Source organism: Thunnus albacares, chromosome 16 (assembly GCF_914725855.1).
Source record: "Thunnus albacares chromosome 16, fThuAlb1.1, whole genome shotgun sequence".
NCBI lineage: Eukaryota > Metazoa > Chordata > Actinopteri > Scombriformes > Scombridae > Thunnus > Thunnus albacares.
In genome coordinates this window covers 2,861,699-3,005,877 of record NC_058121.1, presented here as the reverse complement: position 1 = coordinate 3,005,877, position 144,179 = coordinate 2,861,699, and the positions used below count along the sequence as shown (strand labels likewise).

Sequence of the window (144,179 nt, the reverse complement as noted above, 5' to 3'; positions counted from 1 at the left end):
AGACAGAAGGAGTGGGAAACCTATAGGTCACAGTTAAGATTCTGCACCGGAAAAGAGCTATTTCTTTTTGTCTTTTTTTACACTACTGGTTCAATAGTATTAATAATTTTATGCTGTTGTTAAAGACGCTCAATGAGTTTAAGAGTAGATGTGAATTAACTCAAGATGAGATATGATATTTTGAGGCCAAAAGTGTCACAGTTGAAATTAAAACGTGACTATGAATTTATAAAATATTTAACACCTGTGTGAAGAAAGTATATGAAGCAGATCAGAATGTGTGTATCCGACTGTTGCGGTGAGAAATATGAGAGAAAACGTTCAAAAACCGTGTTTGCAGGTGATGTAGTGTGAATATCTGAAGGAAAATTTCCATTCTGTCGACAGCGTCCCTGTCTATTCAGAGGAGGTTGCTGTGCAGAAATTCAATTCACTCTTCATATGTTTTATGGATCGCCATAACTCTGACACTGATACTGACTATTTTGACAGTGTATTTTGTTTCTCCGGTCTGCCGCAGGAGCACAGCCACTGTTATTTCAGCCCTGCATGCGTCCACAGCAGTTTTCCGTGTGGGAGGGCACCTGCAGGGCTACAGATGAGACTGCTGATACGGGGTTCCGGTTGTCCCCAACCTTGATACGCCCGGGCGCCACCCTGTGAGCTGCCAGAGGCCCCCCTGTCCTTTTCCATGCCCATAAATTTTGAGCGAGGGATTATGGGTTCATTTGGCCAGCCGTTTAGCCCCGCAAAGCCGCTGTCGGCCTTTGACTGCAGGGGCCTCAAAAACATGAGCCCAGCTGCGCGGGGTCTGCATGCTAAAACTGAGCCCGAGATTCAAGAGGCTGCCCCCTTCTCCGTGACAGTCTCTGCCCCGGCTCTTGACGTGGTGTCAGCCCGGGTTGCTTTGGCGGCTCAGCTCCTCTCAGCGTCCCAGACAGGCCAGATCCAGGCTCTGACAGCCTCGGTCTGTGGGGAGAGGCTGAGTCCAGACGCTACTCTGACCCTGCTGCCCTCCTGTATGTTGTTTACCTTCAGGTGTTGGCACCTGCTCAAAGAGAGAGAGAGAGAGGGGGAGGTAGCAGCCGTGTCTGCTGCTACCTCTCTCAGACAGGAATCAGAAATTGACAATGCTGGGGCTCAAAACACCTCAGCCAGACCTTGTGGGCCCTGTGGGGCTGCCAAGAACTGACTGGAGCTTGACCACGGCTTAAGCAGGTTCTCCAGGCCAAATGGACCTGGATTCATCTTCTACCTTGAGAAGAAAAATCACAGTTTAATCACAAGTTTCTGTGTTGCTGCTCCGAGGGGGGAAAAACAGGACCAAACTGCTACCTTGTTTCACCTCGGCTCAGTGTGAATGGATTATTTTTCATTAGCTTGATTTGATATAATTTCCTGCATTTTGTCCAACAATGTGACGTCTAAATGAGAATTTAAAAATACAATGCCAATTTAAATACATTTGGCCTTTCAAATTGGAGGTTAAAAAGAATGGACAGCAGTTACAGAAAATATACTTGCTGCTCTATTCTTGGTGAGCTTTAGTGCATGAGTAATTATGGAGAATTATTCAACAGTGGCATAATTATGCAAAGTCTTTTAAATGACGGACAAATCTGTCGCATTATGTTCATTGTTTTGCAAATGCGGTTGATGATTCTGTTATCTGTCTCTTGCTCTGCAAACACCTGTTTTGTATAATTAAAACAAACTTTGACATTGGATTTTGACTGTGGCAATCAACAGAATCATAAATGCTATTCAACCAAGAAAATAGCCACCTAATGGCTGTCCACAGGTGATTTTTTTTTCCAGATAGAGATTCTGTCCATAAGCTGTGTGGGCAACACACACACCAAACTAGATCACAAGGGTTGATTTAAATTTACGCATCTTGGTCTTGGACCTCAGAATTCAGCATCATATTTTTAGAACCCTCACAAAAGAGGGTTTTTACTCATCATTTACATATTACATGTAGAATTACATGCCTTCATTTTATGTTATGCTCAAAAACACCCACAATCCTGCAGATCCTTCCTCATTTACAGAAATATTTCTGAAAAAAAGAAAGAAAACAGAACTCAGGAGCACTGCTGAGGTGTTTTTTTGGCTAATTTGTTTTTGTGAATTCTTTTATATTTATTTATTGTGAAGAGCTGTATGAGCCATAATTGATTTTATGCCACTCACAGCTATTTCAACTTCAACATCTAGTTTCATACTCACACTCAGATATTTTCACTCTTACAAACATCTTCAACCTAACAGTACAATAATATAAAGTAATAAGTATATTTATATACACCCACCAAGCACTTTATTAGGAACACCTGTGCAATCTTATGCAATCCAGTACAACAGCTCTGCCATAAATTAAATTCATGTATGTTATTGGTATGGTCAAAACATTAGGAACACTTTTCAGTATAATGCACTCCAGTAAACCACCACCACCCACTACAACCTCAATAATAAACATCAAGTAGAATTATCACCTTTCTGACAATGTCAACAAAAACTGAAAATGTATAAGCTTCATAAATGTAGAATTTACAGCAGAGCTGTTGTACTGGATCGCATTAGACTGCACAGGTGTTCCTAATAAAGTGCTCAGTGAGTGTATGTAAAATAACAATGTAAGTGTAAATGTATATGTATATATTTGAAGAGCTGCATGTTTCATGTTTAAAGAAATATTACAGAAATATTATCAAGCCAAGTCAGAAGAGAGAAACAAAATTCCGGAAGCAATGTCCCATGATATTTACAAGCCAAGCATATGTTTCCTTGTTCCTGTTGAAAAAGTCTTGTCTCGTGCCTCACGTCAGTGTTGACTTTTCCAATATTTAACCAAGACCATGATATTTCCCAAACCTTATCTGAGTGCATAATGTTGCCTAACATAACTCTAAAATTATAAATTATGCTGTAGATGCCATGAGCGGACTTTGTAGAAATTCACTCTCAGTGAACATTTGCTGACATGTTCATTTAAAATGCACAGATCCCAGGATGGGCCATGGAGAAAAAAATAACAAATTTGTGTTCTTGATTTAATAATTAGCGCTCTCGATTTATCTGTTTTGCTTGTTCTCTTCTTGTGTAGGGCACCAAACACATTCAGTCAGCTGGAAGCAATGAAGGAGAACATTTCCCCTGTGACGTCAGTTACTTCTTGATGTGCTGACGCGTGGTGAATGAAGAGTGGGTAAAACTTGTTAGGTCAGGTTTGCGTACATTTAAGAGATCTCAGAGATAACACAGTGTTGTGCTTACAAGCCAAAACCCAAAGTATATCCGCATGTCTTAGTCCGTGATCAAAATAAAACCTTAAATCCAAATGATCCCTAGTGACGGTGTACGCAGGACGAGAGAACGGCATGAGGGGAAATTCTGTTAAATCAAAAGCACGGATTATTAAATTGAGAGGACAGATGACTAAATCAAGATCACAAATAAGTCATTTGTTTCTCCGTGGCCCCTCCCGGGCTCTGTAAAAATGATTAACAATGATTTTGATAAAACAAAATGTAATTCTGGCATTATGATTCTTTCAAAACTGATTTGCTGTTGCAAATCTGCACAATATAAATAGAGTGCATATATACAGTATGTGAGTAAAAATATTGATGTAAAAGCAAAATTAATGCATGTGAGAGACCCAGAGTGATTAAGTAGTAGAGGCAGTAATGGTGGTAGAAGTAAAATTGAGCAACATTTCTACCATTTAATGGGTACAAAAGACACTATTTAGTCCTCTCAAATAAATGGCTTATCTGCAGTTGTGTCAGAATCCTAAATGAATGAGAGTAAAGGGGAGAAAGTGGAGGTGTTGATCCATTTTGATTGTTCTATTGCTTAAACTGTAGTGTGAGTAAAAAAGTGTCATCCTATGTCTGCAAATATATTCCCCCTGGGGTCAAAGTCAATAACCCATTACATGGATTAAAAGAGCCTCTTCTGTCCTTCACCGTTCAGTTCTGAACAGCAAATACCTTCTGATTTTTATTCATTGGTTTCTATCACAAAGAAATAGTTGGTAAAGTATGTGTCAAAGCAATTTACTCCCTGACATATACTCCCACACACAACAAGACTCATTCTGTTCACCTAAGCAGGACTTCCTGACTCAGAGGCAACAAAAAAGACAGAGATAGAGAGAGAGAGAGAGAGAGAGAGAGAGAGAGAGAGAAATCCCATTTTGAAAGAAATCTTAAGCAGATGCATAGAAGCAGGAAAATCCCACTGGATAAGCCGTTATAGTGTGAAAACCTCTCTCTGGTTATGAGCTGACAACACACTACCTTTATTAAACACGGGTTTCTTCTGTGACAGATCTAGAAAGGTATATTCAGAGATGCACTGCAGGTTGCATCTAACCCGAGTGCCAGATCCACTGGTACGGGCCTATTGACAGCATTTAAACCACTGTGGCAAAGAAATGAGACGAGACTCATGCCTCCAATCTTGCTGCTGGAATTCCATGTACATGCTTAACAATGTATTTACCACTTGATACGTGCACACTGAGTACTTGAGTCTGAACAGACTTACATTTCTCACCACTGTTACATCCACAGGTTCACAAAGTCCTTTCAGAGCCTATTTTGTGTTAAGCTAAGGTATAATCACATCACTCCTGAGTAATCCTTTACATGTATACTATAGTAGTGGAAAGTTACTAAGTAGGTTACATTTACTCAAGTACTGTTTGTAAGTGCGATTTTGAGGTACTTTACTTGAGTATTTCTATTTGATGCTACTTTATTCTTCCACTCCACTACATTTTAGAGGAAAATATTGTACTTTCTACTCCACTACATTTATTTGACAGCTTTAGTTACTTTTCAGATGAAGATTTGTTACAATGGATTATATAACAAGCTTTTAAAATACAACACATTGTTAAAGATGAAACCAGTGCTTTTCAACCTTTTTGGGTTTTGATGTCTTACAAAAAGCAGTGTGTAGTCGGGATCACGTTTCAGATGTCTATGAGTTGTTAACAGCTCCACCAAATAGTGATTTTTCCCTCTAAACTTCACAAATGGTTTCATTTCAATAGATGTTCAAATGATCCAATATTTCACTAAAAATCAAAGATTAGAGAAAAAGTCTAAAAACTGAAAACAGATTTGTGTATCAGAACTTTGTTTTTTCTTCTTTCCTCTCCCATTAATCATCTCACAACCCCTCAGATTTATCTGGTGACCCTTTGGGGGGGGGCTGACCCCTAGGTTGGGAACCACTGGACTAAACTCGCTAACTGCATATAAAGTAGTTGAAACTAGCTCCACCTCCAGCAGCTACAACAGTAACATGCTGCTCTAACACTGATGCTTCAGTATTAATAATCTAATGATGTCATATATAATAATATATCAGTCAGAGGGACCAAACCACTACTTTTACTGCAATACTTTAACTACATCAAGCTCATAATACTTATGTACTGAGTAGGATTTTTCATGCAGGACTTTTACTTGGAGTATTTGAATTGGGACTTTAACTTCTTACACCACTGGTGCACTATAAAGGCTGCGGATGTAGCACTTTTCTAAGGGTAATTCCGTTTTTTTAGTAGTCAAGCTCGAATGTAAAGGAAGGTGGTAGGTAGGTGGACTCAGCAAACACCTTAACTTCGAAGAAGTGAATATTTATTTACAGTGTTCTCCATTATATGTGTAATTAAAAAAAAAAAAACACACACACACACACCCAACAAAACTAACTAAGAAAATGAACTCATAGTAAATCAAACAAAGGGACATAATTGTGGCAGCACAGCCTTACCTCCTTGACTAACCTCCTCCTCCTCCTCCTCCTATTTGAAACAGAAAGCAAAGGTGAAGAGTAAAATTATTACCCAAACTGTCCATTTTGGTTTATAGACTGACTTCCTGGATCAACACTGACTTGGCATGTCGCACAGGTTTTTACTGACATCTCATTAATATAATCTGGCTAAACTCTTGGTCTGTCCAATCATCTGACTGCTCTTGTTTCTTGCCACTTGGCGATGTTGCAATGTTCCCAGATCTCAGCAATTACTAATTTGGTGTGTATAATGTTATCATGGAAACTACTGCAAATACATTTAACAAGAAAGGCTCCTGTACACTCTGTGATATCAGCTATCTTGCAAATTCATTGTAAGTCACATTGTGTTTCACAGTCAGAAATTTTGAGGTGTCCCGACTGATGAATACCTGGTGAATTGCTGAGCTACAATGGAAATAGAAAAAAAATGAAAGAAAAACACGTTATCTATCTTTACTGCTTAAATGTTTTGAAAGCTCTGGCCACAATGCAGGTACTGTTTTTAGCCATGCTAACAGGCTCATGGCAATTTTGGTGTAAGTGTGAAAACCACTTTGGTCCAGACTCAGATATCTCAACATTTGATCAATTGCCATTTTGTAGAGACTTTCATAGTCTCCAGAGAATGACTGTTAATGTCGTTGGTGATCCCCTGACTTTTCTTCTAGCGCCACCAGCAGGTTGACAGTTTTGGTTTAGAGTGAAATGTATTGACAACTATGGGATGGATTGCCATGACATTTGGTGTGGACATTCATGCCCTCTCAGGATTAACTGTAATTTTGGTGATCCTCTGACTTTTCATCTAGTGCCATCATTGGATCAAAATTGAAATTTATCCATGACTTAACAGTTACAAAACTAATTCCCATTAACTTCAGGTATACTTTAGGGTTAGTGCTAATTAGCCAGTGTTAGCATGCTAACTGGCCAAATCAAGATGGTGAACATGCTAAACATCAGTATGTTAACATTGTCATTGAGAGGATATTAGCATGCTGATGTGTTAGCCTTTAACTCAAAGCATCACTCTGCCTAAGTACAGAGTTGCTAGCGTGGCTTTAGACTCTTAGTCTTGTTTTTAAAGATTTTTAAAACATGCAGCTTACAATGTTGTGTCAGCTAGTGTATTGGTAGAAGTCACACTGTGAGAATATGGTACATTTCTGACCAGAACATGTGTTAAAGTGTGATCAAGAAACACCATTTTTGATCAATGACCAAGTTTTCAAAGCTTTCTTTTGTCTGGAATAGCCTAAAATCACACAGTGTATAAGAGGCTTTTGACCCAAGTTGTAACCCACTTATCCTCTAAAGCCCTATCACAACACTTTAAGCTGAACTGCATAGTGAACTGCTCTGTACCTCAGTGAAGTGTATTCTCAGCTGGTCCAAACACAACCTCAGCATGTCCTGATTTGGCTTTCACAAGCTAGTCAGGGACTTGGGGACTAGGGAATCATAGCTCGCTAGGACTTATAGAGAAAGCTACTGTAGGCTATCCTAAACTCAAATAACCCTGCTGTTTCTCCAATATGTGCAGTTGACCTCAGGATTTCAATATCCCTTTGCCTATTTAGTTCGAGACACACACCCCACAAAGTTGTTAAGGCAGAGTAGTCATTTATTTAGCCAATTAAACTTGTGGATAATTAGGTGGAGACAATGAGGGAGTCGGGCAGGGAATTTGTCCAGTATGCAGAGGTTAATGATAATCCTCTTTGAGATAAGTGCCATGTGACCAATGGGAGTTTAGACCAGAGTGCCTGATCCAGCAGACATCACTGGGGCCTCAGAAAGCAGAGTGCATAAATTAGCATTGGGCAAGCCCCTGACTGATTTACTGTAACTCCCAAGTGTCACGCTCATTATTGCAATGTCTTCTCCGAATTACAATACACCCTTCCACGTACTTGATCATGTTTATTTGAACCTGATTAGTGCCAATGTTTAGTTTTTTTTTTCTTTTTTTTTTGCACAAAATTATGAATAATGGAACATGAAAACGCAATTATTTTCTCAGTGCACATGGTGAGTGTGGATTAATTGAATGAAAAGAGACGAGGCCTCCTGTGTTGTGCAGTGGGCTAACAAACATCACTGGTCCTCTTTTGCCTCTTGAAACATTATCGACAGCAGTGTGTATAATGAAATAATCATTGCCTAATCAGACAGATTAAGTGCTGTTTTTCCTGCACTAACTCATTTAATGGCAATTTTGAGCTGGAACAGCTAAATACAGATGACTGTGCTGGCTGATCCTTTAATTTTGGGTAATCACAATCTGGGAGATAATAGTGACAAAAATTAGTGAAATGCCAAATCAAAATCAGAAATAATCATACTCAGAGTTCATGTTCAAAGTTTAAAGTACTCTTACATAACCAGAATTAAAAGGCAATTATAGCATTTAAAATAATAGTGGGTAATTTAATTCATTAGCTGGTCTTTGGGCAACATTTTTCCCAGCTCTACACTGTATTTTCATTGGTGTTTTCAGCTGAAAACCTGGTATCTCATGTCATCTCATGTCATGTCAACTTTTCTTTTGGAAAAATTAAAATCATTAAAATCAAAATGTGCTTTCTAAAATTGGATTACAGATAAAAAAGTAAACCTGTATAGCCACCTGCTAGCCACACGGAGTCAAACTTAAGTCTTATATTCCTCTAGGAGATTTTAAAGCTTTATTATCTGATGGTTTTTATGATTCTTGTAAATGTTTTTATTACTTCCTTGTTTATTGTATAGTTGTGTCTTGTCTTATGAATGTTTCTTGTTCTCAGGTCTCTCTTGGAAAAGAGATCTTAATCTGAATGAGACTGCCTGGTAAAATAAAGATTAAATATAAAATTTAAAAAATACTTGAACATGTGTCAGACTAAAATCCAGAAACTGTCATAATAGTTTTTGGTTTGCCTTTCGAGTTAGGGGAACAGGTGGAGAAGACAAGGTTCAGGCTGTTGATGGAGAGGCTGCAGTACAACCGTGCCCAGCCTGGCTGCAGTAGAGAGGCTGAAGCCAAGAGTTCTTGGACTGGGCCCGGTCAGGATCCAGCTGAACTCAGTCCAGGATAAAGTTGTGCTATTGAGAAGGAAGCGTAAAACTAAAGGATGACAATCAATACAAGAAGGTATATATTCGCTTGGCAAAATCACATGCAGAGAGACTATTGGATTGGAGGTTTCGCACCATCTTAAAGGAGATCTCTATAGAGAGAGACTTTGTTGTAACAAGGGATGGGCGCCTTGTGAAACAGGATGAGAATCAGTCACGCCGTGCTTTGGATTACAGAAGATGAACTGTTTCTCTGGCCCATCATCATGATCAGGAATCTATTACTCTAGCACACTGGATGGGCTGTAGGAAACTGTAAGTTAAGATCTGTCATTCTGCATAGTTTGAAACTGGACATTGTGCTAATGGTTATAATGTACATGGTTATAATAGAGTAATACATGTTATTGCCCCCAAAGGTTAAGAGGGGGTTGGCTTTGAATGATCTGCTGAATGTTAAGAATGATCTGTTGGAAGAAATCAAAACTGATGTTACAGACAAACAGGTGGATGGTATTCTTGGTTTGAAATTTCTGCATTTAAAATCAGGATATACATTTGATGTTTTCACCTGTTAATCTGCCATCCAAAACATCAGTATGGGGAAAGGATGCCTCTTTTTTTTTAATCATATTTTGAGTCAAATTTATTTATGTTCAGTAGTTGAGGAAATTTTTGTCTGTGGAGATTTCAACAGCAGGATAAATGCTTTTGATGACTAGTTAAAAAAAAGTGGATGAGATGCCTCCTCCTTGGATGATTCTGTAAACAAACATCAATAATTGGATTTTTAAGAGAATCAAAGTTATGTATTGTTAATGGAGGGATATGCCCTTTGAATGATAATTATACTGTACATTTGTGTTAAGCTGTGGTTGACTACATACTTGTACCATATAACTGCTTATAAACTTGTGACTCATTTGAAGTATTAGCCCCAAATCAATAAATTAAATTTGCAAACTAATTGAAGCAAGATGTAGAATTCCAGATTATTCTTTATTGTTATTAAGATTTTGAATAAAGACTGAGGCTCATTATTATGCAGCTCTTCAGGAGAGTCATCTAATTTCTCCCACAAAAAAGATAGTCTGCAACACTTTACCAGCTAATTTCTAATCTTCTGGTTTACAACAATCAACTTTTTCAAAATGAAGAATGATTTACAATTCTGTGTTAGAGAACAAGAACATCTAGGTAATTGGTATGGTAGCTTTTGCAAACTGATTAAAGAAAAAAAAGAAGATAATAATTAAGCTGGAGACAACCATTATCCAAAAAGGAAGTTATTTAATAAGAAGCCTTATTGGAATAAGGAGTTAGAAGAATGATGGCAGTCTATTCATAAAGCTGAAAATATGTTCCTGAATTGTTCAAGTAAGATTCTTAGAAGCCTTCAAGAATGGTCAGTACAGGTTTGATAAAAGATACAGATTCTATAAAAGTTTCAAAGAGGACATGTGTTAAACTTGAATAAAATTCAAACATCAAATAACAAGAGATTTTGGTCTGAAATTAATAAACTGGGTCCAAGTTGGGTTTGGTAAATACCCATGGAGGTACTGGGACATGATGGCAATCCTATGATTGGGTTGTCTGAGGTAATTAATGGGTGGGAGAGAGACTTTAAAAGCATCTTCTCCAGTGAGATTATAGATTTTGATGATAAGCATTATAAAGAAATATGTATGAGGAAAAATGTAACAGCGAGCCAAACATTAAAAGAGGAATATTGTGTAAGTGAGGACCTTAATAAGGTTTTACTCATAATGAAGTTCAATAAAGCAAAATTGGGGAAAGCAACTGGAGTTGAAAACATACCAAATGAGATATTGAAATCACACAAACTATTTGATATTAAGTGCAAATTATGTAAAACATGTTTTGAATCTAGTAAAATGCCATCAATGTGGCTTAAATCTATTATGAATCTAATACTTAAGTCCCAAAGTGAAGACTCAAGGGTGCCATTAAATTACAGAGGGATCAGCCTAATGAGCACAGTTTACAAGCTGTATCTCACTATACTTAGAGGCTATAGAGGCTCATGCTGTATCTACGGAAAGAACGGCTCCTTGTAGGAGAGCAAAGTGGGCTTTGTAAGTCAAAGTCATGTCTTGATCACATCTTTGTATCATCTACAATTATAACAGATAGAATTAGTGAAAACAAGTCATCATATGTATGCTTTATTGACTTTCAGAAGGACTTTGATATGATCAGTAGGGATTTTTTAATGCCTATGGGGTGAATGGAAAATTCTACAGGGCTCTAAAAGCTCTCTACAGTGAGCCAATAGCATGTATAAGACTGCATGAGTATCACACACACTGGTTCTCAACCTCATCAGGGGTGAAACAAGGTGATGCTTTGTCCTCTCCATTGTTTTCAATTTATATAAATGATTTGGCCAAAGAAATTAGATCTTTAAATTGTGGCTAAGGTGTGGAAGGGCAATGATAAGTATTCTTCTGTATGTAGACGACATAGTTTTACTATCACCATCCAAAGACAAAATGCAGCAGATACTCTCCTAACGAATGATGCTTATTAACAAAGAGAAAACTGAAATAATTCACTTTACTAAACCCTCCTTTACCTGCAGTACTTACCAGTTTAAAGTTGAATCACATCAGCTGAATTATGCAGACTCATATAAATATCTCGGTTTCTATATTGACGAACATATGGATTTCATAAAAGGTATTAAGATTCTTGGTGAATCATCTTGGGAGGAATCATTGGTAAGAGTAAAAATTTGAAGGATATGAGTTTTCAGACTTGCTCTAAACGGTCTCAAGCTTGTGTGTGTCCTGTGCTTGATTATACTGCCGGGGGTTAGAGGCCTTAGCAATATCTCTGTGTGAATCAGTGCATAACAGTGCTATAAGATATTTTCTGTGTGTTCACAAAATATGCACCAAAGTCGGCTATAGTGGGGACATGGGATGGGGATCATGTGAGGCTCGTTGGAAGATGTGTATGGCTCAGTTATGGAATTGGTTGCTTAGTATGGGAGAAAGTATGTTGAAGAGACAAATATTTATCTGGGATAAACAAATTATCGGTTCTGGGTCTAAAGATGTGAGCACATTGTTCTGCTACCCGGGGTTTGGTGAGGCTTTTTTTTTTAAATTGAAAAGGTCAACATTTGTTTGTTTAGAGAGTCTGTGTTTGCTCAGAGCAAAGGGCAGCGGGCTGACAATATATGGACTAAAGCAAAACTGTGTATTTTTATGATGATAAAAACTGAATATGGTATGGAGAGTTATGTTGTATGTAATTTATCTAAAAAGCAAAGATCTCTATGTGCCCAGCTGGTATTTTCCCTCTGACTGTTGAAACTGGACAGTTTGTTAATGTAGAAGAAGAAAAGCGGATTAGTCCGATGTGCTCTAAATGATATAGAAAATGAGTTCCTGTTTGTTTGCTACTGTCCTTTTTTATTGTGAAATGTGCCATGCTTTGTTTTGTAAGATAAAAATAGATATTGATTATGTTAATATGGATGATGCACAAAGACTGAGTTGGCTGTTCACATATGAAACATGCAGTTATCTGTAGAAAGCCTGGGAGAAGAAGAAGAAAGCTCTGTATGGAGACAATCCATAGATATATAATAGTTCTTTATGTGAACAGTTCATTTGGGATTTTCGTTTTGTTTTGATTTCTTTTCTTTCCCTTTATCCACATGCTTTGTATATGCAATACCAGAAGATGTATGTTCTATAAAATAGTGGTGTCTTGTAATCCCAAGTGGGATGGGCCAAATGTTTGTCATGACACAGAAATATAAATAAAACTAAAACATGCTGGTGTTACAGTAATTACAGGGCCATGTTGTTGCCACCTTGCGGCACTGAAAATATGTTAAGTTCTAGTATCTCTGCAAACATGTTAATACTTGTTTGTGCCTATCCGTTGCCTCATCACAGCTGTTCAGGATATACTGTATTAGCATCACAGCAACGCAGAGTGTGACAGTGAGTCACAGCTCCAGCTAAATGAGTAAAACACCTAGCCTTTCCTGTTACATGCTGTGCAAAACAGGCCGCCACACTACTTACAAGGAACAGTCAGATTTGAGTCAGAGCAGACGCGTGAGTGAGGAAGGGATCATGGTGTAGAAATACATCCTAAACGTATTACCAACTGGAAAGTTAAAATGCAGGTCTGGACTGGAGAAAAGTAAAAAGTCAGACTTTCTGGGTAGATCCCACGCCTTGGGAAAGCTGACGTCATGTATTCTGTGTTGCTCAGATGTCGGACATAAACAGGGCACAGCGGTCTGCGGATGATGATGACAGGTTATATGATGCACTACTGAGTACTGTTCTTTCAACCAACACGCACTCCCAAGTACATGTAGAAACTTCTTCACGGGGAGTACAGATAAGTGGGGGAGGGTGGCATTCGATCCCCAGGTGGACAGAGCAGCAAACTGGGGCTGTGAGTGTGTCCATTTCTACCTGCTGGGAGAACTGGGGGAGGGAAGTCCTGTGGGTATTGAGCCTCTCCCCAGCCTGTAGAAAATGTTCCATAAACAGCTCTCGTCCTTCAGGCAGCCAGCTTCCATAGGTGGATCAGTAGCAACTCAAACAAACGAAGGAAGCACTGTGGGAGGAAGAGGCTGGATGCTTACAGTATTCTCAGACAAACACAGCGTTCCTTACTGTAAGACTTCCTGAACACCTCACAGAGGCATAAGCACAGACTGAGGGCTTTAATAATATCCCCATATTCAGATTCCATCATTTTATTAAAGCGGGGCAAATTGATAAGTAATGCATTTGTAAGGAAATGAACGGGGGGAATTCCTGAGCGAATAATGTGGTTTTGCATATTGTAGAGTGCTTATTAATTCCAAACACATCTGTAAAATTTGCCAAATGGGAGTAAAATTACAATTTGTGTCGGCTGCCAGCAGTTAAAGACAAATGTGATTATTCTCAGTGATTTATAATCATCTTTGTACTGTCTTACTTTATATCTGCCAATGTAAAAGTGGTTGTCAGTGGTAATAGTATGAAATATGTTATTTTCGCAGGGCTAGATTAACCTCCTATGGTGACAAAGATTATACTGTATGTCGACCCCACCCCCACCATCTATTTCTTACTGTGCAACTGTGCATTTGTGTATCTGTGTTAGCAATTAGCATATAGTTTGTGGTAATTTGATTACACCCACAGGCACCAAGCACAATATATATTCTGAAATATTTAAGGCCATAAAACTAGAATTTAACTCTGGGCCCTTCTCCAATATGGCACTTTAATATTAGGCAATAAGACAGGTGTCACCTTAAGGTCCTGATAATTTCAGTTTATAATGTAGTTTAAAGGTGAGTAAAGCTTTTTAAAAACAAAATTGTGATTACTTAAATACACTATTTGCCAAACAGTGAATCGGGTGCCTTTGGGCCCCTGAGGGTATAGGACCCCTGGGAAATTGCCAGCAGCCTTGCTCTTAAGAGATGGCACGGTAGTGTTAGATACACTATATTAACTAACAATGATGAACCAAAATAGCAACATTACTGGCTTTATACCAAAACAATGAGCTGAAAAACATTAAAATGCAGAGTAGAGCTGAGGGGAACTGCAGAGTTGGTGGTAATTCTTTAAGGGTTTTTCACTATGAGCCATTTTTTACTTTAGGCTGCACATTTGATCCATTGTTTATATATATTCTTTTCTTAACTGGTTTTATGCATGAAATATATTTCCAGGAGAAACTCAAATATCAAGGTAACAATCAAATATGAATTTCTGTTCATCTTCTCGGATTTCTACTGATTTGCTGCAATCATATACTTAAAAGCTCGACAAATATTAAGCACATCAACATACTTCGTCCTGGATGAGAATGCTTGCTGAGCTATAAAAAGCACAAAACACATTAAAAAGTGGTATAATATATAAAGTGGAAAGCGTCCAAGTTAACCAAGCTGTCATCTCGGTTTCTTTGCCAAAGTCGGAGCTGTCCCTTCCAAATTTAATGCAATATATTAACTAACAGTGGGTGTATAGTATAAGCACTCATATGTGTGTGTTGTGGGTATTTCTTTCTGACTGAAAAAACAGAAATGGTCTAAATGGACACTGCTCATATTTGTCATCTGAGAAGCTATTAGCTAACAGAGATACACATATGCTCTGTGGGGGCATACTGCAATGCTTCTAATGAACATAGGTTGCATGTGGTGATGTTGTGACTCTAATAAAACATATCCATCTAAAAAACTTTGAGATTGAAATTTAATTACTAAACACAGCTGGCGGATTTAAAATAAACTGTGATAATCCAGAAAATGTAATATCAAATATATCCTTTCATATTGTCTGCATTTTTCACCCTGTTAGCAGTGGGTCCTTATGAGGGTGAAGTTAGTTGATCAGTCTTCGAGTCCTTATCTCTGTCAGAAGCAAAGGCAGAAGTGGCATGATGTTGATAGGGGTGAGGTAATGGTGGATAGTTCCGTGTACAAAGTATCACACTCGACACCAGAGACTATCATCTCCTAGCAACAGTCAATGTTATTTTAAAGTGTACATATTATGAACATTTCCAGCTTTAAATTTTTGACCCAGGGCTCTACTGGAATATGTTGGAATGATTTACAGTTTAAAAAGCTCCTTAATTATCTTATATTGGCTCTTTATGCAGCCCCTCAGTTCAGCCTCTGTCTGAAATAGGTCATATGAGCTCCTGTCTCTTTAAGGTCCCCTCCTAAGGAGTCCACTCTGTTCTGATTGGTCAGCTCTCTGAAGCTGTCCACCGGCTCCGGACGTTGCGTAAACAAACAGTAGTAGTAGGATTCCGCTTCTTTTTCTCCTTCATTACTCAAATGGAAACTTCTCTAATACATCCTTACATGTTCGAGCCCAAATCTGATCCAAAATATGCAAGTGGACAGTGTGAACAACCTTAGCAACAACCTTAGCAACCATGGCTACCAACGGATGTCCATTTAAGGGCATGCATTAACAATCTGATATCAGCATGAGAAGGAAGTAGAGGTAACTTTGCAAACAAAGCGTCCAGAGCAGGTTGGAGCTCTCGCCTTTTGACTCTCAGGGAGTATTTTACATACAAGTGTAGGGAAAACTGCAGCAGCAGCTGCTGTTTACTAAAATTTACATATCTATAATCTTTACCTAAACTTAACCAAGTAGGTTTAGTTGCCTAAACTTAACCAAACCTTAACCATAACTTAATTGTGCAAATTGTTTTAATCATCATATGGTTAATTTATGAAGGCTAAGACAAACCATGAAATTACATGTTTAAGCATGAGGGCTTTGTGTGTCATTTATATGTATCTATTTCATCCCAAAATATGCCTCACGATCAATGGGTTAACATATACAGTTTGTCCTCAAGTTGGCTCTAGGAAAGGCCATGGGGTTATTAAAGTCAAAAGGGTTAACCACCCACAGATAGACCCTCCTGGGTTCATCCTCTGGGGAGCATGAATGTGCTCGGTAATGTCATTACAATCTCTACATTAGACTTTGAAATTTTAGCCTGACAGTGATGCTTATCGAAAAGGTCAGGAGGTCACCAACATCATCAAGAATTGTCCTCTGGGGACCATTAAAACCTGGATCACATTTCCCAACAATCTGGCCTGTATCTGTTGACATGTTGTGTTCTGGATGAACAGACCTACTGAGCAACCAGCAGATATCGCCATCCATCTATAGACCTGGCTAAAAATCTCCATACAACTCTTCTCTGAGGGAAGCATCATACATCCATGACCTGCTAGCACCTCTGGAGCAGTGCCCTCTCAAAGATCATTTTCATGACATTTCTGCTTTATTAGACAGTTCACGGTGCGACGAGATGTAGGGAAAAAATGGGAAATACAGCAACAAAGGTCTGAAGCAGAATTTGTATCTGAGTCACCAGAAAAATTTACAAATGCTCTTTATGGAGATTTTGGCCCGTGCCCCTCTTACAGTCCCTGGCATGAGAATTAGTGCCCCATTTCAGGTTTGAACAGCAGCTGAGCAGATTTTTGTATTTGCCAGGAAAAAAAATGACCTGAAATAAATTCCAAAGGGAAAGTGTCTGTGCTCTAATTCCTGTGATGACAAACTGCAGGTAAAAATAAAGTTGACAGCAATCTGATGGAATGTCTGAGCTGCTTAGTTTTGTGAGACATCAAAAAGATGAATGATCGTATGTGACAAATGTCAATGCGGGATATGTGGAATTCTAAACAAATGATTATGAACTGCAGTGAAAGACGAGTGGGGACGGAGAGAAAAGGTGAAAACTCGTCTATGTGTGCAAATTCTGTGGGCGGGACGCGCTCGGTACATTCTACACACTCTCGCAGCTCACACTTTCATGGTTGAGTCTTGGTGACAGGTCATGAAAGGAAAGAATGTTGAGAGAGATATTTATCAGGTCTGAAAGATGAGAAACGGTGACAACAATCAGAGGAGGGAAGAGAGGAAGGTAACAACAGGTTTGGTTAAAGGAACATTTTTCTGTTGGATACACTCATGACAGCAGGATCACATTAAATTAAACTAATCGGTTGGCAACAGCTTGTTACCTCACAAAGATTTCATGTTTTGCTGAATTCTGAAAGGTGGTGAGATGGACTGGTTACCTCTTACCTGCTCACTGATGACCAACTTTGACTACAAATACGTTGTTGTTGGGGGAATGATATGATCGGGGGTGATGAGGAAAGAAGCAGCACAGACAAGGTATTTTTGACTATTTTCTACATTATAGAGCAATATTGAAGACTTCAAAACTATAAAAATAACACATATGGAATTATGTAGTAAACAAATTACTGTATGTATATATTTAGATCCCGCAAAACAGCCACCTTTTGCTTCGACGACAGCTTTGCTATGTGAGGGCTGTTTGACCAACGAGGAGAGTAATAGAGTGCTGCATCGGATGATCTGGCCTCCATAATCACCCGACCTAAACCTGACTGAGATGGTTTAGGATGAGTCGGACCGCAGAGTGAAAGAAAAACAGCCGACAAGTGTTCAGCATATGTGGCAACTCCTTCAAGACCGTTTGGGAAAGAATTCCAGGTGACGACCTCATGAAGCTGGCTGAGCGAATGCCAAGAGTGAGCAAAGCCGTCATCAAGACAAACAGTGGCTACTTTGAGGAGTCTAAAATATGAAACATATTTTGGTTTCTTTAGCATTTTTTTTGGTTTACTTCATTCCATAGGTGTTATTTAATAGCTTTGATGTCTTGAATCGTCTTGAATGTGTCCAAACCTTTGTCTGGTACTGTATATATATATATATATATATATATATATATATATATATATATATATATATGGCTCCAATATTGTTCTTTTAATCATTTTATAGTATTTGAATGTATTCCAATTCAAATATGAAATAATATAGAAAAATGACAAAGTTTTTTGTCATTTTGAAGTGAAAGCACATATTCAAAAGCATTTACTGATGAGGCAATATTATAGTCAATAGACTACAAAATCTAATCTAACTTTTCTATTACAAAGTAAAATGTTCCCCCCCAGCAGTGGTCAGTGCTGACACTCATGCTACAGTATTAATGAACCATAGCAGCACTTTCGCTGGTGCCTCAATTAGTCGCATATTTGTGGAGGCAACACATTTTCTCTGCCATAAACTGTACAGTGGGGACACTGTGTCTCCTTACTGTATACCTGAGGTGCAGCGGGCAGCTCTGTTTGACCGCTCAAAGCCATGTGGATGGATGTGACCAGCATATATATATTTTGAAAACACGTCTCCCCCACAGAGGGAGGAGGAGAAGATCGGCGTGCCCGTGCAGGACTTGGATTCGAGCCCTCTCGACTGCTCGCCTGAAGTCATGACACACACAGAAAAAAAAAAAAAAAAAAAAAAAATCGCTTTAAATCTAGAAAGATCATCAAGCCCTGACAAGCCACCGGAGAGGCAATCGACACATTTAAAAACACTGTATCCGCTTGTGTTGCGTCGTGCAAAAGTTTTGGACTCTGAAACACTGCGGCGGAGAGAGACTAATGGGATTATCATGAATATCATGTGGCGATGTGGCAGCTACACTGATGACTAGCCCAAGGGTGCGGAAAAACAATTATTGTGCAAAACCACCGAGGGGAAAAGAGGGAGCATTTTCAAAAGCCATGCATTTTCTCTCCCCCTTCATCTTCATAACCTGTGGAGAGAGATGCTCGGGAGACGCTGTGCTTTAATCGCTGTCACAGGATGTCACTCATGTTTCAGCACTTTTGACAGGCCCCAACATTATCCCTCCAGCCACAGAAATGTAGAGCAGCGCGCACGCCAGCGGCTACTGTAAAGTTGATGAGCTGTTAAAGTGACTTATTATGATTTCAGATGCCTTATCTATTATGTCAAGGGAACAGGATTTCAATTTAACGGCAAATATAACTTTACAACCGGTCCGGCCCATAAAGTGTGATTTTCACACTCCCTTTGTTATACGGTGGCTATTATTAAGCAAAGCTCTCCAAGTGAGGAATAAGTGCTTCTCTTGTTCTTTGTAATCCCCTGATGCTTGTGATACGTCCGTCCTCGTCCCCCTTTTGTGTGTCGGGAGTGACAGTTTCCATTTCACATGTTCAATCGGACATGTAAGAAGACGTGAAGCACAATTGTTTTGAGATTTAATTATCTGATAACATTGTATGAAGTATAGCTTTTCCAATTATTGTAAATTCATGTGTGTTGCCCTGTCGTGTCAATCCTGACTCCGGGTCAAGCTTTCTCCGTCTTCTCTGAGCATCTTTCGGATCATAAACTGATCGGTATCTCTGTCTCATTCTGCGTCTGTGGTCCACGTCCTCATATTTATCCTCTTAGTCACAAATCATACTGTCACTTTTTTTTATTGCTTTTATGTATTTTGATTCCACAGTGTCTGCTCCCCTCAAGCTCTTCTTTGCAGCTGTGTGTTTGCTCTCAGTTGTACAGGCCAAAGTTATTGTCATGTAATGTAGACAGAAGTCAACTCTCTGACCTGTTGTGTACACTAGCCAATAAGGGTTCTAGAAACCCATGCCTCTGCTGTTTTGTGTTTGCTTCTTTTGCAAATCTTTCAGAGGGGTTTCCTAATGTTTAACTGAAATCACAATACATTTTTGCATCAAAAGTCACATCAAACTGATATTGTTCATGTTGTTTTTATCATTGAAATGAAAGAAAGAAATCCGAAATGCTCCTTTACCCTCTAAACAGAGGCACAATGTAAAGGAACTAATGCCGGGAACTGTAGTTTACATGATAAGGAGAAAGAGCGTTCAGTTAGCAGTGGTGTTGAAGAATAAGGATCCACAACATTTAGTGTTTAAAATGACCAGTGTTGACATTTGTCAATTTTAAGCTGTTCATTGTACTACAACTGAATTGCCATTTATCTATCTATCTAGTCTGCTGATTGTCATTAACAGTGTCACTTTTCTCAGGTGGATATTTGTTTGGTCTGGTTGTTAGTGCCCTGTGCACGTTTACCTACGTGCAGCCTGAGCAAAGCCCCAAAACACAGAGAAGATGAGTTTTTACTTTGTTCCACATCAGAGTGGACATGTCCCAAAAGTCTAAGAACAGGGATTATGTTCATTTTAACCATGGCTGTATTACATGAACTGGATATTGGACTGAAAATGGTGCCTATTCAGTCCAATAAGAATGTCCCCACTGACTGTGTACAGCAGCATTTCTCCTGCTGGCCCCGCCCGCCAGTTCCCGCTCGGCCCATAGCCTCTCCATTGCGATGATGTCATGTATTATAAAATCACTTTTCTTGGCTCGAGCAAAGTTTTACGAATATAAAACCTTCAGGGATCAAAAATTAATAAAAGAAAGAGTCATAATTGACCTTATTGGCAGTTAAAGGTGTCCTGTCAACAGTTTTACAGATGTCTATTATAATGGTTGTCCATGTGGAAAATGCTTTTTGGGGCGGAGGGGATTTTTTTTTTACTGCAATACCGTTCGTGGCCACTGGGCAAAATTGGAAGCAAGGCAGAGCAGCAGCTCTGTATGCAGGATTTATTATACATTCATAATTTTTACACATAGAAGGTGAAGGGTGAGCAGCATGTTTAGCAGAGCAGCAGCAGCATCAGCAGCTACTCTGTTGGTTTGTGTGTCTACCATGAAGGCGTTCAGGTACAGTGTGGAGTGTAGGTCACCCACACTTTGGCAGCACTCAGAGCTCAATACACAATCACATAAAAAAACAGAGGAAAATAGACTTGAAGCCTGAAAATACGCTTCAAGTCACGGTTACACACGTATAGCACGAGTGAAACACGAGCCGTTACGCGGGCATGTAGACAGCTGGGTTGATTAAAATAGGAGCGTATCTGTTGGCAGACGGGCTCGAGACGGACGACCGAAAAACACGGCTGAGAGGCTTTCAGTGTAGACACGGTGTAAAGGCTCAATCTGAACGTGTTCCATCGTGAGTCCTGACTCAGTCGTCTGCTCGGCAGATTAATTGTAGTTTAACCCTTTGTGCCCAAGGGATGCGGTTTTCATCAAAATTCATACCTCTTAATCTCAAACCAGAACACACTGTAATAATCAATCTTTTTTTGAGATCATAGAGAACAGTCACTTCTTATAACTTGAGATCTTGGTTGTTAATTGTTACATTTAGGACTTTTTCTACAGTCAAAGTAACACAGTCGGTATTTTTTTTTCAGCTGCATGTCTGTGTGTGAACAGGAAGTGTTGAGAATGTGACTCCATGGAGCAGATTCAACATGATGTTAACAACAACAACAAACACACAACTCTCTTTTCTTTCCTGAAAACACGACATCACAACTTGATATTAGTTACAATCAGTTTGACATGAATGTCCCATCAGCATGATTCTTAGATCCCTGGAACCCTGACAATCTCTTCTATCCATTCATGGACATTTGCACCATACTGAAAACTTCTGAACACAAAACCAAAATTTCAATTAGCATTTTTTTTTATTTTTGTCTTGTTTACGTATAAAAAGCATGTATCGTGCTACTCACATGCAAAGTGATGACGGCAATTCTGAGTAGCCTAACTTGTCATGAATAAAACAAAATATACCAGCCTGGGTGACACATACAGTATAATGACTAGGACCTGAACCTATAAATGAAGGAAATTAAAAACAAGCAAAACCACCCTTGGGATCAAATTGTTAAGGTGTTTTACTTTTGTGTCTGTCATCTCGTGGAAAATTCATAATGTGGTAACAAAGGATTCAATGTTTAAATTAAGCCGCCACACATCCATGCTGGATTAAACAAAGTGATGTGATGTCGAAGCAATGAATTTCATACCTTGGATTTCTAATTTTAGAAGGAAATGTCTGTCTCAGAATATTCTTCCTTGTTGCACTTTGTGTCTCAAACTGTCTCTTCCTTCTCGACATCCCATAACAGCCTTTAATAAACCCATTACTGGTTTCTCTTGGAAATGCTTATTGGCATAGTGGTGGGATTTATGCATGAAACATGCGAGGTTACAGGCTTCACACTATTTCACACTGGATATGTTTGGTGACAGCCAGCTGTAATGGATTCAAAGGTGTGAATCCATATGGATTTACTATAGGGAAGTAATAAAACATGTTGGCTCTTTTTTTTTCAGGGGGGTGGGGGGGGTGGGTGACCCAGCTGCAGACCCTAGAAGATGAACAGTCTTTTTTGGCTTATAGCAGGAATGCAGACACATTTCACATAATCGCAAATGTGCAGCTTCAATCCCCAACGTTCATCCAACACATTGAAATAAGGGTCTGCAGAGGTTTTAACGTTACGCTTTGCAACTTTATTATCAATCAAAGTCAAATCAAGTTTCTGCTGTCCTTTTTCAGCATTTATGTAGTCCATTTATTATTTCAAAACAAATGTTTAACTTGTTAATTCGCTCACATTTGCTTCCATATTATTTTATTGACTGTAGAAAATGACATTCTCTCCTCCTCTCTCATATAAGGTTTCCCAATTACCTGTATCGCTGTTACATCTCTGTTTAATCCCTCATTTCACTGTATCTGTGCTTGACTGCTTATTAAACTTAACTTCTTTTTTTTTTCTTTTACTTTCTTCTGTCTTGTTGAAATGTGTTTTTTTTTCAAAAGACCATTGTGGTTTCTGTCTCTAACCCTCACAGTGTTCATTTATTCACTCGGTGCTCTGCTGCTATCAGTTGTATGCAATTAGAGTAAACATGCAAAGCTGCTAATTCCAATGAGCCTCGAGCATGACGATATGTGACTAGATAGTCATCATAACACTTGGAAAAAGGAAGTGGGAAAAGTCTCCTGGGCTCAGTATAAAAGCCATTAACCATCTGAAGATTTATTTCTAAAACACTGTTACGAAATAAAAAGAAAAATTAAAAGTCACGACCTGCAGTTCTTTGTACAATATCTATCAAATCTAAATGCAACAGTCTCTTGACGTATTATTATGTCGACCAGGGCCAAGGACATAAGTTACCTGTTATATTCCATCATATTTATGAATATTTTGCCATTTTCTGAAAGCAACTTCTACATTTTATTGAAACCATACAAAAGATTCTTTATTGTATCTTTCAGACTGGGTGAACATCTCTCCTCCTCCCCTCCAGGGAGATGTCAGTACAATAAAGTATGATCATAATAATAATACAGGATGTTGAAGAACAATAATATACATTAAAATGAAGTATAAAAAAAAAAGCAATGAGTAATAATTTTAAAAGCACAACAAAAAGTAGGACATGAAATAAAATACTCCTTCAGGGTACTGATGCATTTACTGTGAGTGTAAGTTTACTTTTTTATATTAAAGTTTTTCACTTTATTATTTCACTTAATATTTCTGTTTTTATTTCTTATTTTAAACTTTTACTGGCAAATCTGAATTTAAACTAGTTTACGCACCATATTAAGCTGAGTCATGCACAGTATTTAATATGTAAAATCTGGATTGTAAAGTAACTGTCAGATAAATGAAGTGGAGTAAAAAGTAGAACGTCTTTGTGAAATGTAGCAGATTGAGTAAATGTACGTTGTTCATTTCTACAACACTGGCTTCAATCCCGCAGCGTGTTAACTTGGCGTGCTACTATCAGCATAATAAATGTTATATGTGAAGCATTACAAGTGTGTAAATGTGCACATGTTTATACATTAATGCCAAAAGAATAGTTTAACATATTTGGGAAATATGCGGAGCCTATTTATTTCCTTTGAGGGTGAGATGAAAAGATCCGTATCAATCAATCAACTTGATTTGTATAACACTTCCAGCAGGTTAGCGCAAGTGTTTCACATACATCAAACTCATGTCTGTGTTACGTACAGCTGGAGTCAGAGGGAAGCAGTTAGCCTTGCTTTGTCCAAGGAAAAAAACAACACCCATTAAGCTGAATTACCACATTGTATCTTGTATGTTTAATCCATACATAAACAGAAATTTTAAATGGTTAATGGACTGCATTTATAAAGCCCTTTTCTAGTCTACCGACCGCTCAAAAAACGCTTTACATTACATGCCAACATTCATCCATTCACACATATGTTCATAGACTGATGGCAGAGGCTGCCATGCAAGGTGCCAACCTGCTCATCAGGAGTGATACAGTGTTTTACAATGTTTCTAATGCTCACTCACCCATTCACACGCACACACACACACACACACACACACACACACACACACACACACACACACACACACACACACACACCGATGGATGGTGGAGCCATCAGGAGCAATTTGGGGTTCAGTATCTTGCCTAAGGGCAGACTGCAGACTGGAGGAGCTGGGGATTTTGCCACCAACCTTCTGATTAGTGAACGACCTCCTGAGCCACAGCCGCCCCAAAACTGACATCCCCAAAAAAATGATAGTTAGAGTTACACCTCTTGTACTTCTTGGTGAACAGTGGTGACAGTCGCAGTGACTGTGCACAGTTTCCTGGAGTTTTATCGTCATGACAACATTGCAATGTTTAGTTCCAACACGCCTGCACGCAGGCCAAGACCTGTCCTCACCATTAGTATCTGAGATGATAGACTGTTATTCATCTGGAAATATTATGACATGTTGCTCCCGTTAAAACGTCTAGTTGTCATTTTTAATGTTTCAAATTAAACAAACCAGATACACCATGTTTATTAGTGAGCTTCAGGTGTAGGCGTAGGTGGTAGGTGTATTTTCCACTGATGCCCAAGTTCAGACCAACTTAATTAAAAACACAGCTTCGTTTGAACGGGGGCAGTCCCCCCGCAGCTGGGGTGCGCTCTGGCAAAACAACACAGGGTTGAACCAGTTGAACCAGACTCAACTTTTGCCACAACCAACAAGGCACTGAGCTGACCAGTTAAATATGTGCACACACACATTCCTGGCAGATTACTTTGTACCGTGAAGGCCAGTTTTCTACTGTTTAACTCACCATTATCACAACAAAAGATAACATTATGCCAAGATAACTTAAAACCTCGGTGCAGAGTATTATCTGTCATATAAACTGGGCTTTCTGTATTGTATTTCATGTCTGACTGGTACCTGAAGCAACACGCCCCCCCCCCCCCAACACAGCCCCTTGCTCTGCTTTAACGCAGCGCCGATGCACTGTAGATCACAAAATAAACACACAGCTCGTGTAAATCCCAATGAATCTCAAACAGGTCTGACAGAAATAGTGCGCTGATGACATTTTTTTTCTATAACAACACTTTCAATCATCATAAGTGAAGCAGGCTGCTGTTTATCATGTGTTGATAACAAATAAAGTACGTCTCAAGTCTCAAACTGCAACACATGACATATATATTCACTTATGAGTCATTTTTAGCCAAACGACTAATAACTCTATTAGCCCTCCCCTACTGATGGGTAAAATGACCCTTAGATACATAAATAAATTAAAAGAAATTAACAAAACATACAGACCTGTGTTTCCACTGCACCTGTTAACGCCTCCCTAATGAAAAATCCTGAAAAAACTGGCCCATGGTGGACCCTCAATGTTGACACTAACTTATAGGCTGAACAGTGGGAATCGACAAAAATAAAAAAAAATGCAAGAATCAAACGTGTGATAAAAATGTGTATGCAAACCTACTGAAAACAAAAGCTCAAACTTAATGTACTTGATGTAGAGAATTTGGAAAGTGAGAGAGATGCTCTCCTCTCTACTCATTCAAACAGAGCTGTGTTATGGGTGCTGTCCATCTCCTGCTTCAAAGCTACATCCACTCAGCATGTCTAGCATTTCTCCCTGCTCCTTCCTCCGACCAATAATTATCTCAATCAGAAGATAAAAAGGAGGAGAGGGGCCGGGGCTAGATGTGGGCCGATCTCTTTAAATCTTACATAATCCCTCTTGTTTCCCTGAAGGGGGAAAAGAACTGAATCTGGAGTCAAAAGTGCACACGGGGTGTTTTAATGACAGGCACGAGCCGAAAAGTTTGGAGCTAGCCAGTGGCGTCTCATTAATATATACACACAGGCTGGAGCCGGTGTTAAAGGATGACTACCTGCTCCCATATTCCACCTCAGTCGGTGCTGATGTACTGCGGTTGAAACGAGTGGTGACGGGGAAGGAGTTTAAGAGAGCCGAGTGGCGATTGATGTTATAATGATAGCGAGTTTCTCCCAAGGCTGCTGTCTTGCTGCCGGAAAGCTGTGGGCCTGAGTAAAAATCTGCTGAGGATTCTACACATTTTCTCAGCTTTGTCAGATGATGAAGATATTCTGTGAGGGCTAAAGTCCTCACATAGTTGTAACGTATACAAGAAAAGATTGCAGAGCTGTAGCACTTGAGCATAAAGTTCTCTCTTCTATTGATGATGTAAGGAGCCACTTTAGCTGCTTTTGTACTCACAAAGGGTGAAAAGTGATTGATTTCTTCCGATAACTTTAATCCTGGTTTAACCAAATGTCAAATATAAAAAAGAAAACTTCACAAATAAAACAAAGGATGCCCTGCATAGCCACAACCTCACCCTAATGTAACAAAATGTACTGAAAACGATCGATATTTGCTCAGCGTCACATTAAGTTAGGCATCTCTAACTGAATTCAGTCTGTGACAGGTGGAATAAATAGCAACACAATGCATTAACTAGGTTTTTTTTGAGTTGCTGTAATTTGCAGTAATCCAGGCGAGCTGACAGCAGGCATGCACTGCATAATGTGTTTAGAGGAATTTAAACAGCCACATTTGACATCACTGTCTGGTAACTTCTTCAGAATAAAATACACCACATTTGATTTTATATTCCTCTCACATGTTGAAATATGTGAGTTTGTCCTCTAAGAAAATACAACACCCAAACATATCACCTGAAACACTGATGATTTCACACACACCTCATCCAGTTAATGTGGGTTTAATTGCTTTGAAGGGTTGGACTTCTGTATTATGAAGCGCCGAGTTGGATATATCTGAGTGGTCAGAAGAATCTGAATTTCCTAGTTGTTGACTTGGATGTCCACATGGACGACATAAACACAGCTTTACTTTCTTCTCCACTTGAAGGGAACACTATGGCCTGTGTTAGCAAGAATTCTGGTTTATTCTAGTAGGTAAATAGTATGTTGCACATTCATCCAATATGAACGTAACACCTATACTGTGTTGGGAATAGAAAGGTTGTCATGTGACCAACATTTTGGGCTGTACAATGTTCACACAAATTTCAGTTTACTGTCTGCCCACTACTCCAGAATAATCCACACCAGTTTATTTCCTGTTGCTATGACATGTTGGGATATAATAGATTGTTCTAAGTGAATCTGTAGGAAATGACATGGCTGACTTTAAAATAACTGAGGAAATATTTCCACCTTGGTGTTGTGAGAGGGCTCACATTAAGTCAGTCTTGGTCGTGGGCCCATTTTAAACTTGAACTTAGTCTTTAAGCTTAGACTTACATTGTATTGTCTTCTCCACAGCTCTCAACTCTACACTGTAGCTCCAGAGGACACCGGGCATCTGCAGTCAGGGCCCCTTCACTCTGGAACAACCTGCCAGAGCAGATCAGGTAAGCTAGCTCTTTATCTTCATTTAAATTAGCCAAAAAACACATTATTTTGCATTTTCTTAAACTGTTTTTGTTCTCTGCTTTTAGTGCATGTGTTCTTTTAATTTCATCTCTTAAATGTCACTTATGATTTAAATGATTTGTATTTTATTGCACCATACATGTGTTGGTTTTATGTCTTTTGTAACACATTTTGTAACTTGTTTTTGAAAAGTGCTATTATTCTTACTCTATACTGAACAAAAGAGAATAGATTTTGGCATTTTTGGCACATGGTTTGATGCTTGTGTGCTGCACAGCACAATGTTATAGAGTACAAAATGTTAGTTGAGTTCAAGGTTATACTCTGACTTCTGCATGCCTCTAAGCTGTACTTGTGAATGCGCGTGTCCGAGTCAAAAGAACAAAGGGCAGGAACTTTTCTGCATGTTTTTGGTATTTGCATGGACATTAATATATTTGCATGCCGTTAGGTATGCTAATTTTGTGTTGTTCACTACAGTGAAGTCATTTCAAAATGGCTTTTGCCTGTTGGAAGTTGTTACGAAACAGAGAAAAGCACTAAAACAAACTATTCTTCCAGTGGCAAAATACAGCAAAATTCAGACATTTGATAGAAGGGAGGGACACAGAATTTAATTTTCTCATACCTACAACAGTTTCAGCTGCATGCTAAAACGCTCAACCTATTGTGCAGGCAGCTGATTAAAGAGCAATTGTAAAAAAAAAAAAAAAGAAGAGGAGGACATCTATTTCTCAGGGGTCGCAAGTGCCAGACAGGCAGCGTGGCTGAAGGCTGTGTCTGGGCCGAGGACAGCCGCTGGACAGCCTGCCCGGGGGGACACGCAGGCCAAACATCACCAGAACTGAATGCTGTCAGCATTGCAGCACAGGCAGCTGGAGAAACAGTGAAATAAAACACCTTTCTGCTGAGCATCCTTCAGATTCAAGGGGGCAACCTTCTTCTCTTTCATGCCATGGAAAACGCTAACTGACACAGCCTGTACCCTGAACGCTCAGCTCTCAATGAGAAAGTTCATTTATAGGAGACAGTTAAGTAACTCGACACTGTTGCTACATTTGGATCTGGATGATATACAGTATACCTAACAGTCTGACGTGTTCAGTACCTGAGCAAGGCGATAGCAGCCTCGCGGAGCCTTGTTAATCCTGTTTCACTTCATAAAAAGAGATTTATAGCTCAATGAGCAGCTGAACAATCCTATCACTAAAGTGTGTTTGCAGTTGTGCCTTCACATCTCCGGCTGTACGGAACTCCAAAAGTATTAAATACATTTGAAATACAATTTAAAAAATAAATTATAAAATAAAGAATCATGTGAATAAATAGAGAAAAAATCAATACAGTAAATCCCAACCTCGAATTGTAAAATTCTCTTTTTCTTATCAAAATAGCTATTATTATTTAGAAATGTTCCCTTTTAATGCCTTTTAATTATTTCCTCATGGCATTTTTTCCTACTTAAGATGTGTTCAGAGTGAATAGAACTCAAATTTTAGAAGTGGTGCAATGACATATATATAAACTCAATGCAGACGTGCTAGTATACGTTAATTTGCCTTTGAGGCTAAGATAACTCCGTCTTAGCAAAATTGTTGAACAAAAAGCTGAGCAAAATTTTAGGGTAAATCTCAAGGCTCTATGACTGCACCTGAGTCATGAATGTTCAGAGACAAGAAGAAAAGAAAAGGGGTCTAATAGTAAAGTGAATAAACTCACCTCAAACACACACACACACAAGTCCTCCACACTAAATGACAAAATACATAGTTTCTCATTTAAATAGCTCCATTTTATTATACAGTCATATGATCATTTATTTTATACATTTAAATGTATTTAACACGGACCCTTTGGAGTTCCATACTAGCATCAACGTCCTCTACATGCAATGCAGCAAGCTGTATGTCACACCACCAGCTATTAATATGTATAACAGCCCTGTGTCATAGCATGCACACATTCTGCTTTGGTACAGATAATTGCAAAGAAAAATATGGTCCTTCATATAGCTAGGGTACTACTGCAGACACATTAACATTGACCCAAGAGTTCCTGACTTCCTCCACTCCTCATGTTTCACTGGGATCGTTTCTTCGATTTTGTTTCCACAAGTCTGGACTGTGGGACAAGCTACAAGGACGCCATTTTAATCACTCTCTAAATAAACAAACAACACAATGACGGTGGAAGAGGCTGGCCCTCCGTCACGCACGAATGATGTCGAGTGAAACTGACCACATGTTTCCCATAACCGTAGATGTCTGCATATCTTCATTTGTCAACACTGATTTCGACAATCCCGCAATCGTACCGACAAGAGCAGTGACACAGGAAATAAAGCGGTCGTCAGGGCGACACACCGCAGCGTTGTGACATTTCACTAACTGGAAGTGATGTTTCTGTAAAGCCCTTGTATTAGTTTAAAGTGAACGAGCAGCCGTGATCCTGGAATAATTTGAAATTGGACTATAAAAGCAGTGTCTTATGTGAGCAAGGCTGATAATTAGCACTTTAATTAATTTTCATTTGCATGGAAATATCAAACTGGAATTAAAAGGATTGCCTTCAAATGCGGTTGTCTTTAATGTTGATACTTCAATTACTACATTTCTGTGTTAGGAATAGTGAGAATGTTGAGTCATTTGAGGCTCCATTAGTCATGTTTGTGTCTCATTTTCCATTCTGGCTGCTGTTCTTCCTGTAATTACAGCAAAAAAATGTATTTTTCTTCTGTTCTGCGGCAAAAATTAGTTAATTAATATCTTGTTCACTCTGAAGTTGCAATATCACACACCCTGTGACTTATTAACTTAGATACAACACACCAAACTTCTGCTGCACCGTACCTACATAACTTAAAACTAGAGCAACATACCAGACAGAAATGTGCTTAATAAATACAACTGCATATTCCTCTCTTTGAATCGCCTAATTGGATCACAAAGAAATGTGGATTTCTGGTGTACTTCCTTATCTTCTGATGAACCAATTTTCATAATTGTGACCCAAGGCACATGTGAGTTTAAACACAGGGGAAATGTTGAGTGGAATGATTACTCTTTCTCCGGCGCTTTGCATTTTTAAAACTTCACCGGAGTCACAGACAGACTCCAGCAGGAATGTGATTATATCAACAAAACGGTGTCAGGTGCAAATGGCTTTGAGCTGCCCCACAACAATACCAGTTGAATTTTCAACACTTGAGATTTCCTCTGGGACAGGCATTCCATATTACTGATCTATAAAAAGAAGCAAATTGCCTGCTTGCACAACCAAACCGACAGGGCCTCTGGGCTGCTTCTCATGGTCGCTATTAAAGCTCTGGGTGGTGTTTTCCTGCAGGGCTTGACAGGCAGACTTCAGACTTCCCCCACCCTGCCTGCTGGATGCCAGGATCAGCCTGCACGGAGCCCAGGTTGTTTGCTACTTACTGACACAGCCGGAGAAGTGCATGGGAACAAGATACAACTGTGTACATAAGTATTTCCAACTTCTTTACACATCTCTGCAGTCTGTGTGACTCTCTCTTAGACGTGTAATTCGAGCCTGGAGGGAGAAGGCACTGGGAGAAGAGTTAAGTACTGCCTGCTGATGAGGACACTAGATGAATGTTGAACAGATTTCTCTGGACAGGAATACACGTTGTAAATGTTTGTGTATGTGCTTGTGTATTTCATATGTTTTCCCACTCTTTTGAGAATTATGGCCCTTAAAACACTGAGAGCATCACGGGACACTAAAACTTTCCACTGACACCAGAGCTGGTGAAATTTATTGTGGTGTGTTGGCAACTCCTTAAGGCAGATTGACCCGCTGAACTGGTGCAGATGGAGGGGGAATCATTGTTATAGTATGAGGGATCAGGGCCATATGAATTTATAGGAATCCAAATTCCCCCACATTTCCCACCAGTGCCATAAAAGCATTTATTCATTTAACTTTAGTTTGACAGAAACAAAACTTAACTCAAGGTCCACTTATGAACCTCTTATGGACATTTCAAATGCATCTTGAAAACTTTATCGGTGGATCAGAGGAGTTTGCTCAGTCATTTTCACTCACTGACAAAGATCATGAGATGCATTTCCTTCACAGAAAAGTAGCAAATGAACCTTAACATCAAAAATTTTTGTTTTACAACAATTTCCATGTTTAGAAATGAACTTTCATGCTCCATGTTTTCTGAAAATTAAATCTCATTACATGCTAGTCTAAATGCTGTTTCAGAGCCCTCCATAAATTCTGTCTCCAGGAAAATACATTTTATGGAGAAATATTAAACCTGTTGTATAATTACTATTATTTCATTTCAATTTACCATATTATCTAAAAGTTTTTAAAGATTTCGATACTGAAACATATCAGTTTCTGTCTGGAAAAACACTAAGACTGCAGTCTGCATGATCCCAATTTACAGTGTAATGTTTTGTACAAGGTACAAGATGCATAGTTAAGGAATAATGGGATAACAATCATGGAACTTTATACTGTAAGTATTTTTTAACTAATGAGTACCTATTCTATTATTACAGGTACAGCATGACCACTATGTCATTAAAATTACCACATTTTGACACACAATCAGAACATGGTTATGTGCCCTTAAAGTTATAGGGGCAGGTTAGGGATGTTTAATATGATATTTGTTAATACATAAACAGTGCATTTTATGCAACTATTTTTTATTTCTGAATTTGTTCAGTATTAAAGTGCTGTAGCTATCATTGGACCCTGGGTTGGGGGTTTTACAAAAAAAAAAAAGCTACACAAGGTGTGTGTTTTATAGGCTGATTCCAGTATTTTTAGAATCAGTATATTTATTTAGATAGATAAATACTTAACTATTTTAGGCTAACAAGAATTACATTATACAAAAGACTCATTCAGGAATTTTGACCTTTTTCTTAGTGTTGGGTGGTTGGGAGGTGTTCAGAGAATTTGTCCCCAGTATACTCAAAATCTTGTCTATGGCAATGTTTTCTTTGTTATTTTCCAAAGCATACAATAATACTCTGGGTGTTTGAATGTGTTTTTCTTACCTTCTAAAGAGTCTTTGGTTTCAGTTCATTTAACTTACAGAGACTTGAAACATATAGTATTTAATCTAAACTGAAATCAGGGCACCAGCACACTTGACTGACAGACTGTTATTAATGTTTAATGTATTTTTATTTTATTTTCATTGTTTGTGACCTGTGTTGCTATTCTATATATATTATATACCACTTTATTACAGTTGTCTTCCTTTTTCTTTAGCTTTTGTCTCTTTTTATCAAGTTGTACCGTCTTGGAATGACAAGACTATATTTCATTGTATGCCAGTATAATGACAATAAAGATGAACTGAACTGAATTAATTTATGTAAGTAACTGTATTATGGTGTGATGTCATTCAAAGTACGGACTATAATTTGAGAAGTTTAAGTGTCAACAGGTGTCAATTCCAAAGTAATAATAATAAAAAACGATAAGTGAGATGGGTGTGAACTGGTCCTGTGCTGTCCATAAGTGAAGTTGTGTCATGTCAGTGATATCTGCACAACTGGGGGTCCTAGAAACACTAACTGGGTCTGTTAAGTGTGTGTCAGTCCACAGTTTGCCTCAGCGATACTTGCTGCGACAGCTGCGTCTTCTTCGAGACACTCCCTCCCTCATCATTGTTGCCTGTTATGACAGACTGCCTACTGAACCTAAATTAGCTTGAAAAGGTTCCGTTGGAGCTTGCACACACTTAAGGTTTCACAGCTCTATCTATCTATCTCCGAATGACCTTTTACCATGTCACACACTTATACTTTTCTCTGTTAGCCAATCAATTCGGCAACAACAAGGCAAGATGATACCAGCTTCATTACTGTCAGAGCTGAACATAATACCTCTAATGCTTAGTGTCACTTCCATATGAGGATAACAGGAACAGTTTAATTAGAGAATGCCATGGCAACAGTGAACATGTTTAAGTTAGGTACAATGAGGTGAAACAGACAGCCTCCAATTTGGTGAGATACGTCACACTAGTCAAGCAGTCAGGACTATTGTTAAGATACTCAGTGTGTTAAGAGAATGACAAAGTGACAACAGTAAGGATGCACAGGCACTGTTCCCTGGGCTTCATCTTGTCCTTAAGGTTGAAGAAATACATGCCAAAGAGGAATCACTGAATCTTGAAGTCTATATTTAAGGAAGAAGCTTTAAGAAAGAAGATGTAGGATAATTGCCATTTCTTACATCTTGCGTCTCACTTTTGTAGGTCTGGCCATCATTCCATTCTATTGACCATTCTAATTTTATTGTTTCTTTTATTCCTATTCCAAATAAGTTTGGATAACCTGAGTGTTTGTCTACAACCTGTATTCTCATCCAGCCCTGATCCAGAACTGTCATGACATCATGGCATTTTATGCCTTTGGTAAACAGTGACAGTGGAGAGATGACAGGAGTCAGAATCAGATGGTGGTCCATGGCCACCATCTTCACCCCTAATCCACAAGGGTGTCCCCTGGGAGATAGTAATCCATAATTCTGGTGCAGGAATACAAGTTATATTTAAAGACACCGACTCTTAAGAATATCAGAATTATCCATAAACAAGGCTAAAAATGTACAGCCATGCCAATGGCTCTGAGGCTGTACTTGAGCTAAATGCTCACACCAGCATGCTAACAGGCTCACAATGAGAATGCTTGCATGTTAATGTTAACAGGTATAATGTTTACCATGTTCATAGTGTTAGCAGGCTAACATTTGCTAATTAACACTAAACACAAAGTAGAGCTGAGGTTGATGGGAATGTCAAGAGTCTTGCAGGTAAGTCAGTAGGATTCATCCTCTAGAGGCCATAAATGTCTCTACAAAATTTCAGTTCATGTGATACTAGTTGAGATATTTCAGTTTGAACCAAAGGTGGACCAAACGACAGAGTGACGTAGCCATCCCTCACAAAACTGAGGACATGACCTCAGTGTCCGCCCATGAAACAGTAGCTACGGCCTTGGTACAATGTCATTGTAAGTGATAAAAATGATGTCCAGAGCTACAATAATAAGACACAAGTTGTAATAAATTATAGTTATCCTTTAAGGGAGTACAGGTTTAAAATGTCTTGTCCTTAACTTTTAAGAAAAGCATTCCTAAAAGGATGATACCTTGCACAGGGGCAAGCAGAGAGCCATTTTGCCATCCATAGTTTTTCCTAATAGTAGACCATATTTTCAGAGACTGTGTTACAATAGGATTGCTCTTAACATAGTGTAATTACAGAGGCATTGAAGAAAACAAAAGGGCAGTCAGGGTTGTCAGATAGCACAAATTGTGTTCCATTTGTACCCAAATTGGATTTTCAGCATGCTCATCAGATTGAGCCCAAAAGGAGAGAGCATGAACGTTACACCCCCAATAGTAAAACTGTAAATGAGGTAGTCCCATTCCCCCACCTGGTCTTGACCGCTGCAAATAAGCTTTCCTAATTCTAGATGTCATCTTGTTCCAAATGAAAATAGAAATTAGTTTGTCAATGGATGTAAAGAAGGATTGTTGTATTAGTATGCAAATAGTTTGAAACGGAAACAAATTTTTTTGAAGGATATTCATTTTTACAGCATTGATTCTGCCTGCCAGGCAGCAATAGGGAGATGGGACCACCTTTCAAGTTTATAAATAGCGCGCTCAAATAGCGACTTAAAGTTTGCTTATATTATATGGTAGATATATATTATATCTACCATATAATTATGGTATATTAAATGGTAGATGTGAGTATGAAAGGCTTTGGGCACTCTCACCGATTGGGAACAGTTCACTTTTTGACAAGTTTAACCAGAAATCTCGGTATATTCTTTCAAAGTAGACGTTATGTTGGGGATGGATAGATAGCGGTTTGTTACATATAAGAGCAGGTCATCCACGTACAAAGACACTCTGTTTTCCACCCCTCTTCTACAAATTCCCCCATAGCCCTTGAGAGAACACAGAGCAATAACCAAAGTTTCAATAGCAAGAACAAATAAAAGCGGGGAAAAGGGGCAGCCCTTCCTTGTCCCCCGTTGCAGGGGGAAATAGGGAGATCTGAAGGAGTTGGTTAGCACAGAAGCAAGAGGGGACTGATACAGCAGCTTGATCCAAGCTATAAAATTATCACCAAGGCCAAACTTTCCAAGAACACCAAAAAGAAAGTCCCTTTCAACTCAGTCAAAGGCCTTCTCAGCATCTAGAGAAACTAGAATGGTTTTTAACAAACCCAGTCTAATCTGTCAATATGATTGATGGGAGAATTTTTTCTAGTTGAGTGGCAAGCATCTTGGTTAATAATTTGGAATCTACATTTGAAAGACTAATGGATTGGTAGGAAACTGGCTTCCTAGGGTCCCTACTTTCCTTTAATAAAACTGATATGGATGCCTGATAAAAGGTAGGAGGAAGAGTTTAAGCAACAAAGGCTTTGTTAAAGGCATTGAGTAATACAGGGGAGATTAATTTAGAAAAGCTTTAAAGAACTCAGAGGTAAACCCATCAGGGCAAGGGATTTTAGAGCGATGCATACTTTTTATTGCATGTGTTAAGTCTTGAAGCGAGAGAGGCTCATAAAGACTGGCTTTGTGGCTTGCTTCTATTATTGGAATTTGTAGTTTATTTAGAAAGTCGCTTATTAATGAAGGGTCATATTTGGATTCCACAGGGCATGGTCAGAAATAACAACTGCTTCATAGTGCACAGTGCACAGTGCTTGACATGTGGCAGAAGTTTTCAGTCTATAAGAAAATAATCGTGAATATGATTGGTGAACGGAGTGGAAGAAAGAAAAGCAATGAGTAGATGGATTTTTGAACTGCCAACGATCAACAATCCCATAATCCTTTGGAAAAAGATTCTATATTCCTGATTATGAAAATATTCTATACTCCTTGCTGAGTTGGAAAGAGATTGAATGGTTTTGGAGGATCTCTTCAGTTTTGGGTTTAGGACACAATTGAAGTCTCCCCCCATGATTAAACAACTCAAATTCAAATTGGGACTTGAAGACCATAATAAAGAGAAAAATTGATCATCATAGTAATTTGGAGCATACACAGTATACAGATTAGAATAAGCAGGACATTGCATAGCTTCCCATCTACAGTTAAATACCTACCCTGGCTAGAAAAAGATTGGGAACAAACAAACAGAGTTTGCTGCCCCTCTGGATTTAAACTGGAAGCGTGACTGGTACACCAGGCCCACCCAACCTTTGTGTGACGGCCATGGTCTTGATTTCACATTTGAGATGTGAAAGAGAGACAGAAAGGTGAGGGGGCCCTTGCCCTTCACTCTCTTTCTGTACATAATAATGTAGCTGGACAATAATGGGTCTTGGCCGGGCTCTCTTTTCAGGTAGTGATTGACTGATGGGCATGGTCAATCACTACTGGGGAGGGAAAGTTCTCGGCATGCAGAATCTCTGGAATGAGCTCCATCATAAATTTAGTGGGACAGGAGCCGTCTGATCCTTCCACGATGCCAATGAACTGCAAGTTTTTTCACTGACTCCTTCTTTCGAGATCAAAACATTTGTCCTTTAGCTGCTTCAGCTCTTTCATTTTCAGTTCATCAAGGTGCTCCAGTTGAATGCCGTCAAGAGTGTCTGTGAGACTGTGTGCCATGTCAACTTGCTCAGCTATCACCTGGGCATGGTCCTGGCGGAGTCTGTTTATTTCTTCTCCCATCTCATGGTGAAGGACTTGTTGTTGTCTCTGAACGTATGACCTCAATTTATTGCCTCAGCTCTGTGCGAAGGGTGTACATTTCTGCCCTGAAGTCTGTCAGGATAGCCTCATGGGAGAGCTGAAGTTCCTCACGAAGAAGTTCCACTGTGAGTTAGCCGCCATTCGCCATCTTGTCTCACTCGTTAGCTTAGCTGTCTTAGCTGTTCGCTCTTGTTATTCTCTAGATTATTTCTGTCCGAGCAAGGTGAGGTGGACAGTGAATTTTAAACAATATCACATCAAAATAATTCAACTATGGTTGAAGAAGTGTGTAAAATAAGTAAAAAGAATCCATATATGTGCAGTTTAACCAAACACTCCTCAATCCTGTTTCTAACACTGACTTTCCACTGACGGAGACATGGTGGAGTGATGGTTTCATGTAGACAGTTTATGATAAAGGAAACATTAATCCAGATTAATTCAACAATCATTAGTAATACAGTTCTGTGCAGGACTCGACTGTGTATCAAGGGCAAAAAGGATTAGCTGCAATTTGCATAATAAACAGGCCAAACAAACAAACACAAAACAAAAAAAAGCAAAGGTAAATAAACCTTGAAGTGAGTCCTTGTCTGCCTCTGTCCATTTTTATGTATACAATTTATTAATCAATATTTGTGGGCCATAATTACAGCTGTTTTGCTTGTTGGGAGGTAATGGAGATTAATTAGTGACCTGCAACAAAAGCTGTATGTATGAAGGGATAATGAGCTCCGCTTTACGCTTTAATTTTTAAGCGATATGCCAAGTCATCTGAGAAAGTGGAAAATTAACTTTAGACTTTTAAATTATGTTTTTTTTTTGTTTGTCTTTGTTTGCTGTTTAAGACCCCCGGCGGTTCCATCTTCATGGTGAAAGTCTCTCAAGCAGCAGCGCAATAATGAATCAAGTCCTGCCGCGTGAATAGTCTGTCTCAGTGGGACTTTCCCTTACTTAAGGTGACCTTCCACACATAAAAAAAAAAAACACCATTTAATGTCTCTCCATCAGATGCAATATTTGGATCCAACATTAAAGGAAACACTGAATGAAAGCCTTTAACACTCTTCCGGAAACTTTTCAACTTGTTAATTAGTATTAGATCTTTGTATTTTCTTTTCTTTACGTTATCATTTTGTTTCTCCGTATTGTGATTCTACTGCTGCCACTTCTGTCTACTCTGTACACCCTTTGTCCCTTTTGTCTCATTAAAGGCTTTTTGAGGGAATTGCTTCTTAACCAAATCAAAAGTCTAAAGACAGAGGGCATCATATGATCGTGCAGACTGTAAAACATTAGCAACACATAGTAACACATAGCTGAGCACAAGCAGGCAGGATGAGTAGTGTTCTTTTTTCCCCAATATGTTTTTATCTCTATTTTATCTGGTAGTTTTACATTGTGTCTTTATATTGTCTTTTACTGTGAAGCACTTTGTGACATCTGTTCTAGAAAGATGCAAAAATATATACATTGTTACTTACTTACTGTCTCCTCACACACACACACACACACACACACACACACACACACACACACACACACTTACAAGTAGGGGCTCTCCAAGATGCCACTAAAATATATATTTTAAAGCAGCACACTTTAGCTGCAGCCCGGTGCTCTATAATCATGTATATACAACACTGTGCAGGTGATCAGTGTAAGTGTCGGGCAGATGACGTCCCACTTCAAAATAAAGGCTTTCTATTCTACATTTTTATTTGGCCACGAGCTGGCTGTTTATCTGTTGCACTGCATCAAATAAAGAACAACATTACAGGCATCGATGATAAGCAAGGTTGTAGAGACCATGAAATGTATTTCAGTTGATTTTTAATTGACATTTGAGTATATTTTTGTTGGTTTGTAGTGCTGTCAAATATGCGATTTTGTTAAGTTGTTACATCTTAACAAAACATACCCCATATTATGTTTTTTGTTGTTATAAATTTTACAATATTTTAAATTCAATAAAAATAATAATATGCTATTAAAAAAACAGCTTGTGCAGGGCTAGACAGTTTCCTAGTTTGCCTCTATAACACCTCCTCCTCCTCCTCAACACCCAACATGTGGGGCCAATATGTTGTTTAACACTCAGGCTGAAGTGAGTGAGTCACACATCTTTCATTAAAACAAAGCTCAATTCTAATTCATAATCTTTGATCCAGGAAGCAGTGAGCTCTGAAACTTTAAGTCTGTCAGTTAAAATAATAAAGCACCAAAAAATAAGAAACAGAAACAAGATTTACCACTAATTCCTCACTAATTCCTGCTGGAGATATTGGTGTAAAGTGTGTCTTTGGAGGATATAAATCTGATATAAAACTTTAAAGACTGTGGAGCTCGTTGTTTGTTTGTTTGTTTGTTTTTTTGAGGAGCTGTTTCAGTTCCTGGCACATACTGCTGTGGTGTGTGTGTGTGTGTGTGTGTGTGTGTGTGTGTGTGTGTGTGTGTGTTATGGAGACACCAACTGTGCTACAGCATCCCTTGCCCTTTTCCTGAAGAAAACCAAAAATATCTGCTCTAAAGTTGTGACAACATCTCCTCCGTCGTGCATTCCCTAAAACCCAGCCAGCTCCACGCGCCTACTGGCCCTCGGTTTGCATGACGTTTCCTCTTCTTGCTTACGATTGGACAAGCTCTCCGCCTGTCACTTTGACTGACATCACCGGAGCCATAGACTCCTCCCAGCGGCAGCAGACGCTATTTGAGTGGGGAACAGCGGATTGTTGTACATAGAGCCGGTTTAGTGTCGTCAATGGGAAGCACGCGAGACGGTGGCAAAGCGAGTTACGGTCTAGATTGAAACCCGCGGCTGCACCATGCTCTCCACGTCTATCTCGTGTCTGTGGATTACATTTTGCCTTCATGTATGCTGTTTTGTAGACAGCGTGGAAGCACAGAATGCGAAGGAAGGTAAGTTCTTAAAGTTTGGACTCTCTTCCATCCCATCGCGTTTACAGACATGCGCCAAAATAATATAGAGATGTGTCCAAATCCAGCAGTCAGCGTTATGGCTTTTTCTCTTCTTGCTTTTTTATTCCACGCGATTTTTTTTGAATAATTCCAAAAAAAAAGTGGATGTTTTATGAGCCCGGCGCAGTCAGATGAGGCCAGTGTGCGGGGATGACAGCGCTGTCGGCTCCCGGGCTGTAGCGATGAGCGACCTCTCGGTGTTTTTACGCACGGCAATTAAACGCTGTAGAGCACAGATTACGCAGAAGCTTAGTTTATATCACTTACTTCATCACCAGTGCGATATTGGCATAAGTAGCCTGCTCATTATAGATTAACAATCTATCTTGCCAAACAAGGTAATATCAGCGGATCGATCGTCCCAGCAGGCTCGCCTCGGTGGCAGAGAGTGAGCCCGACTATCTGGACGCAGTTTTCGGAAGGTTATTTCCTCCAAAGTGGCCTCGGCTCTAACAGTCCTGTTTAGTCTTGTATCTTGGAAGGAAGATGCCGCAGATTGACGCGGAGATGTAATCTATCTCAGACGCTCAAATTGGCGTGAATGAAGGCTATAAAACACCAAAAAAAGAGAGGATTTAAATAACTCAAAATGGCAAAAAAAAAATTGGCACTTTTAATTTATCGGATTCCGTTTAAATTAATGACATTATGTTATGCGTAAAAACAGAAAATCACACGATAGGTAATAATTTTCTCACCACCAAAACTACAGTGTAATAACCGTGCGCGGTGTGGATGTGAGGCTGATATGAATTGTAAATCCTCGGTGTTTATATGCGGGATTTCGTGTAACCTCCACATCAGTCTCCTGGTAGATAGAACCAGAGCATTTTTTTTTTCCTTTTGTTTTACGGCGGTGCGTCCTGACTTGCGTCCCCTCTTTCACGACGGAGCTGTCTGCTGACACTGAACACAATTAAAACAAGTTCTTTTTTTTAAAAATTTCAATTCGATGAAAACCGCCGCGTTTCGCCGCTTTGCGCTCTCGCACGTTTTTTCCAGAACATAAATCAGACTGCAATGACAAATCCTCTTCTCTGGTTAAAACTGAAAACAAGCCGCCCGGTTGGAAGGTTTCACTGTAGTTTTATGACCGCTTCCAACGGAAAATATTCCTCAGTTTAAACACATGTACTGTGTGTGTGCGTCGGGATGGAGGAAGACGCAGCTCGTTTGACCTTAACGCAACTCCAAAAAATGAGTTTTAACAAACTGGTGTGTAAAATAAACCATCGAGAAATAGATCCAACGCGCGTAAATCCTATGCGTAATGATTCCCATCCCGCTCTGACCCGTCTCTATTTCTAGAGTCTTTATTTCCTCTTTATATGTAACGTCAGTGTCTTCATTTGCGCCGCAAAAAGTTCCCCCCGCAGAACCGAGGACTTGTCTGCTGCAGCATACTATATATTCTTATTGCATGTTTTTGCTTTAGCTGCTGCTGGTAGAAATTAGGTCACGGCTACATGCTATAGATATAAATGTGTGGCCTATCAGTGATACCCAGCCCCGTGCCCCGGTGAGATTTAACCACCTGCCTCTCGGTTTCCTGTCACTAGTGATTCTGCTGGACTCCAAGGCACAGCAGACAGAACTGGAGTGGATCTCCTATCCTCCCAATGGGGTAAGTCTGCAGAATCTCTGCATCACTGGCACAGGAACTGACTCCATATCTCTTAAATATATGTTTTCCTGCTTTCTCTGATGTCCCACATCTGTGATAGGAATAATAATATCCAAAGGTGTTAAATATACATCAGTAGCCTATATTTCTCTGCTCACAGACGTCTTTACATAACACCAGATACAGAATGCAAGATGTTGTTTCTTCTACTAAACTCTCACGGCTTTTGACATTCAGAGCACAAAGGCCTTTAGCAAACCACTTCCAACTCGCTAGTCTGATTAAAAGCATGCAGGCTGTGAAACTTTTTAAATAAATAATGTGAGTAGAAGCAGATAAACTGAGCGCAATCATTCTTTAAAGATGTGCGTGTGATAAAACTGCAACTGCTGATCTCCCTTCATTCACTGCTTTTTATTGTACATAGAACCATCTAAAATAACTATATTTCATACACCTTTGTCATATTCATTGCACTGTAATCACTTCCAGTCGACGTTTGATTGCCAATCATTAGACGTCTTTATGGAGGTTTCAGTCTGATGGTTTTCACTTTTTAAATTGAACATGGTGGCGTTCCCTAATGGGCTGTGTTCATTTACAAATGTATGTCTTCTGTTTTTTCAGTGGGAAGAGATCAGCGGTTTGGATGAGAACTATACACCCATTCGCACATACCAGGTTTGCCAAGTCATGGAGCCCAATCAGAATAACTGGCTTCGGACTAACTGGATAGAGAAGGGCGATGCCCAGAGAATTTTTGTGGAACTGAAGTTCACCTTGAGGGATTGTAACAGTCTACCCGGTGTGGTGGGCACTTGCAAGGAGACGTTCAACTTGTATTACCAGGAAACTGATTCAGAAGTAGGCAGGAGCTTGCGGGAGAACCAGTACGTGAAAATTGACACGATCGCCGCAGATGAAAGCTTCACTCAGGGCGACCTGGGTGAAAGGAAGATGAAGCTGAATACCGAAGTGCGCATAATTGGCCCGCTGTCCAGGCGGGGCTTTTATCTGGCCTTCCAGGATGTAGGGGCATGTATCGCCCTGGTCTCTGTCAAAGTTTATTACAAGAAGTGCTGGTCTATCATCGAGAACCTGGCCACCTTCCCAGACACCGTAACGGGATCGGAGTTCTCCTCGCTGGTGGAGGTCGAGGGCATATGCGTGAACGACGCCGAGGAGGAGGCCGACAACTCTCCCAAGATGCACTGCAGCGCCGAAGGGGAATGGCTGGTGCCCATTGGGAAATGTATATGCAAAGCAGGATTTCATCAGAAAGGAGATGCGTGTGAACGTGAGTGCCTGTGTTTATTTTATTTTTTCATGATCACAGTGAAACATATTTTAAGTAGTAATTTAATTTACTCATCAGAATTCCCAGAGTTGTTTTCTTGTTGAACTAACTTTTAGAAATCAGTCAGGGGCGTCCTGGATTTCACAACAACAAAAGGTGTGCCAAGAAAAAAAAAAACCACAGGCAATAAACCGGGGAGTATTTGTGATTTGATTATGCAAAACAGGTAAATGACAATTTAGGCATCATTGGCTGAATAGTTGTGTTGGCAAATGGGATTAAAGCAGCTGATTTGACAGCAGTAAAGATGGATAAAATATTGAGGCCAGGCATCCGCAGTGTAATAACTGGAATCCGTGTTAATTGATTACAAGGCTTTTAATTTATAGCCACAATTCTGTTGACACTGGGATTAAATAATAACTGGAGTTTAGCTCCTCAGCTCAAACACTGCTCTCTTTCTCTACTGGCAGGGATCCAAGACAATCACTAGCAGAATACACAGGTCTAGAGGAAGTCCAGCCAGTCTTTCAGTATCTCTCTGCCCCGGCCGAATGACCCTGACAGAAAAGGAAAACAAATAGCTGGCGAACTGTGGCATTTAGGCCTCGGGATATTTATGAAGGAACCTAACAGGAAGGGCAAATACAGCCTCGGTGGAGCTCATTTTTTTGTTATGGTGCAGGATTGTGCCACCACAATTAACAATAACATGCTTTCTGTCACTCTAAATGCTCAGAGGATTATTTTCAGTGGCCACCTGACTTGAAAGATAAAAATCACTATGGATTAAGGGGGGTGGCTTAGGTCACAGAACTTAAGTGGCCTGCCTTGTCAGCCAAGCCTTTCTTTTTCTTTTTTTTTTTTTTTTTTTGCAAAGTGGGCAACCGCAATCTAAGCAGCTTATGAGAAGCAGCAGCCAGTAATAATTGAAGGGAATGCGTCTAAGAACAAATTAGTGTCCCTGGCAGACAAGCTTTTATGCCACGCTGTCATCCATTAGGGACCCCAATGAGGGAGGTGTGTTAATGAAATATATTAGGCCATGTAATTTAGAGCAACACAACCCACCTCAAGTTGTGCTATGTCTCTAATGTTAGTAGACTATCGCTGATTCAACCCCAAGGAGTTCCTTTTTATTGTTCTTGTTGTTTTAATATGCATAGATGGAAGATCCAGTTGTGCTCTTAGGTGGAAAGGAAGCCCATGATTTATTTCCACAGGGAGAGCGATGCAGCATAACAGCCAAAAGCTCTGGCTTGTCAAAGTAATTCTAAGCTACCTTTTCTTATTATGTCCTGGTGCACAGCCCTCAGTATCAGAAGACTGTTGCACCTCTCTATTAATTAATTGTTTATGTGTCACTTAAACAAATACCTGTGGATAGACGTGACAGTACAGTGAATACCCTACCCCTTAGGTTGTTTAAAACCTGAAGAAGAAGCCTCCTTAATGTGTATGTGGATCAAATTCCAGTCTTGACACTGCACCTTTATGAGCTTTATCTCCACTGAGGCATGAGAAGCCTTTGTATTAAGGGGTAGTTAATCTAAATAAAATGAGAATCACGGTGCACCATCAGCACTTCTTCCAGCGGCTCCACAGACATTAAATTGTCCATTCAGTAGTTTCCCCCAGAACAATCTAAAAGCTATTCAAAGTATTTCTATCAGCTGAACAGCAGAGCAATAAGTCCAAGTGGCTGTGACCGTTAAAAATGTGAGATCCTGGTTGTTGGATGTCGGACTTGTCTCGGTTGCTGTAAAAGTCTTTCAGCTGAGGGGACTTTCTCTAATGGTGCCTCATGGTGATTCTGCACCTTAACTATAAAGGGTTCAGTGTGCTTCAAATGAACTATTTTGTACAGTCTGTGGTTTGAACATCTCTAAAGGATAAAGTGTTTATACATGTTCCAAATTGGTTGACTTGAAAGCGGCGTGGGAAAAAAAATGCCGCCGAGACGTTAAGAATCGTACAAATTGGGATAACAGTGCACGCTTTCAAAAGCATTCTTGGTGTTGCACATATAAAGTAAAAAATAGTTGTGTGAGGAATGAAAAAAGACAGCTTTAGAGAAAAGCCAATGATTGCTTAAACTAGGTGTGCATGTTTTGGAATGTAACAAAAATTGTTGCAAATCCCCGAATTCCTGCATTGGAAAAAAGAGTTTAGACAGTCTGACAGGCGCATCATTTTATTATACTGAGGCCGTTAAAAGTGCTGGAGCCAGGAATTTAACATTTTTGACTAGCCACCAAAAAGGTGCAAATTCATTTAACCGTTCAAACATATTTTTTGTAGATGATCCAATGGAAAAACATTCAAATTGTCAGATGTAGCCTTCCAAAGTCTGACATGGAAAAGGTGTGGGGGGGGTTTCAGATGCCACTGAATGATCTGACAGTCGCTTATTTTGAAGCAATCTGGCTCTTTAAGACAGTCCTCAGCTGGCCTATTTTAGTATCTGCAGTGTGCTATGATTATGACATGGCTGCTGAGTAAAATATTCAGGCACAGGGTGGGTGCAGGTGGAGTAAGTGAGTTGAGCTGTCAGTCATGTCATTTGAGGAGCCCCCTGTGTGGATGCAAAGGCCTCCTCCGAAACGTGTTGTGATCCACTCATTCATCACCGTCAACGAAGAGGGACCCCTTGTCTTTTCACTCCAACCCCCCCCCCCCCGCCCCCTTTCCCCTGTCTCTCTTTAACTCTTTGTGTGGCAATCTGTGGCAGTAAATGTCACTCTTCTTCTCCGCCCGCTGCGTTCAGTGGTCTCAGTGTAATGGGTGTTGAAAAAGGCCAGTTGAAGTGTCCCCGCAGCCTGCGCGGGGTTCATTTTGCGAAGTGCGTGTTGTGAAAATAGCGCCCATTCATTCGCTGGTCCTGTTTAGCACTGGCTTCTGGTTGCAATGGAGCCACAGAGTCATTTGGACAGAGAGAGGGCCCTTGTGGGAGGACATTGGCGCCTTTGTTCCGCTCAATCCCGGGAATGTATGTTGTCCGATTTTGACACATCACATCATTGTGGTACTAAGTAACCAGTGCCTGAGAAATGATTAACTGTTGACCCTCACCCAAAAAAGGGAGAGGTCTCTATCTGGTGGAAAACAGATAAAACAGGCTGTATCTCACTGCTATCGGTGCATGCTAACAAGAGAATTAATGAGAGGATACAGCATCCTGTAGACGCTGGCACCATCCATCTTGACTGTCAGAGAGTTGGACAGAAGTTAGTTGGAGACTGATTGATGACTGGGCCCCTGAGGGAAGAGACTGAGCAGTCGGGGTCTGACCACGACAACTAGCGTGTATGGAAGCCACCAGGCAGCCTGGGCAGGCCAGGCCCAGCTCCAGGCCTGTACAAAAAGCTGCACTTAGCATTTCAAATGAAGCCAGGAAGCCAAGAGTCAGGAGGTCCTCATACATCTTGACGCTCCACTGATTGATAAGGTGTGAATTTAATACACCAAATGGCTGTCTTTTACAACTGCTCCAGAGCTTAATTATGCAAATGACAGGTGTGCTTGGAATCCACAGGAGCACCAAATGGACCTAAATCACTCAAGATTGAAATAAATTGGTGATGGATGGGAGCTCGTCCTGTCACTGCCAGTGTCTGCTTCCTGTGAATAGTATCATTCTTCTACAGCCCAGGGCTTTTCCTCCTTGTTGTCCCGGCCTGGCAGGTAGCAGTCAGACTCACAGATGTGGTATTCTCTGCTCATGATGGTACTACCAATACGTACAATGGCAGTTTCCAAAAATTGGTCACTCAGGGGAGGACTTTGAGACATGAGACACAAAAAACCTAAAATGATTAGTGGTGAACCAATTAATTAATTAAACATTGAAGTCATTCATCGAGTAAAATGCCAAACATTCGCTGATTCCAGCTCCTCAAATATGACAATTTGTTTCCTTTCTCTGCTTTATACCCTTGTGAATGGAATGTTTTTGGGTTTTGGACATTAAATCAGACAAAACCGGCAGTTCAAAGGCATCATCCTGAGCTGTGGGAACGCATGATTGGCATGTTTCACTATTTGCCAATTATTTTTCTAAGCATTTAGAGTGAGCTGAAAGTGACGTTTTAAAATGTCTTCTTCAGTCCAAACCCCAGAGATATTCACTTTACCATCCAAGTGAAAAGTTAAAACCAGTGATTATTTGCCATCTGTGCCTAAAAAAAATACTAAAACAACGAATCGATTGTCAAGATTTACTTTTCTGTCAATCGTTTAATTTGATAATCAAATCATTTTTTAAGATCATGGGATTACTTATTTCTAATTTGTATGTTCCGTGCAGCCCAAGAGTTACTCAACTCTATGGTCAACCATTGTCATTCACTTTCTTTCTTCACCCACTGTTGCCTGCATTGTCTCTACTTCAGTTACTGGAGGATTTCCAATGTCGCCCCAGAAAAGAAGGTTGTGCTCAATATGCTGTATGAAGGTGGACAAAACAATAGATTGCATAGTAAGTTTCTGCAGGAAAGGAGACAATGGTACAAAAAAGGCCAAGGAAAAGGGTGTTACGTTTCAGTTGACGTGATGCTACTACGAACATATTCTGGTCATGTAGACTTGTGTTCATGACAGGACGATATTACCGCATCTAATTCCTTCTCATTAGACACAGCGACTTCTTCAGAGGATGAAAAGAAAGCAGAATGTTTGAAATTGTGATTTGGCAAGCTATGATAAAGAGTATTTATTTTCCACATCCAGTGCCCCCTTTTTAAATATAAACTTCCAAATGAGAAGTAAAAGCAAGAATAAGTCGTTTCCCGGGATATGAGGACATCTTGCTAGAGCCGGTGCCAGCAGTGCTTTCTGTGGGATCCGGCTGCACTGTCAACACGTCAAATTAAGTACAAATGCCTCATTTTGCATACTGGGAGGCTCATTCACATAGTTGTTTGGCTTGGTAAATATTTATCTCCAAGTTATATTCATATGAAGCGCTCTAATTCATACGCCCAGGCAAATGCAAAGAAACAAAAACCTTGTCATGACTAATTATTTGCTCCAACTGGTTTTCAGGTTTATTGATATCACATTAAGGCTGGATCTAAAACGCACTATCTAAGCACAGAGAACTGAGCTTTAAGAGGGACAAGAGGCTGCCAGCGTCTGGTCACTGGTAATAGGTTTGTCTCTCACCTCTGCTGATAAGCTACAGCAACTGATTGCATACATGAATATCAAGTAGCTGATGGAAAAGCTCAATCCACTCAGCTGTTGTAGGCGCACAAACCTTGTTAAGAAAACACTTTGAGAAGCATCAGAAACAATCTTATCGTTACTTTCCTTCAAATTAGTAACCTTAAGGTTCTTTACACTTAACCCGTTGAACCCCTGTGATGTTTTCACTCCCTTTATTTGCAGGCGTATTACATATATATCATTATATAGTCATATATCATATTTTCAGTGAATATGTTAAGCTACTCAGAAATACCATTCATTTGCATGTCAGTGGTGTTATACATGCCCTAGGACTGAAAAAAGGTTTTCCCAATTTGAAACTGTTTGATAAGGGTTTTCAACAAATGGCAAATACCTGAATATGAATAGAGATGAGGAGAGTGTCCATGTATCAAGGATATAAGAACACGTTGATAGGACATTTCAGGTACATCTCAAGTCTCTTAATTGCATCCACGTTACCCTCTCTTGCATCTTTTCCTTGCGTCTTAGTCCCTCCCACTGAGGATAGGTGGGAGGAAACACGGAAATATGTGTTTTAGAGAAATGAGACATCACGTGAAGTGACGTCGGCGGATCACAGCTGATCAGCGGTCAGTTTTAACAGCTATAGAGACTTTTTATGGAGTTACCGTCTACACACATGTGCACTGTACTGATACTAATAAAGGTGTTTGCAGGTGTTTGTAGCCTGTTACCTGTGATGTTTAACAAACATCTGCACATGAATATAAACCTGCATTCTGTATTTGTATTGTGTTCTGTGTCCTGCTCAGAGGCATCATTTCAACTGGCAGAATACATTTATATTATTTATTCATTATTTGCGTCTGTATTTATTGATATTCTGATTGAGAATTCATTATTTATTTTAACTCAGAATATGATCAGAGTCTCTTTTGAACACTGGAAATTATTTATTAGGCTAAATTGTTCAGGCAAAAAGAAAATGATGAGACTCAAACCCCGAGTTTACTCTGTCATCTGTCTTCCCTCCGATACGCAAACCCGCACTGATGTTGTGATATATCAGATCAGTCCGATCAGCTGTAGCATCCAATCAATAACTGATATCCAGTGGGGGAGCGTCAGCTGATAAAAGACTTCCGTGAAGGCCGCTCTCGTGCGTCCTCGCTCATAGATCCTCAGAGATCCCTTCTTCACTCCTCACCGCTCAGAGCAGGAATAAGACATCTGAGACGGCCCTCAAGATGTCGGACTGGAACAACTTGTGGTTCAAGCGAGGATCGAGGAGTGAGGAAATATCAAATAAGAGACTTGAGATGTACCCCATAAGCCTTAAAAATGTCAAAAAAAAAAAACCAGATGTACAAAACAACAATCAACTGGATCAATGTTTAGCCTTGATTCAAATCAGAGGTATGACTCTCAGAAGATGTGGTGAGATTTTGGATGCAAATTGCGCCAAATCAGCTCTTTTATTCTGTTTCAAGTAGCCAAGAAAAAAAAAAAAAAAAGTGAGAGAGAGTGATGACTTATCAGTATCCAGGTCTTGGAATCTGACCTGCTAGTCCAAATTTGAGACCTTCTGTTGAATACACAGAATCAAAGCAAACATTCCTCATTCTCACACAAACAAAGGCATATGGTCAGCTTTACTGGTAAGAGACTTTGTTAACCCCCTAAAAGGGAGACCTCTGTGACTTTGTGTCAGATAGCATTATTTCCAAGGTGACACCAGGGTCCACATTTTGCCATGCATAAGGTCAGTGAATATTAACTTCATTTACACATGGCTGCAGACCAGCGCAGCGCCACAATGGGGGCCTGCCTGTTGTGTTTAGTAACGTGAGCGCACCGGCTGACAGGACACTGTCAAGACGGAAGATGGATGATCGCAGCAGTTGACCCCTGATCGCTAGAGGAGTCACCTCTCCGGCCCCCTCTCCCTGCATGACAAAAGAGCCCCCCCCCCCCTCCCCGTGCAGCAGCCCTCATCTCCACTTGCACTAACAGGTTCAGACATCTTCATCGATCCCTTCTTCCATACCTCTTGCAATTCTAAGCTTTTGCCCTTTTTAGCTATCCAAACTGTGGTGCAGATGTCTTTTTTTGTAATTGCTTGCCTGCTGACTGCTTGAGAGGGATGTAATCAGACAGGCGAACTCCATGTCAGAAGACAATGCCTCTGGTGTTCTGTGTTGTGTCCCTGTGGCATGAGGGGGGGGGGGGGAAAGTGATACGCGACTGGGTCCGGGGTCTCGCCACCTTAAGAGGCAGCAGGGAGGGCCCTGTTGTCAGCGGAGCAAGCTCCTCTGGGAGTCTTCAGACCACTGGCTCTGTACTTCAATCTTCCTTTAAGAGGGAAATCGATAACTTATTACATAACTTCACACTTTTTTTTTTTCCCACTTACACCCAGAGCAGAGGAAGCAGAACTTAAAATGTGCTTAGCATGGCTCTGATGTGGGAAATTCTGCTTGTTTCTTCCAGAGAATGCTCAAAACCACTTTTTTTGGGGAGGTATTCAGGATGATTTGATTAAATGTTTGGTCTATAAAATGTAAGCAAATAGTGAAAAATTCCCATTACACATAATGAGAATGCCTGTCAGTCATTTTCTATCTTTGTCTATCTAGATTATCTGCAGGACTTGATACCTCTAGGTGTGAATGGTAAATATATAACTATGTATATATTTTGTTATTTGGATGAACTGACCCTTTAAGAGCAGACCCAGATTTGAACAACCACTCGTGGGCATCTGAGGCCAAGCTGGTGTCTTTGTGTGTCAGGGGAGGCCATGGGGGCCTGGCCGCAGCAGTGATGAGCGGCTGGTTTGACATTGTTCCATTCCTTTCTGTCACAGCTCTGGGACCAGAGGGAGGGGAGGGGGGGCGAGGGGGGTGGTGGTGGTGGTGGATTGGGATGGGCGGGGGCTGGGTCAGGAGGGTTGGTAGGCATTGGCACAATTCAGAGATAATGCTCAGTTGCTGACTGGGGACATTTTCACTGCCGATTTCGCTTGGGCTGCAGGGGGCTTTGGATCAGTCAGACCTTTGGACCCTGTGCTTTCATCCCCCAGAATGCAGAGTCCTCGCCTCATCTGCTGTGTCTTTTAGTACAGCTCCCTTTTAGAGCTGGCCACCTCATCCATTAAAGGTAGCCGCCTGGCTGGCCTTAAGGGCCCTCTCTCCTGTTTCCATGTGAGTTAAATGAACTAAACAAAAGACGATTAGGCAGGGACATTTTCCATGTCACTGAGAATCCATTTCAAAAAGCTCACTCCGCATGATAACTTAAAGAAGCAGAGACCTCTTAGGAGGACTTTGCGCACTCATGATACAGCTTCTGCTCAGAGGAGAGCGAGAGGCCATAAATTCTCTGATGTAATGGGTTTAATTTTAAAATGCCCTTCATTTTCCACATCCGAATCCATGCAGTAAATCAGCAGGAGAGCTGAAAGAGAAAACAGGTGTTCATGTTTGTTGTTTGTAATTTGTATTGATGTCAGCAGTGACCCTAATGCAGCTAAAGCAGTTGTCTTTTGTGAGATCATATTACTTCCTCCTGTGTGTTTCACTCATAACCTTTGCAGACGCATCGATTCTACGGTCTCGGTTTCATACGCATGGCTTGATAGTTTCTTCATTTTCTCCACGACAGTCTCATTTACAAATGAACTAAAGAGACATTGGAGTTACAGTTCATTACGGGATCACCCCCCCACTGAGGGGCAGGGCACAACCTGTTGAGTTATACACTGTGAATTCTGAACTTGATACAGTTATTTCAGATTAAACGTTACATCTTTTCCCCCACGTTTGAACATTAGTTTAAATTTCAGAGACAGATTTAAGGGGTAGGTTCACAAAAATGTGAAAATATTTTTTCACTTACCTCGAGTAGTATCTAGCCATGCAGATACAATGGAGATAAATGGAATTCCTATCGCTGTACTCACAAGAATTTGAAAAATTACATTAGAAAAGAGTATTTTTATCTGAACCCACATGTACGGATAAATCATCCACCTGCCACCCACCCAAACCAATTATCATGACCATTACTTACTATATAATCAGTGGGATATATGTAAGTGTGATGATATGGTAACATATTACACTGAAGTACGCTGGTTTTAAATAAATAAACGTTTTTTTTTTAAATAAAAGTTCTTTTTTGGCGTCGCAGTGCAGGGAAAACTTTGCTTTGCAGAAATGTTGTAATTTATTTATGACCAAACAGATGGTGGCGCTGCGTTTCAATGGAAGAGGAAGAAGAACACAATAATGACATATGGCGTCATGCGAGTGTTGATCTCTTTATGGTCTACTAACATCGATATTATTATTAATATTTTCCTCATTAATAATGTATTAATTCACCCACCCACAACACATCTGCTATGAATCACAACGTTAATTTTTATGACCCTGCCCGCCCGATCTGCGGATTAACTGCTGTGCCCGCGGATATAACTGAGAATCCGTGCATGACTAATAGCTAGTGTCCTGGTTACTATGGATAATCTACAAAAAAAAAACTTTTTACAGGGACTATTTCTTTGATAGAAAGAAGTTCCATTGACCTCCATGTTGTTGTGGTGGAATCTCAGAGAAAGATATCTTTAAAATCTGAGCAACTAAAACCAAAACTATGTAGATAGCTTGATAGCACTAGTGAGACTAAATGTTTTTATGTTATTTGGGTGAACGACCTCGTACAATTTTGAAAATGTATAAGGCTAAAGTTAGTGGTTTCATGGTGAGAGTAGTCTGAAAGAAATATAAATGGAGATTATTTAAAATGATGGTAATCTCCACTTGTTCATTCAGAAGAAGAAGGAATACTTTATTGATCCTCGTGGGGAAACTGATCCCCATCCTATTTACACACACTAGGAGCAGTGGGCAACCACAGTGCAGCCTTGGTCAGAGGCACTAAAAGTAGTATTAACCCTAATATACATGTCTTTGATGTTATTAGTGTTAGTATTAGTGTTATTAGATTGCTGTTTAATTTTAAATTGGCCCACTTTTAGGCTAAATGTAGCGAACTGGCTGTAGCAGTAGTAGCAGTAGTTAGTAGCAACATAGCAAGAGCATTAGCTTAAATTTTAGTATAACTTAATCAGTGGCTGACTTTGATCTTTGCTGTGTACAACCAATCAGGCACTTCCTTTGGGTTTTCTCTGCTTAGAGGGCAAAGCTGCATGCCCTCCAACACAGTGTAAGGGAATGCTAATCTTCTCTTTGTTTCTCATGGAAAGCTACTTATCTCCTGCTAAGCACAGGTACCTCGGATGAATGGGCCAGTTGTCTGTATGTGTGGAGTGCAGCAGCAGCCAGACAGAGCCATTCCAAGTATGTGTGGGGCAGAGGGAGGATTCGGCAACAATATGACATCAGATTTTTTTTTAACCGTTTAAACGTATGTTTCAGCGGCTCTGACTTGTTTTTTTTTTTTTTGACGTCATTGTAGCCGTGTCCTACCTTCTCTGCTTCCTCTGAAACCCACGGGGAGGTGTTGGTGTTGTTTGGAAGGGGTTTGACATTGAAACTCTATCTCCGTCCCATGAAGAGATTTTTTCAGCACGGCCTCAGTTCTTTTCCCTTCTTCTTTGTGTGTTCTGCCACTGTTTCCAGGAGCTGGGTAGGCGCCTCGCCTCTCATAGGTGGGAGATTAACATGTCTGCGGGCAAAAACCCAGCTGCTGAGCATCTCCTTCTTTACTGAAAGAGAAAAAAAAAGGAGCTTTAGAGCAGTGCAGAAGACTCAGAGGAAAAAGAAACATTTGACAAACACCTGCTGCTTCCTTTGTTGCTCCTGTGATCACGCTCGAACACAAAACATGTTTGAATATGAAAAAAATTAAGAGTGTAAACCATACAAATTCTGTAGCATAAAATGAACTCTTGCGTACTTTGAATATGGTTTAGATCATACAAAGTTATAAACAAAATGTTAGCCTGCACTGCAGTAAGCTTAATAAATAACTCATGTCTCCCTTCAAGGTACACTTGATTTCTCCAAAACCTTTGCAGCTACAAAAATCCACACATCACCCACAAGATGAGATCAATTGAGCTGTCCTTTGGCTTTTCAAGTAGAAGAAATACACTCAGCTCGGATTTTTCTCAGGTCTGCCTGCCTGCTTTGCTCTGAAATTACTCACAAGATGTACTGCCTCTTACATTGCAGGGGAAAACACCACGGGCTTTAGTCCATAAAAGAGATGCAGCCATAGTTCAGCATGCATAAAATGTAGTAAACAGAGTCTGATGAATGTCCACACTAAGGCCTACTATTTATTGAGGCAAAGAACATAAGTCACATCTAATCAGAGCTACACACATAGGCCTTAGGCTACATTAATGCATAAGAAATAAGCTCTGTGTGAGCTATTGACATCCCTCTCTATAGTCGTAACGCACGGTCATGGTCCTAATCGTACGCCCTGAAAGTAAAACCGAAAAACATAAAGCAGGAGTTGGGTTTTTAAATAGCATTTCATGGTCGTCTGAACAACCAGCTAGACACTCAGCATTTTGAAATATCTGACAGAGAATGTTTATGGCAGCATTGACATCAGATTGCAATGTAATAGAAGTGATCAGACAGGTTTGAGGGAGAAAATGTCTTTGTTTCTCACAAAAATGTGAGCGAGTATTCAACTGTCACATATTTTGATCATATTTAGGCAATGATCTTGTGCAGCTGCTTGTTATTAGACAACATTTAACAACTAAGTGTGGTCAGATTACCCTGCTAGATCCCCTATTAACCCTAGTAACCCTCTGTTCCTCCCCTATTCTTAGTGCAATGTGGATGGTATTCCTGTGCAAAAATACTACTCAGCCCCAGGCTTACTGTATGCTAATTTGATTTAACATATTAATGTAGGAATAGAGAACATATAAGTGAAAAAAATGAACATTTTAAAAAAGATTTTGACACAAGGATCCCCTTCAAGTCAGGGCCTGGAGAAGCAGGATCTGCTTTAAGGTATCTATTATTCTTGTGCTTTAGTGGTGCATATTCCCAAATTAGCACAAACTAGTTGACACACAGTAAAGCTGCAGCTTTTGTGGCCCCTGGACTTCTGGTGCCCCTAAGTAGTTTATCACCAAAAAGTTCTGTTTTGGATGTCTGTACCAAAACTCATATCAGCAAAAACAGTGTAGAAGACTGATCACTATCTGAGGGTATGTGTTGAGGACCGTGCAGCACTGGATGTCACAATCAAGCAGACAGAGGAAGAGACGCTGGAAGGAAACACACACTCATGTAAACCACTGGTGACAGGCTCCACATCTCACCAGGCTTGTGTTTAGAGTTGATATTTATAAAGACATTTCCCTATCGGAGTGGCAGCAGCCATGGCGACCGTTTTTTTACGGAAAGCAATGGTGTCTTTTTGAAATAAGAAAATAAACTGTTTCCTTTATCACGCTTGACCCGTTCCACCTGGCATTCATCAGCGGCGGCGGCCTGCATGTTGGTCCTGTCGGCTGCTCTCCTCCCTCTGCCTCTTTTATCACTCTAATGGGGTGCTATCTCCAGGCTGCTCTCTCCGGGTCTCCGCGGCCCCCGCTCGGCTCCCTTCAGCGAGCATTCTTTCCACATCCATCCCCGACACACGGGCGGATTTAACACATAATCAGGCCGGACGGGAGGGCAGCCGGAGAAAGGGGGAGGCTCGGCCCTGACAGGACTCATCATGCTAGGACCGTGGAGACAGAAAGGCCCACACTAGTCATTCTCACTCTCTTGCTGTCTGCAAAAAAAACTGAGGGAATCTCCCACATTCCCACACTGCGGCTCACTTTGAGCCCCGTCCGCAGGAATATTGAGACAGATGGGGAGAAACTCAATATCCCAGCTGCCCTGCTTGGACCAGTTACTCCCCTCTGTGCTCAGCTGTAATAAGGACAGTAACCTTGATTGGATTTGTGGGCTGTAAGCAAGTAATGAAGGTTGTTTTCCAGCTTCTGAGAATACTAAGACAAAGTATTGTTAGAAGTTTTTTTGATATCAGGACCAATACAACACATGGTTTTTGTACCAACATTGAAACAATACTTTTTTGATACTTTCGGACAACTAAAGCTCAAATCATATTTTCACATAACCACAACGGTCCGCAAAAGTAAGTTTGGACATCTGGTCACGTCAATGAGGGTTTGTATGAACGTCTTTGCCGCCATGTGCGACATGTGTTGACTGTACACATGGACCATTCTTGTTCAGATTTGATGATTGACAGTTCTTGATACTTGATACTATGAACAGATTTAGGTCTGTACTCACAAAGTTTGGGGATTCAGTAAACAGCCCTAATGAATACATAGAAAACTAGAAAACTGCATAGAAACTGAAAAGGTGCCACTGCATCACCTCATAGAACTTGGTGAGTACAGTGACCTGACTGGAGGAAGGAAGTTGACTCCCAGTTTCTGTGAATTCTAGGAATAGATACGGTTTGGAATTTTCTTGCCATCATGATACCTGAGTTTTGGTCCCAATACCATGATGATCACTTTTTGATATCTAAAGCTCATATTATACTTTCTGCATCTGCATAGCCATGAAGATACACATGCCACAAATAGTGTCATTTGCATACCTACATTGGTCACAAGAAACAAATCTGAACAAACCTTTGATTCATAGTCAGATTCCGACCAAGCATTCTTGATCAGTTTTGATATTTGATGCTACGGACACATTTCAGTTGGTACTCAAAGAGTTTCAATAAGACTGAATAACCAGCTGTAGTGCAAACTGCGTAGGACACGAAAGGGCAAATTTGGAATCCGATCTGTCAACAAAGACACAAGATTAACTCAAGAAAAAAAAACCCACTGAGTGCCATGGCGTCACCCCCAGACAAGGGAAATAATTATTTTCTATTTTGGCCAGGAAGGGATATGTCAGACGGGCGTATAAGGAGTCACTGCCGCTCTTCCCCCCCCCCTCCCTCCCTGTCTGTCCCTCACCCAGAGTGTCATGACACTGCCAGAGCGTGAGAGAAATTGGATGTAATTCAAGAATGTTAAGAAGCTCAGCTCGGAGGAAAAAGAAATAAACCGAGATCTTACGAAAATACAGAAATCCGTTCGCCTCCCTTTTTTTTTTTTTTTTTTTTGTGTATGTGTGCCTGCTTAAGATAAGGAGACTTTGTTTTACTCTCTGGACTGTGATTGAGACACCATAGTCACAGGAGCATTTGATTATCTCTATCCCACCGCTCTCAGGACCTCTCCTTTCTCAGGCTCCTCTTCCTCTCCGTGTATAAAATTGCTGACTGCAGCTTGTCCCCCCACACATCACTGAATGAAAGTGCTTGACCACTGGAAGGGAAATTACAGATGCTGGTTCTGTAGCTTGCCGAGGAGTTGGCTTTTTTTTTTCTCTGCTTAACCCAAACCCGCTTCTCTAGGGACTGACTAATTTCTCAGTGTCGTAAATAAGCCGACTGTTGTGTCTGCCGCTGAGCTTTTTTAGCGGGCCCGTGTCAACAAGCACAAGCTATTAGGCGGTCTTTATCTGCGCCAGAAGAGGACCAGACTTACATAAATGGGAGTGTTTTTTTCAAGGAGTCACTCTTATACACTTCATCCTTACAAATGTAATTACACGTTGGGCTCTAAGTCCTCTTGTCAAAGTCAGCACAAGTTGTAAAGGGTCTTGGGTTTTGTATGGTGTTTTAACATGTTTGCGTGTCAGTGTTTGCCAGTAAGGTGTCAGTCATTTTGTCAGGTGAGAAGGCTATTGGGTGAACAGACTTGGTGTAATTGCTTTGTAGGTATTTCCACTCAGAAGGGAAGTGTTGCTGCGGGGACAGTCAACAAAGAACCTCTCACTCAATATCATCCCATCTCAGTGTCGGTTTTACAGAGTCTCTTCAGCATCTGGTGCCAGGAAGGGGGAACCAGCCAGCAAATCAGTGTTCACTGCTGCTGCTGTTGCTGTTGCTGCTGCTGCAGCCGCCACTGGGGCAGGAATGCTGGGCAGGGACGGCTATGTTTGTACTTGTCACTCAATGCACTGGCAGCGGTGGGAAGAGCTGCAGAAACACTTAGTTGCCTATGTCATACAGGCATTTGATTTTGAGGCCTCATTTGCCGCTTTGTTGCTTCTGTAAATATTTCTGGGTGCCAAACTCGGTCGGACGCACTGATAAACACATCTGTCACTGAAAAAGCAAGAAAAATGAACCGTGTTTTGCTCATGAGCTTTAGTCAAAGGATCCAGTTCATTACAACAGAGGTCTGGTTTCTGGAGTTTTGGCCATTGGTTATGATAACATTATCCCAAAGTAATTTCTGAGATATGGGGAAATGGCAACATTTCAACAATGACGTCCAACAGATGATCAGGCAGGTTCGATACAAGCTGACTGCTAGATTGCTTGGTTTTCTGTACTTACCTGTTCATTCGCTTGCTAACGTTGCATGTTCATGTAAAGTCAGTAGTAGGCCTTAACTGATAACAGTGACATCCATGATTAGCTAATGTTACCTAGATGGGAAGTAGCTGGTTTGTTGAAGAGTGTATGCTGAGCAAAGCGTTTCCTCTTAAATATAATTTAAAAATTTCACACACCTAAAAAAATATGTTGGTGTGTGAACGTCTCCTATTACAGTGAAACAGTTTTATACATTTTAGAAAAGAGGGCACTAGTTGGTACTCAGCTAGTGCTTTTAGCTTGGGTATTGGAATCAGTGTTGGGGGGGGGGGAGAAGCATAATCATAATAAGTAGAAATCACAGTCAAAGCTACAAAAATAATTTGCAATAAACTAGAATTTTCCTTTAAAGTCGTGTTTACTTCCGAAAGACCTCCCCTCCCAGGCCTTATATTCGTCGTAATCTGTCCTGCGGATCCCTTCATCCGCTGTCGTGGCGGTTGCGGTGGGAGACAGCTCCTGTCCCTGCCGGGCTTTCCCCCTCTACACACTGGCCACCCAGCAGACGGACTCTCAGAAACCCAAAGGCAAACAGACATGCTGGCTTATCAGAATGTTTAAACAGCCTGGCACGGTGGGAGAAAACAGCGTCTTAAACTGGATCTGGCCAATCTTTAACCTGCTGGAGAAAAATGCTTCAGTGTCATTATCAACATCCATGGGGGAGTGTATACACAACGTATCAGATACTGCAACTAGACGGGGTTTACTTTGCTGTTTGTCTGAATGTTATCGCTCATCAGAATTGTACATACACTCAAAGCTGCTAAATATAATGAGTAAGCACTTACAGACTCTGCGTATGTATTTTTCGCCTGGTCAGCATTCAAGACCCGCCGCTCGCAGCCTCCTCCTGGCTCTGTTTTCAATTACTGGCTCAAAAAGGTAAAGAAAGATTAGAGATAAAATCATGTCTTTTTCCTCTTGGAAAAAAAAAAAAGGTCTTGTTTCACAAGGCTGTGGCAGTGCGATAAATGGAGAATGACAGGGCTTTCATGTAGCTGAAATGGGGATACCCTGTGCCTCGGCCTCCTCTTCACGCCGCTGTGGAAGCGTTAAAACTCAAAAACTCTGATCCCTCTATCCTTCTTATTGCCGCCCTGTCACAAGAAGTAGAGGCCAATATTTTTAAATCCTCCCGGAAAAAAAAGGAAATAAAAAAAAATAGCAGAGCAGAATTGAGATCTGAAAATCGGGTGGGGTGACCCACTATGAAAATCACTGCTCATTTCCCACAGTGGCTCATGAAAAATGCATTTTTAGTATAATTTGATAGTTTGTATGCAGAGCTGTTCGTAGAAAATATAGATTTCTTGCAGATTGTTTAAGAAATCATGTGGCCTAGATTGCAGTTATTCACCAGGCTAAGCTCTGTTTTTGCAGTGTGGATTAGCCCATTTGGCTAAAATAGCCAGACCCAGAATAGACATTTAACTCCTTAGTAGTATTTAAACATTAACTCAACAAATGCATGTGATTCACAGTGGGAGGGGGGGTTGCCGTATTTGTTTGGCATTTCCTTTCTGTCTTCGTCATGACTTGTTATCATGGCTCATTTGGAACCTAAAAATCACTTGTAATTTTAGAAACATGGTAGGTGGATGAATTAATTGAGTTTAAGAGTGTTATTTATTTTACTGTCTCACCACGCAGACAGTGAGGAGGCTTCCTGGATTAGTCAGATCAGTCTTAGGTTTGTTTACCTACTTGGTCAAAGGTAAAATGTTGAAAAGATCCACATGCTTTCTGCTAAATGTAGACTTATCTCTGCTCTGTTGGAGAATGTTTCCTCTAAGAGATAGGACTCGTTATAAACAAGTCGGACCCCTTTACTGACCTGAGGATTCATCAGATTAAAAATAGTCTTGTTATTTTCCTTTTTCAAGTGAGAGGTTGTAGTTTATCCCTCGGTGAATGCTTCAACACAAGATTTTTGTAACGCTGTCTCATGGCTCAGCCTGCTTGATGAAGCCTGAGGGGGGAAGGTTCATTCAAATACTGGCTGCATCAAGATGTGAACACAGTGGTTTGTTCTGTCATGCCCTCCTCGTGATGGGAATTCAGGTGCAAAGTGAAGACTCTTTCAGACAGTGTTTGCACAGGACTAATATAACCTGGAGACATCCACTTATTTGTTAACTGCTGAGATCATCAGTGAATATAATCCTGTGTGAACCCGGCTCTGCTGGGCTTTACTAAATAGAAAACGCTGTGTGAATTCCAGGTTGAATTTCTGGCTAGGGGTGGGTATCCTAACACGGCCGTATTAAGCCATTAGGGGGGCCAGGTGCAAGAAATGAGCCCCCACTGACCCCCCCTCCCCTTCATTACTACAGTACTGGAATACTAATTTTGTCTTCTTTTTTTTTCACTAGAAATATATTTTGAACAGCCCTTCCCACCAGAGGACCTTGTTTTCTGTAAACTCTGGTGAACATTTTCCTCTGGCAGAGAGAAATGCATCAACTACTGCTGCAATATGAGGATATTTCTAAATTGACAATATAACAAGACAACAATTTAAGGGATCCTTATCAAAAATACTTATGTTATGAAAATGAATCACATTAAGTCTAAAATTGCCTCAAAAAACTAATACCAGTCTAGTTAATTAACTAGTTAACACATGGTACAGCTGAGACTTTTAAGGGTCTGGGTGGTCTGGGGCTCCAGGGAAGTTGCCCACTTTGTTTGGTAATGAAACTTTACCATGACAGGAGTTTTCGTCCCTATAACTAAATAATACATTTTTCAAGTAGAAAGTTTATGAATGTAAACATATTTTTCCATGATATACCCATTTATTCGTTTAACAAAATACATCAAAATTCTCAAAATGTAATATTGTTTTAACATAAACAGTTGGATGAGAAATTTTCCCAAACAAAATATGAAATAAAGAATAGGTAGACAAGCTGGCGGCCATTTTCCATATTTTAAAGTTTTCAATACTTTCCAAGTCAAGTCAGTTTTATTTGTATAGCCCAATATCACAAATCACAAATTTGCCTGCGGGGGCTTTACAATGTGTACAGCATACAACACCCTCTATCCTTAGAAAAACTCCTCAAAATAAAATGTAAGTTGTGCTACACAAATGAGTTTTTTCCATTTTCTTTTTTTTTTAAAGGTTGAGTTTTCTCTAAACTATGATATATTTTTCTAAAAAGTTTTTACCTCATCTGGCCTCAACAATTATTCAAATGAAACAATCTGAGATGTTTTGAAAGGAAAATCACTGTAAAATCATCATCTGTAAGACGGGGTCGCAAGTAGACACTGAATCATTTTAAATGGTCAGAAACCAATAATACTCTATTCATCATCTTTTTCTTCTTTTATTTAAATAAGGAAGTGAAAATTGTAAAAAAAAATTTGAGTACTGTACTTTACTTGTATTTAATTTCCACAAATTTCCCTACACAGAAATGTGGGATCAACTGGTAAACGACATGACATTCCCACTTGATTCTGCACTAGTTTGTGCAGAGCTTTCGACTCAGTGTTTCTGTCTTTGTCTTCCTCTCTCCCCCGGCCTCAACCCCTTTTTATTTCCTTCCACAGCGTGCGGTCGTGGTTTCTACAAGTCCTCCTCCCAGGACCTTCAGTGCTCTCGCTGCCCGGCGCACAGCTTTAACGACCGCGAGGGCTCTTGGCGCTGCAACTGCGAGGATGGCTACTACCGAGCACTCTCTGACCCTCCGTCTGTGGCCTGCACAAGTAAGTCTGCCATGCCGTTGCTAGGTAAACACAGCGCAGATCACTTGCCGGGATCTGAATTTAAACAGCCACACATGCGTGGGGGAAAAAAAACACACACCAGACCTGCTCAGTCAGTCTGCAGTGGCCCCATGAAAGCCCCAGATGTGTTCCATAGCAGTTCCTCTGCCTCCCAGTATGTCATTATAATTATGTTTGCAGGCTTGCATGTCTGTTTTCTGTCTTAGCTGGTTGCTAATGATGAGAGGTGCAATTTGCCATTTCCCGTCTGAAAGATTGCAATTACAGTCAGCAGCGGCAGCCCAGGCAGCACCCTGCGTCTTCATTTGTCCTGGCTAGTGTAACAGTTATGTGACAGCCATTGATGGCTTATTTACACAGGCCGGGGGATTCAGTCTGAAGGGTGGGGCTCATTTGCTTCCAAATCCATTCTCTAACACGTTTATTTCAAGGCAATGCTGTAGGTTTTTTTTTTTTTTTTTTTCTCCTGTTGCCGTCAGCTACTGTGCATGGGGAGTGACACACCCTGCCGGGGCAATGTTAGCACTCTGCTTTATCTCTTGAGGTAAACAGCACCCCTAAACATAATCTGTGCACCTTATCTGTGTGCCTTCATTCTACTGATAATCTATCACAAGACTACTGGATAGGCCCACACGCTTCTGGCTGCTGGATACACAGTTATGTCATTCTTTTTTTTTGACGTATCTATTAGGAAGGAGACGGGCAAATTAACAATTCAGATTGCGGTTATTTATTTTGTACCATTTTCTGTTGATTAAAACACAACAAAGACACATATGCATGTGCGGGAAATCAGCATGCCTGGATCACATCCTGAGCAGAGCTGCTCTTTTCCTGCCAAAGTAGGCCAAGTCAGAATCTTTAATGTGTGTGTGTGTGTGTGTGTGTGTGTGACACAGAGAGAGAGAGACTGCTGCTGAGATATTATTCAAATAGTAGAATTTTATAGTGCTGCATTAGCTTGTCTATGCATTAAATCAGAGAATCAAAGAGAGGATTATACGGATTGGAGTTTGGACTTATTGTTGTAAATGTCATATGAAAAACAATTCTTTGTCATTTATGAGTGTCGGTAAAACAACACATTGAGCAACATCTCTGTTGTCCCCGCCTGCCCTTTTGCTCTTCCTATTCATTTCAACATATCTTCAGTACACAGACATGTTCATGTTGCCCCAAGTGTGTGTGTCAGTCATGAACTATTTGGTACAAGTTTGCACCTTTTCTTTTTTTAATTCCACCCCTTCGGAAGAATAATGTTGAGCAAGTTGTGGCATTATTATACAAGTGAAAATAAATGATCAGGAAAGAATATTTTAGTTACAACAATGGGTGAGATAGAGGATTTGCAAGAAAAAATGATTAAGATTATAACTTGAATAAGAAAAGCTAAGCTATGATGTCCTACAAACATTATCTATCATTAAAACTTCAGCCTTCTATTTTGTATTTTAGCTGGCTGTTCTTCTCCATGTGCTCCACAAATGTGGAAGAAATGTTCTCAGCAACAGAAACTTTGCCTGTTTATAGGAATACTCCACAGGACACGTTTTATTAGCTTGAAGTCATTGTTAACATGTCATTTTAAGAAAGATGATGTCACTTTTGAAAAAAAAAGAGATAGCACTGTCTTCTTCATAGACAAAGTTAAATTAATAAGAAATAAAACACCCTCTTGTTCAACTCAGCCCACTTAGGAGTTTTGTTGCTACAGCCTTACTTATGGTGGCTAATGTTAGCTAATGTTAGCTAATGTTAGCACTCTTCTGTACTTCTGTGCTATGCTATGTTGAGCATGTCACAAATAAACATTTCAAGGGTTTTATCTAGGGCTGCAACTAAGGCTTATTTTCATTACTTTATCTGTTGATTATTTTCTCAGTTGGTTGTTTGGTCTATAAAACGTCAGAAAATGGTGAAAAATGTTGATTACTGTTTTCCTAAAGCCCAAGAATTCAAATATCCCAACCAACAGTTCATAACACAAAGATATTCAGTTTACTATCATAGAATACTAAAGAAATCTGAAAATATTCACATTTATGTTTAATCAATTATCAAAATAGTTGGTGATTAATTTAATAGTTGACAACCAATCAATTAATCAAATTAAGTATATGAGACATGCTTGTTTGCTGCTTGTGGTAAGATTTTTGCTCTTAGAAAATACCATTATTGTATAATCATAATCATGTTCAGCAAAAGTTACACTGTATAGTTTTAATTTAGTGAAGAGGAAAAAAAATGTAGCTAGTTGTGTCAAATGGTTTCAAACAGGTAAGAACTGTGGAATGTCCTCACGTTGAACTAGCGTCACATGAAGCAAAACAGAGAGCAATATTATAGTGTTCCTTTAGCAAATTTGTCTTTTTAACTCCATTCCCAGAACCATCTGACACAAACAAGGACATAGCTCAGACTAAGCAAATTGAGGCCGGCCAAAGACCACAAATCACCAATCTCTCCGTGTAGCACAGGGGCAACCATACAGATCTTGTTCTAAAAGACAGGTCCATTACTCACTTCTCCAACCATCCTAATCGGATGTTAACGCTTCACTCTAACGTATCCCACTGATCAAGGGCAGGACACACATGCGATGGTAAGAAAGAGAAAGTTCCCACTTCTTTGCAGTGTCCTCTGGCTGTTCCCTTCTGGGTAATCACCTTGGCCAAGTAGCGCAGTAATTACTGAAGTTGCCTAATGCACACTTTCCATTATTCATTTTCATTAACTTTGGGTCTACACTTGATGACCCCATACCATTATATGTAAATATGTATTTTTAACTTGTATGAATAGCTTCGCCCTCCTCTACATTCGCCCAGTACAATTTTTTTTTGCACAGCTTTCTGTACGTGCATTTCCTCATTCATCACTGGATTAAGTCAGTGTGACCAATAGTTACTGTGATTTCCTTTTTTCAAGCCTTATCCAGGCCAGGAGTGAATAGTAATTGAAAATGAATTTGCACTGCCTGAACAAATAGCTTGATTGACAGATTTTTTTAAATAGGGGTTTGTAAAGCTACCATATCGTAGGCCTTAGCAAAACAGTGAGATGGATCTCTGGCACACAGAGATTAAGAATGTGTCTATGAGGATTTGAGAGGAAATGAGATGAAGATGTAATGTGGGGACATGAAAAGCCAAATCCACGTTGAATAAAGATGAGGGAAGAAGAAGTTCCAAAAACATAGCTCCAAATACATTGTTTCCCATGTGCTATGTGTTGAGAGGAGGCGGAAGGAAGAAATGCTTTTGTTTGTCGAATGTTTGTCTAAGCCATTCATATGCAAAGTTGTGAGAAAATGAGATATATGGGGACAGCTATGGGGAGGCATTTTCTCTAGAGGCAGGGCAGAGACTGGAGCTGTTGACAGGTTGGGGAGTGGGCATCAATCATGCAACAGCTGTGAGCGGTGCTGGTGCAAGCTCGGGGCTGAAAAGGGCAGTCGTGAACAGTCGTGTCTTCCTTTCAGCCCTGCCGCCCCCCTTAAAAATGTGCCACCTCAACAAGTTGACGTCCATCAGAGGGTCCATCCTGCCTGGAGTTGCTAGGGGACTGTGATAGAATGTAGGGGCTTGTGTTGCTACCAAATATCAGAGCCGGTGTTCAGTTCAAAATCTAAAAAAATATATTCTTTTTCATTCTGCTGAGGCTCAGACCCAGATTCACTTCAAGAGGATTCCAGTTTCCTTCATTCTGTTTTCCTGTCAAATGAGGATATTTTACCAACATTCACTTTCAGTTTTACCTCCGAGTAAAGTGGTCTAAATTGTTAGCTTGTTTACAACCTGCTTGATTGTGTATTGTCAGACTTCATTGTAGCAATGTCACCACGGTCCCAGATCTCAGTAATTACTGTGGTCAGGGCTGGATTAACCCAACGGGATTGCCCGGGGCTAAAACCCCTCCCCCAGCTCCCCAAGTTAGTGTGGACATAATTTAGCAAACTTGTTGAAGAATATGCATTGTGTAAGTATAGAAGGGCCATTCTACATGATAGGGTAGGAAGTATGGTATAGGTAAAAAGTGTAGTAAAATGTATATTACTGGCAGAGATGCAGAAAGAATGCCTTTACCATTTTATGGTGCTTCAGTGAACCAAACACATTTTCAATTAACTTTGTTTAAAATACTTGCTGCCCAGTTGATTTAAGGCCTTTAGGGCCCTTAATGGTGTGGGGCCACTGGGCATTTGCTTGCTTTACCCAGTTGGTAATTCATCCCAACCACCCATCTACTATCCATACCAAAGTTGTAATGACCCACGATTGTCCTGTAAGATTTATGCGGGGAAAACAAACAACACATCACCACAATGACCGAATCTGCAGTGCTATTAATTACATGGATGCGATACATGGAAATTCTGTTCTGTCCCCGTCGTGATCATGCATATGTAAAGTCAATGTAAATGACTGCATTATATTTCACTTGCATTGTAATTGGATGAGCTCATGCACAGTGTGATGGCAGCTTGTTAACTCACAACAACATTTACAATTACCACCACATATATGGTAACTGAGGAGTTTGTGTAAAGACATTACACAGTGTTTGACCACTGACAAGGGCTTCTGTCATTGTTCCAAGACTCATTGTTTCACAGATGTGACAAGGGAGGCACCATGTAGCTCCATAATGCTTTCATCAAATGTGTTTTGGCATCAGAACTTCATTTATGTAGATTTGTTTGCATATTTTAGTTGTTTACTATGAGTGAAAACTCTGAGCACAGAAAACGTGTATTGTTCAAATGCATTCTTAGTGATTCTTTCCTTCAGTTTTTTTATTCATGTCCATGTGCCATCATGCACTCTCCAGAGATGGGGCTGAAATGGAATTTCAGCTTGCAGCACACATTTTGTGCAAGTAGCAAATCCAATATTGAATTCAGTGTGGTAGTATTGAAGTAGTATTGAAATTTTAGATATTACAACAACAGCAGTTGGAGGTCCTTCAGCCAAAAACTCTTCTCCGAGCTCTTCTGCATGGCTTCCCTCGTACAGGTTTTGCTAGAGCCCCATCATTAGAGGCTGGGTCACGGGGTCACAACACACATTTGTAGAGTGAGGATTACCTCATGGGCGATTTGAATACCACTCACCCCTGCCGCCCCTCTTCCCACAGCTCCCCAATTAGAGCACAGCCAGCTAATAGGCTGTGGAGGGTTAAGGCAGCCCCGAGCACCTCTCAAGGCCGATAAGCGCCAGATTCTTCCCTCTTAAGCTTGGATTTACTCAGGTCTCACAACTCTGCACAGAGTCGAGATGGGCTTTGAAACATGACCTAAAAACTATCAGCTACCATACTATATTTTCTATATGGTAGATTATTGGATGTAGTGGATACTTCAGTGCACCAGGAGCCTTTTTCTCACCACTTTTACACATGGGAGTGCTTTGTTTATTCCACAAAAATCACAGGTTCTACCTTAAAATCTCTGCAATGTTAGCATGCAAATGATTTAGCAGGAAACATAAATTGTACGCACATATACTTCATACTCATGCACAACAACAAAAACACCCTCACACACATGCTAACCCATGCTCGGTCACAGCGGCAGCGTTGGAGGGAAGCGAGCAAGTGATTGAGACATTTCAGGCTGTGGGGGCTCTGGCAGGCTAATCCGTGAAATGAAACTTGACTGGGAGGAGGGGTGAGAGGAGAGAACACGAAAAGATAAGACAGAGTGGGGGAGTGAGAGACAGGCAAAAAAGTAGAAAGGAGAGGGAGAGCAACAAGCCCTTGAGCTATAAGGATGAGCAGACAGACAGACAGCGGAGGGCTCAGGATGCGGCGCAAATCTGTGCTGCAGGTGAAGTAGGGGCAGAAGAGTTTCATATTCCTCAGTCCAGACAGAACATATATGGCAAAACAAAGAGACGCCAAGGAAGAAGAAGAAGAAGAAAGAGGAGTGGAGGGTTTGGTGCTCTTCAAACGAAATATGATGTGTCGTCTGACCATGACAGACAGAAAGTCTTTATACCATTTCTGAAAAAGACCTTTCGCAACCTTCTCCTGTCTGCTTCCTACTGCTGCCCTGATTTCTCTCCCGAGAACTCTCCAAAAACACTTTCAGTCAGACAGTCTCTCCTCAAGAGCATTTGTGGTGTTGCACATGTGGCATTGTACACATAAAAAGCGACGGATGTCGTTGTGTGAAGAATGAAAAACAATAGCTTGAGAGAGAAGTTCAAACCCTGTTTTGGGAAGTTCCAAAAAAGATTCTGCTTTTGGAAAGGGAGTTTCAGTTTCATGATGTGACAAACACTTTGTTGGAAGTAAACCAAGGTCTTCAGAGGAGGAAAAGCACAGCCTGCAGTGTAGTGTGCACCTCAGAAACAATACAAAAGACAAAGGTCACACAGATACGGGGTCAGTCTAATCTAATTTCCTTTTTGGCCTGTTGTTGCAGAGAAATCGCGTATTTGATCTGTGGCACCTGAGACACAAATAAGAGTGGCATGGGCAAAATGAGATGTTATCATAGCCTACCGTGGTCATGGAAATGCAAGAATAAAAGATCCCTGAGGTTTGGGGCGGGGGGTGGGAGGTGTGTGTGGGTGTGCGAGTGAGTGCGCACATGTGCGTGGGCGTCTAAGTGCATATGTGTCGAGGCACACCTTTCCCTTTGTCCGCAAGGAAGATTGAGAGTGCGGGTCGAGTGTCAATGCCAAGGCTGAAGTCGAGTGGCGCTATCAGCAGTCACTCCTCTCCACTTCACCTGCCACAGCAGGCTCTTTCATCTTCCCAGTCCACAGTCTGTCTCTTATCTTAGCCGATAATCATGAATATGGATGTCTCCGTTGAGCCCTTACTTCTAATGGGTGGAACAGGGAAAAACAACTAAGTGCTGTATTAATGAGCCTGAATATTGTGATAGCAGTTTTGGCTCTATGCATACAGTATGCATGACCTATTTTGTTAGTTAATGTGACAAATTTAATGAGTTGAGAGGTCCCTCCCCAAGATTCCCTCAAAGAATATTTCCTGAGCAAACAAAATGATTTCAGTGTCCCAGTGAACAAAATGAAGATGTTCTTAAAACATTCATAAATAAAGAATAAAAGTCATATAATTTTTACTGCGTTGGGGGGAGATTATTTATATCAACATCTGGGCCATAAAAGGCAACATCCTGGAATTTGAAAGATGAAAGCCGCAATTTGTTATTTATTGTTTTACAAGATGAACTAATCTCTTTGCCATTACGTGAACGTTTATAAGGAAATGGTCTGCGGTCCTGTGCACTTTTGATGCCACAGAGCTAGTTGTTATTGTATGTCAAGTGAAACTGTATATGGCAGTTACAGGGCGGTGATAATCCAGGTTTAAATCTTGTTCATAAATTGTGTGGGTGAACCAGGCTTTAAGTCTTTTTTTGGGAGACATTAACTTTAAGTGTCCTGCTGTCTACATGATATACCTTTGGAAGGAAACCCAGTAAAGCCAATATCTCCAGCTGGGATAGTGGTATATTTTTGGAGAACAGAAAAGACTTGGAGAGAGACTGTTTGTGGCTTCTGATTCCATGCTTAGCATTTGTCTGACTGTGTAACCATGTCTCCATCATTTCCATAGCAGCTGCAGCTTTTATGCTGTTAACAATCGCTTTGTAAACAAAGCCCATAGTCCATCTGGATGAATCACCACCTACGTTTGCATGCATGAAGTACACTGTAAAAACAAACATTTGATTATTTCATGGTTAAAGTATGAGTGACCAGGCTACCTTACAGTTTCACTTTTTACCCACCCAACTCTGTACTTCCCCTCAGCTCCACAGAGCTTTGCAGTCTCTTTCAAATCATTGTTTTGGAGTTCAGACCCACATACTTATATTCAGTCTCGCAGCTGTCATAAAACCTAATTTCCAACAGTCAGATATTATCAGCAAAAAAGCTCTAATAAACTGATGCATGCTACCTGCTCAGCACCAAACAGCAGGCAGACAAAGTTACAGAACAGGTGGTGAAAATAGTGGAGCATTAGAAGAGCTAGATACTTTTTCTCAAGAGTTGGTGGAGACCAAAACAAAGCTGAAAGGAGAGTGAATATTGGACAAACATTTGTCAGGTGACCAAAAACAATTCCAAATTAATGCTAATGTTGCGCCCTCTCTGCTGGATGTAATAACAGCCATTATGACCTAAAAAAGCCATAACATGTGAAGTTCTAACCCTAACCCCCTAACCCCTAACCCTAACCCTAACCCTAACCCTAATCCTAACCCAAGTGGCAAATATGAACAAATAAAAGATTAAAGTAGCTTTAAAATTTTGAGTTAACTGAATGGTTTGGTCTCTTTAAGCCAACGTAACTATCACCCTCTAAATATAGATTTGAGAATCTTTGAGAACCGATGTCAGCCAACATCTGTTTTGCTATGTTGACCACCGTTTGTAGTCAGGCTTCATTTCTAGTTGTATTTTTTCAAAGGTAAAGCAGTTACAAATCTAATCCCTCATGCACTGCGGTGACTAATCATTACACCTTTTGCTGCACTGTTAGTATAAATACTTAAGTGCTTTGACACATGTATAAAAGGAAAAATATCAAAAGAGAATTGTATTCCAAATAAAATGCATGCTGGGAAGTATTAGCTAATAAGATAGCAATGTTTCTAAAATTAATTGGATGAGATTAAGTAACAAGACTGAAACTCATTATAAGTTCTGAAATGGTTCTGAATGTGGACCTGACTTTAAATAGAAAAACCTCTTGCACTGTAAAATCTCATAATCAATTTAATTACAAGACTTTACAGTGTGTAGAGTGGTGACGGTGCAATGAGGTGGAAGTGAAGTGTGGGGTTAGATGGGTACACAACCTTTTTAATGACAATTCATAAAAACAGTGACATAAAACTGTGTTGCATGAACTCTGACAATGAAATTATTCTCCCTTTGAAACTCTGGACTCCAACTCTTTGATTTCACAGCCTTCTAACACTGACCTTGGCGCCTGCCAGAGCTGACTTCCTTTCAGTGTACCTGTACCATTTTTTCTGGGTCTGAGTCTTATTATAATTGAGTGTCAGTGTTTGGCTCTAGGGCTGGAGCTGGCATGTCCTGTAGTGTTTTTTTTTTTCTTTTTTCGCTCAAAGAACAGTGAAAGCACAGATCCAGTCAATGCACACTCTTGGCTGTCACTTTCCTTGGCACGCAGTTATTTAATTCTGGCTTTCTCTTTGTCCACCTCTGACAGGGCCTCCCTCGGCACCACAGAACCTGGTCTACAACATCAACCAGACCACCGTTACCTTGGAGTGGAGCCCACCGGCAGATACGGGCGGCCGAAACGATGTCACCTACAGGGTTATATGCCGGCGCTGCAGCTGGGAACCTGAAGAGTGTGTGCCGTGTGGGCCTAATGTGGGATACTCCCCCGCACAGTCAGGATTAGTGGACACTTATGTGACCATCATGGACCTGCTCGCCCACGCCAACTACACTTTTGAGGTGGAGGCTGTCAATGGGGTGTCAGACCTGAGCCGCACACAGAGGCTGTTTGCCGCGGTTAGCATCGCCACTGGTCAAGCAGGTAAGGACTGCATAAAAGTATTAATAACTGATAATGTTGTGCTTCTGTGGGGTAGAAGCCCCTTTTGATTTAACTGTTGTGAAAGGAAATGTGTCAGTTGATCTGCTGAGTTTTTCTTGATAAGGTTTCAGTTTAAAGGAATAGCATAACATTTTGGGAAATGTGCTTATTTGCCTTCTTTCTGAGAGTTGGATGAGTAGATTGATGCCTATTAGCCTAGCTTAGCATAAACATTTGAAGCAGGGGAACTAGCTCGCTCGGTCCAAAGTAAAAAAAAAAAGAAAACACTTACCAAACCACAATGTATTTAATTTGCTTAATCTGTACACAAACTGAAATGTAAAAACAAAAGTTGTGGTTTTAGGGGAAGTTACATAAACTATAATTATATATTGAAAGAAGTGCTGGGCAGATGGATAAACTGTTCCTTAAGAAATAGTTTCCTGTCTCTGGCCTTAATGCTAAGCTAGGCTAACCAAATCCTACATCCAGCTCCATACTAAAGGCACTGACATGAGGTTGGTATTGATCTTCTCATCTCACTCCTGGAAAGAAAGCCATATGTGTTTTTCGTAAATGTTGAACTATATTCTTTTGGAAAGTGTTTGGCTCACACTAGTCCATGCACAGTGTACAGGGTTTGATATATGGTGGCATAGAGCTCATCTTTTGCTCCAGCTGAGAGAGCATTAGGCAATAAGGAACATGGCAATTGACAGTTTAATTTTGAAAACCTCTCACATGCAAACTACAGTAATGATTCCCCATTAGCATTAATGACCATAGTTTGATATGATCCATAATATTTCCAGTATGCATATTACCCAGATTAATTTAATGTGTATATCAGCACTACAGTGGCAAACATTATTAGCTTAGCAGTGATGTAGATTCCCAGTGGCACCTTAAGAGCCAGTACTGTATTTGCAGCTTGGTCTCCAGGGAATCCGCCGTAATTAAAATGCTGTATTTTGCGGTGACAAACTTTATTCATTATTTCTATGGATCCAGCCAACAAGATTCCTCTTTCACGCTCGAGCATCCATGAAACACACTTGGCCCAAAAGAGTGTACTGACTATGGTGATTAAAAGAAGCCCGGCTACAGCAAGAGCACTGAAGCTTTTTCTGAATGTTTTATTATAACCACTAATTACACCTGTCCTCTTCCATGTGATGGCCAGTCATGTCCTGCTGTCTTCTTACACCATCATCATACAGTACTAGTTGAGACACTGACATTATTTTAGTCATGTAAAGCTGCTCACTTGCCGCTTTTTTGCTTCAAAGTTCAAATTATACCATCTTTTACTACCAAAAATCAATAATATGAGAACAGAATGATTTATTGTACAATCAGCATCTCAGTTTACTAGATGTGTGCGTTTGTAGGAAACACAGGGCAGAGAAAGGAAGAGGTTCAGTTGTGTGTGGGATACAGTGTTGGGGATGATGTATTGGAGCTGGAATGCACTGAGGGGTTACCTGGTCAAGGACACAAGGACGTCAAAAGAAGGACGACCTGCAGGAAAAAGTGAGGGAAAAAAACAAACAATTAACTCATGCTCTTTTAGAGTCACTCATAATTACACCTAGCATGTTCACAACAGACAATTACTCAGTTAACCCAATGAAATATTTAGCCATTAGCTAGTGTGGAAGGGTGCGCTTGGCCAAGGTGGTTTCATGTTTACCGTTGCGAGTCAGTGGCACCATTTATAGTGCTATAACACAATGATCAGGTAGATGGAACGTTGCTGATTCAATATGGGATTTTGTTGATTGATTCCTTGATTCACTTGAAGTATCACATGGTATCAGGATGGAATAGGCTCTGCATTAGTCTACAGACTATGATGCAATACTAACACCCCTCTTTTAAACCCAGACTTTCAAATCAAATTACTTGATAAGATGTCCCTATTGGCCTGATAGTGATCTAATCCTAGAAGGATGTTTCCAACTAGTACTAGTACGTGGAATAAAAGACAGAAAATCTAATTTCTCATTTCCTTTTAGAACCACCCATATGAGTTATTGCAAAGCTTTTAACAGCGTCCTACAGACTCCACTAGCAAATGGAGTTTGGTCAGTTGTTATGGAAATGGCTCAATTATCATCACGTGACAAGTGATGACAGATTTGTCATTTCATAAGACCGCTCGTGATCTTGACAAAGGTTAAGGAAAGATTGCAGTTTGGGTGAAAATAAACATGTCATTAAGATTAAGAAACAATGCGGTCATGGTTAAAAGAAAGCAGCACTGAAAACAGGACCCGGTCAGTAGTCTATAATGTCAAAATAAGAGGCTTGATCATCCAAATGCCACTTCCTCCCCTGTATAGGGTTTTGTGGCTCTATGGCACCGCACCAGGTCTGCCTTTGCTTCTTGGTCAAAAAAAGAATACACTGTGAAAGAAACAAACATTTGATGGCCTAACTATCTGAGAAAAGTACAAAATTGCACATCTACATTGGAAAAGAGAAAAATAGTGGAAAAGTCCCTGGCATTCTGTGACCCAGAGGAAGGCGGCAGAGCTACCCAGCTTTTGGCTAAAGTGCAAATCAGTAGGGCAGCAGCAGGCTGATGTTGACGGCCATGTGAACACTCTTGTCTTGTTTCCCATCTCGAGCAGACATTAGCTCTATGCTGCAGTGCTCATTGTCCTGCTCACTGGACCCTCACTGTGTCCAGAGCTCTCTGGGCTGTTAGGAATTGCTTGAGTGCTTTGTAATTGGGACGTCGGAGTTTCCTAAAACAATCGGCCCTTCCCGAGTGAGCATGCAGGACCGCTCATTAGAGAATGACTGCATTATTAAAGCTTTTATAGCTCATCATTCAGAATTGATTAACCTTTGCGTGGTGAGGCGCCGGAGCCCCATAGCAGTGAAAGAACCTTAAAAAAGAGAAGCTCTCTCTCCTCCATGCCTCCCATCTCCACCTCCTGCATGATAATCAGCATGTACATAGGTTTGTAGCTCGGGACTAAGGGAATGAACTTGCAGTATGTGAATACAGATGGTGATCCATGATGAGGAATTCACACCTCCCCCTAATTACACCAAAGGAAACGTCTGAAGCGAAGCTGGAGCTACACAAGGTGCTGAGTGCTTATTGTTCCCAGAAACCTAATTACCTCTCAGCTCTGTCTTAAATGAGTTTAAGTAGAGGCTGCAAGTTCATAAGCTTGATTTCCTCAGCTCCGTCCAGCCGCTGAATGGAAACCGTCGCATCGAGGATTTTTCGTTGTCTTTGCCGCCGCCGTACACGGCGAGTTAAGAGCGTGTTTCAATCAGCACTCCATTGTGAGCCGACAGCACCACAGAGCCGCCCTCGGAGGCACTCGGCGCCTTAGCTTTCCTCAAGCGCACTTGTAAACAAGGCCTTTGTTCTTCCAGCGCACACTTGTGAGTGGGCACTGCTCATAGAATAACCATTAATATTTATTCAAGCGGGTGTTCACATCTCTGAGCCAGAAAAATCACTGTGGAGAAGGGTACAGAAATAGGATTTGAAATTGGTTATGGGGAAAGGCTACAGGACCTGTGTGTGTGTGTGCATGTGTGTGTGTATACATGCTGTGTGTTCACATTCAACTTGAGACCAGTGCAATGGGGTTTAGGTGCGATCGGCAAGAGGTATAAACAATATAATGAGTGAGAGGAAGAGCCTGTGGAAATTGATTTTAATGTTGACTGCTTGTATTAGCCAGCAGCACAAAGCCTGTTACACTCAGATAGCAACTTTCACAATAGTTGAGCTGTGCTCCGAAAGTATTCACAGACTTCACGGGTGAGTCAGAGCAGAAAAAAACAGGGGGGGTGTGACTTAGCCAGCATGCATGATTTAGACTGTGGCAACTAGAAATGCCTCAGAATGTAAAGAATGCCACGGCACTTATTTGAAACACATGTGATAGATAGAGACATCATTTCGAATTTCAGATCTAAAGCCCCCCTTTTTCTGACACCAGACACATAACATCGCCGGCTTCATCTATTCGTTAAATGTGTTCAGACAAAGCCGTCCTTTACGTAAATCTTTGTCATGACTTTATTCAGACATGACAGGACTGTTATTTGGGATTGAGCCGCAGTGCTCGCGGGGTATTTGGCACCCGGTGCCTGAGAAGGAGTGGTGGAACAGCTGGAGGAGAGCGGTGAGTTCAAAGAACCCTCTTTACAGGCTGCATCAGCGATGGATTTTTAAAATGATTTTGCCATTAAAGCCTTTAATTGATGAGCGTCATAAATCTGACGGTCACGAGTGAGTGTACTATGAAAATGTGTGTGTGTGTTTTATAACGTCTGATAGTGCACAAGCGCTGAATGACAAGACGTTAAGTCGGGACTCCTTGTTTACTTCCTATTTGCATACAAGCTGTGTTTAAAGTTTGTTCATAATTTCAGGCATGCCAACTGCTAGCATTAAACATGTTAATCTAATAGAGAGAAGGCACATGTGATTGTTATTGTGCTTATATGTGGGATTGTTTTTAATACAATTTTAGGTAACCTCTTTTGCTCTGTAGTTGGAAGGACAAAAAGTCATATTTCTACACACTGATCTGACATCAACCTCCTCAATTTAAAATAAGCTCATTCAGTGTTTTGTATTATAATTAATTCAATGTCAAATTTCTCATAATGCTTGGATATTTGATTTATTTTCTTTCATCTCTCCTGATATTTTATTCATTTATTTTATTTTTCATTTCTATACCTCGTGTTTCTTTTATAAACGGCATTCAGAGTGGAAGGCATCCAGGGAAACTTAACTGCATATGACAATACAACAACTTGATGTGCATTTTCTTTACCTTCATTTGACTGCATTCAATTCAGACGTGTGACACGTGTGTGTGAGATGTCAGATTCCCTTCCTGACTTTTTGAGCTCAACATGTAAAATGACTATCACGTCGATGTAACGAGGTCTGTCTGAAAGAGAACTGTAGATTGTGACTAAAAATGTCTCAGAATGCCAAGAATGTCATGACCGTCATTCCAGAACATCTGATAAGACAGAGATATCACTCAACCTGTAAATCAGCCTTTGTGTAAAAAAAAAAAACTGTGAAGTTCAACACTTTATACATGCGAGGAATTTCAAAATCAGCGAGAAGAAAGTTATCTTCTTGTGGTTAGTGTAAGTCATTCTCCACTTCATTTGTCGTGCAACACTGTGTGAATGTAGGATGATGTTATAGCCCCCCCCCTCAAGTACCAACCTACTTAAACATTCAATGAAAAGAGCACGCTATTCCCTTTAGTACAATCTCTCTGTGCAAAAGAAGAAAAAAAAAGAGGCACCCAAGAATGTAAGCTAAGCATTCTACTTTGATCTGAAAAGCCTCTCTCTCCCTTTGCATCGCATGAGACACACAAATATTCCTGTTTTTGTTTGGCTGTTTCAGTCAAAGTCTGCTTCAGTGTCCTCCAGCACTTTACTGTCTGGAGTTCAAAGAGGTAGATAGCAGAGAGTTTGATCATTATTTACCTCTACAAGACAGCAGTGATCATAAAAAAAAAAAAAATGAAATGTTGAAGGGTGCAAATTGATACCCCCAAGCTCCTCCTCGGTAATCTATACGACGGCTTTATTGACACTTTATCATCACTAAAAGGATATTTGTTCAGTGCGTTTGTGAAAGTAACACTTGGGGAAACAATAAGGCCATTGATTTATACCTTTTTTTTTTTGTTCTAATCTGCCATGGTGGCCTTAAACAGAAGGATTGATTGATTCTGAGGAGTCCCCACTGACCAGTGCCAGCCAGTGTAATTTTCTAGTTAAGCGGATCCTCCTTTGTAGCATTTGTCCCCGGTTTTACGTTACCTGGGAGCCCATTCTTTTCACCCCCGCCTCCCCTCCCTCCCCCCCGCCCCCCCCTCAAGCTCCACATGCTCGCCGTAATTTGATGAGAGCTGGGCAAAGCAGTAAGATTCAACAGCTGCAATAAAACTGTGGTGGTCTCAGAGCAGCAGCTCGGAGCACTTAACCTGTAGCTTTTCTGTAAATGCCTCCTGATTTGTCTGTCACCCAATCCGTCAGCAATGAATAATTTTCATGGAAGGTGCACTTTAATTACTTTCCCATTTAAATGGCATTATCGTGGCCTATCTAGGTAATTAATCTCACCAAGTATCCTGTTTCAGCCTTTTATTGCTGGCAGACGAGCTCCCTAAATCCCCCTGAATCTACCGTGCTTGAATGAGCCCTCCCTCATAGAAGCTGGCGTTGCCTCTTTCCCCTTCACTTGGTCCCTATTGCAGCCATTGGACAGTCCTTTTCTCTTGGTGCAGGCAGCCTGTCAGAGCAACGGGCTGTTTCACTGCCTTGGAAAGGACACAGGCAGACACATCCATAAAGGGCTATAGTCAAGACCAGGCTTCCACCAATACCAGCTTAGAGGGCCAGTAATTGCAAATAGCTATATGTTGATATTCAGAGTCCTTAAAGGATAAGTCTGGTGATATTCTATATCTTTTTTTTTTTTATTGTCAACAAATCCCATGAAAACACCAAACCAGCGGTGAATTGATCTACTAACAAGTATTGACTGTGTATCCTCTGCACCACAGAGCTCCACTCTCATCCAAAAACTGTTAAAAACACATCAATGAGTCACACTGTTGCAATGGGTGACATGTTTCTTCATTACCATGAATAGACATACTGTAGTTTAATTCGACTCGGTCCCACACACACACACACACACACACTGCCCTGCTGCCAGAAATACTCACTCAAACAAAATGTGTATTAATCCACAGCTGAAAATAGTCCCCAACAAATGCACTATTCTTCCTTTTTTAGCTACATTTGCTTAACAGTGTCCAGCTGTTTTTGGGAAAGTACAGAGCCTTTTTCTAAGAATGAAACTATATATTTGTTACCTATAAATGTACATCTTCAGTAGGTCTCTGTCGACAATAGCAGCCTTATCTGGTAAAGTCGACCATTTGTACGCCTCAAACCTTCGAAGACATCAGTATTCACATGTTAATATAGTGATAATCAATCTAGAAAAGCACCATGAACATCATTCATGAGACAGATTTTTTTGAAAAGTTGATTTTTTTCTCATACTAGAGGAAGATCATACAGAGTGTATGAAATAAAGGAGTGTTCCTCTGGGTAGCAGAAGTGGAATTGGTGATTTTAGGGGAATCTGCATGCTGTATTGTTAGACTTCTTGTATTATTGCAGATTTTACAGACTCACCTGTACTGTCACTATCAAACAATGGCAAAAAAAACACTTGAAAAAAAGGTGCCTAGAAGTGTTATATTTCAGTCAAGACACAACTAAGATCAGAGCGATTCTCCTTTTGACATCTCTTCACATCTGAACAATAATATTCCAGCTGCTTCAGAGATGCAGACGTGTGCCGGAGCTCTGAACTGGAGCCTGCAACGTCCAACTAGTTATTACAGAGGATCAGAAAAGAAGTGGAGTCAGCATTCTGTAGTGGACCAAAGGAAATCCAAGACATCAGCAAAAAATCGTCTAAAGATTGAAGACATGCACAGAAACATGTTCATTCGTTCCAACGGCTAAAGAAAAAAACAACAAAAAAAAAACAGGTGGTTCTACTGGTCGGCTGCCTACAATATTCACTCAAACATCATCGGAGAAAGAGTTAATACTGAAAGTAGAATGTGATCTAATGTTTAGTTTTACTCATGCTGGTATAAAGCCAAACATATCATCAAATAGATTATTTCTAATGGTAGCAGCATTACTGTTATTACTATAATTGCAAGTCCAGTTATTAGTGTTCTGTTTTTCTTTGATTCTCCCTCATTTCCCCCTTGATTATTTGTGCTTCTTTCTCCCTCCGACCCTGTTTGTTGCTGTTCGGATGCAGCGTTATTATTAATTTGAGAACTTTGTCGGGAGAGCCATCTTATTTCATTTCTGAAAACTGTCGGAAAAAAGTTGCAGCATTCTGATGTTTTGGTCTCAGCTGGGGAATATGTGGAAGTTAAAAAGGGGAGCGCTGATTCACATTCAGCTTCATCCTATAGGCTTGTGTTCCCCCCCGGAGCACACACACACAGACACAGCTTTAATTATTCAGACCAGCAGCAGAAAGAGATTGAGGCAAGGGGTTTTTTTTTTTTTGGCAGTCAATCTACTGTTTACCTTCCACATAGCCGCTCGGCATCTCAGTCAGACCCTCACCTTTCTGGAATTACGTCTTTTTTTTTTTCTCTCACGGACGTCAGCAGCTCTCATTTATCAGCCGAGACATTTGACAACTCATTTTTGCAGAAGTTGGCCACTTAACAAGTTTCCCAGAGCATTGTTGCATTTATCAGTGTGTTTGCGGGATATTAAATGTGTGTTAGTGTGTGTGTGTGTGTGTGTGTATTTTACAATATCTTAAACACCTCTGTAAACAAATAAGAATTTCTCTGCAGGCGTAAAAAAAAGAAGAAAGCCCAGACATTGGAAAAAAATGTTTGAATAGAATCGGCTGCGTGTTTACTTGTTGGCGACAGACTGGCCGAGTGGTTAGACTGACAGACCGCTGAGTCAAAGGTTACAAGTTCAGCTCGCTCAGAATTACAGAAGACGCTTTGAACTCGTTTTCACTCGTCATGAATTTATTTCCTCTGTGGCAGAAAAACATGTTACACGAGCCTTCAGACGCTCCTGCAGGTTAAACTGGACTAACCAAACACTTTTAGTGCTGACTGAAAACTTTTCAAATGCATACAACTCCTGAAGTAGTCTATTCTTTATAGTGTCTATAGTCTAAATGTCTATCTTCATCCCAGTGTTGTCATTAAGAGTCTGACTTTGCAGCAGACACGTCGTTCTTTATGTTAAGCCTGAGAGAATAACTAATGTTCCGTTATTTGAGCCGCTCAGTCAGCAGTGAAGCGGTGATCAGCTTGACTCTGTCATGGATGTGACATGATTGCGTTACCGCGGCGATGCAGTAACCGCAGCGGCTCTACTTATCTGTCCATGAGATCTCTTGAACCTCCAGTACGATGGATTGTATGGAATTTCATTTTTTGGTGCTAAAAGTCTTGACATGTTTAGTTTATTTACAGTGATTTTGAAAATGTTTACATTTTTTACAGGTAAAAACAGGATTTTTCACCACAAATGAAGTTTGATTTTAAGAACAGAACTGTGGAAAAATTAAATGTTGTAATATTTGTTAATACATTTTTAGTGGAGCAGCAATTCCTCTTAAAATGATCACTATCTTTAATGTTGAAAGAACACAATGCCACACAGCTGACATTTGAGTATGGAAAGTAATCACAGTTTAAAAGTTCATCCAATCATATATTACTGTAATAACAGTATTTCAACAACAGACTTAGTATATAACTACAACAATTAATGAAGAAGGTGAAGAAGAACACGATAGTCTTTAGTATGTGAACACACATACTGTACATGCATATATACAAACAAGATGAACAATTTTGGTGAGAAATTCCATTTTGGAGAAGTCCAGTTTTCATTGGAAGTGCTTTCTACTGAAGAAACTCTTCACAGTGAGTTGTAGTAAGTGAGTTGTGGAATGTATAGAGTACCTGCAACACTTATTCTGTAAAGATATGTCATTTTTCAGTGCTACAACCACCACAAATGCCATTATATTGTAGCGAGGTAGAAATATGACAGATATCTCAGAACATGGGTAAATAAAACTAAAACTCTCCACATGGCTTGATACTACTGGAGGTAAGTGAGAAATCATGTTTTTTTTTTAATTTGGGTGAATGGACCCTTTAATGTGCTTAAATTAAACTGGCTGTGTGAACAAGCGTTAGCTAACCTTGATAAAGGCTGCAACAGATACATACAAGCTTCTGCCTGAATTTGAATAGTCATTTCTATGTAAATAGAATAACATACATGAGCAGATTAAGGCATGAGCGCCTGAGCCTTCTCCACGCCACCACCACCACCACCACCACCACCACCACCACAGGGTGACAGATTACGAGCAGGGAATATTCGCTCAGTGAAATTACAGACCTGAGGGGTAGTTGATGAGAAATGTCACTGTCGACAAAAATGGAACTCTAATATATTCCATCTCAGGTTTGTTGGACACTTATTAATGTCTCTCAGTGAGTGCCAGTAATTAAGGTAGTCAGTCTGGTGCGGCAGATGAAGCGTGGGACAAATAACAGCGTGACCTGAGAACAAAAGAGCTGCAATGAGAATATACATATTTAGCACTGCCACGGAGCCCTCAGAGCGCACAGTGTTCTCAGGTTGAGCAACAAAAGCCCTCATTGTGGCTCAGAGCAATTATTCATCTTCTCACTTTTAAATGTTGATGATCTTTTTCACAGCTTGTGAGAGTTTCATCTCTAGCAACAAAATTGGATAATAATAGCGCCGTTTGGAAAGCGTTTGATGAAGCTGTGAAAGTTTTATAGGTTATAAATCGGTTAGTGCATCAGGTGCAAACAAAAAAAAAACCCAACGTCATTAAAGTGTAAAGACTGTGTAACTTTAGAAAAGGAAAAAAAGACACTTTGTTCTTCCTAGAAATAAAAAGGCAAAGTCACATACAATAAATCACACCCTTTCTCAGTTTAATACACTGTTTTGCTGCTACAGCCTGGTATGACCAGTAGCTTATGGTGGCTAATGTTAGCTACTGTTAGCAAACTAGACAATTACTGTTTAATGGAAAGTACTGAATAAGGTCACTGACTTCATGACTCTAATCTACTTGTGCTTAAGTTAGTGCTACTGTTTTAGCTTGTGACGCATCTACATTTCAGTGGTTTTATCACAAAAGTACAACCGGAGTTAAACACAATATCTCAACAAGAAACATGTTTGTTGTTTCCTTTATGTGATTTCATTCTCCTCTATGTCTTTAAAGTAACCGACCCAACAGAATCTTGGGAAATGAAGGGAAATTCATTGTGCCATTATCCTGTAAAAGTTTAGGAAAAGTTACATAGACTCACTTTAAACAGTTTCATATTACAGTGATCTTAGCATGCTAATGTTTAGCAAATTTAGCAAACTAAAATAAAATAAAAAATGTTTTTGAAGTTTTAGGTTTACACATATGAGTTTTGTTTTTAGTACAACAGTTAATAAATCATCACTTTGATTATATAATATGTGATTTTTGCATAAATTGACCATATTGTGTATATCGACCTGATTTGTGTGTAGAAGTTCATTCTTGACATTAGAAGCAGTAGTTTGACAACAAATCTAGACTTTCAACTCCATCTCATGGTCTTCATTATTTTTTGGTAAAATATGTATTTAATGAACATGAAAGGGCACAATAAAGAGTCACAGCCAACTAGCAATCTATCAGTCACTTATTAGGAAATCCATCAACAATATCACTGAATTATCAATTATCACTGAAGTCATTTATCAATCAACAGTGGGAGGATTTGCATCATTTCTCTCTTTTACATCACTGTAAACAGACTATCTTTGGTTTTGAGTGTTGGTCAAAACAAAACAAGTTGTTGTCAGTCTCTGTCAACTTTTGATTGCCATTTTCCACAATTTTCTGACATTTTTAAAAAACTAAATGCTTAATTGATCAATCAACAGATCAATCAAAGATGAAGATAATTGTTAGTTAGTACAGCCGACAATAAATCACAAGAAAATCCAGCTGTCGTTGTCCTCTTTGAAAAAAGTTCTAACTAAAAAGTTAACTTCAGCTTCCATATTTAAAGTTGCACTGTGTGATTTCAGGCGCTTACCGGTCAGTGAAGGCAGCTGGCTTTGGCTCTGGAATGCAGCAGCTCTCCATTTTACTGCCCACGGGTGACTGTAAGGCCTCAGTAAACACCAAAATACTTTCTTTCCTTCTCTCTCTTTATCTACTCGCTCCCGACTCGCATATACATTCACATATACACACACACACACACATGCACACACACACATACCACACGCACCCTGCCGGCATGCACCTGTGACTCCCAGAGACTCTCTTTATATGGAACACATGCTCGGGAATGTCACGGCCCTAGCTGCAAATGGCTCCGGCACTTTGCAATAGAGCCATTGGAGTGTTTCATTTCCTGCTGAAGGAGTTAAAAGGACTTCCAAGGGTAATAAAAGCCAAGCAGGGTTGCATGCCATAGGTGCCCAATAGGAGTGAATTCCCTGGTCAAAAACCGGACAAAAAAACACACACACCCACACACAAACATACACACAGCAGCAATCCCAAGTCAATAGCTAAACTTTGATCGCTGTTTCCTGTAGGCGATGGTATTTTGTCTGGCGGTGCAGAGGGATTGTTTATAGCCCAGAGAGTGTTAGCATGCTAGCTGGCGAGGGAACATTTCATTTGTCTCACACAGGAAAAGAGCAACATCAGCCTGCATTTATCAAACTGTTGCGAGTGAAATTTTTTAGAGATTGTAGTTTTTGATTAAAGAAAATAAGTTTAAAGCTGCACTAATCAACATTTTTATACCATCAATGCATCAAAAGACTATGTATAGTGTGAAAGAATAACACACTGACTCTGCAGTTTTCAGATTTTCAGCTTCATCGAGACAATAGACAGAGATGCAGTCACTCCACTAAGTGGCCCCGTGGCAAAACTGAGTTGCGGGTCCCTAGGTGTTGACACCAGGCCCCTCGACAAAACCGGGCCTTGAGATTAGATGATACTTAATGTCGCACCCACTTTAAGAACCTTTTAATTTGAGTTCATTTTATTGTTCATTAGCAGTACATATTCAAATGTCAACAATCTGTTTGACACATAGTGAAGTTTTGGCTTTTTGGGGGCCACTGAAGGTTGGGGCCCCTCTACCATGTTGGTAATCCAGCCTCGCTTCTGAGACATGTTTTGGAATGACTGTACAATGTAGATAATATGTTATCTGAAGCAATATGTATAATTCAGAATTCAGCTTTTTCTCACCATGTGTTAATTACTAGTGGAGATATTAAAGATTCCCCACAAATGAATTAATTTAACAAATTAATAGCACACAGGCTTTAAAAGAATAATAATCAGAGAAAATGTAAGAATGTTTAACAGAATGAACAGGCAGATATAGATGTAATCCTTGTGTCTTATTGGCTATTCCAGCGCCGAGTATAGTACATGTGATTAATCATGTGTTCTTGAAAGCTGCTCTTTAAGGTTACTCCTATACTTTCCATGAAGTCTCTTGATAAATGTGTCCTATTCTTCACTTTTAGTGAAGAAATGATTCACTCTTAAGTGAGCTCTCCAAGCATTATCAGAAGTTATCAGAACTTTGATTGTTTTGACCCTCGTATCAGATATATTTTCTATCTATTTGCGGTCTTGAACCTTTTTATTCATTTCCAGCGCTGTGACTGAGCTTGACCCAGATCATGTTTGCTAGAAAGCCTCGCTTCTCCAAATAGTTTGTTTTTCTTCCTCCTTGAGGTCTATGAAATGGTTTATGGTTGTAGGATTGGCAGAGGTTTGCATTGCGTAACACAATTGCGGTTGCAGGGTTTGTGGAGATTTTTTTTTTGGGGGTGGTCTGTGAGCATTACTCACTGGTGCTTTGTGAGATGAAAGAATCAGGGGAGATTGACAGCTCGGCTTTTTTTTTCCCGTCTTTCATTGTCTCATCAGCATACTGTCTCCTGCAGTGAGGAAAACTAATTATGTCTTCAACCCCCTGCTTCACCCCCTCCCCTTTTATTCAGATCATCACACTTGGAAATCATAATGAGTTTGTGGCAGACCACTTTGGCTTTGGAGAAAGGAAGAGAAAAAAATTCAGAAAGTCCATTTGCCTCCACTCAAACAGGCCGCTGGCAATTACGGACAACCTTTTAACCCTGGAAAGCTGTCGCCTCAAATTCTTTCAGGGCCTGACCGAGACTTAGTTTAGTCCTGCACACCTGCTAGCTTCCTCAGCTGTATTTCTTGTGCTTTAAACCAGCGCTGTACCAAAACCTTTTTGTTATCAAAGCACAGGGTGTGTATGACAGCCATCTGGTAGACTGCTTTTAACTATTTGGTATAAAACAACAGTAAAAAGATTATGGCAGCCGAGGATCCGAAAGGACGTTGGTATTCGCCGTGGAGCAGATGGGCTTCACATCTGGACTAGAGGAAGTTAGTGAGGGCACAAGCGATGCTGTGACAAGGTAACACGGCCAAGAGCTCATCTCAAAGCTTCCCAGTCCCTTTGTATCAGACAATCTCCTTCACCCATCCATGCTCTCTGCTTATTCTGCTGCATCCTTGGACAGCCAGGACAAAAGAGGTAGTGGGAAGTATTTTGGTCTAACTGAGACAACATGATTCCTGCTGGCAGAAAATAGTCGCCTGTTTAACCTTGTGATTTCAGAGATTTCAGAGATGACAGAATGCAAGAGCACAACACAGTTTAGTTGGAAATAGATCAATTAGAAAAAAGAGAAATCCAGAGAAACAACTTACAGGCAGGTGGATGTAGATAAGAAGTGTCCAATCCTTGGACAACAAGTTTTTTGGTGCACTCTCTTTGCCTTAACCTGCTTTTGGTACTTTTACTTCATTTAATGCATTCTTATTAAGGGTGTAACGGTATGTACCTCAGTTTTGGGATCACAGTTCAGTACAATTTCAGTATAGCGGGGAGAAAAAAAAGGTGGACAATAACATTTACTTTTATTTTGAAAAATGTAGACATCCAACAATGGCTGACTGTCCAAAACAGTTTAGTTGTGCTGCAGTGGAAAAGGAAAACAACCTTTCTGTTTCTTGCAAGGAGTCAGGACACCTGCTGACAGCTGTGTTATGATGATTTATGGTCTAACTGTGTATAAAGTAGTTAAAACTAGCTTCACCTCCAGCAGCTAGACAGTAACATGCTGCTCTAACACTGATGCTTCACTATTAATAATCTAATGATGTCATATAGGATAATATATAATGTATGGAAAAATTTAAAGCCATGTGAAAAGTCCACGTAACTGAGAATTGCAACTGCCTTATTTGAGCTGGATGTGTTATTTTCACTATTTATTTTGACACTCTTTACACTCTCTGGAACCAAGCAGCTGGCGTCTATGCGTGTTGTCAAGCAGTGAGGCTGAAGAGAGCTCTTCTTCTGTGAAAACTGTGTGGTGAAATGTATTCTCTAAAGAAAGATTACATCTAAATGAAAGTTGGAAGAGCTTGTATCCTTAGAGACCAAGCTAATTAAATTTGTAAATTCCCCCCCAAATCATCTCCCTATCACGCTGGTGGCTCGCCATCGAACGCTGCCAAAAAGTATGTCACAATGTGTTAAAACCAGTATACTTTGGCAGTAGATATCTAGATGAGAAATGAAATTAAAGGCGTGCAGAGACCCCCGTGTTTTTTGTAAAAACACTCCTCTATATAGTGGCCAGGAAGAGAGATAATCACTTATTAATGTCATGACGTTATTTGATTTTGTCTACTATTCAAAATTAAATTACATCTCGCTTGCAAGATTCGGCGACTTAATGCATTGACTGGATGTATTTCAGCTGTATGGGCTTTTTAATCTGACATATTACAGATAACATCCTCTGCTTTCTGGCTGAAATTAAATCGCGGTTGATATCACAAGATGAATTTAGCCCGGAAGTCCAAAGTGTGCACAGCATCTGACAGCCGCTGGAAACAAGTACATACTGTAAAGTCCCCACACACTGAAAGCATGGTGTGTTGGAGGAGGGGAAGACTAACTCCCCCAGACTGCCAACATGGTTTTTGTTATTTTGTCACCTCAACCTAACTGAAGGTAGCCCGCTTTAAATTGTGTGAACATGCCTGACATTTGCATCAGAATAACTTACTGCTCTCCAATTAACTGGTGACAAAGTGGATTGGAGATACGCTAAGTAAACACACTGGACGTCTGACACAAAGAGGCAAAAAGCTGCTGTCTGTCATTGTTCAAGGGGTAATTGGGATGAGGTTTGGGAGAAGCTCAGCACCCTGAAAAGCAAATTCTCGTCCGGGCCCTCCTGCTAAGTCTTAAGCCTCGTCTCCCTCGCCGCCTATCAGACACAAATCACCAATTACAGTAATGGCAAATCCTGCGGCCAATACACAAAGGCTGACAATGATGTGACACCTTGCCAGCCTTAATCAGGATGTTGGGCTTCATTTCTCAATTTGCGAGTCTACTGTCACTGGCGTTGTTATGCAATTTTAAGCTGCTTTTACCCAATTTCAAATGGTGCTGTTATCCTTTTTGGACTTTGTTAGGAGAGAAACCGTCTGTAAGTGGGTTTAGTCTGTGTACATTCACAGCCATTAACTCAGATTTATATTTCTTGTATGAAAACCTTGACGTTTTTGTGTCACATCTTTTGAAAACTCCTGAGTCTGTTTTTTCTACTTTTGTCAGATGAAAAACTAAGAGCTGCCACAATATTCTTTGCCTTAAGTTTTTTGAGGGTTGATGTAAACTTGAGAAAAGTTGATATGAGGTGAGGTTGGTAGGCTCAGTGTTTCATGTTAATAAAAAAAAAAAAACACCATAGTCTGTGTTACAATTGAACTATAATGTGGTTAAAGCTACTGGTAGCTGATATTTTGTAGCACTTGTCAACATTTATCTATATGTTTGCATGTTTTTTCATGTCACTCATAGCTTTTATGCTTGTCAGGGTGTTTTTTGACCTATTGTTAATGTCAAAAACACTCCATCAAAGGCCCTGTCATGCTAGCATGTTACACATATTTGCATAATTCTTTTGTGTTAAGTTCATCTATGGTGAACTTTAACACACAAAGGTTTTGAGAGTTGAGCCTTGAAGGAATGGAGAGCAGCAGAGTCCAAAACAGAGAAAGCTATCTTTAACTTTCAGCTAGCTTAACTGCCAGTTAGCAAAGCAGCTAGCTTGGAGAGCTATTTTGGCTGGTGAGTGCAAGCATGTTCCTTGCTGGCTAGTCTGTTAGTGGTTAGCTCGCCAGCTGTGGTACTGTAGTTCATCAACTGTAACCAGTCACTATGTCACTAAGCTTGTAGCACTACCTGTGTCAGATGTGCAGATGATCCTTGATGTGCAACTTTCTGCTGTGACCAGGTCTAAACACTAATTTTATGCTATTGCTGAATTCCATACATATACCAGAATGACTTTCTGATATCATACTTTGGAATCCAGGACACAACTAGAAAACCCTCTTTTCATTTCACAGAAGAAACTAAACTTTGTTCAATGTTGTTTAAACAGACATATCACACATAAGCAGATAGAACTTTCAGTACTTGACAGTGCGACACATTTCGAGCAATACCAAAAAAAGTACTGGGGTTTGATATCCAGCTCTAATTAACACCAGTATAAATTAAAATCTTTCAGCAGCTTGTTAATACAGGCTGAGGCAAGTTGACACCTCTGCAGTCCGATAGGAGTAAAATCCTAAACCTCCTTCCATCATATCAGCAGGGGACAACACTGCCTGGCTGATATATGACTTTTAGCACAAGGCCAGGCTCAGCCTGATATACTGACAAACCAGCATACTGTATGAGTGTGTATGTGTGTGTGTTTGTGCTCCACACTGCTGGTGGTCCTCTTCTAGTGGGGAATCTGCATCACAAACAGCCAGCACCCCCTCTCACCCCCTGCTGCTGCTTTCTGAGCCTGAATCCACACAGCTCTGCTAGGCTGCAGCGCAGCACAGAGCGACTGCCTATATAGATACGAATGGTCCCACCAACTATTCTAGAGTTTAATAGTGAAGGATTAAGGCAATTCAGACAGATTTACAAAGGCAGCTTTTTTAATTGTCCCTGTGTGACTAATGGCAGTTGGGTTAGGCCGGGTGTTTTAGGAGACAACACAATGTGTTTGAGGCATTGACTGCTGATTATTTCCATGTGGAGGCTGAGAATGTATGTGACCAGAGCATGGCATTTGCAGCAGGGGAAGATTAAGAAATAGGTTTTTTTTTATATTTCTTCTCCGTACAGAACCACTTTGACAGCTTCTCTTTGTGCTGTACCTGCTTCTTTTTCCTCTTAAAGAAAATAGAAATAGATTCCCAGCTAAAGAAAAAAGCAGTTAAGTACAGATTGAGCTTTTTTTTTTTTTTTTTTTTACTTTTAGTCTGGCCAATCTCCAAACTTTAATCAGTCTGCCGACTTCAAGGAGGTCCAGTACTTTCCACAGGCGTCTTTCTTACCCAGTACGGAATGCGATTCATCTCCTCAGCCTGCAGTTTTATTTGAACGTTCCCTGCTTCTGTCGTTTTAAGCGGCTCTCCATAAGCTCACCACAAAGCCATGGAACAGCCAAAATGAGAAAACATTACACAGCTAATAGAGCTGTTACAAAAACTACCTTTCTGGATTGCCTAATGCCACAAGGTGCCACCTTGAGCGCACTGGATGTATTATGTTGCTCAGCTTATGCTAGTGTTTTGAAGTCCTCTGTTCTCTGGCCGTTATTCTCTCTCCAGCTTCACTGATGATCTCTGACATCTCATTAGACCGTCTGTTATCCGTATTACCCACACTAAAGCAAAGTGATCACGGTGGATATTGTTAACTAAATTTCTGTAACCAGCCAAAGAAGAAAAAGAGTCATTATCAAGTCCAATATATAGTTGGCAGCAAAACAGAGACACTTTGCTCGAAGGAGAAAGTATGAGCTATGAGATTGTTTCCCAAGATACATTTTCAAGGCTAATTATCTCGCAATAATGACATCATTATAATGATAGTGAGCCGGGGCTCAGACTGCTAAAGAATGAAGCTTTGTTCATGCAGCACTCACACATATTTCCCTCAACGCGCAGGTTGGGTTTTGGGTTTTTTTTTTACACGGATAACAAATAATTTCACACACAATAAGTAAAACATTCAAAGCTGCAGGTGTTTTTAAAAGAAGCTCAGATTTATGCATCCAAACAAAAGCTTTCAATGAAAACACCAGCTTCAGATACAGTCCTATAATCAAACCGGGATGTCCCATACATAGATGATTGAATTCTATGAGGAAATATTGTTTTGTTTTTTTGTCACATTTGTCCCTCAAGATGAGTAAGTTATTTCCTACATTTCCCAGACTTTGACAGCCCACAGAGAGCCGGTGTGAACTTGCCGCTGTCAACTGTGGGTTTAATGCACAGGTGGAGAGAGCAACAGCGAGAGAAAAAAGTCGAGTCGAGAGAAAGTGAAAGTCACGACCCTGACGGAAATAGTCTTGTGGCTGCAAGGGATTGTGCTTCAGTGGCTGGAGAAAGCGGTACCTCTATTTCTTCTGCGGGTGTGATTTCTCCCTGTATGATCATTGAACATCGGCGTGAAACGGCCGCTCTTACTTTTTAGAGCATGAAGCATTTCCGTTTATTGTTATTGTTGTACTTTTTCAGTCAGTTTTTCTTTGGAATATGTACCATGTAGGGGTGTTTGATATGACATTATGTGCTGTGAGACGTTGTAAATATATCTACTGGACTGCTTTATGCAGTATGGGGATTTTTTTTATATGATTTTGCATCAATGTGATGAGCTACGTTGATTTGGAAGGTATTTAAATGAACTGGATTTGCCAAAAAAGATTGTATCAACAGGAAAATAATCAGGAACAATGGATTCATCATTCAAGTGAAACAAAAAAAAATCTGCACACTGCACAGATAGATCCCAGTAAATTGAATTTGACAGAGCAACATTTGGATAGATCTTTATCTTCATTGTCAAAAACTGTCATTTTTAAAAAATTTATTTATTAATTTTGCCCTCAAAGTGTTATTTGATCCATTTTGGAACATTGCATTGTATGTCAGTGGTGCGATCTCCCTAACAAGTTTGCAGTTGATCAAGATACCAAGAAACAACTGACCTCTGGCTTCTGGAGCCCCGAGGTTAAGTAACTCTTCCACCCGCTTTAAAGATACATCTCTGAAAGCTGTTTTCATTTTTTTTTAATTTCAACACTGCAAAGGCTATATAGGGCGGATTATCCCTTTAACTCAGAGCAAGCACAGCGGCAAACAGCTGCATCTCCCACCTCAGCGAGCCCTCCTGCTTGCTCTCTGTCCTCGGTCAAAGGTCATATTTGGTGGGAGTCCCTCGCAAAGCGCTGGCATCGGTTATTATCCTCTTCCTCCAGAACAGAATAGGAAAAGAGGATTTAGGTCCTGCTTTCTCTGGACACGCTGTTTATCTAGCAGGTGTTACAGCATTACCGGGCGTCTCGCCACGCAGTGAATCTGACTGTGCCCGGTGATTACGGCCAGTCACTTACCCCTGGAAACCAGCGGTGGTTGTTGGAGGGTGGGGCAAAGGGGGGGGGGGCGTAGGTGGGACAAAGGACACTGGACGTGCCTTTGTAGGGCAGTGGTGGGAGCCAGGGGCTGATCTGTGCCGAGTTCAGCCGGGCAAACCTGAGAGCTGGCTTTGTCTCTTACAAGCAGCCGATCACTCAGCACGGTTTCGGTTGAAAACAGTTCGGAGGGGTAGAAGGCAGGCGATGCTGTTGTGAGCCTGGGAATAATCAGCTCTTGTTAGACTCTGTTGCTTTTTAGCACCGCAAAACAGCTTTTACATGACACATGATAATAAATCATAGTTATGAATTTGATCTAAACAGATTGTTACACGCAGCGAGTTGTGACAAACCAACTCTGAAATTGTTTCAAAAGCATGTGATACTTTTTTTTTTTTTTTTTTTTTAAAGAATCCCGCAATATCCATAAGTCTCACAGAGACGGAGTCACCGCTCGTCTCTCTCTCCGTCATTAATCATAATCAGTTAGCTGCTTCCATAAGTTAACAGAACATAAAAAAGAAAAGATGTGGCTCAGGAGGTCAATCATTTAAAGGATCAACACTCTCTACGCAGTGATACACATGAGTTATCACCGCTGTAAAGTATTCCTCAAGGACACGCCTGGTGTGTGTGTGTGTGTTTTCGTCGAGCGTGAGGTGACACACCCAGTCGTGAGCGTGCCGTCTGGTTCCCTTCACGTCCTGTCATTCGCTTTTTTTTTTGTCTAAGCATAAAGAAGACATCAAGTGAGCTCATAGCAGACAGATGAGTGATAGAAGAGCTCACCACGAATGACAGACACAAAAAAGCCAATCCCCAAAACTACAGTCAGCCACTAAGTAGGCTTTTGTGCAATCTTTTTTTTTTTTCTCTCTCTCTCTCTCTCACACACATGCCGTCTGGCTGGAGGCCTGTCTGGAGTGTCTGGCCCGGGGGTTACTCATCATGAGCGCGGCTGCCAGCATCAGGCCATCCCCTTGATTACAGGGCTGCTGCTGAGCCGGCTGGGCGTTCCAGTCTTATCCTTTATCACCAGGTGCATTTACTCTGGCTATGCACTGCTCAATTTCCTGCAGATGCACTCAAACCGAGTGTGCAGTCAAATGAGTTCTATAATCCCCCCCCCCCCCCATAAGGTCATTATCACCGTCCAGTTTCTGTTTTCTCTGGCAGAATTAGGTATTGTCAGACGGAGCTTAGAAGGAGGCATTTATTGGATCAGTGTGGGATTTATTTATTTATTTATTTAAAAGTCAAAGCGTATACCTCAGAACCGCCAGCGTGAATGTGACCTAAGCATTAATACCTTCAGCATGAGGTACTTTTTTTTTAAAACAGAGAAGTCAGAATCACAAGGGCATCAGGAGTCACTGCTTCATTACTCTCCCAGTTTGCCATCTTTTAAAATTTTCCCTCTTTTATTTCCCCTTAAGTTGCTTTAAGGTTGCTGAAATCCTCTTATTTCACACCATGTGACAGTATCATACTGTATCTATATTGTAGCAGCGTGTTCCAACCCTTCACTGAGGCTGTGTGATGTTTACTCAAAGTGAAATATTCACACAAGACACAAGACTCCATGTTTTGATGCCTGCATCCATGGCCGGATTAACCTGCTACATGGCAAAAATAAACTGAGATCCCCCCGTCCACAAGTTCCCAGAGTCCAAGATGACATATTTATACTGCTTGTTTTATCCAAACAGCAATCCAAAACACAAATATAATCAGTTTACTATAAAAAGATCCAGCAAATATTCACATTTCTTTGACATTTTTGCTTAGAAAATGACTGAGGATCAATCATTTTTTAAGATTGTTGCTAATTAATTCTATGGTGGTCAACTAAAAGATTAATTGAATAATTGTTTCAGCTCTAAATAAATTGCATTTTTTTCTAGGAATACTACTTGGCTCCTTTGCTGTTGTGTTAAATTATTTTGAAATTTATTTGTGAATATGCAACATTTTAACACAATATGAAGGTCTTACAATGAGATTAGACACATAGTGAACTCAGGGCTTTTGGGGCGACTGGGGTACAGTTGTTAATCTAGATCTTGGTCTTGATGTTGGTGGTTCAGGGCAGCGCTACTTCTTCTTCCTCTTATGTCCGATTGAGGGCAGACTGGATGCCACAGTGACTCACTATCACCTCTTGAGGTACAAAGTGGCATTACGAGACAGGACGGGCTGGGGCTAGCTGGTTAGCATGCTAACTTCAGTAGATATCTCTGCAACAAAATACACAGATGTCTTTGACATAATGCCAAAACTGTTATTCCTTCACATTCTGTTGATTATTTTTGTTAATTTTTGAATGTTTTCAATTCAAATTCTGGCCAAATCTTACATAGTGCACCTTTAAGCCATGACTAGGGTTTTTTTTTTTTTTGCTGTTTTTGTCTCCAACTAGTTTATTTTCAGTTTGAAGATGAAGGCGATCCCCCTAGAACGAGGTATGTTTGCACTCTTGCAGATCTGTCCCGCTTGCTGTGCGGCAGATTGTTTTCTGTCCTCTTGCAAAATGAAATATCAAAACATCAGCCTAATGCGTAAAAATAACCAAACTTGGAATGTGTGGCTGTCACTTCATCCGGGCCGCGTACTGAACTTGTTGACAGATTCAAGGTGCTCAGCAAACCCGACTACAGCACCGAGGGAGCACATTCTGCACCTTACACAACTGTCCACAGCCATATGAGCGGGGTCATTTTGAGTGCTTGTTGGACTAGTTTCAGACTGATCTGATTTAACTGTATGGTGTCTGGGAGAGCTGCAGGCCTGGCCTCGATCTGTTGGCAATCAGCAGAGTGTGTTGGAGCAGTCTGCTCTGAGCAAAATTACAGAGGCGGCTAGAGAGGCCCTGGATATGATTTCCCTGGGATGGAGTCTGTCCAAGACTGTGATTAAAGAGCATATGAGTGCTGATTAATATGATCATCTTCCTGATGACAGAGGTATTTCTATAATAAATGGATGTTTATGATGCCAGCCCTCAGCGATCATATGTCCCCCCCCCCCCCATTCTGCAGAATGGTGGCGGTGGGTTTAATTTGAAATTTTAATATTTCTCCAGCCGTATGCCAAACATTAAATTTATTCGCTGATAATAAGAGAAGAAGAGCGGTGTTAGGAGCAGCTGCCTCTGTGTGAAGCCACAGATAAGTGTGACTATAGGGGTTGAAACCTCAAAATAATAGCAGCGCCTAAGGATTGTGACCCAATGTGCCATCGGTCTGCAGCGCAGCGCGTTTTTTGTGAATTATCTCACTTATCAATCCCCATAGAGCTCAGATGTCCAATCAGGGTTTCTGATTGGAGCGCAGGGGCCTCGGGGTGCGCTTTGACATTTAAGGGAAGCAAAGAGGTGGAAGGCCGTTTGGCTGCTTAGCAGCTCCTGTAAATATCCACAGTCACCGCGCTGGGCTCTCGCCATAATCGGCTCTGTGCCTTTTCACTCCACAGTCTTTGTTTTATTAAGATAAACGATAAAGCCACTGTGTATGCAAACGCATATCTCTGCTTAGCTTGGTCATGTATTTGAAAAGACATGCCTTGCAGCTGCTTGTAGCAGAAAGGTCAGTGAGGCAGCGGATAAGCAAAGCCAAGCGTGTTTATATTATAACAAGTACCAGTGCTTTCATTTCTCATCTGGCCTGCGCCTGTTTGTTTCACAGTGTATTCTCTCTGACAGTCCATGTGCTGAGCCTGAGTTAGATAGCATCATTATAACACAGCTCACTAGCAAAAAGGGATTTGGACAAGCATGGCATATTTTTATGACTTCGTCAGGCTGTCTGGGCAATGAATTCTGTAGATCTCAATTCTGCAATTAAGAATGAGGATATCAGGCTATACATCATGCAGCCAGGCAGCTCTCGGGGATTTACTCTGATTAAGTGGGGGTCCGATGGAAAGCGGTCCGTGGACAAAACCCAAGGTTTATTTACAAACTCACAGAGCTTTTCCTCTGTTTTTGACCCTGTCATTTATTTCCAGCGACCTCCCTGAAACAAGTCTACATCTCAAAGCGTTTAGCTCCATCACCCCACACCACCTCACATTACATTACATCCAGTACACACATGCTGGCCTGCTGTGCTTTGTCACTATAATTATGAGTGCCAGAAGAAGTCAACAAATGGTCTTATTTGTCAGCCAGGGACATTCATTATAAACAACCGGGCCCTGTGTTGCTTAGGTGAACGGTAAAGGATTTTAAATCAAGAGGCTCAGTTTTATGTCTGCGGTAAATACAAGGTTTTGGCACGATCAAGCTGCACTACACATTTAGTTTATGCTCCATGTCATTGTTCTTTGAGTCATATTGCTGTTTCCCATCTGTCCAGCTAATCATTACGACCTTCTAAAACATGACCTGGTTTCTGTGAGACAGAGGAGGAAATTACAACTCACACCTGGCATTATTAAAATGCATCTCAACTAGGGCTGCACCGTATATCGTTTCAGCATCAACAATGCAATGTGCGTATGTGCAATGATGAGGACGCGTGATGTCAAGGAAGGCAAATGAACTCAAACACGTCATGCTACATCTTTTTTGCTGCTTGATACAAAAGGAAAACTTGCAAAATTCTCATTCATGAGTTCCATTAGTCCAATTTAAGGGTTTTTGGATACATGGAGTTTGATCAGTTCCTAATCTGCTATATTATGATGTGTATTGATATTATGGTTATTGGCTGATATTAACTCATCACAGATATATTAGCATTGGCATGTGCAGTGTGTTGGTCAATTAGAAGAAACTGCAGTAGAGAAATACCAAAGATAATATCACATTACACAGGTTTGTCCAATGACAAGTTTATTTTACAACTGTAAAACCTTCTGTCCAGCAAATATTTGGTTGCAATCCTTCAAAAAACTAATTTACCAACATTTCTTAATCAAAAACGTTTGTATATGTAAGTTGTTTATTTGAAATGATTCAAATTCATGTCAACCAATATCGGTATTGGATCTTTTAAATGATCAAATATCAATATCCGTGTTGGCAGCGTTTAGTAACGCTTGGGCTCTAATTGTGGTATCACATTTTATACATGACGCTGGAGTATTTTATGTTTCCTACTGAATTGGGACATTGAATTGAGTGAAAATGACTTTAAACTGGTATTAAAAATATGGCTCTCAACCTTCTATCTTGTCAATGTGTTTTGGGCACACCAGTATGTAGCCATGTCCATTTGAGACAGGATCACCCCAAGATGCATTTTAGTGCCCAATGTGAACAGGGCCATCATTTCACCATTACTGGTATATGATTATGTAAATTTAGACTATGGCACAATGGAGTGGAGACTCTATTCTTGCCCCACATGAGGGGAAAATAACTATGGCTATTGCAACCCCAATTCTAGCTGACTTGAAGAAATCAGGGAGTGTGCTAAGAGCCCGCTGATGATAGGCTGCCAGCCCTGCTCCCTAATTTGGACACTGACACGGGAAAGCTGAGTGCTTCTTCAATAAACGGGGTCCCTGCTGGCTTAACAATTATGTAACAAAGCTGACCAATGATTTCTGCATCTGTTACACCACTGAATGGCATTTTGATATTTTTATGAGAGCGCTCTGTGTGGGACAGCACTGCAGGTTAAAATGAGCTCCCTGTCAGGAGGCATTGAAGGGGCAATCATGCACAGTGCGCCTTATGTGTGCATGTCAGTGTAGCATGAATGCAATTTCCCCCACTGACCTTCCACTGTGATTCTGATTCCTGGCTTCACAGTAGCGCACAGGGCTATACTTAAGCTGTTAGGTGTGGGTGATGCACTCAGCAAAAAAAAAAAAACATTTACTTGCTTGAGCGCAGGGAGGATTCAAGGAGGGATTCTATTAACTGAAGAAATTCTCATTGACATCTAATGCGCCTTTGATAAGCACAGCTCAGACCTCAGACTGTTGACTGTTACACTTAAGAAAAGCTCTGAGGCAAAGAGAATTGGATTTGATACCTCTCTGTTGATCCAGAGAATTGATGTGAATATATGATGGTGGGGTCCTTGAACTGGGAAATAATGAGGAGAAATTTGATGGCTGTGTTGAGCTGTCAGCGGTGGAAAGCATCAGATATGTATTAATAATCATCCCGTCACCTCTGGAGCTGTCAGCCCTATAGAACATGAAAGACCCCGCCTAGGTCTCCTTCAAATCAGGCCTAGCTAATTGCTTTCAAACGGAGCCGCCTTTGACCTCCCCCGCATGGTCACTAAAGGTGTCCCTGCCTCGACCGGCATTGTTATGCAGCCGGCACTCCGTCCTCTGCCAGGCTCTTTAAAACTCTATTTTTCAAACACACTTGGTTCAAGGGTATTTCATGCACCTCTCACCGAAGTGTTGGTGGTGAATAGGAATCATCGGGTTATCAAAACATTTCAGAAATTATACTGTTAGCCTTTGATGGGAGGACACGCTGCAGCTTTGGCCACAATGTCCACCCAATATCTTCATGATCTTTCTAATGGAGAGCTTGTAAAGGAATGAGATTGATCAGAGTGATTCATAAAAACATCTACAAGGGTGTAGGTTTGGTTTGAAAAGTGGGAGGATACAATTGTTTTATGGGTTCATCAGAATTTTAGCAGAGTTTGCAAGCTGTAAAACCAGAACAATGAGCTGAAAGAGGCTAAAAGCTTTGTAGAACTGAGGGGAACTGCAGAGTCACTGATTCATCATAGTGGGTTCATCACTGTGAGCGGCACCTTTAGCATTGCACGTAGTCATTTGATGACAAAAGTATGATTGTGTCTTTGGATGAGGCATTGTAATTCTTTGAAACACTGCGGGATGTCCACAGTTAAAGCCCTGATCCCCTCGCAAAAGGAAAAGTGCTACTGACTGGATCAGCCCTCCCCTTTTCTGCCTGTTTAGGTCTAAGCAGAGGTGACACAGCACTGAGCAGCAGTTGCTGGTGAAACACATTTCCGTGCAGAGCCTCAGAGCCACGGGCAAGACACTGGCTCTGTAGCCCAAGAGCAAGAAACTTGTCACACCAGTTTTGACAGTTCCCCTCACATTTATCAGAGCCTGGGTCTATTATTGTCCTCCATCCTTTTACTTTCTGACTCACTGAGCACGCTCCGAGAGTGCACACGGAAACTAAACGGAATTCTGTTTTTAATTCAAGTACGCTCAAGTTGCGTTTGCCCACCGAGTGGACGAATGGCCTCCAGAGCTAAGCTGCAAGTTAGTTTCAGTCTGGCCAGCTCTGCAGCCAGACAGGTGGAGAGTAGCTTGGGGGCAGATAACATCCTCCCACGCACACACTCTCTCTCTGCTGGGTTCACACGGGCAAGCAAACACCCACACACCCACACACAAACATACACAGGCATTCCAGCTGTAAAAACCAGCTGGGGTCGCATGAAATTTGGTGAAACGAGCACTTAATCTCAAAATGCAAATTGCATCCTCCATGCAGGAAGAGACAAACTACGAAAGGATTACACAGAGAAGAGAAGACGAGGAGCAGGCAACAGTTTGACACTGAAACAGAGTAGTAGAAAGAGAGGTTATGGAGGTCAGAGGCGGGGCGGATCGTTCAGATACGTTTTCTTTTGAATCCAGTGAACCACGTGCAATTCTCAACTCAAGCAGACAATGTTTCTGAGCGAGTGAAGTCTCTATTTTGATTCATAAGCAAGATTTAACCAAACTGCCTAGCCATGACCTTAAAAGGGAATTCCACCAGGTGTGCACATAAAACTCAGTTTACTAGTGATGAGGAATACTCCTCTGCCTGAGAAAACAGTTGTATGTGTCCCGTGGCTCCGCAGGAACCTTGTCAAGTCTGAGAAAAATATACCTTATGATTTTTCAGGGTTATCGTGCTTTGACTTGGAGATGTAATATTTTGAACGGAAAGCCTGCAAAACAAATTGGATATTTACCAGGCAGGCAAGGTCTAATAAAAAGATGGTATTGAATGCATTATGGGAAATGTAGGATGTAGTTGTTTTGGGGCTTGCTCCATACCAAGGACCAATAGTACAGATATTTCAGAATATCTGAAAGACTGGAAAGATAGTTCTAGAAGTTTAATACCCTTGATCATAATACTACAGAGTTGCATCATGGGAAGTGTAGGACACTGCTTACTCCATGATTTCATGTATCTCAAGATATCTAAAAGACCAACTCTGGCCCCCAGGCTGGTGGTTTAAACCCCTGGTCAAACAAAAGGCACTGAGCTGCATCATGGGAAGTGTAGGATCCAGGGTTTTGGGGCTTGCCCCTTACTAGGGACTAATAATCATGATATCTCAAATAATATTGGAATATCTAAAAGCTGGATAGCAGCCTCCAGGCCAGGAGTTTTCACCCCCTGCTCTAACGGAAGACACAACCAAGTTGCATCATGGGACATGGAGCATTTGGAGCTTTCCCCTAAAATATCTGTGTCTCCCAAGTTGCAAGCATTTTAACAGCAGTCACTTTTTGCTCCGTTATGGGAGTCACAACATCAAGTAGAAGTAATCTTTATTATGTCATACCTCGTTAGAGACCGTACCGTCGTCAGTCCTTTGTTTTACAGGCTGCTGGAGATGATGGGTTAAAAAGGCTTCAGTCTAATAACCAGACTCCCCTGAAATGTAAATATTCAACGCTGCCGTGATGAAAGGGGAAACTGAATAAACCTACAGTATGTTAATGACATCAATAGCTGTTAACTACTCCAAAAGTCTGCACAGTTTCTTTGTCAAACACATTTCATTTCCGCTGTTTGATATTATAAGGTAGACATGCTCTAAATGTGTTTATGTGCCCATATTGGACCCAGAGGATTCTTTTCTTTTTATTATTTTTTTCCAAGGAGACATTGTATCTCCTGTTTAAATTAAAAACCTGTTAAAAACCTTTCAAACACTGTTAAACCGCAGCGATCTCGCGTGCGCTTCGACACAGATGGAGCCGCGGGCATTAAGATACACGAGCACATCTTGAAAACAGCAGTAATTAATATATGAGTTTATAGCATTGGTACGGTCCATGAGGCAAGCATGGAGGCAGAGAAAGGCGCTTATGTAATGAACTACCTCCGCTCCGCTGTTCGCCTCAGTCGAAATCAGCTCGGCTGAATGAAAGAAGAGGATATTAAAAACACACTGTCTAATATATTCATAAGATATTCAAATGCAGAGCACGGTGGCGGCTGGCTTCTGGATCAGTTAGCTTTACAGGAGAAGGTGTTCAGGGTCACTAACACATTTTCTAATATTTCAAAATGAATGCACAAATGCCTTCCCAAACACTCTCTTTAAGAGCAGCATAACAATTATACAATTTTCCGCCGTGCTAAGCCCCACAGGTATGTTAAAAGTCTGAGAGTGGCTGACTGGTTCTGGTCTCCATGATATCAAGTCAGTCATTAACGGCTGTCACACAGTGCCGCCTGAGCGATCCGCGGGGGAGACAGACAGAGCCAGAGGAGCAGATTTTTTTTTTCTTAGAATTAACGCTCAACTCCGGTCTTCATTCAAGCCCCGAGAAATGGAGAGTGACTGCTTTTTTCCGTTCTGAAAATCACCTTCCTGGAATGATCACCTTTTAGCCTGTGGAACACGGCTGTCTGTTCACTGATCTCATGATCTCTGTGGAAACACACAGGGCCTCGGCTCTCTCTTGTCACCCGTGGCGGGGTAAGGGAGTGATGGAAGGGGGCGGGGCTGGGCTGAGTCATTGCTACTACAGCTGTGGGCCAAAGCGGGGTAAATGGGGCAGATCTGGTGTCTGAGCCTGTGTCACACTCTGGAGGGAGAAGAAGAAGCTGTGTGGGAAAGTAGCTCATCATATTGCGCACCGGCTCTGTGACTCAGGCAGTATCGCTGCTGCTGCTGCTGCTGCTTAAAAACCACATATCCCTGACGAGTATGTGGTTTTAGGAGTGAGGAGTGCTTCCTCTCTCAGCAAGAGCCGTCATTTTTTTTAATTAGAGCAGGGCTGACAAAACTCTTAAGTACATACAGTATATGACATTTCAAACTTTTATTTCAGTAGACACAAAAAGACCAAGCACAAAAGCACAAAAAGCACAAAAGACCAGAAATAAGTTGACTACTTAGCAACAGAAACCAATCTATGTTCTGAGTGTTGTTGTAGCTCGCCCCGTACCAGAGACTAGAAGTCAAGATATCTCAAATATCTCTGAATATTTTTCAGGGTGGATCTGGCTCAGAGCGTAGCAGTTTGACACCTTTCCTGAGACCAAATACACTACTGAGTTGCATCATGGGAAGTGTAGGATCCCACATGTTTGGGGATCTTGACCCATACCAAGATCTGAAGGTCACAATATCAGAAATATCTCTGTATTCAAAAGGCTGCATCTGGCTTCTGGGTTGGTAGTTAGAGACCCCTGCCCCCCTGGTCTACCCAAAGACACTATTGAGTTGCATTATGGGAAGTGAAGGATCTGGTGTTTTTGGAGCTTGTGCCATACCACGGACAAAAAAGTCATGATTTCTCTGCCTCTATAACCAGTCTACAGTATGTTTTATCTACAAAAAGAACCAATACAGATTAAATCAAAAGAGTTATTTTAGATCTGGATTGTATCATTAACGGTGCTGCAGTAAATCAATGTGTTTGTTTTTCTACTTCTTTCTTAAAAACAGCATGTGGGCCCTTTTTCTATGTAGTTTGTACATTGATTGATTTGAAAATCCCAAAGCATCTCACAGAGACAACACAAGAAATAAAGCATGTATTTTAAAGTGAAAGCTGTATAACCTTCAGCAGTATGCAGCTGAATCACAATCCAGTCACCATTTAAGTTGAGACAAACAGAGCTGTCTCATGACGCCATGAACAACTGAAAAGTTCATTAGAAGAATTTTATTTTGTGATGTATTTAGTCACAAAATAATTATTATTTCCCCAGTTCAGGTCATAAGCATAGACCATTGGACCTATAAGAAACTATATATATTTTTGTCAGAGTCCAGGAGTTTCTAACAGTGTAAATATATATCCTGAAGTAGTGTCTCTCAGTGCACATACAGGGTAGCATAAGACATCCTGAGGGGATGAAAGCAAATGTCAGATTAAAGCAGTAAACACAGACAAGAAGCATCATTTAGTGCCCATAAACCCGAACCAGAATTAGGAGCGGGAATAGAAAGGTCCATATTTCAAGGACACCGTCTGGATGAGGGGCAGAGAAAGCAGCCAAATTGGATGAAGTTAAGCCGCACTAACTGCTTGTTGTGACTCGAGAGAGAAAACTCAATCGTCCCTTTGACCGGCAGACTGCGCTGAAAAAGGATACATTGTTCTATGTTTTGGGTGGATTATGAGGGGACATGTCACAACAGCAGGTTTTTTGACAAGGTCTTGGGTGTCCGCTGTCGTGCGCATTACTTGTCAGGAATGCCGATGAGGCCTAATGAGGTTTTAATCCAGCCGGAGTCATTAGTGGCAGGTCATTTTAAAACAATCTGGGGTCAGGCTGCATTAAGGCTGCAGAGGTCTGCTCTCAACGGGTCACTGAGCATGGTACAGACACTTCAGCACTCCAGAAGCTTCAGCTAGTCCAGGGGAAAGGATTTTGTCTCTTGTTGGTTGTTGTTCAGTAGTAAAAACATACATCTCTGTCACTTGACACTTGTTGAGGCTATATAATTTAAAGGTTTTGGAACATACGACTCTGCCAAATGGCACGTAAGCTTGTTGTTCAGTTTCATCCTTTGTAAACGGCTGAAAACGAGATGATCAACCCGAGTTTCTATCAATACAACACCATTCACATCTTCTTCCTAGGTGTAAATTCCTCATTCAGAAGCTTTCCTTCGGTTTGAAAGCTCTTTGCTGATCTGTGAAAGACCCAGGAAAGGAATCAAAGTACACCTCCTGACAAGTGGCTTTTACCTCGGAGTTAAAGTCGTTCCCAAGACGGCTTTTTCAAACTTGCTAAGACGTGTTAATTAATATGTTATGTCCCAAGAGCGGCATGAGTCATCAAAATTTCACAGTTTGTTTACAGAAAGGATTTTGGGGATGTTTAGAGTGCAGATTTGCAGTAAGCATATATTTTCCTGAGCATCATCTCCTTGGGGTGAGGTTTAGTAATCCAAAAAGCTTACCCTTTTTCCTCGCTGAGTCTTTAAGAAAAGTGCTATAAATGATGATGATTATAATTAAGATGATGATAATGATGTAAAAGGTAATGGAAGTAGCACTAGAAGCAGCAGACGCAGCTGCAGAAAGTTGTTTTTTTTTTTTTTTTGAAGTCCAAAAGTGCAACAGGAGTGTTTCAGTCGGTTTCTAATACAGAAACTTGTTTTGAAGAACAATCTCAAAATTTATATCATGTGCAGTTTGAGGTGCATTTCACTTCTTTGTGAATTTGCTTTGTGAATTAAACGCCATCTTTTTGTCTCATTTGCACAAGTTTAGCCACTGCAAAAGCTGCACAATCCTTTTGTGGATTTAGCCCTAAGTGTAATGTGTAATGTGTCTGCAGTTCCTCCAGTTCTACACAGCATTTTAGTATTTGCATGTAACTGTATGTAGATGTAATAGCAATAGTTACAGGAGTAGTTGAAGCAGCACTGCTAGTAGTTGTAGTAATATCATTACAGCATTAGCATTAGCCGTGTTATCATTAGTAGTAAAATCAGAAGTGTTAGCAGTGGAGGTGTGAATGGCAACAGGAGCAGTAGTTGACCAGTGACGACTTCAGCTTCTTCTACACAAGGTTAAGTTCAGCACCATGGTTTACCTTTGGGTATTGGCGGATAAAAAAAATATAAGTCTGTGTGTGTGTGCACTGTTTAGCAAATCTAAATGTGGTAGCACTTAATCCAGGCAGCCAGACACTTAAAATGAGTCATGCACAGAGCCAGAGATAATTGTTGTGCATAAGACTGGTGTCAGAAGGTTACAGGTACACCCCTCTCCCTCTAAGAGGCTTTCTGAATAGCTCTGTCATCAGGGAGAGTAAAGTGCCTGCTTGTTCCACTGGAAATGTTGGAAATAATTGAACTGAATTGTCATTCATAATCTACACGATGCAGCTTTTCCACTGGCTGGTGGGAACGCTGGGATCTTCCACTGTTTGCACTGTAATTGAAATTTTGATCATGAGGTGTAAACATTTAGAAGCGCCCCCGTGAATATTCATCAGCTCGCGAGGGGCCGCTGAGTGTCGGCGGAGGAGTCGCCGCAGTTGATTTGCGGCTTTGGAGTATGCATGCGTGCGTGCGTGCGGAGAGGATTCGCCCTCCACTTATTGACACGTTCTTGTCCAAACAGCTCCGTCCCAGGTCAGCGAGGTCATCAAGGAGAAAGTGCAGCAGCGCAGCATCCAGCTCTCCTGGCAGGAGCCCCATCAACCCAACGGCGTCATCACAGAATATGAAATCAAGTACTACGAAAAAGTGAGTTTGCAAGTAGATTTGTTTTTCTTTGTCTCTTTTATGAAACCCCCTTCGCCTTTCCGTCTCTCAGCTCGGCATTCACTTTTGTCAGCTCTTCAGTTTTTGTATTCTATCCGCATTCTGCTGTGAGTAGAATTCACAAGATTCTGCGAGTACCTTCTTTGTCTCATAATTGCAATAATGAATGAGATGCTCATAAGATTTTAATCAGGCTGTAGTCCTTCACAGCCGCCCCCACACACATGTTAGCACACACACAATCCATGGCTGCTGCACTGCCAGAATTAGCAATCTGTTACTGTTATCTCCTTTCCCCCCTTTTCCACATAGACTATGCCGCTGCTTCCCTGTGTTTCAAGTCTGAACACATCAGCTTTTTTACAGCGAGGTTTAATGGAGCGAATTTAACCCAGCAAATCAAAGGCAAGAGTAGCAGAGCTCTGATGCCAGTCCTGCTGGCCACAGCCTCTCTCTCACACACACACACTGACGAATCAGTCTCCTGTGTCACGTACTGTGGCTGTGGTCTGCCCAGCTGTAAAAGTGGAAAATTGGAAACAACGACTACACCCCTAACAGACCTTGGCATTCCATTTGGGCTTTTGCCGAGCAAAACATTTACAGATCAACAACAAAGTACACAATGCGCGCAGCCTCTGCATCCAAATGGATTCTGTGATGGAGAAGATATTTTTATGTGTTTATGTTTTCTATGTGCCAACTCTAAACTACATATAGCCGTTTCACCTATAGGCAGAGAATAGAGATCTGCTTTATTCAACAATCTGTATAAAGTATCAGAAGAAAAAACGTTCAGCCACAAGTACTATCATTCTTTAACGCTGTAAGTTCTCAAATGAAAGCCTAATAAAAGGCTGGGTAAAAACGATGCAGCTGGTGGAATTACCTGTGCTAGCTCATAGGGTAAATTTAGCATAAATTAGCATAAACAGAAATACTGATTTTTAGTAACTACCTACTTTAAATCACTTCTACTTTTGTTGTCTTTGAAATCACTGTTAAACGACGTCAATGAAACACTTCCTGGTGACATTAAACATTTAAAGTCTACAAGAAAAAGCCCTTTAAGCAACTACAAGGATTTTAATGTGAAACTATGTAGAAAGTCTTCATTTTCTTTGACAGTAGCTTCACAGAGATATAAAAAAGCAATGAAAACACCATATCTGTAAAAAAAAAAAAAAAAAGAAAAGAAAAGAAAGAAAATCAGAGCAACAGATTGGTGAGTGTGAAATGACTCTGTTGTTGTACTGATGGAATTCGTGCTGTTAAAATATAGATTATCCAGAATTTATAAAGAAGCGGGTAAAGGGATCAGAAAAAGATCAGAAAACAGGGACATGTTTTACTTATATATGTTCACATATACTTTCATATAAATCAGAGAACATCAGAAACAGGCCTGTCTCTAATATAACCTTGTTTCAAAGACCTAGTTCTGTTTGCATCTGCTATAAATAAAGGCCTTGGCCCCTATTTAGCCTACATCCTGTAAAATATATACCCTATGACTAATACATTTGTTTTCATCTCAAATCAGCATATTATGTATCCAGTTGGATGAAATATGGTTAAATCATATTCATTCCATTTACAAAGTGCAGGTAATTACATCCTCTGAAGTCAATCTGCAGTGTTTTACAAGCAAAGACGTATAACACTTCAATAAGACTCCATTATAAACCAGACTTTTAAACAGCAGTTTCCACTGAAATGGTGAAAAATTTCACTGTAGACTAAGAAGTAATTTATGTCCTATACAGGATCAGAAGGACAGGATCTACTCCACAGTGAGGTCCAAGTCCACCTCAGCCACCGTGAGCAACCTGAAGCCCAGCACAGCGTACGTGTTCCAGATCAGGGCCTTCACGGAGGCAGGATACGGCACCTACGGCCCCAGATTAGAGATCACCACCAAGGAAGAGGCCACAGGTAGGGTACTGCAACAACACACCCTCCTAAAGTACTGCTGCTTTACTTACACATTATGTGTTTATGTACAGTATATTTTACTGAACGTCATGTTTGTAATGATGTGTGGTTTAGATTTACTGTTTCCTAGTCTCATATTCATCACTTACAATCATCTTTCTGTCCTCAAAATCAGTGTTTTTCATTCATTTTTAAAGATTCAATCAGTGCTGTTAGCTTATTTTGCATATATGATCCCAATCCTGCAAAAAAGAACATATTTAAATGGAAATTTGAAGGCAAATTTGTGCCAAAAAATGTAAAAGCTCTCATGTAGTGGATATACACTTATCAGTTTATCCGTTGACCATGGTAGTAAAATAGACCCTGGATGAGAGGAAGATGTGAGGATTATTCTAAGCTCATTTAAGGAAAGATTCACCAGTGCAGTGAAGGAGGATTTACATCTGATGTGTCTCCTTATGCTTTTCATTGAGGGTCAGAGTAGCTCTAAACTCTGCTGATATATATCTTGCAAAGTTGCATCTGTCCGATCATCTTTTGAATTAAAAGCCTACAAAAAGCTATTTAGTTTTAGTTTGACCACAGCGGTATATATCAGCACATCATTTTTTGGAACACAGGCTTTCAAACTCCAAATTTATGCACAACCTGTTAATGTATCCAGCTACTGTAGTAATAGCCCAGGGAAATTATTTGCTTTCAAGCAAAGCAAACACAAATTGCTTTGACTTTTTACGCTGGCGAAACGTCATGGGAAAAATCACTAAGCGCAAGGACAAGCTACTGTAGCGTCATGAGGATAAACTCATTTAAATCTAATCACTTAGCGTTAGCTTTGCCCCGAGTGTCACAGTGTGTTACTGTGAGTTTAGGTGAGGGACGGTGCTGCGAGGTGTTTGTGTTATGGATCATGATGTTAGCATTATAATGTATTGTAAATGTGGAAACACATGAGGATAGACCGAAAAAATGTCAACTTTCAGGCTTCAATGAACAGAGTTAAAACTGCTGCTGGTGACCAAGTCTTTAGTGTTGTTCTAGTAGAATATTTGAATGTGTTTCAGTAATAACATGACATGTGTTCCATAAAAGGGGGGTAATTTGGGGGTAAAACTATAGTAAATCTATATGAGATCTATTAAGTATTAGAAAATTATATTAAATCTTGATAAAGTCATTATAAACCCTCCGTACCACCGTGCCTGATATGTATTATTATTTATATTTGTTCATTCTTTCGATATCTTTTTGAAATCTGATTTGTTTCCATTCATTTCTCTTTAGTTTAGAGCCCCACCATTCCTCCTGCCCACCCAACTAGGACCCCCCCACCCACTTTACCACCAACATTTCTGCATAAAAGGACACTCTAATTACTCATACCGCATGCAGAGTGTATCCTGTACCAAGGTTAGAAGTTTGCAGTCCAGTCAAAGTGTCCTTGAACCTACCAGCCTCCTCTGTGACAGCCTCAAGAGGAAAACCTGCAAATATGTAATATGACAGTTGAGCCTTCTTAGTTCCTCCCAAAATAGACAATCGGTTACATATTCAATCCCCAATGAGGAACAGCTGATCGAATGTCGCCGCATTTTTCATCCCTGATAAGGCTTGTGTTCTCCCTCCGCCTCACACAGCCCCCCCACCCCAAAAAAAAATAATCATTCTCTTTCCAAGTATTTATTCAGCACAGATCCACTTGATTTAAAATGCATGAATTTCCCCCCCTACCCCTCCTCATACACCACTCGCGTCGACTTTATAGGATGCTACGGCAAGCCATTCTTCGGAGCAATCGGCAGTTTGTCAACGCAAACAGTCTGAGCTCTGTGAGAACTCAGAATGGGAAACAATCCAACCTGAATGTGTCTTTTGTTTGAGATGAAGGGCATCGCCGTCGCCGTCTGGGACTATTAAGCCCACTTTCTGAAACAGTAGAGCCGTGTGTATAAGGACGGCTCAAAAATAGAACCGTCCCTCCTCCACTCTCTCAGAGGGGAAGGAGAGGAGGGGGGGGGTTATCAATCTCCACACCGCTCATTGGGCTCAATTATGTCCTGCAGATTGTGGTCTTTGATGTACTGAAGTTCACACTGAGCATTTCTGTCTTTCTTGCATGTCTTGTCCGTGTGTGTGTGTGTGTGTGTGTATGTGTGTGTGTGTGTGCCTCTCATCAGCTGCGATTGTCTCCAGCGAGCAGAACCCCGTCATCATCATAGCAGTGGTGGCCGTAGCGGGGACCATCATCCTGGTGTTCATGGTGTTCGGCTTCATCATTGGGAGAAGGTACGCTCTCGCGGGCCCCATTGACTCTCCGCTCCTGTGAGTCTGCGCTTGTCAATTAGCCTTTCTGTCACTCACAGGTCTCCACGTCTGTGGAGTCGTCACTCACACACACACACACACACGTGCACCCATCATCTCGTGTTGCATGCTGTGCTAATGGGTTGTGATGTGATCATTTTCTTTTTTTTTTTTTATCCCTCTCCTAGCCCCCCCAACAAAATTTTTAAGCTATTTCTGCAGAGCCATTATGAGACAAGTACTCCACAGCAGAGAAAGCTTTGGCTCTGCATTCCTGTGTGTGAGTGTGTAAAATCATAAGGGCAGGATGAAGCATAGTACTGCTTTTTTTTTCTTCTTCTTTTTTTTTTCACCATCGTAAAGCACCCTGACCACTGTCATTATTACCATTCCCTCACATACTTCATCTGTGTTTTTCATCTGCACGAAAGGCACTTCATGAAAGCTCGCTGTTCATGGTGGTTTCATTAGAATTTGCCTCCCATGGTACACACAATTTGCGTTAAAAATATCATCCCTTCTGAGTCATAGCTCAGACGAAGTAGAATGAACAGACGTCACACACACATTCTGCCAGGCCGATCCAAGATAAGCATCCATACATCCATTTGAAAATCATGTAAATGTATATCTTTATCTTGCTTTACAATCATCAGATTTTCTTTAGTTTTAAAAGTAATCTGGTTGATTATCTGTACATCCATGGTTACAGTGAAAACTAGAACAGCCAGCAGCTAATGTACAACTTTATGATACAGGACACAGGAGCAGCACTTCCTGTTGACATCACTCAAAACATAACGATTGCTGTAGCGCCAAAACACAAACATCCCAAATTGAAATTAAGTTCCACACGCCGAGATGCTGCTTATTTTTTAACACACTCTAAATTCCCCTTTTTTTCAAGATACTGTGTTTATACATTCTACATGTTCCTCTACATCATGGTCAATTAAATGCTACTACAGGTTTATATTATTTCAACTATTTTTTTTTTCTAAACAAATATATATTTTCTACACCAGCTTGTTTAGGCAATCATTAGTTTCTGCTTCATGCTAGAGAGTTTGAACCTCAGTTATCGGACGCTTCAAACAGAAATGCTCCCTGGGAGAACTAGTCCACTCACATTTCCATGCACTCAGGCATCTTTGACATTTTATCAGAGGACTAGATATGCTATTTTCTAATGCGGTTGCTTATTTTTTTTTTTTTTGCGCTGATGACTCAGCTGTGAGAGTTTCATGTTCATCTAAGCCTTGATGAGCTCTAACGTCGTCTATGCAGAAAATAAATATTTTTACTTTGGGAAGTCTGAGCACATCCCGTCTTAATACTTTATAAGGCATCCTTTAAAAAAATGTGCTTTTTTTATTTTGCATTATGAATATTTTTTTAAGGCTCAAAATCTTCCATCAACATGATTCTTACATTTCTAGAACATTGACACTCTCCTGAGCAGCTCCATATACAGATATCTGCCATGAGATCAATACATGTGGATTCTTAAATCTGTCCGAGAACAAATGATTGCATTTCTGAGTTACTGTATGTGAGGACCAAACCACCAGTCTGGGGTTCAAGGGGTTCAAGTACATGCACTATGAGCTACACATGTGTAATGTTATGTACAGTGAGTGCATGTCCGTCACTTGTGGAATTCCACCTCCTCACATCATCGCTTTTTTTTTTTTTTCCAGTTTATACTCAAAGACCAACCTTGTGCAGCAACTCACCTGCTTGAGGGAACCTTCAACACGTTAATATTACAAATTAATATTACAAGACATGTTGAACAGTCCTTTTACAGTGCATGTATTATTTGATATGTTACATGATTAGATACTCCAGCAGTTTCTCCAGGCTAGGCTGTTGGGTTCACAGCTCGTGCTGCTCAGCTGGGTTTCTTAAGAGATTTGTCATGCACGGCATTAGTTGCCGCATTAAAATTCTTGTAATTTAGGGCATTTATTTTCCTCCACACAATCAGTTGATTCTGCCACTCTCTTCCTCTCTCTCTCCCCCCGTTCAGGCACTGCGGGTACAGCAAAGCGGATCAGGAGGGAGACGAGGAGCTCTACTTCCAGTGTGAGTGCCTGCCTGCATCGGCTCAAAACCCACACACACATGTATAAATATATATGTACACACACACACACACACTTACACAGACATCTCAATTACCGCACACTGAACAGGAAGGCTGCCTTAAAACCCATTAGCACCCACAGGCATGACCGTTTTTTATCCCAGTTCATTTGATTCGAGTCAAAGCCGGGAACAATCAGGCAACATCTGCTACTGATTGGTTAGACCGAGGCTGTCGAGATGAAGAAGTCAGGAAACTACAAACGCATGAATGTGACAGCTGTCAGGGAGGGAGTAGAGGGTTGACCCGTGAGGAAGGTAGCGCTCTTTCAAAAAAAAAACGTAGAAGCCAGACAGTTTTAGCAAGCGACACAGAGTTTCTGGTGTACAAACAGTTTGCTTTGTCGTAGGTGCTGCTTCTAGGTGCCTTCTTTCAGTACACTACCCCCCCTAATGATGCCCCTGGAGATACAGCTGCAGACAGCTTCCCAGAGTGGAGCTGTAATGATCCGCACTGTAGGCAAACCGCTGATTTGGAAACAAAGGGTCAGGGGTGTCACAAAGTGTGCAGCTAAAGCAGAGGCTGTGCCGGTAAGCCCAAGTTGGCTACTGCTAAGTATCTGACAGATCCACCTCTGCAGCTCACAGGTCCCACCTGCTGAAGGAAAATTTTTAAAAAAAAAATAAATAATAACCGGGAGAAAACACAAACAAGGCTAGTGTCAGGCTTAATGGAGTGATATGCTGTGCAATATCAAATGACAAGAGGCTGCCAGGGCAACTAGAAGCTAGATAGCGCACAAATTCAACAAGTAGACCCAATTTGTCTGCCATGTAGCAGTGAGGAAGTCGTGATAAGACATCTCCTATCAGATCCGCTGACATCTCGGATGGACGAAGCAATTATGGGAGCAAGTGGAGGGAAATCTCAGCTGCCGGCATCCCCTCACCGGAGCACAATGCATTTGTTGTATTGACGCTGTTGGATTGAGGCTAACGTGCCTTTTGCCTCCATACAGAGAATAAGTGTCTCTCCAGCTGGACTCACTTGTGTTATTTTGGTATTTATCCAATCTCATTAAATTTTAAAAGGTGACAAGTTATATTGTTATCAGTGGAATTTAAAACGCATCATGTAATAGCCCCTACGAGTGGACTGTTAACTTCATAGTGTATAATACAGTCATTTGCTGTTAATTCGGAGCACCGTGTGAAACGGTAACTCCCTACACTATCCCTGGCTGTTGTTTTTTTTTAAACCTTATTTGTTTTCCTTATTTTCTACAAACTGCTTCCCCTCTCACTTCATGGATATTCATGAACTGTTCCTGTATCATTGTTATTTGAAATTGCACAGACTCCAATTTTAAGAAAATCCCCAAACTCTTGCCTGAGGCGCTGATATTTGTAATCAAGGCTGTAGGTTTGTTCTCAGAAGAGAGAAGAGAGAGGGACACGGTGAAGTCAGGAGTTTGTTTTGGTTCCTCACCTAAAAGAAGCCGAGGATGGAAATTATGTGAATGCAATATATAATGCTATAGATATACTATTCATATGTATATTTTATACCATGTATAAAAAAATCATATAATCCCACCAAATAATACATTATACCATTGTGCTGACGTTGCTTTCCACTGTTACAGTAGTCGAACAAAATCATTGAAAATTCATGATATATAATATTTCTTTTGCATCTGTTGTAGAAAGACCTTTACTGTCTTATCTTTGACTGAGGTTCAATTGGTGTCTTTTTCAGATAATATGAAATGATTTATGAACCTGACAAACATGTAGAGGCAGTACAGTTGTTTTCTTTCCACCATCAGATGGAACGGCAGCTTGCATGTATCTAGAGAGGCAAAATCCAGGGTGTTAAAATTACGGAAGCAAATAAAGGCCAAAAGAAATTTGAATCTTTGAATTTTAATTCTACTGAATGTATTTACTTTGACAAGTATCTCGATTTTAACTTTCATCTTGTCTTTTTCTCTTTACTTAGGATTCACAATTTAAGACAGAATGTTCAAGTGTCCCATAATCAGAACCTGTTTTTAAGTTCAAATTCAGTCATTTTGGGAGCTGAAATAAATCAAGTTGCTGCAATTGAACTCATTAAATTTAGATTCAACAACTGAGATTGAAAAATTTGAACATCTACAATAAGAAGCAATCAGTTCTCAATAGAATCAATCAGACCTCTGTCTAAGGACAGTTTTTGTAAAACTGCAAACTACCTTGTGTAATTTTTCTGGAAAAAATAGTGGAATTCAAAAGACATGAACTCATGTCAGCACACACTAGTAATCACTTTTTAGGACTCTTGTTAAGAGAGTAAACCAAACTGAAAATGTAAAAGCACGAGGTACAAAAGAAAAAAGATTTTTATCTCTAGAATGATGAGCATGACAAGTGTATGAACCAACACGGCCTCTTCTTTTCAATGAGGTAGTCTCAGCTTCAGGGAGGTGAAAGGTAACCCGACAGCCTCATAAAAGCACCGCGCACAGGTTACTCAAATCTTGGTTTCCCCTTTTGTGATGAATTTTCCTGTGTGAAAACCCTTTTGACACCGGCCGCTGACTGTTCAGCAATTCCCTCTGAATTACTGGTCTTAGTAATCGTTTGCCTGTCAAGCGCCCGCTGGTGTGCAGTGTGCATATTTAATCGTAACAGTAATCCTCTTACCTTTCTACAGTTAAATTTCCAGGCACCAAAACGTACATTGACCCTGAAACCTACGAGGACCCAAACAGGGCTGTCCATCAATTTGCCAAGGAGCTGGATGCCTCCTGCATTAAAATTGAGCGGGTTATTGGAGCAGGTGAGCCCATCCTCTGTCTCTCAGCTCTTTCTGTTTAGTCACTCTGTGCTCTCATATATCACACTGACAGCCAAATATTTACACCTTGAATAGGGACACAGCTTTATGCATTGTATATTGATAGTGCAATTGCGAAGAGGGGAAAAAGTTCATTGCAATTAATGTGTGGGCTGCATCTCGTAGAGGCAGGCGCAAAGATTCCAACAGCTGAAAAATTGCTGCCACATGGGTTTTACAGAGGCGGTCAATGACAGTATCTATGCATCTCTAGCATGTCTTATTATAGGTCTCGGTTACACTCCCTGGAGTATAACAAGATGTTGCACTCCAATTTGTAATCCACCACAGCACAGCTGCTTTGTCTCAAAATACACTAATAAATTTGTCATTGTGAAGTGTTTCATTTTTTTTTTTTTTTTAACCCTCACTCATGAATGCTTTCACACCACACAGGAGAGTTCGGGGAGGTGTGCAGCGGCCGGCTGAAACTGCCCGGAAAGAGAGACGTGTCGGTCGCCATCAAGACGTTAAAAGTGGGCTACACGGAGAAGCAGAGGAGGGACTTCCTGTGCGAGGCCAGCATCATGGGACAGTTCGACCATCCCAACGTTGTGCATCTGGAGGGAGTCGTGACGAGAGGTAATCACACATGAAGGTGACACAGAAACTGAACTACTAAAGCGTGAACTCTACACTGATGTTGTGAGACAGTTCAGGAATCCCTGTAAAAATCCTTTTCATCACAGTTTGTTAAGCTTCGGCAGGTAAAAGCAGCACAGTTAGAGTGACATTATATCTGATTAAATTAACCACACTCTCTGTTTAACATTTTCTCATTTAGACACTCTAATAAAAGGAGCAGATGGTAACTTTTAATTAAAAGCCAATGAAAACTAAAAATAACTTGGAAGCACTTCACCATAGTTGTTTATTGTGGGGAGTTCTGGAACCAAACAAAATGTAGGTATCAATTAATCATCTACTTTTGTCTGTCTTTTTCTTTTTTCTTTCTTTTTTTCTCCAGGAAAGCCAGTGATGATTGTCATCGAGTACATGGAAAACGGCTCATTAGATGCTTTCCTCAGGGTGAGTATCACCTTCGAAGCGCAGGAGGCTTAAAGCATCTTTGCCTTTTCTGGAAAGTCCCAGAGAGCAGGCAGTCTGCAGTAGGATCTGTGCATCGCATAAATATCATAAATCTTGTGCTAGAGCTGCTGCAGTGCTGTGACCTACATTTCCCTCATGGTCAGTGAAGATGGCTGACCCGCCTGTGTTTCTCTCTGTGCCACGCAGAAACACGATGGTCAGTTCACAGTCATCCAGTTGGTCGGGATGCTGCGGGGCATAGCGGCAGGAATGAGATATCTCTCTGATATGGGATACGTCCATCGAGATCTGGCTGCGCGAAACATCCTTGTCAACAGCAATCTCGTATGTAAAGTGTCTGACTTCGGCCTGTCAAGGGTGATAGACGACGATCCCGAGGCTGTCTACACAACAACTGTGAGTCAATTAAAGCACTTGCCTTCTCTACCCAGAGCTCTGGTTCTGAATTCTCTAATCAAGTCACAGCAGCTGCATGAAAATAGAGCAGAAGTACAGGTGCACGCCCATGCAGTCTGCACCATTTTCAATATGCAAAACAAGCACTTTCTCATGAAGCACAGTTTATAAAGTTGTACTTAATTAATAAATCATTTACTAATGCTTTATACATCAGTTATAAGCTACTTTGGGGTTGCCAGGTTGTGAAATCTAGTTATTCTTTGTGCATTAAAAAAAAGTTAGTTAGACAGTAACAGAAAGCATTGAATTCCTGCACACTGTCAACACTGAGCTTATTAAAAATATAATGTTTCTGACCTTTGTCAAGTATCAAATTCACAATATGAAACAACAACGTCTTTATATAAGAAGACAGACTGCAACAATCAAATTAATAGGAGCAAAATCACATGAAAAAAAGCCAATTACACCATCAATAACTGAGAAAATGAGACAATAATATATGGACAATAGGAATCAATTACTATCAGGGAAATATGGAATAAATAGTCTAATATGATAAGTGATATCAAGCCAATATTTCAAGTAAATGTATGTGTTCTCTTCAATGAGTTAACCAATCTATAAAGCATTAATAAAGCTTTAATCACAGCTTGTAAAACCTTTGTAAATAGTGCCTCATTAGAAAGTGGTAGCAATCTCTCTGCTTAAGTTTTTTGGCAAAGTTGTTTTTTTTGTGTGTGTGTTCTGACCCTGTGTGTAATTGCAAAACTCTCACTAATTGATTTTTTTAGGGGAAGATGCAGGATGTAATGAATTTGATCTTTACTCCAGCCACTGACCTGCATTTCACTGAACAGGGTGGCAAAATACCCGTCCGATGGACCGCGCCAGAAGCCATCCAGTATCGTAAATTCACCTCCGCAAGTGATGTGTGGAGTTATGGCATTGTCATGTGGGAGGTCATGTCCTATGGGGAACGGCCTTACTGGGACATGTCCAATCAAGATGTGAGTTACTACCTTATATAAAGTCATTCAGTTACTAAACATAATACAGAACTTTTCTCTTTCAGTTTAGGGACTTCCTTATTAAAACCTCTATTTAAAAGACATTATTTCAACATTGTACTGGAGATGTAATAGATATTTACACATATTGACTTTGTTATTTGTTATCATGGCACACATGACTATGTGCCATGATATAGTATGATATAGTGAATTAATTGTTCAAGTAACTTATATCTGTTTTATATTGTTCTAAATTCAATATCTTTGAGTTTTAGTGGAACAAAACAACTAAAAAAGTAATGTGATTACACTGCATTGGGTTCAGGGAACTGCTAATGAACATTTTCCAACTTTTTACTGACATTTTTTTAGATTAGTTTCAAAACTATAAATGATTCATTGCTCACAAATAACAAACAAGAATTAAGAGTATTAGTCCAGCGGAGGTTATGCATTACTTCCAATCCAGGAGAATAATTATCCCAGTAACTACCATCTAAAAGGGGCTATGAATTATGAGAATGCAAGATTTTCCCCAGCTTCATCCCTTTAGTAATTATCCCTAATGAAGTCATCCCACTAAAACAGAGAAAATCAAAGACAAAAATCCCAGTTTGTGGTTCTTCTTTGAGAAGCTTCATGAGAACAGCTCGGTGGGGACGGTAACCTTGGCCTTAATTAGTTCAAGACATCTTTCTGCTGTATAACCATGCAGTTTGAATCCATGTGAAGGAGAAACAGTCCTGAAATGGGATATGCATAAAAATGAAGTCCTGAGAACATGGATTTGATGTTTTTTAATAATATAAACAACAGGAGTGGAAAACGCTTGTCATGCAGAATGCTTTTGATTCAGATGTCTTTAAAACTTTATGAGTTATGGTTGGACCAATTACACAGCAAATTACTCTTGTGCTGTTTGCATTGCACGTATTGCTTTGTTTTAGACATAGTCAAGTCCAAACATGTGTGTAGATGAGCTCTGATGTTAGGGGTCACTCCACTTCACCGTTTCACACATCAAGATCAGTTTACTCAACCTGTGATAATAGTTGAATAACACTTTCTGGAGGAAAGTAAAACGAGAAAATAACTGATGATGTCAGAGTGATTTCATTAGGGTTATGTCAGCTTGGCTTGGAGACGGAAACCTGCGTCAAAAACTGCAGGTAGAATTTGCGAGAGGTGGGAATTTACCAAGCGGGGAAGGTCTAATGAAGGGATGCTATCAAGTTGCATTATGGAAAACGTAGGATCCAGCATTTCTGGAGCTGGGCCCAGTTATCAATACACAGTCAAATGTGCCAGAAGTTCCAAAAATGGTCCAAATATCAGGATATCTCAGCCTCTGACTCTTCAGTTTTCACCATTCTTTTTGAAATGTGTCTTTTTCGAGGCCCCCAACTTTATGGAAGTCCATTACTAAATCTCTGGAGTACCCCTTTAAATGAAACATATGAAGACTTCAATACTTCAAGACTCACTTCTTGCAAGATGCGTCAGTCGTACAACAAATATAGAAATACAGTACTTGAACAAGATTTAGGTTGAATACATGAGGGAAAAAAACTGAATATGTAATGTTTCTAAAGCTAGTGTCCCTTCTCTTTAGGTTAAAGCTGTATCACAAAGTAATAGATAATAATAATTAATACAGTCACACATGAGTGAACTGCAAAACAGCTCTGTAGCTCCAGAGACCTTTCTCGCTTTAGCCACTTGTAGAAATACAGCTCTGAATAACTGAAACAAAGTCAAAACTACACACAGTGCAGTGAATTTCCAGAAAATACTCTCACCTTGCTCATGTTTTGAAACACACTTGAGCTGGAAAGGATGTTTGGAGACTTGTTGGCTCTGTTTGGTGCTGAAATCTAATCAGAGAATGGATAGGACAAATTAGATGTCTAAAACTCAATTGGGTAATCATGATGCATAATCAGGATTATGGTTTTTGCCATACTGTCAAGTAAATTGTAAGAGTTGACTCCTGATATTGCCCATACTTTTCTTCCTCAAAGAACATATTTGTTTTTTTTAAGTCCCACACCTCTTTTTTACAAATGTCACAAATTACTATAATGACTGACTCACCCGCAGTTCTCTGAGTGCTGTTGCCTGCTTTCTTGCCAACTCCAACCGAGGGAGTCCAACTGTGCCAGACCACTTGAAGCTGTTCCTTATTGTCAGACACTTGACACATTTTGATTGATGGTGGAAGGCAAGTGAGTTCTGGCCTTAAGATTCCTATATGGCCCCCTGAGTTTAGCACCCACAGTATCAGGGCTAAACATGATTAAGATTCTCTGGCGCTCTTAAGCAGAGGCCAGTTGATTGAACAATCAGATGTTAGAAATGCTAAACAAGACGGCTGGGCATTTAAGTGGCGTATGTGGTGTTCTGACATTCCACTACTTGACAGACATCAATGTCAGAATTTTTTTGCGCTTTGTCAAGACTTCAGCAAACATCCTCCGGGGATGCAGGAAGAACATTATTTGCATTTTTCCCAACAGTTTCAGTGTTTTGACACCTTTTCCCTCCATGACTCATTCTTGTCTGAGCGTTTCTGACAGGAATAGCTGATGAATATATGCAGAAACATACAAAGCTCCTTATCCACACAATAAAGGAAGAGGAGTCAGAGGTTCAAACCAAAGTGCCCGCTGCACCTACTGCTCTCACGGCATTGACTTTTAATGAACTCTGTGCTAAACTGCATGCATGATGCAGAGTGACAATAGATTAGATTTAAAGGCTCTGTGGAAAGATCTATTCTATTATTCATCAGAGCTGTATAAATATAGCCCTTTTGTTTAGACATATGAACATTGCTGGAAATGAATCTCAAGGAAACAAGTCTACACTGCGGCACATAAGAAACAACATGTAAAGAGAAGCCCGGCCCTGTCGCGCGTGAAGGGTTATCAGTGAAATCTTGAAATCAATTCTAAAACTCACACTCAGCCAGTAAAGAGGGATAAGGATGGGTGTAATATGATCCCATCTCCTCAGAAGTTGGTTAAAAGCATAGCTGCAGCGTGTAGCACTTACTGAAGGCAGGAGCCCAGCGAGAGGAGAGCTGCGATAATCAAGCCGAGACAAAATAAAAGCATGTGTAACCTTTTTTTTAGGATCAGGAAATGAAGGTCTGATTTTGGTAATGTGTCTGGAGCTGAATAAATTATTCAACCTTTTTAGCATGACCATCCAAGAAGGTTTATTCACTCATTATACACTGAATCTCATTAATTTTGATTTGTGATAACACTTTGTGCTGATGTAGGGAAGTGGTGACTATGTTAGACACAGCTTTACAAGAGCACAAGTCATCATTCTCTTCTTTAAAAGCTGACAGTTGAGCCAATTTACATTAATACTCACTTTTATATAAGTGGTTTTTATCATTAGGGATTTGTTTAGAACTTGTCTGAATGTTTGACTGCCTTTTGGACCCTTTTGGACTGTTAAGCCACCATTTGTCATTGTGCCTCTAGGTCTTAGCAATCAAACTGGTGAGTTAAATGTTGGCATAACATAACTCAAACAATACTGCGCTTTCATAACATTGGAGGAAGGTTCAGAGTTTCAGATATCCTGACTTTTAGTCACTTATATACAGCAAGCTCCTCCAAAGATACTGGATCCTACACATCCCATGATGCAACTTGATGCAACTCTTTGGTTAGATCCTCCCAACCTGGTAAACACCCACAACTACAGTTTGAATTGCAGGTTTTCTTTAATTGATTTATAGTTTCTAAGCCCAAGCTGGGATAACCCTTTCTCAGACAAAGTTCCTCCAGAGCTGATTTCACAGGCTGAGTAGTTCCCCCCCAGGACAAATAAATTGATTTGGACAAGGAAAATCAGTGGAGTGCCCCTTTAAAACTGTATCTTTGTGCAGAAAGGCTTCCCAGATAGAACTGGAGATTATCAATGCTCTAGCAAGGGCAAAGAGAAGCTTCATTTCTATAGAAAAAGTTGTTAGACATGAAATACTGCATATCTTGAGTGGCATATTGGTGTGATGGAATGGGGTATAATGAGAAACCTGTCGCTTCACAATTAGTGCTCAAAGCTCATCGGCTGCTTTGAATCACTCTGCTTTGAGTCCTCGTGTTCCCATTTACTGTAACAAAACTGGCACACAGCTATCAAGTCTGGTTAGGCCCGAAAGTCCTTGATGCACGACATCTGCTGCAGGTAACCATGAAATGATTAAGCTCCGACACTGTTTACAAAGTTGGTGATTAAAAGATGAAAGGGTCGTGAAGAGTAGAACATTATTCACTTTGTCAGTAAGAATTAGAGTTATTGTGACACTTACGGTTCAGGAAGAAACTTTTCTTCCTCAAACTTACTCTAACCGTGACGGTAGCGTATCCAGAAATATTAATTTAGGTGAGCCTGTGGGATCAACCATAACAGTTTTTTACTTTTATTTTAAGATCTCATTAAAACGTTATTACTGCTAGCATCAATTAGCACAATATATACAAGAAGCACATTCATATGACTCACACGGGTCAGCAAAGTGTAGGAGCAATGTTAGCTACATACACACAGCATCACAGTGCAAGAAGGCGGGGCTTGGTCTGGAACAATTCAATAATTTCATCATAATCCAAAGTGTCTGTCAACTCCTTTTCAAATGGAAGACTAGATAAACTGTTCAGTCAGCCTGTGAACATGTTGGCCCTGTTGCTTGCTTTGATAACAGTTTGTTAGCAGTGGAAAACAGGCGCTCAACTGTGCAGCTTGTTATCAGAAGAGTAATGTGTGCCTGAAGTAAACAGTTCATGTTTGGAAAAATGTTTTCGGGACAGAAGTCGAGAACCTTGAAGAAATTTGTCCCAGCGAGTTCTCCTCTGTTGTAATGTTACTCATTAAAACAACCAAGATGGCGCCAGCTGCCTTCCTCCCGCTCTGAAGTCTTAACTTACCTGCTCTCCTGCTCCTGTGCTGGTATTTTTTTCTTTTTTGAAAAACCAATTTCTGAAGTCCATTTTGACTACTGCCAAAAAAAAAAAACTCATCAAGTGCAACGCTGTGACACAGCAGCGTCAGCTGTGTCACATCACAGTAATCACTTGAGTACCACAGCCTGTCACAGCCTGTGGCACGAGATGCTATGATTATGCTGCGTGTGCCAGTTTGAGATGTAGATGCCACAGGCACATCCAGACACACCCCTGGCTATGTGGGTGAACTGTTATACTAAATGGTTAGGGGTAATAATAAAGGATACTACTAAAGAGTTAGGAGTTGTGGTTTAGGGTTAATGTGACTCTGAAGGCTGATACTTAAAGGTTAGAATTAGGTTTACGCTAAAGGTTAATACTAAAAGATTATGGTTATAGTCGTTGTTAGGGTTAGGTTGATACTGAAGTCTGAAACTAACGACTCAATGTGTTTTATATTCTCCAGGTCATTAAGGCCATAGAGGAGGGCTACCGTCTTCCGGCCCCTATGGACTGTCCTCCAGGCTTGCATCAGCTAATGTTGGACTGCTGGCAGAAAGACAGGGCCGAACGTCCCAAATTTGATCAGATAGTCGGCATCCTTGATAAGATGATCCGCAATCCCAACACATTGAAAACGCCAGTGGGAACATGTACGAGGTGAGGAATATAAAACCCCCAATTAATCATTTTAAAATGTGGTGTCATACAATAAAGAAGTTTTACTTTTATTTTAGCACATTAGTGGATGATCCAAAGTGTCCAGAGGATGATTTAGCCTCTGTAGTTCACAGATGAAAGATAAATCCCGGGGGATCGATACCCCAAAGCAGCTTCCATGGCTTTATGGTCAATAGCGGGGCTTTTAAATCAATCTCTATAATGAGTTCCTGGTACTTTAAAGTGCAGTGGGAACTCCAGACCTCACTCTGACGTTTATCAAATGAATTCTATTTGCAGTCAGAACATACTATCCCAGGGTGAGACTGAGATCCAGAGGTTACAACTGGTTAAAAAGCACTTTATTATATAGGGACTATATGGAGGCAAATGTATTCAGATTGAAAAGATATTGACAAAAATATTTTTCAGAAGCAGAAAGCTGACATGCTGCATCTGTTTGTGAATTTCATATTGATTGAAGCCTCCAATCAGCTAGTTTTTTCCCCTCACGCAATTTACTGCACCGCTGGATGCCTTTGGTTGTCGCTTTGTCTCGTCTCCTGCTTGATTTTGTTTTCAGCAGAACGTTTCCTTTTCACATAAGACATAAACATCTTTCTGTGCTCATCCTGCAGACCAATTAGTCCACTGTTAGATCAGAGCACACCAGACTTCACTGCTTTCCGCTCAGTGGGAGAGTGGCTGGAAGCCATCAAGATGGAGCGATACAGAGACAACTTCACAGCAGCTGGCTACAGTTCCTTGGAATCTGTGGCCAGAATGTCAATCGAGTAAGTAGTTTTTGAAGCCCTCAAGGGGTTAAGCATCAGTAGAAGACATTAAAACCAGCCATGTTTAGACTAGGATCTCACCTACACTTCCCTTTCTTCAACATCAACTTTGGTGCATTTTTAATTCAGGTAGAGTTTTGATATACTGCCATCCCATGAGGTTTACAAGTTTCTGTAACTCAATTTTGAAATAGTAGCCTTGGCCTTTATTTACCTCATTTGCAGGGAGAACAAGACCTTTATTTAAAACAGTCTTATATCAGAGACATGCCTATATTTCTGATCTTTCCTGTTTTATTACTATACTTACATTATATACATCATATTTTTGTGAGATGCCTCCCTTGTTATTGATCCACTTGTTTTAATTCGCTGTTGATGCAAACGTCCACCATGTTTACCTGTTGTCTTGATAAATTCAGTATAATGTACATTTCCACAGCACTAATTCCATCAGTAAGGCAACATAGTCATGTCATACTCATCACTCTGCTGATCTGAATCTATCATTATAATAGAAATACTCTTTTACATTCACTTATTTCTAATCGCTTCTACTTTCCCGTTTTTGGCTGGACCAGCTCCGAATATCCCCAAATGTCCCGCTCACTGAGTGATGAAGTTACACCATTGGTCGGTTGGACGAGTGTTGGAGTTTCCTCATTGGCTGTTGCTCTTTCAAAATAAATCAGCATGAACAGATTTTATTACGTCCTCAGGGGGCATTTACAGTGGAGCGCAGCCCTGCGATAAGTTTTAAATACACACATGTACTGACCGAAGCATCTGACGCGGAGACTCCGACACTGACAGGAGCAACAACCTGCGGATATAAAGAGACGTGACAGATCCATTTTACCAGCCCGCACGGTGGCTAGCAGCTAGTTACCTTGGCTAGCATCATTAGCATAGCCGTGCAATGCTGTGGGTAGCCCATAAACTGTATAAAAATACAGTGTAGCTGTGGTGTTTCGGGTTTAGCAGCATTTACTGTGTTTGTGTGCTCTGAAAGACATCACAGCGCAGATATAAATCACACAACTGACAGACTGATAGCCTAGCATGTTAATCCTAGGTAAACACATGGATGAGACCATATGTTTACAGACATCTGTAGACAGAAACAGATGAAAGAGCAGGGGGAGGTAACAGATAATTAGAGTAGTTATAATTAAAATTAAAATAAGTTCTTTCAAATCAAACATCCCAAGATATGAGTGGAAAGTATTGTTCTTGCAACTGCATTTATAACAGTCCTGACATATACTAGGTTTTGATCTAGTTTTGTTTTATTCAGTGTTAAGCTACTGTTAGCATTTTCTACACAAAGGCTCTCCAGTGGATCAAAGGGCACAATATCTCCTTTTCCTGTTTGGCTCTCTATGTGAAACATCCGCAGGAATATTGAGTTTAGTTATTGGCATTAAAAAATCAACAAAGTAGAAAAGGAATTAATTGAGAACAGTTTGTCTGTTAAAAGGTGAAACTCACCAGCAGAGTAGTGAGTATGACATAAGAATTGTATTATGTTGAGCCATTTTAGCACAGAAAACTTCTTCAATCAAAATCTTGTGGGATAAATACTCTGTGGTTGACTCGGACTCATATTTTAATGTTGTGTGTGGGGTTTTAAAAAATGTAACGACAGAATCTGTGAAAAAACTCATAATTTATGGTGTCTCCAATAATTCCATATCAAACATTATCATGTTTTGAGTTTCCATCTGAATGTTCATGAACTTGTGTGAACTCTTTGCTGTTTATTGCATTCTTACTAGTTGAGAGCAGCTGAATACGAGCATCGGCCCAGACTGTGGTTTGCCCTAAAGTTGTTACGCTAAACTTCCAATGACCATCAGATGTCAACATCCATCTCCACATCCCCATAAAATGCTCAGAGTTCAAATAAACTTTCCAAACATACTTACCAATAAAAAGGAAACTTTAGATCATACTTTTTTTGCTACATCATCCTTGAAATTGACCATATGAAATTTATTATCGAGATTCACAAACAAGATCGCTGTGTTTGGATGTCTTTTTCTACCCCTCACTCACGATAATGAAAAACCTGAGGCTGTAAATCTCACTTGTTTTGCCCCATACTGTGGTCCGGTGTGTTGATTGATGTGTTGTCCTGTCTTGCAGGGACGTGATGAGCTTGGGGATCACGCTGGTGGGACATCAGAAAAAGATCATGAGCAGCATACAGACTATGAGAGCCCAGATGCTGCATCTTCATGGCACGGGTGTTCAGGTGTGATGGACTGCGACGGGCCACCACGGACAGGGCGAAAAACAAAAACAGAACTTATCTGGAGCAGCGCCTGGGACAGAACCTGGGATATTCGTCAAAGTAAACGGACATCTGTTATGTCTGACTCTTCCGGCTGTGTCTGGAGTGAAATCATTCCTTTGTTCCTCAGTGAAGGATTGTGGTCTGCCTCTTCAAAGGGCACTAAAGAGAGGAAAAGGGCAAAAAACAACAAAAAAAAAAGAAACTACCTGGACGAGACGACTTACTTGTTTTGTTTTGTTTTTTTCTTCTCCTTTTTTAGAAGCGCTTACGAACTCAACCACATATCAAATGGCGCACTGGAAAGGAATTTATGTTCTTAATGAATGATTTAAGTGCACACCATAGCTATGGATTTTCTTTAAAAAGAACAAAAAACTAATTGTCTACTTGCAGTGTTTTTCGGTCACTTCTCTTGTTTCTTTTCTAATTTGTCAATTTTTTTATGTATGTCTGCCACAGTCACATGTTGTGGCACATACAAGTGTTCTTTTTTCCTTCTATTTGGACTCAACAACAGGGTAAACTCTCCTTTATCCAAACACAGAAGGAACTCAGTACAGATTCAAAGGTACTTTTTGTGCTGAGACACGCCGGACTGTTTGAACTGTTTGCAGTGACTCGTATTTTCCTTCATGTGCTGTTGAAGTGAAAATGGTATTCTCACATGCTTACCAGAGTGGGTTTTTGACTTGGTTTCAACCTTTCCTACTTTTTATTAAGAATTTTTTTGAAAGAGTGCAACACTGAGGAGACGCAGGAGGAGAATTGTTCTTCAAATCACCAGTCTTTTGTATCAGAGTAGCAATATCCTTTGTCTTAGTGTTCACTACAGGAAACGTTTGAGTTTCAGAACAGTTATTTGGTTACTGAGTAGAATGTGTCAGCACTGTTGAAAGATTGTATTGAAGCCGCCGCAAATTGTTTTGCCATCACTTTGCCTAAAATGTTGCACACAGTGTTGGTTTTTTTTGTTTTTTTTTTGGTGCATTGTTCAGCTGCAAATACAATTTTTAAAAGGTGAAAGGTGGAAGCTCTAGACGTATTACTGCCTTAAAATGTGTTCGACTAAGTATTGCCACTATTTTAGGCACTTGAATGGCAATACTCTCTGCGGTTCATTTTGAGGATGGGCGACTGGGACAAGCTCCCTATCTTTTATTTTTGTTTTCCTTTTAGTGTGATGTCTTTTTATCTAGAACTTGAACAGGTGAAATCAAGTGCAAGGCCACGGTTTAATGCCACGAGTGACACAGTCAGCGAAGAAGAGATGGACTAAACAGAGCAATAATTACCAGGTAGAAATGGTCCTCACCTGAGATTTATAAGGTGCTAGGTGTTTGTGTGTGCTGTGCTGAGACGAACCCTTTGGAAAGATTCAGTCACTGCCAGAAAGTAAAGGAATATACCTGTTTGACCTAAAGAAAATGCTTTGGAATTTGCTCGGAAAACTGCCGTGCCAAGTCATCAGATGAAATCATCATTTGAGTGAGTGGCTGCAGAGATAAAAGAAGCACCATTCGAAACACTAGGTAGGTGCCAATTAGCCATGCTGACATCATTTCCTGACACCACCCAGAAATCAAAGAACCCCCTTCAGGGTTTGGGTATGAAAATGCAGGACCAAACAATCGGGCCAGAGTCAGATGGGGACCATGCTGTTAAATCCCACCTCCCGGCTCTGTAGGCAGCAATGCAGCTCCCTTGTTTATTCATGCTTCTCCGCCGCTCATCCTTCACAGGCGAAGATGTGACAGAACATGCATTAAAGTGTCTCTTAAGATTGCTCCTCTTTTCTTCCATACGGCTTTGTATGGAGAACAGAGACGAGGGGGCTTTGCAGAAGATGTGCTAAAAGCCAATCAACCTATTTGGTGCCATCTGTCTCCACTTCCAATGCAAAAAAAGAAAAGGTTTCTATGTTGAGTATGTTTTCAGCACGGTACTCTTTGATAAGAAAGTGTAGTGATTCAGCAGTCGTGTAGAGAGGAGTGGTGTTTACAGGGGAAAACCATTAGAACTTCTTTTACTGCTGCTGTAACCTAGGAGATAAATCTACAGTATATTGTCAAAGCAACATTCATTTACTTCAGCTTTTTTCATCTCAGATTTAAAGATGAAGCATAACCACCTTTAGAAATGAACTGCAAGCTCAGTGACAAGCAGTTAAACCATTAGCAGCTTTCTTCAGTCTGTCCATTGTGTCTTATGTTGTGTCCACAATAAGCCAGATACATCTGAAAACTCACCTTTTCTCTCCGTTCTGGCCCTCTGTCCACACTGAGCTGTTGTGAAGCCTTTTGAAAACGGTCTCCAGGGTGGATAAACCTGAAAGGCAAGGAAAACAAGGAAGACTTAAGCCTGTCTAGACACTGTCGAGGGCTGTGTGGCAGTAACGTCTGTCGCCTCTAAAGGGGAAGATGTCTACAATCAGATGTGGACAGCAGACATGCACAGCTGCACAGATGGACATGTTCATACACACTTGTCAATACATGCATGTATTTCATTATTGATTAACCTGATGAGTATTTTCTCAATCCATTGTTTGTCTTATAAAATGCTAGAAAATACAGAAAAATGCTGGTCACAGTTTTCCAAATTCAAATTGTACATCTTAAAATTGCTTTTCTTTGTCTAAACAACCTTCTAAAACCAAAATATATTCGGTTTTGTGTCATGTAAATCCAAGAACATAAGCGAATATTCACATTTGAGAGGTCAGAACTAACTTTGCTAAAAAAAAATCTATTTCATTTCATCAGTATAGTTGCGTAGGAATGTCTATTTGGATTGTAAAAGTAATAGTTTTGGGAGTATTTAAATTTGGAAAATATATTTGGAGTAACATATTGTGGAAATGTCTCAGTGAACATCTGTACACCCAGCACTTCAAACCTCCTGCTGAAGTCACAACTCCCCGCTGTCATTCGCAAAGAAATAGTTCCAGCACCTAACTCCCCTTAAAACAGTGAACAGTGTTTTGATGAGATAAATCCTTTTATAAGTGAGCTTTTGAGTGAGCTTCAGAGGTGTTGGTTGATGTGTTTTTGAACTTCTGACAGAGCCAGACTAGCTGTTTTCAGCTTCCAGTCTTTATGCTAAGCTAGGCTAACCACATCCATGCCATGAATCCATCTCATGCGAGCGGATATGTGTGGATACACCTTGTTTTTTACACATAAACCGCATTTTCAAAATCTGCTGGCTTAGTGTGGATGTGTCTTTAGATCCATTTTCACTGTGGGACTCACCTTTGTAAGGAGACACCAGGAATTAGCCCTGACCAGCTCTGAGCCCCTGTGTCCCCCACCCACCACCACCCCACCCCACCTCCCTTTATCCATACAGCAAAGCTCAGCAATTGGACCTTTGCCAGACCTTTGAATTGAATACAGGCATAAAGTCATTCAGTCAGCACAAAACTCCCCAGTTCACAGGCAGCACTCTCTCTCCTCCTCCTCCCAACACCCTGCTCTGATTTTAAAAGGTGGGCCCCTGGAGGCCCCTCAGACCCTGAGGTAGAATGCCTATGTCCTTTTTTTCCTGTGCTGGGGAAACAGCAGTTTGAGCCAAATTGAGATTAAGGCCAGGATACAATCGATTCAACGTCCAAATCACTTGTAACCTTCACCAACAGAAGTCACTTTACCGTCTGTTTCAGCTTATTTCACACCCATTTTGAACTTCAGGTTGCTCAGCTCTGGACAAAAAAAAAAGTTTTGTTGTGGCTCTATTTCAGCAAAAACACAAAAAGAATAAAAAAAAATGTAAAAAGACAAAAAACAAAAACCTGCACGATGTAGAAGGCTGGAATCAGGACTAGCAGATAGAGTATGAAGTTATTTTTCAAATCTTGTGGTTCAGCAGTTGGAAATTTGTTTCACCACTTTGGCGAGGTGGTGGATAATTCCAAAGAGTGCAGCAGTGTTGATTGTGTCAGAAAGAGCCGAGATTTGAGGGAATCTTTGTATATGTTCTAATTGTAAAACTTGTACATTTTATTTATATTGTTTTTTACACATATTACTCAGTAGAGAGCTCTGAATACATTGAAAATGCACTATATTTTTCTATCTCGCAGATGAATTATTGTCACCCACAAGATTTCAGTTGTACATAATTTTTCATTTAGGACCAAAGACGGCTGATAGGATTTCCATCTTTACTTTGACTTTGTTTTTATTTTTGCCTTTTAGTTTGTTGTACAGTAATACAAATTGTCAATTTATTATTTATTTTTCTGTGCTGAAAGTATTGAGAATATTCACTGGTCAAAAGTATTTTCCCCAACAGCAGAACTGTAAGATCATTTAATTAGACAATTTCTTGTTACATAGACAATTCTTTTTGCTTTGTAATCTTTGTAATAGACTGTACATATATTTTTGGAAATATAATACAATCTCTATAGAAGTTTTGGGTGTCCTTTGCATTGTTTTTATCATTTCTCATATCTTGGATTTTATCAGCTATTTTTGGATTTAGAGTTATTCCTGAGATTAAATGTGCACATGATTTATCCTTCCTATTTTTAATCTTTTTTTAGTCAACAAAAACTCTGGACGTTTTAGTCTTGTCTAAGTAAAAAAAAATTATTATACTATATTAGTCTCTTTTTAGTCAGTAATTACTTTGCTGACCAAAACTTTGTGAACATTTTCTGTTAATCAAGACCAAGTATGAGCATTTTATTTGAATTCGTGCAAACTGTTTGCAAGTGTTTTAAGGTGTAACCATTTCTTCACCAATGGTTAATAAATCTAGGGCTTCAAATTATGATTATTTTCAAAATACATTCATCTGTAGATTACTTTCTTGATCTACAAAACATTGGTAAACTGTGAAAAATGCCTATCACAATTACCTTGAGGCAAAAGTGATGTCATCAGATGTTTTGCCAACTAACAATCCAAAACCGAAAGATATTCAGTTTACTATGATGTTAAGACAAGGAGACAAAAAAGATTATCATATTTTTGAAACTAGAAGCATCAAATCTTTGGTATTTCTGCTTGAAAAATAACTAAAATGATTATTTGTTTATCAAATTAGTTGCTGATTAATTTTCTATCGATTGACTAGTAGACATCTACATTTGATCTGGGTGCTGGAGGTCTCACATAATATATTGTTTTTTTTCTATCTGAATTATATGGAGAAGGATACAAAGGCAGATCAGACATGATAGAGATGATTTGTAGTGGGCTTGTCTCTGTTCTGCTACTGATCCCTTAATGCTGACATGCCTCATACATTTCAGAAACAAGCAAGGTCATTATTGCAAAATGAACACTGACAGGGTGATGCAGGACCTGAATCACTTCATTTTGCAATAATGACCCGCTCATTGTACATTATCCTACTTATTACACAGCTATTTACTAAAGAAATCAATAATTTGACACAAAACATTGATTCAAAAATGGTTTTATTATTGCTTCCACTTAAAAAAATAGTCTGTTAGATTCTACTGTTGGAACTGTGTCCATAGCAACGTAAACTCTGTAGCCTTCTTAAGATGAGTCTACTTAGCATTATAATTCATGTGCAACTGTACATTTCCATTGATGGTGAAGTGAGACAGGGTGACTTCTTTGGGAATATTGATGTTGATGTTTCTGTCCTCATTCATCTCTATGTTTCCTTCTTGCCAAGACCTTGCACATGACACACCTGGACACACAATCGTTACTAATGTTACAACTGGTAACAATAGTATTATTATTACTACTGCTTATTGCTTAAGTTAGTATGTAGCGATAGGTAATTATGAGAGGCGCTCTGCTGCTGTAGCCTGGATTGAAGGAGAGAATCTTGCTCCATTTTTTCCTTTCTGTAATATTTGGAGCTCAGTAGTTTTTTGGAAACAGGGTGTTGCGAATGAGCTGCAGTTGGTAATTTTATCAGACTTCTTTCTGCGGATGGATATGATTGGATGTAGTCCCCTCCAGAGTCTTACAACTGCGTCCATAGCAACAGTCTGTTATTCATAGCAGCGGTCTGCTATTCAGAAATAACAGACCATACAATGCCATAATTGACCAATCAGAATTGAGTATTCAACAAAGCCATGTAATAATGTCATTTAAACTATTATTACTATTATACTATTATTATTCCGTTTTTAAGCTCTCCAGTATTTGCAACATTCAGTCTAATAATGGGTTTCCTGTTTACTAGCTACAGTTAGACACTGAATGGGGAAAAGTACTTAAAAATGAATTATTGTTTCCAAATTAAGACAAAAATAATTATGGAGTAAACTAGGATTTCATTTCTTGATCAATCAGTCATATTTGAGGGGGCACATGCTCCTTAAAGTTAAATGGCCACAATATCTTGCACTGGTGTTTATCCTTTCTATTTGGTAAAAATGTTGTTTTATTTTTAGTATCCATTAATAACAGCCTAATAAATTGTTAATGAATGGATTTTGGTCCAGATCCTCCACAACCCTTTTCTGGAAGGTAAGTTGTCCAATCAGTCAGAGGGACTTTACGCAACCTGCCAACACAAAATTTGTTCTCATTTATGGTTTATAGCTGATGTATGAAGCTTTAGTAAATGATTCATGAACCAGTAATGAAATCATTAGTTATAAACCAGTTATAAAGTAAGCCTTATTATAATGTGGTACCAACTTAAGTAATACATTCAGACATGAAACATGTTCTGATTTGCTAACAAAGGAAATACTGTCAGGAACATTAAATTTACTGAGTAGAAGAAAAATTGTGTCACACTTGAACCAACACTTTCATAAAGAGAAGTCCTCATATGAATGAAACAATGCAATGACAACAAGATGTAAGGACGATGAAAACTGCACTAAAAACATTTATCAAGTGTTATCAAGTTTTTTTTTCCAACAAATCTTATTTAGCCTCATGAAATGGAGCACAGCACATGATGATAACAAACAATACCAAGATCCAAAATAAGATGTGATATGAAAATGAATGAATTCTGAGAGCTATTTTAGAGTTGCGGGGATTAGTATATACACTCAGCAGCAACTACGGCTTGATGCTGAAGCCAATGTGGAAGTAGCTTAAAGTGCAATACCACTGACAGCCACTAGATGCTCCAACTGACTCCCATTAAAAAAAGCTTCAACTTCTCTCTAGAAAGTCAGTAATTATTTTTAATGAGTCATTATGGTCTCAATCTCTAAATTCAGGCCTTTTAATAAGTGAGGTGGTGGACATTTTTGGAAATTATTGCTCCATTAATAAGATTTGAAGACTTATACAATCGGCTTTATGTCTCTTCTGGACTTGCACTGAGTTGGAACATTGTCGTAATATTTTAAGTGTAATGCTACTTCATTACAGTACCTTTCAGAGCATGAAAGGAAACACCCCACATTGCTTAATTGGAAGGTCTTGGCTCCGAACAGAAAAGAAGGTGCCGACCATAAGCTGCAACTCTGGGATTCAAACCGGCTCCAATGCAAACCAACGGGTGACGTCACACCTCGTTAAGTCAATCTTTATATACAGTCTATGGTGTATATGCACACTCTTTATTTCTGCAGCCCCAGCGGGTATGAATATTAATCTTTTTTTCTGCTAAGCCCTACTTATGCTGTAAGTTTTTTTTTTTTTTCTTTACCTGCTCACTTGGCTAAGCTCTTGAGGCTGTACAGTGCAGCTAGCTCCAGAATCCAGCTCTACCGACGCTGCACTGCAGGTGTGTTCCGCAGAAGACTTGTGCACATATGAGAAAAAAGTCTTCATGTAATTAAGAATAAAAACAGTTTTTGTTTTGTAAATTCTGTGTCTTGTCTTCTTCATGGAAAAAATGCTCATGCACATTTTGTCACAGTTTTTGTTAACAAATGAACTAATCATGCCAATAGAATGTGTTTTCTATTAGTCATCTTCTTCTGGATTAAAATTACTGCTGCTACTGAAGATTGTGTGTGCATGTGTGTGTGTGTGTGTGTGTGTGGGCTTGTGGGACCACATCAACATGCCTGTAAACTTGTTTGTACATGCGTACATAATAAGACAGACAGAACTGTCCAAACAGTCTTCCAAACTTCCCTGTTTCATCATTTAATCCTCCAGAAATTCCAACTGAGTGAGAGAGCTTCAACGGCTTTCTCTCCATCACATCTTTCAGCAGTTCTTATGTTTATTTTGGTAAGTCCAGCAGTGGCTCACCATGATGTCTCTGAGCCTGCTCGACTCTCTCTGCAAAGTACGAGTTTGGTTTTCCCATGAATTTGGCTTCCGCCGATGTGTTTCTCTGTGGCTATGCCTTACTTCCCATTAGCTTATGCTGCACAGTCTGATCCATGGTTGGATCATCTGCAAAGTATGGCAGTACATTTATCAGTGTGGAGGAGGAAATAGCGCTTTGGTGCTTTGTTTTAGGGCCTTGCTTTAAAATTAAACTTTAAAAGATCAATACTTATTTTAATACTTCATTTAACCACTGACTGTGACCACATATGACTCACTTTAGAACATCCGTGCCTTCTTTTTAGTTGTTACTGTCAAAGAAATTTTAGGATTAAAGTGCTTAGATGGCTTAGCCAAACTGCAGCTTGAGAGCCAAAAAACTTAAAGGGTTGGTTCACCGGAATTACCGATGACATTTTAAAATAATGTCACAAAAATAACCCTTCTTCCAGGGTCTGCGGGAAGAAGACCCTGCTTCTGGAAAGAAGAAGTCTCTGTTACACTGATTAATCCACAGAACACACATTTTCAGTTTTCAATGGGACTGCTTCTTTGGCAGAAAGTAGTTACAATGAAAGCCATTCTTACAAATAAGCAACTAACACACACAAAGGAAATCAAAGATAATTGTTCAATTGTATGACAACTGAATAAACTTCATCTAATGATGAAGATTATGCGATATGGTTAAAAAGCTCCAGAACAGCTGTATAAATTGTTTACTCAATTCTGAGTGGGTGACGTTATCTTCATGATGAGGTCAGAGGGTAGCCAAATATCAATGCTGTAGATACTCTACATCCACATACTGTAATCATCCATTCCACATGAGTTGGCTGACTGAGCTGTGTTGAAGGAACTGTAAGAGAACCTGTTCAAACCCATCAAAAGAGACAAAAGCACTTTGTTCCTCCAAGGCCATGTGCCTTAAATGTTATCTCTGAGATATGAACACCTGCACATCTTGGCATGCTGTAGTGGGAAAGTTACATGAAGATATGCTGATCATAAATATTTTAGCAATATTTCAAGCAAGCACAATACAAGGAGGGCTTTGTTTGTTTTTGTCTCTCCTACTCTTCTGTTTTCAGTGTCAGAATTTGATCAAGGCAGAAGTGTTTCTCCCCTACTTTAAAGCGGTGGCCCTTCCTTTATTGCTTCAGGATGAACATGTCATAACATGCAGCTTACCGACAACAGGTCTGACTCTACCTCACTGGGAAAACCCGATAGTATTCTTTTTGCAGTGATATGAAATTAAGAAAAAAATATGCAAATTTTTGTTTTTTTATTGATTCTGTGATACAAGGGATGATGGGAAGGGCCACCTGTTTTCATTATTGGATATGAGATTATTCTATGTGGTTGTCATATTTATGGTCACTGTGATAGAGTCACAGAGGGTCTGCAGTGGAGAAGAAAACTGACCCTTATTTCACATTGTGGTCACTATCAGCTATGTCTACCAGCATCAGACACTTTTAAGTTAAAAGTCAAACAGCCCATGCAAACCGCTTTAGTAGTCCCCACATGGTATCTCCATAGCCCAAATGTGTAATTGCATTTTTGAGGAGGTGCATGTCAACTATGTAGCCATTGCAGGCATGGAATAACCTCTTAACTTACAAGTATATGTGAGCTGATAAGTAACAAGAAATCACAGGACAGAAAAGCCAAAGATGTTAGTGAGAGCATTACTGTCTCCATCATGCAGATAATACAGATACAGATACAGAGTTAAACTCAAATATGCTTTATTGCCACCCCCCAAAAAAACAGTATTAGTCAGGCTATACTTACACAAGTCACGATACACCCCAGATACAGTGTTTTTCATGGTAGAGTTAGGGCTGTGCTGTGTCTTATCTAGATCTTTACATGGTAAATTGATACACTGTGAAAGCTTTGGAGTTGTTGGAAGTCATTTTAGCTCAGCTAGCAGTAGCCCCACACATCTCCAACCTGCCTCTGTACTGAAGGCACAGATATGAACATGATTAAAACAGCAAACAGATTCCCAAAATATGTTTCAGAAGTCAAATTGCCATTTCACTGCATGCTCTTTTTGAGATTTAAATGGCAAAGTAACCTTTGTGTAGGTAAAATGTATGCAGTTAGTTTCCAGTTGATTACATTACAGCTGTAAGCTAGTCAGGACCCTCTGATGAACATATAGGATCTTTATATATCAGAGTACAAAATGAGTACATCTACATCTCCCCAATACACTGATGTACTGCCATAGAAAAACAGAGAAACCTGGCAGACCGCCAGAGGAAGATAACAGGGAAAGAAATCATTTGTATTTGGCGATTCTGCAATAATCTCGAGCCCTGCTTCAACATTATTACAGTATCTGACATTTTGCATCTAATATAGAAGTCAAACAGGGATATGGAGATGAATGGTTTTAAACTGTGTAAATTGATTAGGAGGTACGTGCGAGTCTGACTAATGGTTTACCTGTTGGAATGCACAGAGAAAACAGATCATGACCCATTTAGAAAACAAAGGCTTTGCTTTTCTCAGTTCAGGTGTATCCCTTGGGGAAAGTAATATGGTATTTACAGATGCAACAAAGTCGACTTTTCACGCTTAACCTGTTGCTCTTGTCTTGAAGAAAAATAGAGGTGATTTCTGGGGAAAAAGGGCCCCATATCCTAAAAACAGAGTCGGTGCTTCTTCAAAAGTTGCCAATGACTCGCCTGTAGGAAGGGCAACAATCCATTCTCATTATGTTGTGCATATTGCAGAAAGTTTCGCTCAGTAAGAGATTATTAGCTGTTTGTTCTAAGTACTGTGTGTTTATGCATGTTTCAAAATTGAAGAATACATGGACAATGCAGCCTGTAGGATAACTAGAACCATGCAGGGTGGGTGCAAGGCCCTGTGCGAACTTGATGTGTGATGTCCTGATCATTGACATGTGTGCACATGACCCACAGCACTACACACATAAGGTCGCTAGTTTAATTTCAAGTTGCAGGGCACAATTTCATATAATTGCAGTTTTAAGCACTAAATAAACGATAATAAAACATTAAAACAAAAGACTAATGAACAACATGAAAGGAAAAAAGCTCCTGAAACAAGCTTGAGGTGAAGCAGACATCAGCTGATGACTGTGGGTCAGACTTAACCCTCATCCTACCAACAAACTTGACATACAAGGACTACCAACTACTGTAAGAAACAATCGACATATCAAAAATAATTGATAAATGAAACCCATGGCAAACATGAACTCAATAATTTGTTCCCTCTATTAAAACTACAGAGGTGGAATTGGGTGCTTTTGACTGGGGTCCCCCAGAACCCCAATACATTGGTATTTTTCAGAAATGGAAAACAATGATATTAAGTCATTAGGAACAAATTGATTGACAAAGTCATAAAAACTTGGAATGTTAGGATAAGGCCTCTGAGATATGACAAAAAGTATACCTCTGGGGTTTTCGGGTACCCCATTTGGTATGATTAGGGTTAAAGGAGAACTCCACTAATTTTACACATCAAAGTCTGTTTCCAGGTGTTGGGAAGTACTACTGCATATGTGAAAAAAGTAGTATAAAGCCTTTTGTGTCTCCAGAGAGAGCTGTGTGACATCTGATGAACTGATTCAAGTTACATCACTTGAGTCATCCACTCGGTTGTGGATGAAGACTACAAGTCTGAAACAAAAAAAAAATCTGGGGGTGTGCAGTTAGAAAGAAGTGAGGTTAGCAGACCTCTGAAGCTGCTCTTCATCTCTGCTGGAGGCTGGCAGCTCCAGGCTACATAAGCTGCTACTAGCATAATACATCCAAATCTGTACAGCCAAGTGAATCAGGTTGAGTTGAATTGTGGGTAATGTAGGTGCTAGGGTTTGAAGAGAAAGAATAATGCATTGAATAAAAAGATGATATTTCTGGTGCTGCTGCATCAATTTTGATACTTCAAAAAAAATGTTGTAGGAGTGCAATGCTAAATCACTGGAATATTCTTTTAGGGCCGTCATTGACTTTAAAGGATTTGAAACCACACTTTTTTTTTTAACTCATCCAAAACATTTTGGTTCCCTAAGACTGGGGGAGTATGTATAAAAAGTCTAATGTATACCTAAGTATAATGTAAGCCTATACAAACGGCTACAATTCCCAGACTGTGCAACTGATGTTGACATATAGTTAAAATGTCACATTTAAGGTTAGAGTCAGCACTTTAACCTCATACTTTTTATATGTTCAAATCCAAATACAGAGGTACAACAACAAGGCATGTGTCCATATCATAACACTCTCTAGTTGCACTGCATTTATCTCAGTAAGGGCCTTTAAATCCCAAACATCACTGCCTCCCACTTCAGTTGCCCAGCTACCTACCATCAGAATAGTTCAAATTCACTGTGTGCTGTATTGAATCTGATGAGGTTCTTTCTGATTCAGCAAACAACATAACTTTGCCTTCATTTTCCCTTTAATGTTGTGTGTAATCCTGAGTAAAAAGCTACTCGGGCTCCATGTGTCAGATGTCAACAAAATAATCTGAAAATCAAACACTGTCTCTCGGCTTAATCTTCTCTCTGGTTTCATCATTAGCAGAGTAAACATCATATTTTCAGCACAAAGTAGCTGAAGCCGCTCTTGATCGACAAACCAGGATAAACGATTATGGTAGAGGTAATTAAGAAGCCTGAGTGACAGTTACAAGGGCATCTGAACCGTGACTGTTTTTAAAAGAGAGGATTGAATAATGAGCAGTAACATTACATCATCAAATACAATCTTCAAAGAGAGAGTTTGGTGATCACCATGATGATCCAGCTCATATGAATTCAGAATAAATAGCATTATTCAAGATTAATCCCAATTTTCATTTTTAGCTTCTATGAAAACTTGAACAATAACCAGAGAACCTGTATCTAACTGAGGGATTGATGCTGTAGATAATGACATTTTGTTGTAGAAATGACGAGCCAGTGGTTTCAGTGAAGCCGCCATCACTTGATGGCTACAGATACAGTAGATATCATTCATGATTTGAAGCTGCGCTAATCAATATTTTTATATCAACAATAGATCAAATGATTATGGCTAATGTGACAGGGTTTTGGTCATACTAATGAACCCACAGAGAATTATCACCAGCATTACCGTTCCTTTCAACGTTATGGAGCTTTTTTGTGTCTTTCAGCTCATTGTTTTGGTTTTACAGTTTTGGTTCAGTCTCAGTCCTCACAACAATCTGGTTCAGCAGCAGCAGGCAGCTGTTTTCAGTGTCACATAAAGATACAATAAAAATATAGAATATGATCAGTGCCAAACTCTAGATATTGCTATGTGGCTGCTCCCTCAAAATAAACCTTTCTTTCACTTTGGGAATTCTGAGGCCATTCCTTTTAAACAGCCAATCCAGCAGGTTGGTCAGAAGCAATTGGAGCAAAAACTACTGTTTATTATTTAGGTTGTATTTTAGATAAATCAGTGCTGAAAGCTGTAAGAAAAATGTCAGAAAAGCAGCTGTCCTTCCTGGACAGTGCAACATTAACAATTCTAAACCGCATTGCCAGCCAAGACCGCTGATATTGGACCTTCCACTGCTAACATTGCTCTCTACAATATCTGCACATGGCAACAACACTTGGTTAAGGTTATGGAAAGATCATGGTTAGGGTTAATTAAAAAAAGTGAACGTTAATTGCAGGTCTGTGATGGAACAAGAACTCCAGTGTCCAATGTCAAATGTGCAAAGCTGCCAACCTCCACATCATTACTTTCTTCCTCAACACATGGAGGGCACAAGAGTACTTGTATTGGAACTGAACACTGGCAGAAAAATTGCCTTAACGGGCTTTACAATCTGTACAGAATACAGCATACAGTTTGTGAAGCTGTGGTTCTCTGGGACGGTGTGCAAGGATCCTTGACGCAAATGGCAGATTGAAAAACGTTTTAAAATGTGTTAAAAAGTCAATCTTATCATAAAGATGTCTCTGTTATCACTATTGTCTATGTGCTCTCTGTTGGGATAATGGAAACAGACTCTTTTCCTGGTGGGAGCATGAAGTAGCTATTGTTATTTGTGTGAATAAAAAGTATAGATACATCACAAATTGTTTACAATCACTTGTTGTTGGCAAGTCAAAGGATAATGTGTTTGTAATGCAAACCTGGCAGCCTTACCTTGAAGAATACTATGCTCACCATTCTGATTTTCTTCCTGAAACTAAATTTCATCTTGATTAAGTGTTGCAGCTAAAGTCAGATTCATCAAATGTCTCGGGATGCTTTCGGCTGATTGAGTGGCCTGGCCGCCTTGGATTCATGGGGTCCTTTTTATGGCCGGGCCCGTGGCACCTTCCTGCATTAAGTATTTAAGGAGGCAGTAAAATATGGCTCCCCCCGCTATGGTCCGCAATCCCCAAGGTAGATGATCAGTTTCACAGGCTGGCAAATGCCTCTGTGGGAAAGGTTGATGGATTTGGCAGATACAATGGTTTCTTCAAAGACACAGTGGAGCAGAATGAGTGATGGTGCTGTTGCCATCAGCTCGCTGCTTGCTGAGAGTAGCTCGGCTCTGTTTCCAGCTCTGGAAGCTCCTTCAAAAAAATCTACCACATAAGCTAATGCACTACATGGAAATTGTGTTACAGTATAGATTCAATTGTAATTATAACCAGAAACACTATAGAAATTAGTTAAGTGTTTGTATCCTGTCATATTTCAATTTCAAGTGTCATACTATATTCAGCTCATTGTTTTATTGTTTTGTTTACATCTTTGCATATACATATATACAACTGTATTAAGTTATGTTCTATATTTTGAGTGTGCCTTTTGTTTTGTGTGTTATGTATATATTTGCAAGTATGGTATGTACAATATATATTGTTTTACAGAATAAAATATCACTACACTACTACACTCATCACTACTATTACAGTATGCCTTACAAACCAGAAATATAATGCAGTTCCCTTTAAATTGGTATTATGTTTGTTTTATTATACTGGATTTTCAATAACCCTCTTCTATAGTCTACTTTGACCTCTCTTTAGACAGCTTTTTTAGTAAATGTACTTCAATCTATTTATTTTTGTATGTTTTTTAATTTTTAATTTTGGATTTGGATAAAATTAGCTCTTATAACTCTAAAAATTAGAAAAAAGATTAACTTAGTAAGCCCAACTCTGAAGCAAACTGAAGCATCACAGCAGCAAAATGAAGTACAAGATAGATACAATATAGTACATAATGTAGTGTAGATATATAACCTTAAAAAACTAACTGTACACATCATGGATATCTACCATATAAAATATGAAGGATAGAGGTATTCATGCATGATACATTACTACCAAGTGTACTCAGGCACCGATAATCATTAAGGAGATAAGGAAGTTACAATAAATAATTAAATAATTAAATATAAAAGTTGCATTTGAACAAAAACTGCACTTGAAGGAATGGAATCTGAGGGATGGATAAGGTGTCTGCTGGATTACTAACTGGACAAAGGTTTGTGCAATTTTGTACTTTTGTGATGCAAATTCCTACATTAATGTGCTTAATCAAACTGCTACACAGGAAAGCTGCAGCCAGGCAGTATTCATTCATAGAAAAACTGTGTTTTAGGGGCCCAGCAGTTCATTTCTGCCCCGGGGCCCCCTAACTGTTAAACCGGCCACGCAGATAGCAGTATTACCACACTTACTGCAGCATAATAAAAAAGCCTCTTTATGCAAAGACAGCAGAAAAGAAGGTTAACAGTTGGGCAGTGTTAGATAATTCCTGTTTGAAATTATGATAGTCTTGCTGTATTATCAGTAGGTACCCATGGGGCAGTGGTGGCCTGTACTGTAGGTTAGAGAAGCGGGTTTGTGACTGGAAGGTCATCAGTTCAATACCCTGACCGGCAGGATAAATCTGGGTGGGTAAAGTGAAAAAGCAGCACTTGCCCCTCCCTCATTACCACCACTGAGGTGCCCTTGAGCAAAGCCCTTAACCCCAATGGCTCCAGTGGAGCTGCTCAGTGGCTAGCAGATCAGACTGTGGTTGTACTGGGCAGCTTCCAGGTGTGTAACTGTGTGAGTGTGATCAGGGTGTTCCTGCAAAAGAGGCGATTCCTCTAATTGAACATTCCCTGAATAAATAAAGGTTAAAAAAACATATTTGTCCGTCCTTAACAACTGCTGTCATCTTTGCCAACTTCAGCTTGAAAAGCTTCTGTCTGTGATCAAACTGAGTGATTTTTGTAATACCACTGAGTGACTTTTAGAAAAGTTCAACAGATTCACTTGGTTGGCAGTAATGCACTGACATTTGGAAAAACTGGATGGTTTATGTTTTGCTATTCACTCTAATTACAAGTGCTGTGTGTTTGATTCTAATCTAAAGTGGACTGAATGAGATTTGGAAAAACTCTTCAGCTGCAGCAGTGTCAGGTCTCTATGGCACGGCTATAGGCTGACTGGAACACACAGAAACAGAAGAGAAAAAGTCAAAATATGTTAAAAATATCTGAGATCAGGTCGAGGGATATTTGATTTACTGGTATAGATAAACAGTCTTAATAAACTCCAGGAGATACATTATTACTTATGTTGTACATCAATTTGTGCCAGTGCACTGAAGGTGTGTTAATGCACTTTTTGTATTTTTGTTGCCAGAAGCGTGAGGATCACCTGTGGTACACATGCATGTGAATTGGAATTGCAGTAGAAACAATACATGAACGTACAGGTAGGTGACTCAGGGGCTGGTGACAATCATTGTCATCACTTTAATAACTTAATTAAGTTCTCCTAAGAGGATGCTCTGCTGGATTTTCTGGCAAAAAAAATTGATAAAGTCATTCATGTTCACACATGATGTGTCCTAATATGTTTTTTTATTATTATTTCTGTAGGCATATCATGGGCAAGTGGCACATACCTCAGAACTTAAAGCCTTACAGCCTCATATTTCCCACAAGATGAATTGAACATTTTGGTGATCATCTGACTTTTACTCTAGTGCCATCATCAGGTCAAAATTGTCCATAAACTTTGATTTATGACTGGATACCAGCAAAACTAATGACATTCCCATCAGCCTCAGATGAACTTTGTGTGATGATTAGCAAGTGAGCATGCTAACACGCTAAACTAAGATTTTATTTTTAGTCGACCTGTGAAGAATTGTTTCATCTTGGACTGTCTTTCTTGTAGCACCTCTGCTTAATGTCACACTAAAGTAACAGTCTGTGATTAATTGTTTTGAACTCCAAACATTATTCTGGTCAAAGCAGTCAAACTATTCTGGTCACACCTAGTTATGGAACTACTTTGACTTCTCATATGATAACAGGGGGTTGTACATGGGGGGGAGATGGTAACTATTCAAAGGTGGTCTCTATTGTTGAATGTGAATGTCCTTTGATGCTTCTCCGGTCGTGCTCTGACTGCTGGTTGATGACCTCTGA

The 144,179-nt window shown here is 40.2% G+C and overlaps 1 protein-coding gene and 1 long non-coding RNA gene across 9 annotated transcripts; one reads left to right on the top strand and one right to left on the bottom strand.

Annotated features, from left to right (window-relative positions):
- The first annotated feature begins 40,150 nt into the window (after positions 1-40,150).
- epha7 (eph receptor A7) lies at positions 40,151-130,964 on the top strand. 8 transcript variants are annotated; one of them, XM_044376763.1, is made up of 17 exons: positions 40,192-40,584; positions 42,204-42,268; positions 42,896-43,565; positions 62,772-62,927; positions 72,171-72,506; positions 106,017-106,141; positions 107,926-108,094; positions 110,275-110,419; positions 112,434-112,489; positions 115,200-115,313; positions 115,767-115,952; positions 116,338-116,399; positions 116,607-116,816; positions 117,614-117,829; positions 123,263-123,456; positions 124,095-124,250; positions 126,399-130,964. In XM_044376763.1, exons 1-17 carry the CDS (start codon positions 40,491-40,493, stop codon positions 126,511-126,513), a joined length of 3,069 nt encoding a protein of 1,022 aa, XP_044232698.1. In that variant the 5' UTR covers positions 40,192-40,490; the 3' UTR covers positions 126,514-130,964. The 8 variants fall into 8 exon arrangements, with proteins under 8 accessions (XP_044232704.1, XP_044232698.1, XP_044232697.1 ...); XM_044376762.1 differs by having other exon boundaries at positions 40,193-40,584; positions 115,188-115,313; XM_044376765.1 differs by having other exon boundaries at positions 40,195-40,584; positions 110,275-110,383.
- On the bottom strand, positions 52,118-128,863 carry LOC122999665. The gene is made up of 4 exons (XR_006407801.1): positions 128,796-128,863; positions 73,991-74,027; positions 54,230-54,468; positions 52,118-52,193 (listed from the first exon to the last, which is right to left on the bottom strand). It is a non-coding gene; the product is annotated as an uncharacterized LOC122999665 (long non-coding RNA).
- Positions 130,965-144,179: the final 13,215 nt, after the last annotated feature.

Coding starts and splice junctions, on each gene's coding strand:
- epha7 (XM_044376762.1), top strand. CDS start 40,491: ATGCTCTCCACGTCTATCTCGTGTCTGTGGATTACATTTTGCCTTCAT. Junction 115,314..115,766: donor TGAGCGGGTTATTGGAGCAG/GTGAGCCCATCC, acceptor CACACCACACAG/GAGAGTTCGGGGAGGTGTGC. Junction 123,457..124,094: donor CCAGTGGGAACATGTACGAG/GTGAGGAATATA, acceptor CTCATCCTGCAG/ACCAATTAGTCCACTGTTAG.